The following is a 144179-nucleotide window of genomic DNA, read 5'->3' on the forward strand; positions in this document are numbered from 1 at the left end:
TCCTGGAAAGTCCAAGTGAATTTGTTCCCACGGTGTCATGGGCCAATTCCATGGGTGCAATGGTGCCAATTCTGGCATATGCTGAACCCTCTGGCAACCAGAGCAGTCTTTAATGAACTGTTCAATCAGGCTGTCTATGCCTGGCCACCAAACATAACTCCTGGCCAAAGCTTTCATCTTAACCACGCTAAGGTGTCCAACATATAATTCCTCCAACAGTTGAGGTATCTGAAGGCTGCATGAACTGAGACTATGATGCATGTGGAGTATTTCTCAATTAGATGCTGAAGTACTAGGCTCCAGTCAATGGTGGATTGTCTCTCCCTGAATCTAGCCTGTTCTTTCGCTAGGAGGTTTTCTTGTTCCCGCCCGTCCCTTAGTTTCCAATATGGATGTCTGTAGAGTTTTCTGACTGTGCTGAGCAGGCTGATGGGCCTATAGTTAGCTGAGTCATCCCTCATCCTTTTTTGAAGATGGGAACAATAACTGCTAGCCACCAGTCCCTAGGGATATGACCGTGGTTATCAATAAATATAACCAATGAAGCCAGAATGGGAGCCCACCATGCAGAGTTATCTTTTTATTAATTCAAGGGGGATTAGGTTGTCACCAGGAGCCTTTCCAGATCTTAGTTGAGAGATCAGGTCCATGACCTCTGTAGGCATCACCGGCAGCCAGGCAGGTCCTCTACATCATGCCGAGGGCATCCGTGGTCCACTACTTCATCTTTGTACAGTTTACTGAAGTGCCTTTCCCTAATCTCTGGTGGGACTGGTAGTACACAGTTACGGCCTGTTTCTCTACTTAAGACTGATGATGTGGTTGGAAAGACGTTCATTTGTGTCATACTGAACACTTCCACAGCAGAGAGCATGTCTCAATGGTTGCTGCCTTCCTCTACATCCTGCAATAGCAGTCGTGACTGGCCATCCACATTGCAATGTTGAGCTGTTACTTTGAATACAAATACAACAAATATTTATATACTGCTTTTCAATGAAAGTTTCTAAAGTGGTTTACATAGATATAAATAAATAAAATGTTGCCTTGTCCCCAAAGGGCTCACAATCTAAAAACAAAAACATAAGATAGACACCAGCAACAGCCACTGGAGGCATGCTGTGTTGGGGGTGGATAGGGCCAGTTGCTCTTCCTCTGCTACATAGAGAGAATTACCACTTTAAAAAGGTGCCTCTGTGCTCAGTTAACTTATTATCATATGTATGAGCTCCCAAAAACAATGCCCAATGCTGAATACAGGCCGCTGCCATTGCCAGGATTCCCTTCATCGATATAAAATGGACAGCAGAGGTTTTTGGTCTATAACTAAGCTAAACTTCCTGCCATGAAGGTAATGTCCAAGTGTCTTAACTCCCCAATCAAGGTCAAAGATTCTCAATCTATTTGAGCATAGTTGTGCTCTGGCAGATTTAATGATCTGGAGGCGAATGCTATGGGTCACTCTGTGCCATCTGGCATGACATGGGAGATAATAGCTCCAAGTCCAAATGCAGAGGCATCACAAGCTAGATTGATATGCAGCTCAGGATTGTACTGAGTCAACCCTTGTTCTGATGTAGCAAGTAACTTGTTCTTTTGAAACACCTGTTCACATTGTTCAGACCATTCCCAGTGCCTTCCCCTCTGAAGCAGTTGAAGCAATAAAGTACAGTTGCCAGATTAGGTAGAAATTTTTGGTAATAGTTCACAAAACCAATAAATGATCGAAACTGTGAGACATTCTCTGGATGTGGTGCTCCTAATACAGCTTTTTTGGGGTGGGTGATTTATGTAGTCCTTTTGCATCAATAATATGTACACAGTCTTTGAAGAACTCACATTTATCACAATTTGCACACAGTCCATATTCCTCCAGTCTTTTTAGGACTTAGGCCACTTGATCCATGGCCCTCTGTCACATTGCAGGTGCCGATGCCATTCCAAACGCAAGGCATTGTACTGGAACAGTCCTTCTTCCATGTTGATGGTCAAACATTTCCTATGTGCATCCTCCATTTGTACACAAACCTGTGTTAGATCCAATTTACTAAATTTCTGTTCACCAGCTAATGAGAAGAAGATACCTTCAATATGAGGCATGGAATAATGTTGAAGTCTCAACATAGGATTGATAGTCATTTTGAAGTTACCACAAATCCATATTGAGCCATTTTTCTTTGTGAACTGGTGTGGCCCACTCACTCCAATCAACCTTAGTCTATATGCCCATGGTTTCAGGTCTTTCAAGTTCTTTTGCTACAGCATTCTTAATGACAAGTGGAACCTGTTGAGCTTTTAAGAATTTTGGCTGGGCTCCCTCCACCAAAATGATGCTGGCCTTAATATTCTTCAGCCAACGAGTACCCTACTCAAAAACCTGAGAAGCAGTAGACCAAAGGTTGTCCAGCTGTGCATGAGCATCAGTTCTCTGAGGCACTCAGAGAATCTTGATGGATTTCCAGTCTAACTGGATTGCCCTTAACGAACTGCATCCAGTGCTGCCCACCACCACCACCGTGCGAACGACATATACATTTAAATGTTGAGACTAGCCATTATATTGAACTGCCACAGAATACACTACAAGGGGGGTTATATTTTGTCCCATGTATGTCTTTAGTTTGAAGGATGTTGAACATGTGTGCATTGTTGAATTTCTTTTCATACTCTTTCTGAAGAACAACAGACACAGCCAAGCTGGTGTCTAGTTCCATCCAAAATGCTTTGCCTTCTGTTGGGGGGTGATCCATATGGGCTCTATATCTTCATTTTGAAAAGAGGCAGTCTGTACACACACACTACTTAAAGCAGCTAACGCTTCTTCACTGCCGTCATCACTGCCCTCTAGTACCTGTATGCCACAATAGCTGCTCCAACGCAGCTGCAATCTTGTGGAGCCTTACTATTGCTCCTATGTAAAGTGGCAGATGACTGACACACTGACTGTACATGCCCTCTTTTTACACAGTGCCAGCATGTCACATTTTTGAGGTGGCAGTTAACAGTCTTATGTCCCGGCTTGCCACAACACCTGCATTTTTCCTTGGTTACTCAGTGTAATGTAGGGGATGATTGGGAGGCTCACTCATACTCACAGCTTTCAACTCCTGTGACTCACAAATAGCCCTTTCTATGGATGAGGCTATTTCTAAGGCTTTTTTTTTTAAAGGTAAGGTCAGATAATGTCAGGAGGCATTTCTGAATGCTTTCATCTCTGAGACCCCAACCAGCTGATCTTGCAGAACCATTTGCAACATGTCTCCAAAGTTACAGGGTTCTGCTAGTCTCTGTAACGCAGTAGTATAAGCCATAATGGTTTCCCCTGCCAGTTGATTCCTTTTGTAAAAGTGAAAACATTCAGAAATCTCCAACGGCTTAGGTGAAAAATGGTCTTGTAGCAACTTCACAAGTTCAGCAAAGGACTTAGAGCATGGCTTATTTGGATATGTCAAACTGCAAAACAAGCAGTATGTTTGACTTACCATGTAGTTTATTAATGCTGGCATCTTCTTTTCCTCTGGAGTATCATGAAGTACAAAATATTGCTCCAAATGCTCAACATATGTGGCCTCCACAGAATCATCAAAAAATGGTTCATACTTCCTCTTTGGGAACCCATATCTATTTATTTCATGAGACTGTTAACAGGCATTCCTTCACTGCCTACAAGGGGCCCTTCTTTTAACTGACTGCAAAAAAGCCTAGTCCTCTGCAAATGCTCTGGGCCTACATTATCAACATCAGCTACTTGTGGATTTTTCCAGTGCAGAAAACAGCGGTACTACCATCCCAGGAGGATCCCATCCTTGTCGCCACAAGTCCATGAGTCATACACAAACTGGACAAAATCCTCAGTAACAGGTCCTTTTATTAACAGAGATCTTCTACAGGCAGGCAGCAGCTTCTTAAAGTGAAACAACAGAGGCCCCCTAGAAGCTTGTCTTAAGTTGGCAGAGAATACACAAGAAAGTCTACACCAGGACTACACAGCTTATGTCCCAACAGGCCAAATACAGCTCATCATCAACATATGGAGGATCACCAAGGATTCAATAAACCTCCTGTTTTTGTGGCCTGCAAAAACAGGAACTGTCAAGCACAATATGTGTCAGGTGGGCTGTGTTCACCGTGGTGGTGTCAGGCACTATTGGACTCAAACAAAAAGCTTGTCCTGCAGCTATCTTGTGCCAGTTGGGGTTACAGGCTGGAGGAGGGAACTATAGGCAGCGGAAGCTCACAAAACAGCTGAGAATCCTCCTGATCCAGGGAATCCATAACACCAGAGGACCAATTCTATGGCACTGCTTGATATGAAGCTCTAAGATCTGCTGTACAAAACTCCCTCAGGCCAAAGGGATGTGAAGTTAAATATGTCACCATTGAATTTGCTTTAAAATAAAAATAGTGGCTGACATACTGTGAAATGCCACACTAACATTTCTGATCTGATGGGGCTGCTACGTCCATGAAAGCCAGCCCTGGCGGTGTTGTGCAAGAGCACAGTTGTGTAGCTACATAAAATGTGTGGGCACTTGCAGTTTCCATTTGAAACAATGAGATCAGGGCTACGCAAGTGCCAGCACACTGTTAGAACATAAGAACAGCCCTGCTGGATCAGACCCAATGGCCATCCAGTCCAGCATCCTGTTTCACACAGTGAACAACCAGATGCTTCTGAGAAGCCCACAGGCAAGAGGTGAGGGCATGCCCTCTCTCATGCTGTTGCTCCCCTGCAACTGGTATTTGGAGGCATCTCGCCTCTGAGGCTGGAGGTGGCCTATAGCCAACAGACTAGTAGAGCCACAAGACTCTGTCCACTCTCTCTACTCCAGGCATAATTTTATACACCTCTATCATGTCTCCCTGTAGTTGCCTCTTTTCCAAACTAAAATGCACCAGATGCTATAGCCTTGCCTCATACGGAAAGTGCTCCAGGCCCCAATCATCTTGGTTGCCCTTGTTTGCACCTTCTAAGTAGTTCTAAGTAGTTGCGCAACTGCACTTTTGCACAATAGCCTCCCAGGCTGACTTTCATGGGATCTGCAGCCCAGGCAGGTCAGAAACACATTGCGTTGCACAGCATGTTGGCCACTGTCAGTGTGGTGGCCAATTGAGTATAGGACTGTGGCACAGAGGTAATGAGTGTTTAATTCTTTTCCTCTGTGCTATTTTCCTTTCCAAAATTCCCACCATTATGCCCTCCTGAATATGCCTTTGAGACAAATGATACACTGCCCACCACACAATTAGGGCCATGATCACACATACCCTGCTCTACTGCCTGGTGTACTGACCCACTTTTCATAACTGTGTGGGGATTCATCTGAACCACCTCTTCACATATAACTTAAATACTATATTAAAGGTTCAGATGAAACTACCCCCACCCCAAACATAAGATTATGAAAAGTAGAATGACACACAGATAGGGGGAGCGGGGCACTTGTGCTCATGTCCCTAAATACATAGTGACCAAGGCTGGTCAGACATATTTGTCCAAACCAGTCCCTAGTGAATTTTACATGTGCCTCGTTGAAACAATCCAGCATACCATGGTTTGTGAGATCATAAATAGGAACTGAAGGGGATGCACCTGTGAGCTGAGCCTATGCATTCCCTCCTTCCCCTTTCATCCGTTCTGTGCATGTGAAGGAATCTTCATTTGTTAAACCACAGCTCTGTGTGTTTCAGTAGGTCAGCTGAATCCAAGAAGTGTCATTTACAAAGCAGTATATGAAACTGGGATCTTAACTGAGCTGAGCAGCAGGAAAGGGAAGATAGGAATTGGCCGTGTGTAGGCTCAACACTCCTTTGGCATATGTTTGCAATCCAATCTCACCTATATATTGTGTGGATTTTATCACTGTACTATTCGTATTTTATTGTAAGATACTTTCTTAGAGGATCATGTGGGTTCAATTTTCAAGTAAATAAAGGTAAGGGTAAGAGAAAAAGAAGCTTGTTACATATAAATGTACTCTCTGTTGTATGAGCTTTTTGGATTAGATCAAGATCCAATTAGTCTACCATTCTGTGTCCACCAGCAGTCACCTACATGGCTACTAAAACAAAAGAACAAGAACAAAACTATCCACAATATCACTGCAGAAACAGCAGCTTAATTTTTTTTGGTGGTTTTTAAAAAATCTGGCTTCTGTACTTGTTGATATATTGCTTCCTCCCCTCATTTAATGTTCTGAATATGTGAGAGAATGATCAGTACTTTTAATTGCTTAATTTAAAAACATTCTGTGCTGGTCATAAACTATAATAAACTTTGAATGAATGAAAAAACATTCAGATAACAAATGCCCTTTACTTATATAGCACTTTGTAACTTTAAAATGGTACATAGATCTTAAGTAATAAATCTCAAAATATCTGTGCAAGAAGGTTAATTAATTATTACTGCACACATTTTAGAGATACAGAAATGATTCTAGGAGAGTAAAAGCCTCCAGCAGGGTCATGGGTACAATCTGCAAACTGCTTAAACCGAAATCCTTGTACCTAGGATGTTGAATAGCTAAGCTCAATCCTAAAAGCCACTTCAGCTGCAGAAGAGCAAAGCCAGGTTTGCCTACAAACAGTCAAGTGATGTCCTATGTTTAGGAAACTGGGCCTAAGGAAAGGTTTTGATCTGCTTGTCATTCAAGAGCTGCCATTGTATTTCTCCAAACTCTCATTTTTAAAAAGTTATCTCCTTAACCATTCTGCATTGATGGGGCAGAATTGTGCTGGGAGCGGAAATCTGCAATGAGCAGAGGGATGGACTAGAAGGCCTCTAAAGTCCCTTCCAGCTTTGATATTCTATGATTCTATGATCTAAGGCTGCCCCAGAGGATCCAATACAACTGGCCATGGGCAGTGCAAAAAGGTTAGTTGCAGTCTGGGGACCATACAGAAAGTGATTCATATGAAGTCATATTATGAAGGTCCCAGGAGGTCAAACATCGCTGAATCCATAAGGGCATACATTTTTTTTCCAGTGGAGAAAGATGTGCCTAACCATAGGGAAGCATGTTAACAATGTTCAAATTTCCTGTTCTGTATTGCAAACACATGGCTTTAATGAAACTGAAAAGCTTATGTGAGCATGGTGTTATCCTAGGTACTTCCAGAAATTGTTTCTAAATTGGAATGTTAAATCTGCTATTACTCTGAACTGGAATGGGATCAAAGGCATCCTAGAAGCAAAAAAAAAACCCCTCTAAAAACAAAACAAAAAGCAAAGCGAATGAAACTTTATGCTTGCAACAACAGATGAAAAATGTAAACAATATTGTTTTGCAGAAATAATAGTTTGGGGCAACTGATTGCTAATGAAAGCTGAAATTGGAATTCTACTTTGAGTCTCATAAAAAGTAGAAGACATAGTTTACTTGGACTGTTGTTTGGAGGGTCATATATTTCATTGTAGAGGAGTAAGGTTTCAGACTATTTTAATTTTAAAAAACCCTCACAATCTTTTAGAACTGTAAATATCATTACAAATAGCATTAGAAATTTCCCATTTTATATTCTGCTGTGGCACCTTGCAACATATATGTGCCACCACAGTGACATGAAGATGGATATTAGAGATCTTTGTTGCCGCTGAGGAGCTAAATTGGTGCTTTCCAATGTTAAGTAACTCTTGAAGTATTTATAAGATTTAAATATGGCGACCAACCATTTCTTGGTCAGTTAGCTGATATTGTTTGATGTTTCTCTCATGGTAACTAATTGTTAGAAGGTTTTGTTTTAGATGCAGATATCCCTCTCAAGTGTGTGAATGTCTTTCAGAAGGGGCATACTTCTCCTCCTCCCAGCTAAAGCGCGGGGTTAGGTATATGTGAAGAATGGTCTCTGGACATAATCGCCACATTCAGACATAACAAGAAAATAGAGGTCCCTTCATCTCCAGTTTGCTTGGATGCATGTCTGAATTTCCCTCCCTTCAGTTCAGAGTGGATACCTCCAACTCCGGTTCTGCAGCACCAGCATTCCATCCAAACACTGGCAATGCAGTTTTGGCCCCACAGAGCCCGAGTTGAGGGAGGAAGCTCCTCCCTCACTCCAGCCCAATTGGCTGTGTGGGCTGTCCTTCTGTCGAGAAGGAAGCCCACACAGCCAGATCCCCTATTGACTTCTCACTGCTGAGAGAACTGGAGAGCACATGGAAATACTATAATTACAAATCCAACCTCCTCCTCCTTCTCCTCCTCCTCCTCCTCCTCCTCATCATCATCTTACTGGTCCTCAAGGACAAAGCAAAGTTGGAGTGGTCTCTAGGACAAAAACTAAACATGACCCCTGCCACCCCTCCTTCTCCCCCATGAACAAGCTATCACCGAACTGGTTGGCCCCCTTCCCTCATTTGTCCCCTTTTCAATTATAGGTACATTCTTGCTGGTCCTCTTTTCCCTGCATATAAAGCCTTCTCAGAGAGCTACATGTTGACTGGAGTTCCCACCTTTGCCCTGGTGGCTTTGGAAGTGGGGTTCTCATACCCTCCAATATTTCAGTGATGGAAATAGGGACATTCTTGTAATAACATCTCTATTAGATTACCAAAGATAACTTCATGAACCAAATACCCTCCATTATTACATACTGGGTAGCATCCTAACTAATAGTTCTGTGAGTGGAAGATGTTCCACTTGTGCAAAGGAACAGAGGTGATTTTTTCTGATTCCCCCTCCTTCTGCTGCCACTTGGGCCCCCAAAAATCTCATGAGCCCCCCCTCAAGTGGGGGACATATTTTCAGAGGACACAGGGGCTGCCGAGGGTGAAAATGGCCCTTTATGAGAGTGACAAGATCTCCCATTCATAGAACTACTGTCCATTGGTGAAGTCACTTCTTTGCCTGCTGTATGATGCATTCATTTACTATGTAGCAGCCTGTTCTCAGCTGACTTTAATGCCAAGAGGGCAAGTGTTCTTTTGGTAAAGATATACTAGAAAAGCATAATTATTCTGTAATACTTTATCAGTGAATTCAGTGATTTTACAAGGAATTGGTATAGGAGAAAGGAAACTGCCTATGGTAAATAGGGACATGAACAGGGATTGCCTCGATCCAAAGTTGAAGCATACAAAAGTATACAACATGTGGATAGAGCAGGTCAATGAGTGCAATTGACCACACAACAAATAGAATAACTGCTCACACCTGGATTCCTCTCCTTGAGTACAAGAAGTTTCTAGTTTCCTCTCACCAGCTTCCATTAATATAGGTGATCCCAGCCTTGGGTCCCTAAATGTTGTTGGACTACAATTCTGGGAACAATGGGTGTTGTAGTCCAACAATGTCTTGGGATCAAAGGTTGGGAACTCCAGCTTTAGTAACCTTTTAAACTTTATTGCGGCCTGTAACCAATATGAACAACATCCTTGGATTAAGACATCTTAAAACAAAGTCTCGATACAATTATACATAAATGTGTATAATAAAGCAGCTTAAGAAAAATGGGGAGCAATTCTTATTCATCCAATGACAAATTCTACAAATTATAGCACAAAACCGCGCAACTTTGTATATTACTTCATTAGTACAATCAGATAGCAACCAGGTGATATAGAACTCATCCGGACATCCAGGAAGTTTTCTTATCAGAAGCATTATTAGCTCTCTCCATGAATCTCGATATAATTGACAGTATAGAAACATATGCACAATAGATTCAACTACATCAGCATCACAGGGTCATTTTTGTTCTCCATAGGGAATTTTAGTAGACCTTCCTTCAAAAACTGCTGAAGGAAGGACATCAGATCTTGCTTGCTCACACAAATGCTCTCCTATGTGATGGAGTTAAAAGAGATGTGAAGTAATTAGCCAATCTACCCCCCTGATTCTGGTCCCAATTCTTACAACATTCAGGAAACCATGCTATATAATTACATCTGTCTATATCTGTTAGTCCTTGCTTAACCATTGACTAACTTTTTTATACCTACATTGCCTACATTAACATGAAATGATAAATCCAAACCAATGGTATTAAATTTTGTATTTATAGTTTGTTTCCAGATCAAGTTAAACTCAAAGCAGCCAGTTCCACTGGATGTAACTTCACTTTAAGGCCAATAATTACATAAACAGCTCCACATTTGAGACTTGATTGTACACATACCAGTCTCCAACCATAAAACAGAATTAGAAGTTCCCTTTGCCGTCTTCAGGATCATCCTTAAAAATCGCATTTGAACAGCTTCCATTGGATTATAATTTATTGTAAGGCCCGAGTTGTGCCCCATATAACATTTGGGAAATAACTTTGAACTCAAACAGTTTAAGGGTTATTTAATGTACTCCTTGATGCAGATTGAATCATGCATTCTTTATGCAACGGTCTACTTTCAGAAGCTTGTAACACTGTTCCCAAATATTTAAACACCTTAACTTGCTCAATCTCATGACAATTTATGCACCACCATATTTCTCCCTCCCTTCCTCCCTCCTTCTATTTCTTTTTGCAAAAGCCATTAATTTAGTCTTTTGATGATCTACCTACAAACCTTCTTCTTCACTATATTTGGCCAATATCTGCAGGGCTCTCTTAAGCCCTATAGGAGTTAGTGACAAAATTGCTGCATCGTCTGCTCACAACAAGATCCAAATATGTCTTTGAGCTAGCTTTGGAGGGTACAAATCTAAATTGTCCAGTCAGTTCACTAAGTATGTGTGTGCGCGCACACACACACACACAGGGCAGGGGGAGGGGGGAAAGGATGCAACCTTCTTTAACCCCTCTTTCTAACTCTTATGCTGGTATCCTGGTAGAACTGATGAATTATAGAAGCAATCTTCTATCAATTGAGGAAGCAGCTAATGTCCTCCAAATTGTGCCTCTACTATTGGAGTTGAATGCAAATCTAAAATCTATGAAGACCACATAGAGTGAAAATTTAGGTTTACATGAGTACTTCTTTACAAGGTGTTGCAATATTAATACCTGGTCTAAGGTGGAATGTCCTTCTCTAAAACCCACTTGTTCCTCTGCGATAATTCCTTCCAGTCTTGCAATTCAATATACAGACGTCTTGTATAAATTTGCTTATTAGATTCAATACAGCTTTGGTATAAAACTTCTTGCATCCATCTTCCAACAAAGGTTTTGCATTTGTTTCATCTTATGGGTCCTGTGGGTCTACAGAGGGACCAAGGGGTATCTATTCTTCCCCAGTCCCCTTACCAAGGCAGGAAGGTTTTCAAAAACCACACTTCCCTTTGTGCCATCGCACAAGCTCCAGGCCTTCCAGAACTGTCAATACAATCCAACCACCAAAAGAGTATTTTAGAACAATAAGCTTTTTTTTTTTTTGTTCTGCTTGTGTTTACCAGTAATGTACTGTATTAATACATTTTGTTGCTATTAATAATGGAAAGCAGGCAGGCAGGTGGGCCATCTTACTTAAATTTCTCAGCAGCAATTCAAAACATAAACTGGAATATTGACAGAGTTTTTGTTTTCAGTTCAAGTTCAATAGTTTCTTTGTGCCTTTTACCAGCCTATGTAAGATGGCAATATCACTGGAGGGGAACAAATAAAGCTTAACTTCTCCTAAAGCATCTTCTACTCTAGAGAATTCATTTCCAGGCTAATTGCAATGAACATTTCTTCTTACAGTATTTTTTTAAGCAAACACACACACACACACACACACACACACACACACACACACACACATACACACACACCCCATATTGGATTCTTCTTCCAGGGGTGTGTGTATGTGTATGGCATGATCACAACATTTGCTCTTGTGCAGGACAACCCCTGCTGCAATTTTTGTTATATGTAGAGTTACAGAGCGTTACCAGCTATTTCAACTTGACACTTTTATGGAGTGGAATCTGTGATTCTTGGCACTCCCACAGAGCGGTATTTACCATCTTATTTGAGGATATCCACGTCGGTGGATTGGACATTTTGAGACAGTACATTGTTTGTTCCTTTATGACCCACTCGGCATTTATTAAGATTGTAAATATCAATAATGGTGGTTATTATCTATTTCATTTGCTCTCTGCTGATGTATGCACACATGTGAACATATAGTTGATTTATATCATTCAAGCTATGTATAGATTTATGTTTGTATATTTAGCATTTTGGGATTTCGTATATTCTATTGTTTATTTTTACTGTTTATAGTGTTGTGATTATTTCACTATGTTTTTTATTTATGTATAATAATATTTTCAGTTTATACTTATGTTTTTGGCATCTTCAGGGGTAGCAATTTTCTTCATTGTGGTTTATCTAGGTATTCTCTCAAGAGAGTCCTATAAAGAGGTTTAATAAGACATATATAGTCCATTGTATTCTCCAGACTTTTATGCATTGGTTGGACACGAGGGATTTCTTCATTTTTGGCCCCTTAGCCCTGTGTGGTGTCCAGTTTTGGCATATAGAAGAACCTGCCTTGCTGAGCTATAATCAGCATAACTTCTGCAAAGGAAGGTTCTGCCTTACCAACTTTTTGAAGTCCTTTGAGAACACCACCAATAATGGGTGGGGGCAGGAGGTGATTCAATATAGACACTCTTAAGCTTTTGACAAAGTCCCTCTCCTAAGGCTCCACACTAAACTTAGCAGCCATAGGGGAAGAGGATTGGTCCTCTTATAGATCAGTAACTGGTTAAAAAACAGGAAGCAGAGGGTACAAGGAAACAGAAGAGTCTTGCAGTGGATGAAAGTAAGCTGGGGGGTTCCACACACTCCTCTCCTTACTACGCTTGTAAGCTGACCTAGCGGCATTGGCAACAGTACTCCAGCCATGGTGAAAAGGAAGGAAGGAGATATCTCTCCTCTTTGGCCAGTGTCTGGGGCTGGCAGGCTGCATAGGACCAGTCGGCTTTTGGGAAGTGTAGATTTTTCAATGGCTACTGCAATGTCAGTATGAAAACTGTTTCCCAAAGGCTAATGGGAAATACCCAGTGTAGTAGGTGTTACCTGGAGAGGGAGAGAAAGCCTCCCTCCTTTCCTCTCATTGTGGCTGGAGCATCTCTTCTACCAATGCTGACCCAAGTGGTAAGTGCATTTCAGGGATCAAAGGAGGAGGTTTGGGGTGGAGGAATAAAAGGGGGCCAAGTGTACGGGAGGAAAGGAGGTTGGGGGCTTACAGGGAGAGGTGAGTAAAGTAAAGTGTGCAATCAAGTCGGTGTCGACTGCTGGTGACCACAGAGCCCTGTGGTTGTCTTTGGTAGAATACAGGAGGGATTTACCATTGTCTCCTCCCAAATAGTATGAGGTGATGCCTTTCAGCACCTTCCTATATCGCTGCTGCCCGATATAGGTGTTTCCCATAGTCTGGGAAACATAACAGTGGGGATTTGAACTGGCAACCTCTGGCTTGCTAGTCAAGTCACTTCCCTGCTGTGCCATTAGGTGGCTGTACAGGAGAGGTCGGCCAGGTCAAATTAGGATTGGCTCATAAATGAGCCAGTTCATTTCCAGGCCAGGGGGAAGGGGAGCTTGCCAAGCACTAAAGGAAACTATCCTTTAGTTGCCAGAAATATGTAGTGCTATGTGAGCTAGCCAAAGGAACAAGCTAAAACCCATATTTTTGTCCCTTGGACAGTTAGCTTGTTTACTAGTCCTGTTCCTGTGCCTTTAACAGCAGCCTGACCTGTTGCATGGAGTGAAATGATGGGAAAAGCTTAAGATGCTTCTTTTGTTTAAATACTTCAGGCCAGTACTCAGTGTTGGAGGGGTGAAGTTTAGTTCACCTCACTTATAACAGAGCAAGCACGGGTGAGAAGAGCAAGCTCATTAAAGAATACCTTGAGAGAGATGTTTAGAGTTCAACAGCAAATAAGATTTATTGGGGGAAGTTACATACTTGGATAGAAAAGCCTGTATCCCTGAGCTTTCTATCTTCATGGTACAGAGCACAAAGGGAGAGAAAGAGGCCACATGGCTAACAGAGAATTTAGCGGAGCAGGAAGGAGGAAGTGAGAAGCTCCTGAGAGTATCAATCTACTAATTGGAGAAAGGCAGAGAAGAGGGAAAGATGACAAGAGGAGTAAAAGGGATATTCTTCCTCACTGTCTCTACTTCTAATGCACCTAGTGGTCACTATACTACGATAGAAAGTGCAAACAGATGAGAGCCAGCGTGGTATAGTGGTTCGAGTGCTGGACTAGGACCGGGGAGACCCGAGTTCAAATCCACATTCAGCCATAATACTAGCTGGGTGACTCTGGGCTAGTCACTTCTCTCTCAGCCTAGCCTACTCACAGGGTTGTTGTGAAAGAGAAATTTAGGTATGTAGTACACCGCTCTGGGCTCCTTGGAGGAAGAGCAGGATATAAATGTAATAATAATAATAATAATAATAATAGGAGCTGTGTCTTCTTAGTGTTTAGTGCTTAATTTTGGTCATTTTGTTGGCACTGCTCTTCTGCCAGCTCCCAGAAGCCTCTCTGCTTATGTTTGAGACTGCAGGCTCACTTTTGACATGATCAGGAGCCTTGCAGCATTGTGAGTTTTCTCTTTGTGGGCATATTGGGGATTAGTCGCTTAGCAGGCAGTGGAACAGTTACCCCAAGATTTAGCAGCTGCCCAAGCCAAATTGTAAGGGAACTAGCCTCGCACCTTCCCCATGCTGGGATACCTAAGTAGACTCTTAAAGTTAACTTTCAAAAGTTAACTCTCTGTTCAAGGTCTCTCTGCAGGATTGACCTGCCTTTGGTTTACCTCCCCTCCTCAAAGGAGTGAAAAACCAATTACCTCAGCAGAAAAGTCAGATAAGGCTCCACGAATGCAGATTCCCTCCTTATCAAAAGAAGGCTAGAGTCGTGGATGATAGGAACTCAGAGATGTACCCATTAAAACGCTGATTAGTTTACTAGGTGTTTTCGACCGAAAAGTGTTACCATGTTTGCACATCCAGTCATTCCATTTGCATTGACCTATTCAAGCATTATGTTTTAGCGCAGCACAACAGACAAACAATGGGATCTTTTGCAATTCCCAGGAACTGTCCTCTTCAAGAAAGAGCAACTGGAATGTCTCCTCAGGAGACCATTTGGGCATTAACTGCCCTTGGTATCTTGAGCCAGTGTGGGATCCCCAGAGGGTCTCCAGTGCCCCTCACTTGGTTTCTATATTTTGGAGTCACTCGTTACTTGGACACTGCAGCAGATAATTGCCACACCACTTTATTTGTGTTTTGCTCTGCAGGCCACCCTTGCTTCCAAGCCCTAGTTTGGCTCTCTTGCCGAATCTGATCTGCACAGCCCTCCTCAGTACCACCTGGAGCTGGCTTCACAAGACAGACACCCTTTAGATCTATCCCTGTAAACTATCCTCCTCGATTCTTCACTGCTGTTTGCTGTTTCTCGGTCCATGCCCGAGGAAAGAGGTCCTTCGGTTGCTCCCGAGCTATAAAGATCCCCTTGCCAATAAATAAAGTAATGAGGTTGGTTAGATGATAATTGCTGAGCCCAAATCTGGGCTCCCTCTATCCCTATTTCTTCTCTCTTAAATCCAAGAGCCTGTTTCTCTGAGCCTCCTTTCTCTGGCCAGCTTAGAAGCTACTTTAATTTGGATACTAAGATAAATTTCCTCTTAGCAGTTTTATGATTAATCTTCTAATGTATTTTTAGTAATAATATTGCTTTTAGTAACTCTCTTACTCCATTGTACCCCTTACCCTCAAATAAAAGTTTCTCTGTTTTTGAATCTCTCTCTCTTTCTCAGTCAGTTATTTTCCTGGAACCAACTTTTTGCATCAAAATTTATTCTGATGTGGAACTGTTCCACTCTGAGCTAATTTCCCCACGCAAAGCCTGAACACAATTTTGGGGTGTTCACCAATCACACCGGGGCAGTTCCATTAAAAGTGTTTCATTTTTATTAATAACTTTTAATTTCAACAAAAAAAAATTGTCATTTTATTTGTGGTTTTAGCCACATTGTTCTATATTGCATCAATTTTATTAATGATGTATGCCACCTCAGGCAGAAATGCACTGGAGGGGCAGGGTATAAATATTGTAAATAAATAAAACAAAATAACAGTCTCCAACACCCAGTATGATAGAGAACACATGAATGCTGCCAGAAATCGCAATCCTATCTGTCCTCTTCCTCATGCCTCTGTAACATCTTACAAAATTTGTGACATTGTTGTGATGAGAGTTTTTCCTACTCCTGCCCTACTTCATTGGCTGCAGCAATGTTATCACATCATGCATTTGAAAGAGTAGATGCTAAATGGGAGGGCAGAAGCAGGAGGAGGAGGAGGAAGCATGAAGCTGCTGCTTTCAGTTACGACATGGCTTCAGACAAGTTAGTTCACTTGACTACTCATTTTAAAGACTACTCGTTTTAAAGTAGCTATGTCACTTGGTTACAGCAAAAACAATAAACTCCTGTGTCACCTAATAAGCTAACACATGTATTGGGACACAGGCAAGGCCGACTTTATCAGGTGCAAATGTGAACTCTTTAAGTAGCCACAGAACTCTGCACTCTTTCCTTATATAAACTCACTGGGCAACATCCTGACTAATGCTGCATGTGTGCAGCAAAAGAATGCTTGCAGGAGTGGAAGCATCCCTGCTTTGAAAAACGGGTGCTCCTATGTGTGGGTGGGCAGTTTTAGCTAATTTCCCCTTTCTCCAGAAGAGCTCTGAGCAATGTGTAAGTAATGTATGTCCCCAGGGGGATGCATGGCCCTCAGGGAAATTGCGAATTGCTCTGAGTGCTTTTAGAAGAAGGGGAGATTGGCAAAAATCAACCTACCCACTCACGCCCTCTGCAAGCACCCATACATCCAAAGCAGGGATGCTACCACTGGGGCTGGGCATCCTCCCACCCACAAGTAGCTGTGCTAATGAAACAGGAATACTACCACTGCAGCTGACTGACATGCATGCAGCATTAGTCAGTGAGGCTCTCCACACGAGCAGTGTGGAGAGCCTTACCAGGCTGTGTGGGGAGAGCGGGCTACGCCAAACAACCAGGGAGCCATCCCTGGGTGGCTGGATTGGCCGCCCACACGACTACCGGTTCTGTCACGGAGCTGGTAGGGGTGGTGGGGATCGGGGGCCGCCTGGCCCCCAGAAGTACCAGGATACCCAAGGAAGTTTCCCGGCCAGGGGTCTACTCGTACATCAGCACAGAGCTGCACCGCGGCGGCATATAATCAGTAAAATGGGGTTAGCAGAATGCTTGCTCTGCTAATCTGGTTTAAGGGGGGAGGACTTAAGCGGACTAACCGCCAGGAGCTCCACTGTTCCCAACGGTTCCTACGGCTCCCTTAGCCCGCTTTCCTGAAGTCGTGAGAACAGCCTCAGTATGTTGGCCACTGTATAAAATACTATAATGTGACAAAACTATGTGCAATTCACAAATCTCTAAGTTTGAACTGATTTTAATATAGCTATTCTAGAGCAAGTAGTTAGAAAATGGCAGGAACAATATATTCCGACCTCAGGATGAGCTCATCTAGAAATCTATGAACCAAAATAGCAGTCAAAGTAAACAGCATGTCCTACTAGCACTGCTATGGGTGAAGTGATGCAGTAGCGAATTGCAGTTCTGGATGAAAATACAGCCAAAAAAACTGTTCAAATCAGATCTAGACAGACTGAGTCATCACATGCAACCAACTAGCTCTTGAGGCTCAGAATAACATAACAACAATGTTTGACTTTATAAAAGAACCAGCCTGGGGAAATAAAGTCCTCAATGCTTTTGGGGTGGGGTTGGGAATTCTGCAGAAATGTCCTTGCATATAAGAAATCCAAAGTATGAAACATTCTAGCCTTATTCACATATTATGGGCCAGTTCAGATAAATAATGTCCTTGCTGCAGCCCTACATGCAATAATGTTGGGCCTGTGGGTGTGAACGCACCTGCCCTGACGTCACACAAGGATGTGCCCATTCAGATTATCACTCTCCTCTCACATGACTGAAGGAAATGCTGTGATCATGTTGGCACATCCTTGAGTGACGTCGGGGCAGGTGCATCTGTGCTAGTGGCCTTGGCATTATCGTGTGTAGGGCTGCAGCAGTTGTTGATCTGAACCATTCCTAGGCTGAACACATAAAAGTCAGAGTATGTATGTACAGAGCTCTATGCACGTACAGTTATTCACATGTTCATTCAACACTTCTATCTGTAATCTGGTTCATGTTTAAAATGAATGCTCATGGAGTCACTCACTCAAAAACATGTACCTGTGTGCAGACATATATATGCATGTACTACATAATGAGGCATAAGCCCAGCCTGGTTTTGCTCGTTCGTGAGAACCACCGGGTGCGTGCGTGAGCCCGGTGGCTCCACAGTGGCAAGCCCACCTAAATACCCTCACCCTTAAATGAGGTTAACGGAACAAGCACTCCATTGACCTCATTTCAGTAATTGTGTGTCAGCCACAGCTGCTTGCAGCCGTGGCGGGCACACTCGGAGAGGGGGGATCCCAGGAATGCACTGCACACTCATGTGGTACATTACTGGGGCTCCAGGGGGAGATGGGGTGCCGCGTGGTGGCGCTTCCCTTTGCCCAACCCCCAGAGCTGCCGGGCGAGCCACAGCCGAGCGTGGGAGCGCCAGAGCCAAGCTGCCTCTTATCTGGTGGGCGATCCGCCCACCCAAGGAGTGGTGATTGATCCTCTGTGGGGAGTGTGGGTCAAGCCTGCTCTCCCCAGAAAACCCCTTTCAGCTCTACATACTGATCATGTGTAGAGCCTTAATGTCTGAGTAGGAGTTGAGCAGTTCCACCTCCCATCACCTGTTAACACTTCACTATCCTTACTGAACAGTGGGCCTGCCATTTTCTTCCCCTTTCAGTTACTCTGAAAAATCCCTTTTTATTGCGTTTAGCATTCCTTGACAACCGTAGCTGATTCTGAATTTCAGTTTTCCTGATGCTATCCCACAAACTAATCTATATTTGTCCTTGGTGACCTGTCTTTCTTTCCATTTTTGTACATGATCCCCCCCCCCATTTTCAGCTCATCATTAAGCTTTTTGTACAGCTACATTAGCTTTTTTAGAAGTGTCCCTTTTTTTCCTTATTGGAATTATTTGTGACTGCACCTTTAGAAACTAATTCTTTAGGAACTCACACCCATCTTAAGCTCTTTCCCCATTAGTTTACCTAGCCATGGAAGCCTATCTAGCAATCATCTGAGCTTATTAAAATCAACTTTTCTGAAATCCAATCCTTCTAGCTTCCTAAGAGCAAAATTCCAACATTACCTGATCACTTTCCCCCCAAATTCCCACTGCTTCCACATTATTGACAAGCTCTTTCCTATTGGTGAGGATCAGCCAATCCTCTCATTCCTTCCTTCATCTTCTAGGAACATAGGCACATAGGAAGCTGAGACAGACCATTGGTCTATCTAGCTCAGTATTGTCTTCACAGACTGGCAGTGGCTTCTCCAAGGTTGCAGGCAGCAGTCTCTGATATATCATGTACAAACAACCACTTTGTATATAATTGTGCTTTGGCAACGTACTGTATGCTTTGGTAGTTTGTTGGTTCAATAAAAAATCTTGTCCTATAAAAAAAATATCTTGTCCTGTCTTGCAGAAACCAGGGAGGGAACTTGAAACCTTCTGCTCTTTCCAGAGCGGTTCCATCAAGGGGAATATCTTACAGTGCTCACACATCAAGTCTCCCATTCATATGCAACCAGGGTGGACACTGCTTAGCTAAGGGGACAAGTCATGGTTGCTACCACAAGACCAGCTCTCCTCTCTTCTGAAAGAGGAAGTTGTCTGAAAGAGGAATGCTTAGTGGAGTTTGTCTCTCAGCAAATATCAGGGTAGTTCATGTCCCCCATGATGGGATTCTCTTTTTCTTTTTTCTTTTTACATTTATATCCCACTCTTCCTCCAAGGAGCCCAGAGCGGTGTACTACATCCTTAAGTTTCTCCTCACAACAACCCTGTGAAGTAGGTTAGGCTGAGAGAGAAGTGACTGGCCCAGAGTCACCCAGCAAGTATCATGGCTGAATGGGGATTTGAACTCGGGTCTCCCCAGTCCTAGTCCAGCACTCTAACCACTACACCACACTGGCTTTGCAATGGACATTGTCTAAGTTCTTTGTGCAGGGCATGCTTGTCAATGTTTGAATGTGTCTATGTACTGGCTTGGGGGTGGAATTACGGTTGGTTGGTTAGTTGGTTTGTCTGCTCTTCACTTGCTGTCTTGAATTCAAAACTGAGAGGTTATTCTCTCACTGCATAAGAGACGGTTAGTTTATTGTTTTCTTAGCCTATGTTTTAGCTAGTAAAAAATATTAAATTCTTGTTTCTCGATTAAAGTAAGCTTCCTGTATAATCACTCTACTAATTCATGCTTAATTCAAACATCTGTCATTTATTTCAGGAAAGCATCATTCACATTAACCCTATTCACAAGTTATGTTGAACACTTGTGCAATGAGTGTACAGTGTTAACAGGTACAGATCTATACACAGGTACAGTTATTCATGTTATGTTGAACACAGCTACAGCAGTAAACTTCCTATCTGTTCCATGCATTTGAAAGAGCCTATACCCAAGTTTACTATTAAAATGGATGGAGGCACAAGCCATATTTAGACATGATGTTGTACAAGTGTACAGATATCTGCACACTTGTACAACGAAATGGGCTGGTTCATTCAAAAAGTGAGGGGTGTTCATAGGAATCACCTGTCTACATGTGCTAGTGCTACAAAGCCCTGTTAAACGCTACTGTGGTTATTATGACTTCAGTAGACATAAATTATATCTGCAGTACACATAAATCTGGTGGAATGGGTGCTTAGATTTCTGCAGCAGATTTGTTTCATGACCCCCTGTTGCTTAACAGGAAGGAAAGCATGTAGCACAGAGAATGTATCCAAAGTCTCAACATCCTCAGAATACTACAATTCCCAGGGTTCTTTTCAGAAAGCACTAAAAGATCACTTATTCCAGTTTCAGCTTGAAGCATAGATATGACCACATTGCTCACGCTGCAGCAGGTGATGGTGAAGGGGTATGAAAGTTGCATATGTGGCATTCAACGTGTGATGGCTTATTACCACTTGCGAATTATCACTTGATGCTGCAGTCACCAACTGATGCATCTGCACGTGTGAACCTGTCCTCAGAAGCACATCCTGGCACCCTCTGCTACTCCCCACAGCTTTCCAGCTCAGCCTGGTTGTTTGGCCTCAGCTTTCGAGCCAGCAACCATCAGATCGGCGCAAATCACTCCAAGTAGTCTATGACATTTGACTGTGCATTAAATGGTTAGTGCCGAATAGACAGGGCAGTTTTCAAACTACGTGGACACCGTCCAGGGGCAATTCTGTACGGCCTGGGGGCCAAGAGCGACGCTAAGCAACTCCTTCCGCGGCAGCTTGGACTCTTTGCACACAAAGGAGGAGCGGAGGCATGAAGGCGCGGGCGGGCTGGAAGTTGTGGAGGGCTTGTGTCGACTGGACAAGCAGGTGCAGCAAAGGGGTGGCTGGCTGGGTCTATTATTGGCCAACCGCTCCTGATGCCCTCCCGCGCCTTCCCTCCGGCTTTCTCCTCCCCTCAAACAAACCCGAAGAATACAGAGAGAGGCAAGCATTCAGCACCGTGGATGATAACAATGCGCGTGGGGGGAGAAGGCGGGCGGGGGATTTGATCTGGAGTAACTCGCAGCAGCAGCAGCAGCGCCGTGGCTGCCGCCCAGGGAAGCTTGATTGACGTAAACCTGCTAGAAGCGGCGCATCGAACACAAGGCAGAGCAACAGCAGCAGAAGTCGCCGTCTGCTCGCACCAGAAGAACACAAAGGCAGCCGCGGCACGGCGGCTCAGCTGCTCCCAGCAGCCGCCGAGCTCCATCTTCCCGGGCGCTGCTCTCTCTCGCTCTCCGGAGAGCTCAGCGAGGGCCACCGCCCGCCTTCCACGCCCTGTCTGCGGCCAGACGGCACCGGCATCTGGGGAAGGGCGAGGGGCGGAGGGGGGCTAGGGAAGCGCGCCGAGCCACATGGACCTGCCCTTGGCTGGTCTGCTGCTTTCTGACCGCCTCTGCCTTTCTGCTTCCCATCAAAAGGAGTTGCTGTAGCTGATGGATGCCGGAAGGTGCCGCATTGCCTTGTGTGTGTTTGCCTGCTTCGCTGGTAGGAATTACTTGGCTGTTCCTTTCTCTCTCTGAATGCCTCCCTTCTGGCGGATGATCGCGGGGGTTTTGGTTGGTTTGTGTAGGGTTTTTTTGCACATCGATTGAATCCATTCTGCCCTAAGAGTGGGAGAGCGAGCCAGGAGGATTGCTCCCCTGGGAAGACCCGAGAGCCAACCGAGAGGACAGACGACAGTCTTGCTGCTGCTGGTACCAGATGAGATCACTGTGCATGTAGGAGGGGGATAGGGAGGGAGGGGGAAGCATCCATCCCAATCTCGATGGGCTAAAAAGGGGGAGCTGCAAGCAAGAACCTTCTTAGGAGGGGAAAAAACCTGACAGCATACTAGCTGCATGCCTCTTGAACCCTGGCGCACATTTACTTTTCTGTACACCAGTGTCCTGTTGGATTTAAAAAAAAAAAAAATCCCCGAGGAAAGCTGTGAGCTGCCACCTGATTTACTCTTTTCATCCTATTGCAGCGGCAGTAAGGGTGAGATCACTGGTTTACATGTGAGAGTGGGGTGGGGATATTAAAAAAAAATCCCTACAGTATCAATATCATCCCTAATCCATTGGAAAGTCAGAGTACGTTTGGCCTTGCTCTCTGCCATCATGCCGCTTAACAGTACCTGCTGATCAGGGCGTTTTATTACCGAGCTGAAATGCCTACTTAACCCAAAGGGCAACATTGTGTGGGAGGGTGTGAACCACATTGCTAGAGGGGCCTATAAGATTACTAACTCTGTCTACTTGGGGGCCTCCAATGCCATTATACCTGTCAATCAGCAGGCGACTGCAGCAGAGGTATAGTAGTTGGGTGCAATTATATGCTAGTTATAGTTTTACTGCAGCTTCAAGCTGTTAAGGGATACAGGAAGGGAGGAATCTGTAGTGGGAAAGAAAAGCAATTGCTTAGTGGGGTCACTGTGAACGAGCCAAAGTGAGACAGAAGGGCCAAACAGGTTACTGGAATTGAGGGTTTACAAATCGAACAGCATCAGGTATTTGTATTGGAAAGATTCATACCACAAAGCAAAGGAGCGGATTCTGGAAAGGGAAGGATCTCTTTCAAAAAAGGAACAGTACACCACAGTCTGTGGCACTTTTTTGGGATTGTGTCCCTTCTTACTTGAGATAAGACTGGAGGGAGCAGCATTGGACGGAGTGGCACAATGACTCATTTGCAGGCAGGTCTGTCCCCAGAGACCCTGGAGAAAGCCCGGCTGGAACTGAACGAGAACCCAGATACACTGCATCAGGACATCCAAGAAGTACGGGATATGGTGATCACCCGACCAGACATTGGCTTCCTCCGCACAGATGATGCCTTCATTCTCCGCTTTCTTCGGGCCAGAAAGTTCCAGCACTTTGAAGCATTTCGCTTGTTGGCCCAGTACTTTGAGTATCGACAGCAGAACCTTGATATGTTCAAGAGCTTCAAAGCCACTGACCCAGGCATCAAGCAGGCACTCAAGGATGGCTTCCCAGGAGGGCTGGCCAACCTTGACCATTATGGCAGGAAGATTCTGGTCCTGTTTGCTGCCAACTGGGACCAAAGCAGGTAAAGGTGGAGTATAAGTTGTGACACCTTGTGGGAGGCTTGGGTAGCTTGAGACTCATTACCCACAGCATTGCAATCTGAATATTTTACACAATAGTGTTGGGTTGAAATCCCTTTTGGTCCTGATGCAGTAATTATGATGTTAATATTCCATTCCCTATGCAGCAGGATGTCTAGCATAAAGTTCCTTGTTTGCTCTTGACTTGCATATCTGCCAAACTGTATTTTAGTGATCCATTCTAATACCTCTAGTAATCTGAAATAAGAGTTAGTTGTATAGAAGAAACTGTCTCCTTTCTAAAACGTTTCAACCCAAGTTTTCAAAGAAAAGAGAAAAAGAGGCACAAAAAAGAGCTGTAAGTTGCTTAAGATCATAGTTCATGATCATACAGATCATTAAGCTAATTTCTCTGCTTAATACACAAGTTAAAGAAAGTACCTTCTTCAAGTCTCTACTCTCTAGAAGAGAGAACTGAATATGCCATTCTATTCTTACTTCCCAGAGATGTATGGAAGATTCAGTCCACAAAATGTTCATTTTTTTCAAATGTTATTTTTGCACTGTGGTTGCTGGTTCCCCTTGATCATCTTCCATGTTGTGTCATCAGAACCTGAATGTTCCAAATCACAAAAATTGCCTGAATAGCATGGGTTCTACCTTCATGGAGGTTCATTTAGGCTGATGTGGGGGTCTCATATGATGCAGAGCTTCAGATATTAAAAATGCAATGTGGTAGTCATGTCAGTCATAGCACAAAATAAAACATGCTACAGAAATAATATTTGGATTCAATGTTTCAGTTCTGTCACTTTGGCCCAATGGAAAAAGATGGAACTAAGTTGAGATAAGTGATATATACAGGCTGGTTAAGCATGCTGGGTCCAGAAGTCAGCAACTTATTTATTTATTTGTTTATTTAATTTGATTTAGATACCGCCCTTCCAAAAAATGACTTACATTCTGTGCAACCAACCACACACCAAAGAGGGGTACAGGCTTGCTGACTCCTCACCAATCTTCAGCATGTGGATGCTCCTAGCAATGGTGGGGAGGCTCTGTACATCCTAAGCACTGCATCTGAGCAGCTGCGACTCCCATAGGGAATGATGGGAGTAGGTTGCAACTTCTCTGATGCAGTGCTTAGGATGCTTGGAGCCTTCCCTGCTGTCATTAGGAGTATCCACACTAGGAGTGCTATGAGGCCAGGAAGCCTGCATCCCTCTTGGGTGCACGGCTGACTGCCTGGAATGTAAGCCAATGTTCTATGCACTTGGCTCAGCAATTTGACAAGTTCCTTGGGTCATTATCTCAGAGGCTGAAACTTCCTGCCAGTGTATTTATTTATTTTAAAATTTATCAGATGCCTTTCCAGAGTAAAGCCCAACATACAACAATACAAGAAAAACACAGTTAAATCGTAAACAAGAGCAAAGGCAGAGCAGACATAAAAATATCTCGTAGCAGGAAATAAGAATGTTCAACCCAACAGAATTGTTTTTGTCTCCTAAGATCCAGCAGAGAGGAGTTCACTCTCTAGCATGCAAATGCATGGCTGAAGCTGGTCGCCTGCCTGGTGGGTGTGTTGGGATGTGCAGGGGACCAGCCTGGGTGGATGCCACTGGAATATGTAATATACTGGAGTAGGATTTAGGGGTGTGCAAAATGGTTGGAGCTTGAACTGGATTCAAGTTGAACCGGCCTGGTACAAGTGGTTCAAGCTCAAACTACACCAGCCCTCCAAAAGGGGTGGGGGATGGTCTGAGATCAAGCCAAACTGGGCTCGGTTCGACCACTTCAGATTATTGTAAATGCTTGACAAGCATTGGCTGAGGAGCGGGGTTTGAAAAAGGGCAGGTGGGGCGGGTAGGAGGTTACCTTACGAGCTGCTGTGGTGTGTGGCTCTTCTGTGGTGGCAGGACAGCAGTGGCTCATCTGCCTAGCTTGGCGGGGGCGTGGTTCAGGCCTCTGCGCATGCACAGTGGTCACTCACTAGCCTCCGCAGTTGTGTGGACTGGAGGTCCGAACTGGGCCCCAGCCCGGGCTAATGCAGGGGAGTGCTGGCAGGGCCTAGGGGAGCTGCTAACAGCTCACCACCACGGAAGAGCTATGCCAATGTGGTGGCATGTAAGATAGGTTCCCGCCCACTTGCGCCTGTCCTTTTTCAACCACCCCCCAATGCTTGTCAAGGGGAATCCTTACTAGGGGTGTGCACAAAACCAGGTTGCATGTTCGGTTTTGCCATCCCCCGAACCTCCCGCTCGGTTCGGTGTCTGGGATTGGTTTCATGACTAAAAAAATTTGTTTTACTTACCCCCTCCTGGGGGGCTTCTCTGAGGCCGCGGGCGGGGGTCTCCAGAGGTTCTCCCTCCCCCCGCCAGCCTCCATTATGTGTCAAATCAGCCGGATCAGGTCACGAAGAGGCCCATTGGGCATGCACGGTGGCCTCCAAAATGGCCGCTGCTACAGGTGTGAGGCCCGGAACCTGCTGAAGACTGCCCAAACGGGGCAATTTGACACATAATGGAGGACAGCGGGGGGAGGGAAACCTCCGTAGACCCCCTGTAGCCTTGGAGAAGCTCCTTGGAGAGGGTGAGTAAAAAAACTTTTAAAAATAACAGCCGTGAACCTCCTGAATGGCCAGGGGGAAGGGTTGGTTTGATATTGGACCATCACACTGAACAGGTTCTATGTCGAACGTGTTCAACATTGAACCTTTTTGCACATGCCCAATCCTTACCAGTTTCTCCTTCACAAGCACTCCATCTATTTATTGCATGAGGCTGTTAATAGGCTACCTTACACGCCTGCCTTCAATGCGTACAAGGGGCCCTTCTTTTAACTGACTGCAAAAAAGGCCTTGTTGGGCCTGGTCCTCTACAAGGCGTCTGAGCCTCTGAATAACCAACAACAGCTACTCACTTGTGAATTTTTCCAGTGCAGGAAACAGCAGTACTACCACCCCAGGTGGATCCCATCCTTGTCACCACTGATAAGTCCGTGGGTCATACACAAATTAGACAAAATCCTCAGCAACCAGTTCTTTATTAACAGAGAACTCCAACAGGTAGCCAGCAGCCTCCTAAAGTTGGAACCCTTAGTGGTTCCGTGCACACCCCTAGTAAGATTCCCCATGGTGCCTGGAAATTTAGGTGTGTGCCTGAGCCAGCTAAGGATTAGAAGGAGTGAGACAACAAAGAGGGCATGTTGCTCCCTCTTCCTCCTACTCTTGGTCCATTGCATGCCTGAGGCAGACAAATGCGTCCAGGAGGAGGAGGGAGCAAGCAAGCAGGACAGGCCAAGCAAGGCAAAGAGTCCACCAGACCACCACCCATGGAATAGAGGGCATTGCTGGGGGTGAGTGGTGTGTTTGAACCTTCCCCCCAAGGTGCAGAGGGCTGTTGGGGCCTTAATTTGGGGGTTCACTCCTAGAGCCAAAGAAAATGGGTTGAGGCCTTGGGTGTACTCTAGGGAGACCCCTCTAATTCTCTTCAAATTTGGCAAGCATATACACCCTCAAGTTGCAGAATATGTGTTTGTCCCCCTAAAGCCAGGTCCCAATACTGCTGCTTTAGCCCTGTGCTCACTGCCGGAATTAAAGCCCCTTTTATGCCTGTAGAAGGAGACGAAGCTGACGTGTGCTCCATCAGTGAACCTTTTTACATTCGTTCATGATTAAGACAATAGTGACTTCCAAACATTCCTTATGCACATGTAACTGTTAGTAGGTTCAAAGTGTATACTGAGAAGCGACAGTTGATTCTAAAATGAAAAAGAGCCATGGTATAGACATTTTTCTGCTAGCTCTATCACATTGTCATTTACATAACTCCACTTAGTATAAGCCAGTTAAGGAAATTAGAAACAGGGTGTGTGGAAGAAAATAAAAACTTACTGCAAAACTGCATACTATCTCATAACTTGGTTGGGGGGAAATGTAGCTGTCTGATTGTTAAGATATAGCAACTGTCAATTTTTGTTGTATGACAGGTTAAAATTCAACAGGTGATGCTTTTCATTGCTGAATATCTATGTGAGAGGAGTGACATGAGTCTTTTCAGGAAGAAAAGTGGCAAGTCTATGTGGAAAGATCAAAATAGTTATCTATGAATATTAAGGGGTCAGAAGGCTCAACTTGCAGGATCCTAATGGGGAGAGACCATAATTCAGTGATAGAGCACATACTTTGCCTGCAGAAAGTACTAGGTTCAATCTCTGATCACTTCACAAAAGGCTTTCAGGTAAAATTACTAGGTAAGATTCTGCCTGAGGCCTTGAAGAGCTGCTGTTAGTTGGATCTGAAAGTTTTGATGAACAAATGGTCTGACTATATGGCAGGTATGGTATAGTGGTTAGAGTGCTGGACTAGGACCGGGGAGACCTGAGTTCAAATCCCCATTCAGCCATGAAACTAGCTGGGTGACTCTGGGCCAGTCACTTCTCTCTCAGCCTAACCTACTTCACAGGGTTGTTGTGAAAGAGAAACTCAAGTATGTAGTACACCGCTCTGGGCTCCTTGGAGGAAGAGCGGGATATAAATGTAAAAACAAACAAATAAAAAATAATAATACATACAGCATCATTATGAAATGTCACCACACAAGAAAGGAGGAGGCACTAATTCTCCTACCAGGGTGCTGTTGAATTGCCTCATGTGTGGGGAAACTCTGGGGAGAAGGGGAATCATGCTAGTCTGTAATAGCAAGAACAATCCACCTATAAATTGTTGTGGAACTTGCTTTATGGCATGAGTTTTCATTGACAGTCCAATGCATGAAGCAAACAGAGAAGGTAGAAGGTATATATATATACACATGCATTGAAGTATATAAAAAAGGAAAGGTGGTGCCATCGAGTCGGTGAAGTATACGAGAAGAAAATCTTGTTACTCTGATCCACAGATTTCTAATCTTTATTCAAGACCTTCTGTGCATCAGTATCCACAAATATAATGCAGATTAAGTATGCTATAAGGAGAGAGCAGAGTGAACAATATGGAACATGTCAAAATGCCTACAGAACAGTTAGCTTCTGATAATACAAGGATGCCACACACATTTATATAGGGAAAGCTGCTAGTCAATTTATTCCAAATAGGGTGGGGTGTTCTACCTAGACCTAAAAATTAAAGAAGCCTCCAAAATCTAGAAAGACTAGAAAACTGATGTTTAAACTTTAAAGATGAGATGCTCCGCATTATGGACACCATGCTTCATACCAAACCTGTGCTTTTCCTGCATGTGTACAGAATCATGAAATATGCACAGTCCTAGTAATACAATGAAGATGAAGCAAAATCTCTCCATCAGAAAATTCAGCTCAGGGAGAAGTTCTCCACTTACACTGGTATAGCCCCATTCCACAGCAGTCTAAATAATTCAGCCTGTGACTTTCAATCTGTTTCAAGAATTGAAATCCAAATGGACAAATGTTGCTTATTTCATGTGTGCGCTATAACTACTTTCCAATTGGGTAATCGTCTTTGTTTTCTTAAGGCATAAAACATGTTTGAAATGGAAACAGAGGTTTTCTAACAGCATGCATAAATAGGCAGCATTAAGCGCAGTTACATTAATCATGAATCCTAGATTATCTTTAGAAATTAGTTATACATCACTAGGTACTTAAATGTGACCCATGAGAGACTGTATGAAAACCAAGTTTGACTGAAGTCAGCTGGAAATAAAATAGGGCAATTTTCTGGCATTTTAATACAGGTCAGCTGCATGTTAGTGAAAGGCAATGGTTCTCTCACTTTTTTGACCTAGGTTATTCTCTACCTTTTTGCTGAGAAAACTTGCTTTGGGGGGAAGGAGTGTGGTGGTGATGAAGGAAGACAATACCTTTATTAAAAAGGTATTGTTTAATGTTATTTATGACTGCCTCCCAACAATTGCCTTTGTGGACATTCCATTGAAAAGCCCTTGTGTAAGCCCAAATAATATTGCAGGAGACAAAGTATACTGCTTGCTTTGAACCACTTAAAAAGTCAATGAAAAATGACAGAAGAAAGCACCCAGTATACCTAAAGAAGGAAGGCCTTCTCACTGTTAAAATGGCATCTGTTAGGATGATGGGATCATGACCAGCCTCCTTGTAGCACCCCTTTTTGATCATTACTTTACTAAATGCTAAGTATAACATTCATCTGGTGACTCTGTAGATGCATATGTTAATGCACTTAATCTGTGGTTTTGCTGGGGGAGAAAATAGATGGCCAATAGTTAGAGTGTTCATTGTTAATGAAATTGTTAGGTAGAAGTAATCAAGTTGCAGAATGATAAAAATAATGTATGGGGAAAATATGGCGAGAACAGCCTGAAAATGAGTGAGACAGAGAAGAAATGAGAACAGCCCTGCTGGATCTGGCCCAAGGCCCATCTAATCCAGCATCCTGTTTCACACAGAGGCCCACCAGAAGCCGCTGGAAGCCTTCAGGCAGAAATTGAGGGCATGCCCTCCATCCTGCTGTTGCTCACCTTCAACTCGTACTCAGAGGCATCCTGCCTCTGAGGCTAGAGGTAGCTTATAGCTCTCAGACTATGTTGCCGCTGCCCCATTGTAGCAGAGTAAGTTGCTAGCCCCCAACTTGTATTGCAGTAAGAACATACAGACACATGAGTAAAAGCCAAACGTTGATTGTATTGAAGTACAGGACACTCACATGATATGTAGTCTCAGCAGGTCCAGATACACATAGTTACAGCAGGCACATAGATAACAGCAGCTGGGTGGACCACAGTGGAGCAGAGTGGACCACTGTGGACAAGTGACTCATGCTTGAGCTCTATTGTTATACTAGCTCTAGCCAATCACATCTGGTCAGCACTCATGACCTTTTTTCATTCCTAATTGGCTACACCTGTTGCCAGTTTCTCTACTTGCTGCAAACAGTGACTTGCACTTTGTTTTAGTCTCCTTACAGCACCTTGCAGGAAATATATCCTGACAGACTAGTAGCCGTTGGTAGACCTCTCCTCCATGAAATTATCCAAACCGCTCTTAAAGCCATCCAGGTTGTTGGCTGTCACCACATCTTATGGCAGATAATTCCAGAGGTTGATTATTTATTATTTATTTATTTAACATATTTTTATACCACCCAAAACTTATGTCTCAGGGCAGTTTACAACAAAATGAAAACAGAAAAAGTAAAACATTAGTTAAAACAAAAAACAAAAAGTTTAAAATATTACAAATTAAAATTTTAAAATAATATTTTGAAACAGCATTTAAACCATTAAAACAATATTAATTAAAAGCCTGGGTGAACAGATGCATCCTTAAAGACTTTTTAAAAGCTGTCAGAGAAGGGGAGGCTCTTATTTTAGTAGGGACAGCATTCCAAAGCCTCGGGGCAGCAGCGGAGAAGGCCCGTCCCTGAGTGGCCACCCGACGAGCTGGTGGCAACTGCAGACGGACCTCTCCTGATGAACGTAATGGGCGGTGGGGTTCATGATGAAGAAGACATTCTCTTAAATACCCAGGGCCCAAGCCATTTAGAGCCTTATAGGATACTAGTGTTTTTAAGCCCGTTGGATAACGGGCGCTAGTGGAGCTGTGCACTCCGGACCTCCGCCACCATTCCCCCTCCAGCCACCCACCGCTGCCCGCGGCTCTGGCCGGGCCCGCCACCCACCGCCGCCTGCGGCTCTGGCCGGGCCCACTGCTGCCCGGGCCCACCGCCGCATCCAGTTTTCCCCGCCGCCTCATCCAGCGGCCATGTTGGGCGGCCAGAGGCGGCCGCCCCAAAGAAGCTGGGTAAGCGGCAGCGCGGCCAGGCCTCGGCCATGGCTCCGCCGTGCCTCGGCCAGTGTCCCCCACCGCTGCTTACCCGGCTTCTTCGGGGTGGCCGCTTCTGGCCGCCCAAGATGGCCGCCAGGTGCTGGCGGTCGTGTCCCCCTGGCTCTGTTCTGGGCATGCACTTCGTGCATGCCCAGAACAGGCAGGCACGAACGCACGCTTGGTGTCTGTCCACGGACGGACAACAAGCGTTTTATTAGAGAGGATAACCAACACCTTGTATTCTGCCCAGGAACATATCGGCAGCCAGTGTAGCTCCTTCAATATGGGAGTAATATGGTCTCTCCAAGATGACCCAGAGACCAACCTGGCTGCCGCATTCTGGACCAACTGTAGTTTCCGGACTACATAGAAGGGCAGCCCCACATAGAGCACATTGCAGTAATCCAGTCTGGAGGTTACCAGCAGATGTACCACTGTTTTGAGGTCATCTATCTCAAGAAATGGACGCAGCTGGCGTATCAGCCGAAGCTGACAGAAGGCACCTCTGGCCACTGCCTCAACCTGAGACACCAGGGAGAGGCTTTGATCCAGAAGCAGCCCTAGACTGTGTACCTGTTCCTTCTGTGGAAGTGTGACCCCATCCAGAACAGGCAGATCAAAATTGTCTCTCAAGTTTCAACCCCACACAATGAGTACCTCCATCTTATCTGGATTCAGTCTCAGTTATCCCTCATCCAGCCCATCACTGACTCATTTAGGGAGGTTATGCCCTCTCCTGATGATGCTGACATGGAGAAATAGATTTGGGTGTCATCAGCATACTGATAGCACCCTGCACCAAATCTTCTGATTATCTCCCCCAGTGCTTTCATGTAGATGTTAAACAACATCAGAGACAATATGGAGCCCTGAGGCACACCATACAAAAGTTCAGATTTTCGATAACAGCGGTTTCCAAGGGACACCATCTGGAACCTGCCCAAGAGGTAGGAGCGGAGCCACTGCAAAGCAGTGCCTCCCACTCTCAACCCCCTCAGACGCTTCAGAAGGATACTATGGTTGATAGTATCAAAGCCGCCGAGAGGTCCAAAAGGACTAACAGAGTCACACTTCCTCTGTCAATTCCCAATTGGAGATCATCCATCAGGATCATCCAACTTCATTTCCCCACATCGTTGGTGCCAATGTGCACCACAACAGCTGTCTCCTCACCAGCACTGCCTAACAGTCTATCTAGACGCTGTGTGATGTCCGCAACCTTCACACCAGACAGGCAAGTCACCGTGCGATCAACACGTGGGTCACAAACCCATATCTCTATTCCTCTAATGATTGAATCACCCACTTCAAGGAGGCCCCCAACCCCCAGAGGAGTATCCCTTGTGCAAGAGGATATGGGCTCATCATCCACGAAAGGGGTCTCTTCTAAGGGAGCATTTTCCTCTTGCTCAGACTGATGTTCTCCTTCCCCAAGACCTTCATTTTCCTTGACAGTAGAGGAGCCATCAGCCTTGCAGTGGGATGCCTCTACCACATCCCTGAAGGTCTTGTCTGCATGCCTATCTGTATCTCTGAGCTTCTCCAGATCTGCCACCTTGGTCTCTAGGGAACGGACTTGTTCCCTGATTGCCAGGAGCTCCTTGCACCGAGCACACACCCATGACTTCTGCCCATGGAGCAAATAGTCATACATTCGACACTCTTTGCAATCACTGGGAAGTGCCCCCTCCCTTGCTGGCTTTCTATCTTCATAACTGGCTTTGTTGGCTGTTTACAGTATTCAGATATAGTTTATTAGAAAGTTAGGTCTTAGCTGTATTGGTCAGTTATTTAACTGTTCAAACTTCCTTTCTCAAGAATATGAAGGAGTGAATAGTACTTACCTTCTCTTCTCATTGGGCTTCTTGTGATCAAGGGGGCTGGTTTCAGGCTCCCCCGCACACTTCCCCACTAAACTCCATGCAAAACTCCAATGCCCTGTTTGCTACCCCTGTTTGCTAAGTTCTCCGGCCTTCGTCTCTTATATAGATAGTAGGCCTAAAACTGAGATACAGGAATGTGGCTCACAGAAATGTGGGCCCTCCCACCAGGTGTGACTCACTACAGCCCTAGCTCGATTCCTCCCTCTGCCCCCCTCTAGGCAGGGAGAAACAACAACTAAATGCCACAGAGCCCCCAGTGCAAGCCCTGGCAAATCCTAGCCTTGGCAAGAAACAAACACAGACACACACACACTAGGACATCTCCCTTAAAGAGAAACTAGCCCCTTAAAATCTCCCTTCCTCCTGTTAGTTAGTTTAAAGGAAAAAGGCGTGATGTTGTTTTGTTTAGAAAAGTTTGCTTACCTCCTGAATCCACTTCTGCTCTTCTCAGAGTAGGCTTCAAACTAAGTTACTGGGGCTATGGCAGTGGCACGGGGGCAAACTCTGCTGGGTGTCTCAGCTGTTAGCCTCCCAACCTGAGGCTCCTAGGAGGCTCCCCTCCCAGGAGGCTCCCCATAATGCACTGCACACTCACACGTTGCATTATCGAAGTTCTTGGGGCCTCCTGGCCCCAGAAACACCGTGCTGCCGGCAGGATCCAGAATTGTTTGGGTGAGTGATCCACTCACTCAGCAAAGGAGAGAGGATTGTCTGCAGGGGAGGTAAGCATTTCAAGGCTTCCTCCCCTCGCCCCTTTTGAGCGCTTTCTCCGATCGTGAGAAAGGGTTTATTGTACTGTAGGATTTTACAAATGTGTAATGAAGAGATAATCCAAACTAGATGGGCAGGCATTTTAGATGTTTTCTCAAATCGCACATAGAGGTCCTGCAAGTTTCAATGACAAATGAAACAAACTTTAGATGAAAATTCCAAACCATATACTCCTAACTCAAAGTTGCTTGGAAAAAGTGGAATACTTGTGGTCCTAATTCATTCTTTTTCAACAGTCCCCATTGTGGATGCTATTGGGTTTAGAGGGGGGGGTGTCCACAAAAACATTGCATTTTGGTATACTGTTAGCCAGCATTAAATTAGAACTCACCAGTTGTAACTGTCCCTCAAAGTCAACTCTTGAAAGCAAAATTTGGGATTTTTTCTTTTTTCTTTCAAAATTCAAATTCTGACATTTTGGCTGATTTCAAATCTGTGCAAAACTTGAGGCAGATATTTCAAGTTTTTCAGGATTAGCTCAGAACAAAGCAAGAATTGAGTTTATTCAGAGTTAATAAAGTCTGTTCACAAGTCTGTGAAGCAACTTCAAGTTTACATTTGTCCCCCCTGCTATGCTGCCAACATGAATAATAATGATGAGGTAAAATGTTGGTTACTGTAGGTCTAGAGTGCAAATAGTTCCTTGCTGTGTGAAGGCTTTCATGCAGATTCTTTCATCATAATTCATTTGAAAGAACTTTGATGCTGGCACTGAAAACAAATGCTTACCATTTGTGATTTCTACAATTTCAGCTCTCACATGGGGCTAAAGGTTCAGCCTCAGCATTGTTTTTAATGTGGTCTGTAGTGGCTTTTATGTTCTTTGTGGCTTTGTGAAATGAGGCTTGCTTATCTAACATTATGTAACCCAGGAAAAAGGCACTTTGGAAAATCAAGGTGCCCCACAGAGATAGTATATTGCCTACTATTTTTAAATACCTTGAATATATCTTTCTGGATGAACAGGTTCTTCTAATGGTCTAAAGATAATGGCTGCAATCCTGAAACAATTAGGCTGCTGAGCCCATTGACTTTGATGGGCTTTAAGCTGCTTATCTGTGAGCAAGGTTGCAACCACTGTTACTTCTTTCTCCTGAAAGTTAGCAAAGGAAAACCATTTCATGGTAATTCAGTCACTGAGAGGGTCAGACTCCTAAATTTTGTTGTTGGCACCTGCAGCCAAAGAGAATTTCTCAGTGCCTCACAGTGGTAGTGACCAGCCCTAAATTTAGTGGGCAACATCCAGACTAAGTTAAGTCATAACTTAATGGGACTTAAGTCAGTAATGACTAGCTTGTCTCGTTGATTTCAATGGTGCTGAACCATGACTAGTCTGGATGTTGCTCAGTGTAGGGGTGTGCGAGCCAGCTCAGTTTGAATCTGGACCGGATTCAAACTGGCCCAGCCCAGGCTCAGCTGAACCAGGTCTGGTCCAGTTCAGCCATCAAGTCGGCTGAGCTGGCTTCTGGGCTGGCTTGGGGGATATACTTGTAAAGAGGAATCTGGCTAGGATTCCTCTTTATAAGTAAAGCAGAGTTTCTTTACTTTTAAAGTGTGGGGCAGCAAAAGGGGAATATTTGCCTTTAGTTTCCTGCTGACTGAGGCATAGGGATGGGCCCGGACCAGTCCGGAGGCCATTAAAAAAGCCTCGGGACCGGTCCGGACCGGTCCGGAGCTGGGTGGTTCGGTCTGGGGGTGGGGGGTACCTTTAAGAGTGGCGGGAGGGTTTATTTACCTCTCCTTCCGCTTTCCCGCTTGGCCCCGTAATCCTCTGTGTAATTGGGGCGGCAGGACACCTCCCTGCCGCCCCTTTCCCAACGTTACTTGCAAAAAACCCCAGCAGTCCTTTGCGCATGCTGGGTTTTTTTGCAAGTAACGTTGAGGAAGGGAAGGGGTATAGCCGCTGCCATCGCCGCCACGCTCGCCTTTCCCGGCACTTCAATTGCTCTGATCTCCGTGGATGTGAGAGGGGGAGTCGGTAGGGTAAGAGCTCTTTTTGCCTGGAGGGCGAAGATTGAGTGGTGCTTTGTCTCCAAGCGTCCCTTGTGCTCTGGTGGCAGCACTGACTGAAGGATGCACCTGGCCACTGAACTGCAAGTCTCGCGACCTGTTGGCGGGAGACTCTCCATAGTCCCAGCAGCGTCTGGCACAGATGGCTTCAAGCCGGCTGATGCTGACACTATCTGCGCTGGTCGATGGGGCAGAGGCGCCTCAAAGGCTCGTCTCCCCCATAAAAGTCTCTCCTTGCCTCTTTCCTTTTGTTACAAGGATAATCCTGTACCATCCTGTGTGCTCCATGCACCACGAAAGTAAGAGCGGGAGGGCGGAGGGGAAAGGAGAAGGAAAAGATACAATAGAAGGGGGTTTATATATATATTTTACAAGAAGGGGAAGGGGCGGCAGGGAGGTGTCCTGCTGCCCCAATTACACAGAGGATTACAGCGCCAAGCAGGAAAGCGGCGGGAGGGGTAAGTAAACCCTCCCGCCTCTCTTAAAGGTACCCCCCCACCCCAGTGCCGGACCGCAGTTGGCGGTTCCGTTCACACCCCTACTGAGGCAGCAGTGGCAGTGACATAGGAGGAGGAGGCGTGGGCTCCTCGAGCCCCCTCCCCACTGGCCTCTCACATGACAGGCCAGGCCAGCTGCAGCCCGGTTCATGCCTCTGTGCGTGTGCGCAGGCCATTGGAGTGGCTTTGGCTCATGTGGGCAACAGCCGGCCTGGCCTGTCATTTAGGAGGCCAGTGGGGAGGTTGGAGGAGCCCCCACCATACCATCTCTGCCATCCCTGCCATTGGGAAACTTAACGGTGAATGTTCCCCTTTCGCCACCCCCCCCCCTTCTTAGTCTAGGAAATCCCCCTCTACTTGTAAAGGGGAATCCTAGCCAGATTTTCCCTTACAAATATATCCCCTGAACTGGCCCAGGAGCCAGTTCTTCTAACCAAGGAGTGTTCCATTTTGAACATGGACCAGAACCCCGCTTTTGGGAGCTGGGCTGGTTCAAACTCGGACTGCCTGAACTGGGCCAGCTTGATATGAGCCGGCTTGCACATCCCTAGCTCAGTGCCTATTCTGAATAAACCCATACAACTAGTTACCAAAGGGAAATTTACCATATTTTGGAGACATTTGATGCACTTCAGCTGCTGAAGGTCTGGTCTACCTGGGCGCTTTGCTGCTGAAGGTCTGGTCTACCTGGAACAGCAGCAAAATGCCTCCATTTGGGCAAGTCGCATTCGGAACGTAAACAGCAGGGGGAGCAGTCTCGCTGCAACTTAACAACCCCCCAAAACAGCAAATTTTTCATGCCAGATATATGACGTCCTTGCTCTATATCGCAGTGATTAAATTCGCAACAAGGCATTGGAAATGTGAACGGCAACCTGCTGTCAGTGTAGGGACTGTGGTGTCATGACCCAGGAAGTGTGGAAGCACATTTCCGAGATACGTCCTGACCCCTTTGTAGGGTCTAGTCTGGAAAGCTCCCTGGAATCAGGTGGTAAGCTGCTCTGAGCTCTCTGGAGAAAAGTGGTATGTAAGTGTGCTGAATAAATATAATCTCTTGGTTAGCTGTTATTTATTGCTGCTCTGAACTTTCTGGAGGACTAGTGGGCTGTAAGTGTGCTGAATAAATATATTTGGTGGTTAACCGTTACTTGTCACTTATTTATATCATCTTGCCAAGTGTGGTGAATGCTAATGTGATAACAAATGCAGCTAGTTTCACACATTCAAGTTATATCTACTATTACTACCACTTGATTAATATCATTCATGATCTCATCCAAAATCTGTCTCTCTTGGTTTTTGTCTTCCCAGTAGTATCCGCTATGTTGCAATGTCAGCTGTAAGCATCTGTGTGTGTGTTGCAATACCTGTATCTGACCTGGCTTCTGCATACTGAAGTCCATGCTACGTTCTTTATTACATGCATAAGTGATAGCTGAACAATTGACAGCAAAATAAAACCTTTTCTTCTAGCATCTGAACATTGTTGGTTAGTTAGCTTAGCCCAATTTTCTCTTTTATATGTTGGCAGATACACACTGGTGGATATTTTGCGTGCCATACTTCTTTCATTAGAAGCCATGATTGAGGATCCAGAACTTCAAGTAAATGGATTTGTTTTGATTATAGACTGGAGCAACTTCACATTCAAGCAGGCTTCTAAGCTGACACCGAGTATGCTTCGATTAGCCATAGAAGGCCTTCAGGTAAAATTATTTTAAAGCATTGTTAATAGATTTCTTACTCCCCACCCCCCAGCAAACAGCTCCCTCTGTTTTTCAGTTGGTTGCATCTAAAAATGGAACAAGCAGAACAGTCAAATGTGAGGACTGTAGATTCAAATAATGCAGTACTTGCTATATTTAGGTAGGATATGAATTAAACACAATTTGTGACCAAATTAAAGAAGCATTATTAGAGTGTTTATGTTACAGTTTGGAAAAGCTGAATTTAAGTTATTCTCATGCTTAATGTCTTAGCTAGAGTCTGTGTTCTGAGGTGTCCTATATTGGATATGTGAGAACAGCAGCACATACCAGACATCTTTTGGCAAGTCAACTATTTATTGAATACAGCTCACTGAAAAGGCCCAGCAGAGAAAAAGGTGTGGGGCAGTGGGGGTGGGGGCGTGGGTACAATTTATCTAGTTACTGATGAATCTGGGTGTAGGACTGTTGGGTCCTAAAAAGATCTTACAAGCTCAATATAGGCTAGGGATGTGCAAACAGGTTTGGGGGTTTGAGGTTCAGGGGTTCGGTTTGGGGGGTTTGAGGTTCAGGGGTTCGGTTTGGGGGGGTTTTATGGTTCAGGGTCGAATTGAACCCCCCAGTTTGGTCCAGACCCAGACTGAACACACACACCCCTGAAGTTTGGGGGGTTCGTGGACCAAAAATTCTTTTTAAAAATACATTAAAAAATTTTTTTTAACCTTGTACTCCCCTCAGGGGAGTTCTTGGAGGCAGCAGGGGGGTCCACAGAGGTCCCCCCCCACTGGGCTTCTAAATCACCCCCTCACCCGGTTCAGGTGCTCTTTGGCCAGTTTTCGGCCTTCACCCGGCAGCCCGGTGGCCATGTTGGGGGCTGGGCACCTGCGCCTAGCCCCCAACATGGCTGTTCGGCTGCCGGGTGAAGGCCAAAAACGAGCTGAAGAGCACCCAAACTGGGCGAGGGAGTGATTTAGAAGCCTGGCGTGGGAGGGGAAACCTCCATGGACCCCCTCCCCCCCCACCGCCTCCAGGAACTCCCCCGAGGGGAGTACAAGGTAAAAATAAAAAATAAAAAAGAATTTTCAGTCCGCGAACCCCCCGGATGGAACCAAACCTGGGGGGATTCGAGGGGGTGCCGGACCAAACTGGCCCAGTTGGGTTCGAGGCTGGTCCAGCCTTGAACCCAACTGGGCCAGCTGGTTCCGTGCACATCCCTACCGTGTTTCCCCGAAAATAAGACAGTGTCTTATATTAATTTTAGCCCAAAAAAATGCACTAGGGCAATTAGCGGTACATCAGAAATTACTGCTAGGTCTTACTTTCGGGGTAGGTCTTACTTTCGGGAAAACAGGGTATATAGGCTGCTGCTGCTGCTGCTGCTACAACAAAAGTGAAACTTTTTCTTACAATTTCTTACATAGTTTGTCTTATCCTGAGGCCTTCTAGGTTGCCTCTTAAACAAGCCGTGCACAACAGCCTAAGTGGTATGCTAAGACTTGGAGAACTTGTTGTTTGAAACTCTGGGCTATGCAATAAGTTGAATGTCACTCCACAACTAGTTCCCTGGATTTTCAAGTATTTCTGGGAGCATAGTAATTGTTGGGCTAGGCCTATGCAAACTGAGTTTTCTAAGAGGCCATCATGCAGTACGGAATCTGCACCAGAGAAACATTATGCTGATGCCACCCATAGGGTTAAAGGCCATACTTTTAAAGCTGGGGATCTGGTCTATATTGCTAACAATACTGCAAGTGGCAAACTTCAGCCAACATACAGCAATATACACAATGTTATTCTTCAGAGCAAATCAGATTATTCCTTTTGAGTTTGTCAACACTCAAGATTAGAAATGCCAAACATCTGAGAATAGTTCTATCTCAACCAAAAGTGATAATTTAGCAGTTTCTAGTAACCCAGATTTGCAATTCCCCAGTGATGCAGGATACTGAGTGACAGTGGTACAGTTGATGAAACTGATACTCCTGATATACTACTTCAGAGAAGACTACGAGAAGTGGATGAAGTAGTTAAAAGACCCTCCAGATTTAAGGGTATAATTATGTAGGTTTTGGAAGCATGTTAGGAAGAAGTGTTATATTTCAAAAATGTTTTTAAAGCTTGACAGTGTTTAGTGTTTGTTTAATCTAAGAAAGGAAAGGATGTAGTGTAGCTGCTTACAGTGTTTCCTGCAGTACTACAGATCCCAGCAGTCTGTGCAGTAGAGATAGGAAGTCGCAGCACAAAGAGAGAGGCAGAGATTAGTAGGAAACAAAAGGCTTAATAAATGTGTTAAGTTAATGTTGTTGCTCATTATTTATTTATTTATTTATTTATTTATTTATTTTATTTGTAAACCACCCCATCCAAAGGCTCTGGGCAGTGTAGAGCAAATTTTAAAAGACATAAAAACACAAAGAATTTAATACACAGTGCTAAAAACAATATAAAAACAATTAAAAACCATTTAAAACTAATTAAAATAATTTTAAAAACAATTTTAAAACCTTGGAAGGCCAGGCCAAATAAATAAGTTTTCAGGGCTCTCTAAAGGCCGACAGAGAGCCTATTTTGGCAATTTTAGAGACACATTGTAACTGTATTTGTTCTCCTAGGTGTCATTTTTCCTTCTTTTTTGCCCTCGCTATCTTTTACCCTACTTGCCCATACTATTTAATCAAATTTGTTGCATGAACATTTCAGGGGAAGGGTGATTTTCGTTGACCTTCTCTTTACTCTTAAGCCAATTGTGACACCTGAAAATATGTCTCTGAAGATTGTGCAGTGCTCAGGGACATTTTGGGGGGTCACAGTTGACTTCAGGCTGAAGAAGAGATCAACAAAAATTCCCCCTCTCCCAGAATACACGTTACATGTTCGCTGCATATGCTACTCATTAGTCTGTATGTTGGCCATTAGTTTCTGTTTTTCACTCTGCAGTTTAGCTGTTTTCTTACTCATAAATATCATATTTCTCCTCTTTGCATTGTTGCATTTCCTTTTTTTTATTCATTTAGACATCTTATTTCCTACTTGTAAATCCTTGAATGAGCCACCTAATGGTGCAACCAATGGTAAACCCCTCCTGTATTCTACCAAAGAAAACCACATGACTCTGTGGTCACCAGGAGTCATTACCAACTCCATGGCACAACTTTACTTTGCTTTAAATGCTTGAATGCTGTTGCTCCTTCTGATCTTTCCTCCTTAATTTCTCTTTATACTCTGGTTTCCTTTCCTACCTATCTCTTTGTTAAGCCAATGATATTACTTCACACCTCCATCCATTTCTTTGGCAGTACCTTGTCTTTGGAACTAATTGCCTCCAGGTATTTATATAATGTAGTTTCTCCCACTCTTTAAGAACTGATTCAAGAGATAACTATTTTCCAGTTAATATGCCTTTTCCAATTAACTGAGATATTTTTAAGTCAGTAAGATATCCAGTCTAACTTACTGAATAATAAAACTCAGGAATCACTCTAAAGGACTACTTAATTACAATAGGACTGCTCAGGAGTAATTTAGTCTAGATGTCAGCCACTGCCTCTTTTCCTACGTTGTTTTTTGTTTCTCTTCCTTTTTCCTCATTTGTCTGTCTATTTAGATTATAGCTAAACACCATGTCCTGCTAGCAGGACAAGGTGTTGATTTTTAAATTAAATTTATTAATATTTATTAAATTTAATAAATTTATTAAAATATTATGTATTAATATAAATTAAAAAACATTTAACATTAAAATAGTATTTAAATCATGACTAGAGTGGTGGGTCAGATGAACTACCCCACACATTTAGGAGAAGAAGCATAGAGCACTAGGAGGGGGAGTCAAACATGTGCACCTGTAACCTGTATTGCTTGTTAGGCAGGGTTGGTTGTATGTATGGTCCACATGGCCCATTGTGTTGTTTCTGGTAGTAATTGCTCACCTACAAAATCTCGCTGACCTTAGAATCTTAACATCTTGAATGTTAAAATTCATCATGAACCCAACATTGAGAGTGGGTTCATATATGCAGCAGGTTCATCACTCAGTAATGTCAAATGATAATATGCTCATATGAAACATTAATCAAAGATGAAACACCACAGCCAGGATCAGACATTGCTTGTGCATGAAGAAGGAGTGTACTATATGCTGCATTTCCCCCTTATGTATATATTTGCTTGGGTTGTTTTTTAAAAATGTTTTTGTTTCTTTCTTCTTTTACTTTTTTTACACATGTTCATAAGTTTATGTCAGAGGAATGAGATTGGGGGAGGTTAATGGGCAAGGAGGCAGGAGGGAAAAGGGAACTGAAGATGTTTATATGGTAAAACTAAACAAAATCAATAAAGTAAAAAGCTATTGAAATCAATTGATGAAACATCAAGTTATGTCATGCATGTGTGAATTGGTCCTTATTTAGAATCAATATAGAAACCCAATTGTCCTGTGAAATATTTGAGCCACAAACAATTTGTTAGTGTAGGAAATTGCTGCATGTAAATGTATATTGAAGTAAAAATGTTCAATCTTAGCTTATTTGAGGGGAGTGCATTGCCTATTAATGGAGTGTTCCAGGAAAATATATGATATTCCTGACTTGGAATGAAAGCACTGTTCCCTCTAACAGGGATTTCCAGATGTTGTTCATTACAACTCCCAGCATCCCCAGCTACAGTAGCCTTTGGCTGGGGATTATGGGAATTGTAGTCAACAACATCTGGGAATCCCTGTTAGAGGGAACCCTGAATGAAAGTGTAATATAGTGCAGTGTCTAGAATGTTGTCAGTATGAATGTTTGGAGATCTATGCTGCTTCTGGACTTGACTGGAACAGGTAACTGAAGTAAGTTGTTTAAAAGAGGAAGATAAATCACATACAGATACAATCGACCCCAGGGCAAATCACTCAAATCTACTAGATATGAGTCAAATCAATTTGGCCACAAATTGATTTGCACATCCCTATCCCATAGTTCATATCTGGTGTATGATAGTCAATTCATTTCCATTACTTAATTATTTCCAATTGCTTTGTCTGAACTTTTGCTTGCATTTTAACCTCTTCCTATTTTTCTCTAACTAAATATGCTTTTGGAATGATGTCAGATTGAATTACTGAATTCTTAGCCTAAATATGAGAGCCAGTTCAAATATTTTTGTTCCCCTCAAAATCAGTTTACGCCATGTGTTCACTGTAATTGAAATTCTCCATGCTAGTGCCAGCAGTTTTCAGGATTGTTTGTTGATGAAATGGAGAATTGCAATTCAGTTCTGTCAAACCATGTAGAAAGTAGCTGTCAGATATTTAAGTTGCTACATAGACCTAATCCCCATGCAGAAGCAAATTTTGGTGGTTTCTTCCACAATATTATTATTTATTTATTCAAAGAAGTTGTCTTGAGTATCATTTTGGTCTTAAGCACTGGAAATATATGTATCACCAAGTAAAATACACGACTCATTATTTTTCTTTCCTCAGTAGTGCTGACTTAATCTGATCTTTGAGGGTCTGCAAAAACCTTAAAATGATATACTTAATATATAGATAGGTTCAGTTGAGAAAGAGTGACTTGCCTAAGGTAGGGATGTACATGTATCACAATTCGAAGAGCGATTTCTAAAACAACCCTGACACCGTTAAGAGGGAGGAGAGCAGGTTGCTGACCACACAGATGGCCACTGCTGCACAAGGGCAGCTGGAGAGAGCACCGCTGGTGTGCTATTGCACCTGGGGGGGGGCACCTCCTGAACAGGAAGCTGCGGGCAAGCAGCAATGGAGCAGCTATGGAGCTGCTCTCCTCCCTTTTAAAGTTGCCAGGGATGTGTTATTTGGATGTTACTCTTTGAATCGTGATATGTGCACATCCCTAGCTCATCGTCACCCAGGGATCTGGGTAGGTCAGCAGGGGTTTGAACCTGGGATTTCCACAATTAAGCCAATGCTCTAATTTCTACATCACATTAAAAAAAGCAAGTAAATACAGCAAGGGTAGGCAGCCTCCAGCTGTTATTGAACTGCAGCACCCATCCTCCCCAGTCACAATTTATTGTCTACCCCTGACATACAGGATTCTTCCCTCATGTTTTCAGCCATATTGGTTGTGAACTGGAAACTTTAATGTCAAGATCTTCAGAATTTAAATCTCTTTACCTTTTGGTGGGGTGGTGGTGGTAGCATGCAGCAGAAGTACAAAAGCAAGTGTAAATAAAAATATTCAGAACTCAGAGATTAAAATGATGATTACAAACTACTCAGTATGCATGGAGCCTTCTGGACTGGACCAGTTCAATGCCTTGGGGAGGAGGAGGAGTTTTTGTGCACTGCAAACTGGTCATGTGGGGGGTGGTTTGTCTGAACCACCTTTCTATGTGCTGCTCAATTATTACTTTAAAGGAGTGGGTGAACTGTCCATATGATGAGGCTACAGCACACCAGAATACCAGGTGGTGATGATCTTCCTCCCACATGTGAGTGTTGTCTAAACTGGTCTATTCAGTTTGGAATATTGTCTGAGCTGGCTAATTCTGATTAATATTTAATTCCTCTGTGGCCACCAATGCATCTTAAGTGGCCACCCATGACCATAATGGCCATTCTTTGATGTGTTGCTATGTGCAAGCTTTGCCACTTTAGCTCCGTAGGTCACTTGCCGAATCTGACTAAAACCATGATGACAGGCAGAAAGGAAAGTGAGAATTTATAAACTCCTCAGTATGCTTTAATTAGCTTATTCTCTCCTACTCAGGCATTGCTTTCTTTATATACTACACAACATGTACATCAGAAGCTTGTCTGTCTCTCTCACTGAGCAGGTTCAGAAACCGCTGAGGAGAAACTAAACAAGGACAAGGAATAAAACAACCAATAGAAGTATACTCCATCTTTACTGTCTTCATAAGCACACTCTGTTTAATCAGTGAAATTGAATTTGTTTTGGCTTACGAGACATTGCAGGGCTTAAAATGGCAGCTCACAAAATGTTAAGATTCTGGGAAATTAATTGCTTTTACAACTAAAGGGGAAGAAACAGAGATTGGTGATTGCCTGTGGATTTTCAGAGCAAAGACACCTCTAGCAGAGTAGCATCGGCTGTCCAAGTCCTGGTATCCATTCATCTATGAATTATATCAGGGAGAACCTCTGGAAGGAGAAGCTATGTCATCATTAAAGTGAGAAGCGTCTGCAGGGACCAGTTAGCTGGTGGGTGGAGAACAGCCGATTTCAGCTTCCCTAATCAAGAAATTGTTGGAACACTGTGTGGCTGTTGGGCCACCCTTTTCCCTCTTTCCAGAAATCTGGCCTATATGCACCTTGTTTGACATAAGGGGTGATTATGAGTCATCTTTTTGCTTTGCTTCTCCTTCTGGATTCTTGTGATGATTTCCCTCTGGATAGCACTCTAAATTTAGTTTCTCTCTGCCTGTTACCAGTTGTATGAATGGCTTCTGAATTCCAACAAATATTTAATGCATCTTAGAATAATTGCAGAAGGATGAGACTGTAGGATATGATATTCTGCTTTAACTCAAATGATCAGGTTCATTTTCCTGCCTCCTGGCTTTCTGACCCTTATTAGTAGTACACGTCTACACAAAGCCATGTTGTGTCATTAAAGTGAGAATTAAGAAAGATATGCAGCCAAGCTACACTAAAGAACAACAAACCTGCTCTGGGGCAATGATATAAGAATCTTTATTCTTGTATCATTGAGCCTCCCCATCTCTGGCAATTTTTAAAAAGGCAGTGAAGACACATTTATTCACCCAGGCTTTTAATTAGATTTAAGGTTTTAATTTTTTAAATGTTGGTTTTAAATGATTTTAATGTTTAATTGTTTTTAATTGTTTAATTGATTTAGTTTTGATTTTAATTGTTTGTTTTTATTTTGATGTAAACCGCTCTGAGCCATTTTTGGAAGGGTGGTATATAAATCAATCAATCAAACAAACAAACAAAAAAACAAATAAAAGCTTTATGGCAAGAGAGTGCTGAGAGGACTGACAACAAACATGGAGATGATGTAGAATTTAGAGGATGACTTTTCAGTGTTCTTTTTCATTTTTGAGCATAACTGGAAGTTACCTGTACGGCAGCTCTGCTCTCTGTGTTATTGTCCATGCAGGCTGTAGCCCAAAACGCTTTGTACCGATAAATAACTATTTCAAATATATCTCACTGACCTTTTGTTACTAATTAAGAGGCATACACACACACACACACACACACACAAAAACCCCTGTGATACTTTTTCTGACGGCAGGCAAGAGCAGACACATCAGAGAGAGCAAGGAAGGCAAACAGTTGGGAACTAACTTCCTTTTTTCTCTCCTTGGGAAAGAGTGAGGTACTACTGGTGGGTGAATGGGTGGCAGTAATGATTCCCTCATTGCCAGATATCCCTCCAAGGCAAAGATCAGAAGGAGCTTCTGCAGTTTGGGGCACCTGTAGTGACTGTCAAAGCTAGTGGCCATTAAAAGCTTTGAAGTAGCTGTGTATGTGGTGCCTCATTTAGCGGCTAATGCGTCATTTGAGCTTCAGAGTGAGAGCGATATAAAGCTGAGCAACTGAGTGTTTGAAGTTTTGCCTAAGAGCAGTATCACTATTTGGTTGGGAGTACAAGGAAGGCACTTCCCACCCCTATAAATCCTTCCATCAGACAAACATTTGTTCATTGCTTGATGAAATGTTCTATGTGGATAGAATTAATCTTTTTCTGAGAAGCAGTCTGAAATTGAGCAGAGGGAAACAACAGTTATATGGGCAAATTTGGAACCATTGGGATGGTTTAAACTGAAGCCACATAGGCAACTGAAAATAAGCAATAGAATATGTTTATTGGACCAACTGATGTTTCAAACGCTTGATGCAAGTTTTGGAATGATACACTACTTTTCTTCAGGGATAGAAAAGAGCAAAAATAAAATTTTAAAAAGACCCATGATGGTTGCATATACAAACCACTGTTACTGTCTCAGCTGAGAATGTGCTTTCTCTTATCTTTTTTTAAAAAGGGGTAGTGAAGAATGTTAATTGTGTTGCAAGTATCCTAACTTGGCTGAGAGGTTACTCTCCAGAGGCATAGCAGGGTGGAAACATTACAAGACTTAAAAAAAATAAATCTACCTCTCTGGTGAGCGTTTCATTTTATAACAGAGGGTGGCTGAGAGTAATCCAGTCCTCGCCAGCAAGTTCCTTTCCCATAATCATCCATGGCTGCACTACCTCTCAAGTACCTGGGTTGCCAACTGGGGAGTCAGCTGGGGTGTGTGTTTAAGGCAGGGCCTCCACCTGTTGTAATACAGATGCTGATCCATGATCAAGTTTATAGGGCATATTTTTCTTTCCATTACTAACATTATTTGAGAGATTGTGATAGGATCTACAAGAAACATCCACAGAGCCTATTTTGAACTTCTATGTTTTGTGCAATGGAGTTAATTGACTACAATCAGTGTGATAACACATGCATTATAATAAAATGAATTTTCATGTAAAGATTTGTAACAAGACTCTCAAAAAAAGAATGCTCTGACCAAAAAAAAAAAAAAAGCTTTAGAAAGAGAAATTAGTAATCCTAACTGAGTCAATAAATGGATTTTAAAATAATCATAGAATTCTGTTTTCCGGATGCCTAATTTTCTAATGTTCACAGTGTAAATGTCTTAAATCTCTAGGGCATAACCAACTGGGAGTGTTTTCTGGCCAAGCCCTACTGAAAACTGTAACCTGAGCAAGAACAGAGCTCTTACACAGCTCCACCTCATCTCAATGATGCTTACATAGGAGCATTCCCAGAGGACTGTGGATCAAGTGAGCTCTTGCACAGTTTCCATTACTTTCAGTGGGGCTGGTGAAGGGGAGATTCTTCTCTGAATTATTAATGCACCTTAAGGCTGAAAACCCACTGTTTCAAGTTTAACCCTGTTTCATTTTCCTTTTTACGTTATTATATTTAATTGGCCTTCACACATCACTGAGCATTTTAAAGTGAGTCTGTTAATTAATTGAACTAAAAAAAAAATACTTAATAGGAAACCTCTTAAGAACATAGCGCTCTTCCTTTCTTGAAAATATTGTGATATTAATTAACACTTCGATAATTTCTCACACATACACACATCTCTTCATACCTTGGTGCTTCCTGTTCTTTGTTTAACTGATTCCAGGACAGAGAGCCAGATCATGACCCCTGCCCTTCTCCCTTTCCCGTCCTACAAAGGATAAAACATCAGCACCCCTCTCAATACAAAATCTATACTGCTGTGACAGATGCAGGGACCACCAAAAGGTTTCCCCCAAGAGAGCATGGCCAAACAACTGAAAATAGTTTCACTCTGGACAGTCAATTCTCTCACCAGTCCTTCATCAACATCAGCCATGTTTTGTGTCTAACCAATTCTGTAGCAACACCTTCCTTGTTTTGTTTTATTACTACAATTATCCAGTAAAGAGTTGTAATATTTGAAAGAAAGAAAACTTAGAAAACTGCAGCCTATATGAAACTTCAGTACAAGGGATGGCTGGGATGGGATGGGATGGGATGAGGGAAGCTCAGGCCAGCTCTCTTCTCCTCTTTTTAGACAACTTTCTTTAAGGAAAGTAAGATCACCTGGCATTCTGTGTGTGTCTGTGTGCCCAACCCTCATCAACTTTGCAATGCCTGGAACAATATGGACCAAATTGGGTACAGTTATAGGGACACCTCAGTGGTGTAGTTTGTGATGATGCCATCCATCCCAATTCAAGATGGTGGATGTGTATAGATGTTTGAGGTGCAAATGGGCTAACTTGTGAACTGCCTAATCGATTTGAACCAAATTTGCTAAAGCTGTAGGGACACATAGAGACATCTAAATGGAATAGTGTGTGATGATGTCATCCACCTCAATTCAAGATGGCAGACACATGAAAGTTTGAGGTGCAAGTGGGCTAACTTGTGGACTGTCTAAACAATTTACAGAGTGACACTAGGGACACCTCAACCCTATGTCATCCACCCCAATTCAAGATGGCGGATGCATAAACATTTGAGATGCAAGTATGGACTAACTTGGAACCCCCTTGGACTAACTTGGAACCCCACCTCATGCGTGGACTAACTTGGAACCCCACTTCATGCGTGGCAGTCCGAAGCAGGTTGCGCACTGCTGAGTGGGAGTTCTGGCGGGGTTTAGAGGAGCCACTGCTGCTGTGCCATTGGCGAAGCCAGTAGGGTGTCCTCTTGCTGCTCCCCTGGCTGCCCCTAGAACCCTTTAAAAAACAGTATTCCCCTTTGCTTGTAAAGTGGAATCCTCACCAGAGTCCCTTTTACAAGCAGAGCCCGTTGAGCCAGTCCAATCTGAACTTGGACTGGGCACCTGCTTTTGTGGCCAGTCCAGTTTGAGTTTGAACTGGTGAAACCAGGCCAGTTGGGACTGAACCTGGTTCAATTCAAACTGGTTCAGCACATCTCCAATATACCTTATTTATCTGAATTCAAGATCAGATTGGCTGATCAGTTCGATCAAACCTTTTCCAGACCCGTGGTTCAGTCGGCATTCGGACAAAACCATGAATAATGGTCCATGCACAACCCTAATACATTAATTCTAACTATCTATCTATCTGTCTATCTATCTATTTATTTAATTTATATTCCACTCTTCCTCCAAGGAGCCCAGAGTGGTGTACATGGTTATGTTTAACCTCACAACAACCTTGTGATGTAGGTTAAGCTGAGAGATGCGTGACTGGCCCAGAGACACCCAGCGTGTTTCTTAGCTGAGTGGGGATTTGAACTCAGGTCTCCCTGGTCCTAGTCCAACACTCTAACCACTACACCACACTGACAAAGGCAGCAGTATATTGGGAAGAATATATATTTTATATTTGCTATTTATCGGGGGGGGATTATTTGTTGCATCTCATGTATCTCTGAGATAGCCCCGGTTGCTTTTTAAAGTGGATTTTTGATATACTGAGGCCTATAATTTTGAAAAGGGTTGCCGAAACTTTGCCTTTATACAATTGACAACCTATCATCAAGCACATGCATCTATGAACTCTCTTTTGTTTTCAAGCCTATTGAATGGAAAGAGAAGCAATCATCACTCTTGTCTATGAACAATTAATTCCTATTGGCTGCTTTTCTGTAATGGCATGGAGACTCACACTGATGACATTAAAGTCTGGAATTCAAGCCAAGCTAATTAACAGTCCTGGTCTTAGATAATGCTGAGTTGCAGCAAAAATTATAATAAAGATTAATAGTGGAAATATTGTCAAATAGAAATGCAGTTTATTTGCTTGGATACCAAGCAATTCCTGAATTCATTTGACAGTTACCATGGTGAGCCTTGATCTGTGAATATGAAAACATCCCTTAAACTGATGTAAATGTAAACTCCGATTTAGGTGTGTACATGGACCATTTTTCATGGTTCAGGCTGAATTTGGACTGGACCGCAGGTCCGCAAACCAGTTTGGCAGTTTGAGCGGCTGTGTAAAGGGGAATCCAGTGTGGATTCCCTTTGGCTTGGAAAGGGGATAGGGAAATCTTTTACAAAGAGGGCTGTTGGGGAGCGGGCAGCGAGAGGCACCTGTAGAAGTAAAGGAAAAGGTGACTGGCAACTCCCCCGCCCCAGTAGCCTGCGTGGCAGTGGCGCAGCTCCGGCAGCATTCACCTGGCTTCTGCGCAGGCTTAACCCATTAAAAGAACCCATTACCCCTAACCCATTAATAGAACAGCCTGCTCTTCCCTAGCTACTAAATAACTGCTCAGATTAAAAGGCCATGCATAGCTCTGAGGTCTGTGTGTGGTTTGTTTGTTTTTTCAACCTGTGGAGGATTGGGGAATAGAGTTTCTCATCTGGCCACTGGCCACCATATGAGCCTCTCCACAACCCTCACAATTCAGATTGGTTGTATGGAGGGCACCACGCAAAGACCTTTGTTTGCTGATGGTAGAGATTGCAACCATCATGTAAGGAAGGGTGTATTCTCTAGATATGGGTGTATATCTACAAAGCACCTAATGGCCCGAGCCATTAGGTGCTTTATAGGTTAGGATGACCAGCATCTTGACTTGTTCTCTTCTGCTGGTAGTTTTTTAAATTGAGGTTTCCCCTTTCACTATATTTGTGTATGAGCCTATTCCACAGAACTTTCTTTCCTGTGCCTCCCATCCTCCACAGCTGCAGCCAATGGGCCCCTTTTGTGCTAAGGGGGGAAAAGGGTGAATGGGATAGTGGAAAGGGCAGGTTCTGTCAATCTAAATTCTGTTCCAAACACAGTAGAAAACCAATTCAGTGTAACCCCTTGCGACTTGTATCTATGCCTTCCTTCTATAGTGCACACATTCTTAGTTTTTTCTTGCTTTTAACCTAGTCTAGTCAGAAATTCAACCATTGCTCTGTACAATGGATGATGCAGTTCACACATGCAGGATGTCGTAGAGCTAAGCCAAAGTGAATAACTGAGTTTCATGAACAATTTAGTGGTCCTTGAAAAGCTCCCTTTGTTTTCAGTGATTTTTCAGAGGAAGCACTTGAAAGGGCATATATGTGTTCATGGGAGTGAGAGAGGTTACTTGCTTCCTTGGCAACAAAGATATCTCCTGTTTTGTTGCAGTGAATCATTCTGAGATGCAGTGGGCAGCCTTTTTTTGTAGGTGGGCAGTTTGGGCACACTGGAGTCTTTAATTATGTAGTTACTTATCCCTCATGGTATGGAATTTGACCTGGTGTTGTGGCACAGTTTGGGAATGCCCGAGTTGATAGGGCGAATTGTCTCCTGGCTTCAAAGCTCTTTTTGCAGGCGGCAAAAGTGCCTGCTTTTTTGCAGTGCACCAGGAGGGGGGATGTGAACATCATATTTCATCTGCAATGAAGGCAAAAAGGGAATGCATTTCCCATTGCCTAGGTGACATGGGTAAGGCTTCCTCTGTTCTTCCACTGAAACAGTGATGGCAGACAATAGCCTCTTCAGACATTATAAAAATGCCCCGCTGTAGCCGTGTACAGTGGGGCAAAGGGAGAGGAAATTCTACCCCACCACATCAATCACCCGCGCAGGAGATTTAAAGGAATTTTAATTCCTAAGGAATTGGCTATGCCCATGTAGTGAGGGTGATATCGAGACAGTAGCCCACGTTTTACTATACTGAGCCGGGTCTCACGATCAGTGAGACCTGGTTTTTGTGAGTAAGCAGGGAGGGAGCCCTAGGTGACCAGATCGGCCACCTAAATGATTGCTGGCTCCGTGACAGAGCCGGCGGGGGCTCGGGGGAGCGGGGGCCGATTGACCCCTGGAAGCTCCAGCATGTCCTGCGCAAGTGCTCAGGGCATGCTGGCAAGACCCCCAGAGCCGGAAAGTGACTTTTCGCCTCCCCTCCAGGGGTCTCCTCGTGAGTAGCTGCGGCACGAAGTCGTGCCGCAGCTACTCATGATCAGGAAGCCCAGGTTTGCGGAGTACTCGCTCCGCAAACCCGGGCTAAGGGGAGGGCTACAAAAGTGGGCTAGCTGCTTGTAAGCCACCGGGCTCGCCTGCGAGCCCGATGGTTTACACAATCAGCAAAAATCGGGCTAGGCTCTCCTAGCCGGATTTTTGCTTATCATGAGAATATCCCCGCTGTGTTTTCTATAAGACCATTTGCTCCATCTGGATAGAACCATTATTAAAAAATAGGCCGGGTACTCAGATGGTTATTATGTTTCCCATTTTTTAATGGATAGTCACATGGAGGTCACAGAGAGGTTAGCAAAGATGAGAACTCAGCTTTAAGTGCAGTGTTTTTTTAAAAAAGTCACTTTTATCTAAGTTATTGTTCTTAACTTTTGTCTTATGTTTTATGCTGTATTCTGTTTTATTATCCGGTCATGGACCGTAATAAATTATTCATTCATTCATTCAATCACCCGCATTCCCCTCCATTCACAATTTCAACAGGGCTTGTCTGAAGAGGGAAAAGCCCTCTCTGTGATGTCGGGCACATTCGTGATCAATCCGCCCTCGCAGTCACAGGAAGGGCTCTTTCCTCTTCAGTTAAGCCCTTTCATAACCATTGGGCTATTCCCACAATCAGGCAAAATCGGGCTAGGGGAGCCTAGTTCGATTTTGCCTGATCGTGGGAGCCACTGGGCTTGCAGGCGAGCCCAGTGGCTTCCTGGTGGTTAACCCACCAAACTATCCCTCCCCTTAAACCGGGTTTGCGGAGTGAGCGGTCCGCACACTCAGTTTTTAAAACTGTGAGTAGCCGTGGCTTCTCACGAGTAGACCCTCGGCTGGGAGGCTTAAAAGCAGCCTCCTGGCTCGAGGGTCTCTCCAGTATGCCCTGCACACTCGCTCATGTGCACACTGCTCGTGTGCGGGGAGAGCGGGCACTCGCGCAGGGCATACTGGAGTTTCTGGGGGCCACACAGCCCCCCGATCCTCCCAGTAATGTGGGCAGCCGATCCCACTCTCCCTGCTCACACGCTCTCCCCGCTCACCCTCCCTAAGCGGGTCTCTAAGCGGGATTGTGAGACCCATCTCCATGAGTGGCAGGATGTGTGGGCAAGTGATGTGGCAGGGGCGGGATTTCCTCTTCACCATGCTGTATGCGGGTTACATCAGGGCATTTTTATAACATACTAGCTGACTCCGCACAGAGCATCTGTGCAGTTGTGCACTGAGCCTGTGGCACACACACCTCACAGCGCTCTCGCTCGCTCGCTCTCCCCCCCGCAGTGCTCTCGCTCGCTCTCCCCCTCGCAGCTCGCTTGCTCACTCTCTCCCCCCACAGCTCTCTCTCTCTCTCTCTCCCCCCCCCCGCAGCTTTCCCCATTGGGTGGGCCAGGGCCAGGCCATCCCGCTGCTGCCTCCCCCTTCTCCTCCCAGCTCGTAGGGCTTTGCCCGCCGTCTGCCCACCTCCTCGCCACCGCCATTATTTCTTCCCGCCACCGCCTCATCTTCCTGGCTGGCGGGGCTTTGCCTGCCATCCACCCACCTCTTCTGGCCAGAGGGGCTTCGCCTGCCCGCCCTCCACCTCTGCATCCCAACCGCTGCCATTATTTCTCTAAGCTTCAATGCTGGAACTCTTGCACACTATAGAGCATCTGTGCATTAGTACTTGATTGCTCCCCTCACCTCACCTCACCTGAGCTGCACTCCTGCTCTTCCTCCATCCCATTGCTTCCATCTCCCTCACCCTTCTTGGTCATGGCTGCAGCACTGCTGTTTCCTATTGGCCAAGCTGCATCCCCCTATCCCCAGAGACCTCCCCACCCTCACTGAACCCAGCTCCTGCTCCTCCCTCCAGGAGCAGCAGCAGTGGTTGACCGGCCATTTCTCGCTGCTGCCACCACCATGGCCGCTCATTCCCCTCAGGCCACTGACAGGCCCGGGCCCGTCCCTTACCTGCCTGCCTCCCTCTGACAATGGCCTCGGTAGCCCCAAACAGCAGCAGTGGTTGACTGGGCCCTTCCTTGCTGCTAGTGCTGCCATGGCCGCTCATTCCCCTCAGGCTGCTGACAGGCTCAGGCCCATCCCTTGCCCTTCCTTCTGTCTCTCTTCCCCCTCCCTTCTTTTTCTCTCTTTCTCTCTCCAACACTTTCTCCAACGCTCTTCCCCACTCTTTCTTCCCCCTCCCTTCATGTTTTTTCTATCTCTCCCTCCCTCCCTAAGTTAACAGATTTTGTTCATCTTGTTTCCTCATTTAATTCACACAACAGCATCCTCCTTCTCCTGAAGGGGCTCTTTCCTCCCTCACGACCCATCTTTTTGCAGACCCCTGCCTGCTCTCCTTTTATATATATAGATTCCTCTCCTCTACAATCAAGAACATCTTCCGACCAGTAACAGTTGCGTTCCAACTGACCTTAACTATCACAGGCTCCTCCTCCTTATCTGCATAGGGAATCCCCACTGCCCAATCACCACAGTGCCACAGGCTCCTCCTCCCTATCTGCATATGGAATCCCCACTGCCCAATCACCATGGTGCTTCTGCTCTCACAGGCTCCTTCTCCCTATCTGCATATGGAATCCCCACTGCCCAATCAGGTGCTTCTGCTTGCAAACTCTGTCAGCCAATCGCTTCCTTTCTACCACGTCCCAACGCATGGCCCGTCTTGGAGAATTAATAATATAGATGAAGCTGCCTAATGAAACTGTCATAGTGCACTGTCTGAAGAGAATGCAACACAAGTACAACAGGGATGCTTACTCTTTCTTCCCACTCTGCCCTGTGGTGGTTTGTCTCAATGTAGTTAACAACCAAGTTTAAAACATCCATAATTTAAAAATACACAGTTTGGGTTTTAGGCAGGAGGCAGAGTCAGTCAGGGAGGGAAGATATAAAGTAGTTTTTTAAAATTATCTGCAGATTGAAGGGGATTAAATGGTGAAATTACGATTTTTGCAGCACTGAAGTTTTATAATTACAGAAGACACACACTATTTAAGTTTTGTTTCCAACCATCTGTTTTTTGTTTTAAGGGCCATGTTCACCTTTTAGGCATATTGATTTCTAAAATGAGAAAATAGAATCTGGAAAAATGAGCGATGGATATACATCTTATTTTGATTTTCTTTGATAATTTACAGGGCAATAGCGTACAACTTGATTTTCTAAGGTTTCCTCTTCTTATCCTGTTCTTTGACCAGCCCTAAAGATCTGAAATTCAGAATTTCATCTTCATATAAAGGATGGGGACATGGCAGACCTAGAAGAAAAGTCTGTGTCTGTGCAGTTGCCTTCCAGTGACTGATTATTGTGGACCACCTAATTAATTAATTGATTGTCACTGCCTAATAAAATTATGGGTTTTTTTGGGTTGTTTTTTTTAAAAAAAAAACCCAGTTCAGTTAAATGGATAAACAAATGTAGATGCAAATTTTTCTTATTGCTACATTATGATAAAGAGATTAGGAATACCTATAAATCCAGTATGGTGCTCACCTCACGCTACGGATTATTGAGGCTATTTGACCCTCAGGGACATATTTATACAAGTGAAAAAGGCTTTTGGAAGGAGGGGAGAGATGCAAAAATCACCCCTCCCCTCATCACCTCATCCACTTCACAAGAAGCCTTCAACGCAGTGAAGATGGAGGCTTCTCGTGGACCTGCAGCCCTTCTTCCATCCCCAGAGGGCTGTGGAGATTGTCAGCACTGAGGCTAAGATTATTTATTTTAAAGGGCAATCAGTCCTTTTGCAGAAAATTCCACATCCATGCAAAGTAGACTTACACATGCACAAAACCAAGAGCATTAAAATAGTTTTAAATAAACAAATGACCATTGGAAAATTGGCTGGGGCAGTAAAAGAAGTTTCCCCATTGTTTTCTGAAAAGAGAGGGCAGACCCAAACTGGTTAGGCCAGTTGTTTTCCCACCAGTTAGCAACCTTACTGCAAATATAGAATTTCTATACTATCTACCAGACCAGTAGATAGCTTATGGACTGTGGTAGGTCACATTCTGCAGACCTAAAACTAGCTTTTTGAATTGTGCCTTTAGTACATAAAAAGCTGAATAAAGACACAAAAATAATGACAGAGAATTCAGGAAACCTGCATATATCAAAGGAAGTTCAGAGAGAAGGTTTTCTTGTTGAAAACAGTGATTTTTTAAAAAGTACCCTTTGGCTGAATCATAGATTTTTGGCCAGTGAATTTTTGGCCTATGTTATTGTTTTCACCTGCTCTGTCCTCCTAGAAACTTGGCTGTAAAAGACACAGCAAATCCCTCTTTTTCCTCAGTAGAAATGATAGATTTTCTTTTGCTTCCATTCACATTTTGATGATAAACTGCCTCAATAATTTTTACTGCTTTGTGCAGGAGGAAAGCTCTGAGGAAAATCGTTATATAAGTTAACAGAAGAATTATTTTATGTGGACCATATAACATGTACAATACATTATATTACTGTGATCACAATCTGATGTTTTTGGTGCTATATTCCAATGCAGCACTCTAAACTATTTTTTTCATATATATTATATAATTTATATAAGGGTACATTAACCTGTCAGCATCCTTTGTTTAACAACTGTTCTTTTCACAGGATTGTTTTTATATTGCTATATATCTACATTTATTTCTGTGACCCAAATCCCAAGAAGTAAGAGCTTTGTTCTGAGTTTTCCCTCCTTGTTTTTGAATGGTAAAACCCTAACAAATATTCTTCACTTAATATATATTAATTTTTGCAGTGGCAACCAGCCCTCCTGATCCTCTCTTGGAATATCTTGTGCAAGCTGCTGAATATGACGAAGGTTAAATAATGTGTTTACATTACTTTAGATTTTGCTCTGCCTGTGGAGGCTTTTTATAACTGCACTATCTCACAGGCATTTCCTGACAGGCATTTCCCACTCTTCTTAATAGTAATGACTGCATTCAACCTGCATCTTTTTTTAAAAAAGGCATTGCATGGCTCAGATCTTGTGTTAAATGGACCTAGTTTACACCATTTGAACTGTACTTATATGTGTTATGAAACTTGATAAAGCAAAATCATAATGTGAGGCCCATTTAACCAAAATGAGGACTAACACTTTTAAATCTAGATATCAGTGTCAAAGCACAATTTTTCCTTTTAAACCAGTATGATACTGTGGAGAGAAGAACACTGTGAAGCTGTTCTCATGAGCAGCCAAGACTGGACTAGGCCAGCTAAGCGGGTTTATCTCAGTGGTAAATCCGGCTAAGAAGCCGGGCAGTTAAATGAGGTTAAGGGAGTGAGTGCTCCCTTAACCCCATTTACTTGACCATGTGTCAGTGCTGGCTGCTTTCAGTCGGCACTGAAATCCTTACGGGGGCCCATCCATCTCTGGGGGGGTTCCCCACAATGCACCGCACACTTGTGTGGTGCATTGTGGGATTTCCAGGGGCTGGAACAACTCATCCCAACCCTCACAGCTCTGCATTGCCTGGGGCAGCAATGGGTCTGGGCATGCAATTCGTGTGCCCAACAACACACATTGTAAAGATGGCGAGCTTATTATCTATCTATCTATCTATCTATCTATCTATCTATCTATCTGTCTATCTATCTATCTATCTATCTATCTATCGCATATATATATATAGGCGACAGGGTTCACGATGGAGAAGGCACTCTCTTAAATACCCTGAACATAAGCCATTAAGGGCCTTATAGGTAATATCCAGCCCTTTGTATTTCGTTTGGAAACATTTTGGCAGCCAGTGCAGTTCTTTTAGAATTGGTGTTATATGGTCTCTTTGGGTAAACCCACGGACCAATCTGGCTGCCGCATTCTGTACCAATTGTAGTTTCTGAACTACATACAAAGGCAGCCCCACATAGAGCACATTACAGTAGTCAAGCCTAGAGGTTATCGGCATATGTACAACTGTTTTAAGGTCATTTGTCTCCAGAAACGGATATAACTGGCGTATCAGCCGAAGCTGATAAAAAGCACTCCTGGCAACAGCCTCAACCTGAGAAACCAGGGAGAGTTTGTGATCCAGGAGCACTCCCAGACTATGAACTTGATCTTTTAGGGAGAGTGTAACCCCATCCAAAACAGGCAGATCTAAACCATCTCTTGCATCCGGACCCCCTACAGACAGTACCTCCATCTTGTTAGGATTCAACTTCAGCCTTGTTATCTCTCATCCAGCCCAATATCACCTCCAGGCAGGAACTTAGGGGGGTCATGCTATTTCCTGCAGAACTTGGTATGGAGAAATAGATCTGGGTGTCATCAGCATATTGATAGAATCCCAGACCAAACTTCCTGATGATCTCTCCCAGCGGTTTCATGTAGATGTCAAAAAACATTGGAGACACTATGGAGCCTTCTGGAACCCTATACTTTAGCTCTTGTTTTTCAGAACAACAGTCTCCAAGTGACACCATCTGGAATCTGCCATAGAGGTAGGAACAGAATCACTGTAAAACAGTGCCACCCAATTCCACCTCTGTCAAGCGACCCAGCAGGATGTCATGGTCAATGGTATCAAAAGCCTCCAAGAGATCCCAAAGGATCAGCAGAGTCACACTCCCTCTGTCGATCGCCAATTGAAGATCATTCATCAGGCCGACCAAGGCAGTCTCAACCTCATAGCCCACCCGAAAGCCAATCTGGAAAGGATCTAAATATTCTGTGTCATCCAAAACTGCCTTTTGCTGAGAAGCAACCACTCGCTCAATCACCTTGCCCAACCAAGGAAGATTAGAGACAGGTCTGTAATTAGCTAACTCTGAGGGATCCAATACAGGTTTCTTCAAACAAGGTCTAATAATAGCCTCCTTAAGAAAAGGAGGCATCCTGCCCTCCCTCAGAGAAGCATTTATGATATTTACTAGACTGTCTCTGATAATATGACATCCAGATGAAATCAGCCAAGTTGGGCAAGGCTCAAGAGAGCAGGTTGTGGGGCTTACAGTCCAAAGCAGTTTGTCCACATCCTCAGAAGTAACAAACTGAAAGTGATCCAATTCAATCCCACAAGAGGGTTTGCTGGGTACCTCTGCAGTAACTGTGGAGACTAGTTCAGCATGAATACAAGATATTTTATCTGCAAAAAAGTTGTTAAACACATCATAGCACGTAACAGATGGTACCAAGTTCAAACAGCCAGCGTGGTGTAGTGGTTAGAGTGCTAGACTAGGACCGGGGAGACCAGAGTTCAAATCCCCATTCAGCCTTGATACTTGATGGGTGACTCTGGGCCAGTCACTTCTCTCTCAGCCTAACCTACTTCACAGGGTTGTTGTGAGGAGAAACTTAAGTATGTAGTACACCGCTCTGGGATATAAATGTAAATAAATAAAATAAAATGTGTTTTAATTGGTGTTTTATGATGTTTTAATTGTTAATTATTATTTTATGCAGTTTATAATTTTTGTTTTAATTGTTAATTGATTTTAATGGTATTTTAATGTAAACTGCCCCGAGCCTTTTGGAAGGGTGGTATAAATTTTTTAATAATAAAAAATAAAATAAATAAATTAATAAAATAAAATAAAATAAATTCAAGGCAGAGGGGGCACAAACTAGCTCCCTCACAACCCTAGACAACTCAGCTGGATGTGAACTTGCAGAAGAAATGCGGGCAGAGAAGAACCACTTCTTTGCAATCTGCACTGCCAGAGCATAGATCCTTAAATGAGCTCTGTGTTGCAATCTGTCAGATTCATTCATTCATTTCATTCATTCATTCAGTTTCCATACTGCCCTTCCAAAAATGGCTCAGGGCAGTTTACACAGAGAAATAATAAATAAATAAGATGGATCCCTGTCCCCAAAGGGCTCACAATCTAAAAAGAAACATAAGATAGACACCAGCAACAGTCACTGGAGATACTGTGCTGGGGGTGGATAGGGCCAATTACTCTCCCCCTGCTAAATAAAGAGCATCACCACGGTAAAAGGTTCATTTTACTGATTCATGCTGAGTCTTCCTCCACTTGCTCTCTAGTCATCTACCTCACTGCTTCACCTCCCACAGTTCATCCAGATACCACGGGACTGACTTTAAAGCAGGTCGGAGAGGACTTTAGGAGCAATTGTGACTACTACTCTAGTACGTCCATTATTCCATATTTGCACCAGAGCATCGACACAATCACTAGCAAAGTCAGCTTGAAACCCTTCCAAGGCTTCTTGGAATCCTATTGGATCCAATAACTTTCTCGGACAGGTGAACCTAATGGGTCCTTCACCCCTAAAGAGGTGGGTTGTGGCTGCAAGTCCTACCTTAACCAGATGGTGATCTGTCCATGACACTGGGGAAATAACAGGGGTTCCCACCCATGGAACACCACCCTGATCAGGTATCCTGGTAAGGGAAATAGTATTCTTATAGACCACAGCCACCCCACCTCCTCACCCACATGCTCTCACCTGCTCCACCACAGAGTAACCCATTGGGAGGAGCTGGGATCAAACCAGGCCACTTGTCTCTCCCAACCAGGTCTCCGTTATGCACACCAGGTCGGCATCTTCATCCAAGATCAGGTCATGGATGGTCTCAGATTTATTTTGGACCGACCTGGCATTACAAAGCAATAAGCTTCTGCTTCTGCTGCCTTCACTGCCATCCTCCCTTAAGCCCTCTCATGTGATCATGAGAAAGGGCTTTGTTTTTGGATGCAGGAAGTCCAATTAAAACACTTCAACAATAAAGCATACTGATTAATTTCATGGGCTATATTGTGGAACACAAGTTATGTAAGTAGCAGGGTTTTTTGTTTTGTTTTTGCACATGTGGATGGGAGTAGGAAGACCTTTGAACATGGCCACGGGATAGATGGACTTGCATTTTCCTACGTCTGCCTCTCCGATGCTGTGCTCTTGCCTCCTCCCTAGCTCAGTTGACTAAAAGTAAAATAAAACTAGCCTGTGAGATGTTTTCTGTTCTGTAGTAAACCCTAGAATGGCAGTATCTTATATTTTGGACTTCTCATAGCATACATACCAAAATTTTTGACCATCAGTGAACTGACTTTCCTCTCAGTCTAACCCACTCAGAACTGCTTCACATTAGACTCATAAGTTGTATTTGTTGCAGTGACATGGCTGTTACATTCATGTGTCCTGCAACAATAGTATGTGTTATGATGATAGATGTGCATCCCTAAACATATCTTGATTGTCCATGGCTCCCCAGTGCATGTGCATGGTGCTCATTCAGCACATTTAATCCTTTCAAGTCATGCCGGGCCTGAATTGAGTTTGTTTGTTTAGCAAGCATATATTTATACCACCCACAAACCACGTCTCTGGGCGGTTTACAGTTAAAAACATTCAAACATCAAATCAGTTAAACAATTAAAATCATTTAAAACATTGAAATAATTTAAAAACGCAACATCAAAATATTAAAACCATAAATCTAATTAAAAGCCTGGGTGAAAAAATATGTCTTCAGTGCCTTTTTAAAAATTGCCAGAGATGAGGAGGCTATTATTTCAACAGGGAGTGCATTCCAAAGTCCAGGAGCAGCCTTTGTATTTTGCCCAGAAATGTATCGGCAGCCAGTGTAGTTCTTTCAACACAGAAGTAATATGGTCTCTCCTAGATGACCCAGAGACCAACCTGGCTGCTTCATTCTGAATCAACTGCAGTTTCCAAACTACATACACAGGCAGCCCCACATAGAGTGCATTGCCGTAATCCAGCCTTGAGGTTACCAGCAGATGTACCAACGCTTTGAGGTCATTCATCTCAAGAAACGGATGCAGCTGGCGTATCAGCCAAAGCTGATAAAAAGCACCTCTGGCCATCACCTCAACTTGAGATACCAGGGAGAGGTTTGGATCCAGAAGCACCCACAGTCTGTGTGCGTACCTGTTCCTTTTGGGGGAGCATGACCCCATCCAGAACTGGCAGATCAAAATTGTCTCCCAAGTTCCAACCTCACACAATAAGTACCTCCGTCTTATCTGGATTCAGTTTGTTATTCCTCATCCAGCCCATTACTGCCTCCAGGAAGTCATTTAGGGAGGTTATGCCTTATCTTGATGATATTGACATGGAAAAATAGATTTGGGTGTCATCAGCATATTGATAACATCCCACACCAAATCTTCTGATGATCTCTCCCAGAGGTTTCATGTAGATGTTAAACAACATCGGAGGCAGTATGGAGCCCTGAGGGACACCATAAGAAGTTCAAATTTTGAGGAACAACAGTCTCCAAGAGACACCTTCTGGAATCTGCCTGTGAGGTAGGAATGGAACCACTGCAGAGTAGTGCCTCCCACCCCCAACCCCCAGAAGTTCAAGAAGGATACTTTGGTCAATTGTATTGAAGGCCGCTGAGAGATCCAAGAGGACCAATAGAGTCACACTCCCTCTGTCAATTCCCAATTGGAGATCATCCATCAGGCTGACCAAGGCAGTCTCCACCCCATAACCAGCCCCCAAACCAGCTTGACATGGATCTAGATAATCAATTTCCTCCAAGACCTCCTGGAGCTGGGGGGCCACCACCCTCTCACATACCTTGCCCAGCCATGGATGGTTGGAGACAATCCAGTTGCATATCTCTGAGGGATCCAAGGCCGGCTTCTTCAGAAGTTGTCTAATGATTTCCTCCTTAAGACAAGGAGGCATCCTGCCTTCCCTCAGAGATGCATTTATAATCACAAACAGGCCCTCTACAACAGCCTCCCTGCCAGATAGTATAAGCCATGTCGGACAAGGATCAAGAGAACAGGTGGTTGGCTGCACCATTCCAAGCAACTTGTCCACATCTGTCACAAACTGAAACTGATCCAGAGTGATCACATAAGAGGAGCTGCTGGACACTTCAGTATCAGATGCTGTAACAATTGTGGAGTTTGAATCCAAGTCGGGCCCGAATACGAGACATTTTGCCCACAGAAAACTCATTAAAAATGTCACAGTGAGTAATTGTCGGTTCCAAGTACTGGTTCAAGGGGAAAGGGGCGCACACTAGTCCCTTCACAACCCGGAACAACTCCGCTGTCCTACCTCTCCTGAGCATAGATCTTCATATGTGCTCTATGTAATAATCTGTCGGATTCGAGTCAAGTCTTTCTCCACTTGCACTCTAGTCGTCTGCCTTGCCGGTTCAGCCCCTGTAGTTCCTCTGTATACCAAGGGCCCGGTTTCGAAGTGGCTTGGAGAGGATGCTTAGGAGCTATCGTGTCCGCTGCCCTGGTGAATTGATTGTTCCAGTTCTCCACCCGAGTGTCAATAGGGTCACCGGCAGTGCCAACACTAAATCCCTCCAAGGCTTCTTGGAATCCTATTGGATCCAATAACCTTCTTGGGTGGACCATCCTAATGGGCTCCTCGCCCCTGCTGAAGACAGTTTACACTGTCTTCCAGACTATTTGTGTGAACCAAGTGTGATAATCAGCATGAAGTTATCACTTGATAACCTTACCCATGATGACAGACAGTATATTAGATGAAATTCATCTGTGAAGGCCGCTTAGTGACTGATGTACCTAAAATCAAGCAATCACATATAGATGCAGTTATTACATAATACATATGTTTTGTGAATGGGCCCTACAAGTTTCAACATAAGCAAGTGAATATTGAGCAGCTAGAACATTTCACTGCTCTTAAGCAGCAGTATATTTCTCTAGCATAAAAATACTTCACTTCTGTACTGTCCACACAGCCAACTCTGCAGGGAGGGAGTAAAAAGTGGGCTAGATTCCAGTGTAGGTAGTATAGAAATGAAACAGTTTACTGCTGGAATAAACTACTGCCATTTGAGAGCTGTGATGCAAATGCACACAAATGTTTTAATATGTGTTTCCTCAATAGGGGCAATTTCTTTTGAATAAGTGATGAGCTATGCTATGCATGTTTTATTATTATTTATCAGGCATTTAGCGAGTAGATTGGAATAGCTACTCAACTCAATAGTTATGTATTTAAACAGCAGGCCATGACAACTCCAGAAGAGCCATTAAAGCCTATCTAATCAATAGTGTGTAACTTTTTCAAATGTTTACTGATGTAAAGCTCATAAACGTGTATATTTATGACTGCTAGGATAGTATTCTGTGTATTTTTAATTAAGACATGCAGCTGCAGATAGGAAGTATTTGCAGTAAAATCTTGGAATCTTGGAATCGGTGTTGTGCTGCCAGGCATTGGAATTAGCCTTTCTGAATAAATTGGCAATTCCCATAAGAGTACTTGTAGGATCACTAGCCTAAGATAACACATTACAATCAAGTTGAGAGTTCCAGCAGGAGATGTGGAAGTAGAGCCAACAAGATACAGAGAATGTTATAGATGAGGGCCGTGGTATGAAGCCAAGATCTTGGCCTTTGGTGCCAGAGAGAATCAGAGCCATAGTTGAGTGGAGCAAGATCACAGACAGGGAGTTTGTTCTCACAAGCAGAATGCAGATCCTGGCGGTGGCTGGTTGGCAAACCCGCCAATGAAGCCTGCCAGTTAGCCAAGGTTAGGGGCGTGCTTGTGTCCTTAATCCTGTCTAACTGTTTTCTGTGCCAGCATTGGCTGCTTGCAGCCAGTGCTGACACACGGTGGGGCTCCCAGCTGGTGCTGAGGGGATCCCCACAATGCACCATGCACTTGTGTGGGATTTCCAGGGGCTGGAACAATGCAACCCAACCCCTGCCCCTCTGTGCTGCCTGCAGCAGCTGCTGACTGTTTGGCTTGTGATTCACGCACCCAGCAACTCTCCAGGGATCGTCTGCAGAAAAGTTGAATTTCTGTTACCTTCCCCACCGTCCGCCCTTAAGCCCTCTCACTTGATCATGAGAAAGGGCTCAGGCAGTATGTCCAAGACTGCGGAGGAAGTAGCTGTGTGAGGCTGGACATGGTCAGGATGAGAACACGGGTTGTGAGGCTCAGGCAAGAGCCTGGACGCCAAGCCAGGTAGACTTGTTCAGGCAAAGTAGATCTGACCCAGAAACTTTTATTCCAGCTTTTATTCCTTATTCAAGGTTAGCAATGGCATGGTCAGGAGGCTCATGGTGGGCTGACTAGGCAGTCTGGAAGGAGAAAACAGTCCCATTGCTAGTGATAGCCAGGAGATTCAATGTAGTATTCCACTACTTGCTAAGCTTAGGGTATGTATGTATGTATGTATGTATGTATGTATGTATGTATGTATGTATTTATATTAGTTTAAGTTTTATATTGGTTTTACTTACCATATTGCCACACTGGGAAGAGCATCTGTGTGCTTTCATGCAGAAGGTTCCACATTCCCTCCCCGGCATCTCCAAGATAGGGCTGAGAGAGACTCCTGCCTGCAACCTTGGGGGAGCTGCTGCCAGTCTCTGCAGACAATACTGAGCTAGTTGGACCAGTCTGACTTGGTATAAGGCAGCTTGCTATGTTCCTAAATGCAGCCCTTCTTTTTCAGGGCTGGGTTTGACCAGTCCTGCTTGCATACCCTCGGGTAGAGGTGTTTTGTATTCCAAGCACCCAACCAAATGCTCACGACACCTCTAATGTTAGATGCTCACATACAGCACAGCATATTTTGTGTATCACAGACATTTCTGCATCTTCCTAGTTGCAAGTTGTGTTAGAGTGCATGTCATATAAACACTGAAACTGAGAAAGGGAGTTGCACTATTGCATTGCCACCGTTTCCAATAGGGACGGCCATGAATTGCAATTCGAACAGTGATTCACAGCATATCCCCCTCGCCTATACAATGGAGGAGAGCAGGTCCATACCTGTACATCCTCTGCTCCCCGCCACTTCCTGTTTCAGTGCAGGGGCGTAACTATAATAGGGCAAGGGGAGGCAGTTGTCTGAGGGCCCACTGCCTTGAGGGGCCCCCCAGAGGCAAGTCACATGACTGACTCCCCAAGCTGCGCACCCGCCTGTGCTTCCTTCAGTTGTATTCATCCTCCGAAACTGATATGAGTGTTAAGACCTGGAGCTACAAGAACAGAAAGTGATGGCAAGCAGTGGAGGAGCAGGTATGGATCTGCTCTCCTCCGTTGTAAAGGTGCGGGGGATGTGCTGTGAATCGCAGTTTGAATCACAATTTGTGTACAATGGCCATGTGGTTGTGCAGCTTTCTCACATGATTTCAGCATTTGTGCAACACATTAGCATTTGGAAGATGCAGCAGCACCTGCAGTGTGCAAAGCGCCCATGGAATGTTACATGGTATGTGATCTAATACCATTCACAGGATCAGCTGGAAGTTAGCAAAAGACCATAATAACCATTTCCTTGTTCTTAGGCTCCAGTTCCCCCATAGTCAGTTCTAGCCAATCCAGATTGCAGCATGTCACATGTAGGGAGTAGGTGAAGACAAATATGACTGGAAACATTTACAGTGGTCCCTCGACTTACGAAGTTAATCCGTTCCGAATGCACGTTTGTAGGTCGAAAATTTCATAAGTCGAAAAGCGCACCCACGGAGGTCTGAAAAAATTCGTAAGTCGATTAAGCCACATCTAAAAATTCGTAAGTCGAGGAAACCGCATCTAAACCGCCAACAGTTTCCGTTCATAGCTCGAAAAATTTGTAAGCATGCGGCCATTTTTGTCGTTCGTAAGTCGAAAACATCGGATGTCGAGTAGGTCGTAAGTCGAGGGTCCACTGTACTAGTTTATCACATCCTTATGCATGGGAATAGTCTACCAGCTCTGGTAGATCTTTGATATACATTTAACATCAAATTAAATGATGTGCTAATTTGTATTCCTTTCTGAGGATTTCTAAAGAAGTGCACATTTCTGGGGCTTAGCCAGTACTTCACTCTAATTTATGGATTGTGACAAGTCACTGCTGAATGTGCAAGTATTGAGCCATTGCTTATTCCATTAAGTAAATACATTTTTTAAAAAAATATTGCACAGCAAGTTTTCTTGATAGGTTGGGATATGAAGCAAAGACTTCTATGTGTATGAAAAATTGAAGGGGAAATAATAATAATAATAATAATAATAATAATAATAATAATAATAATAATTATTATTATTATTACATTTATATCCCGCTCTTCCTCCAAGGAGCCCAGAGTGGTGTACTACATACTTGAGTTTCTCTTTCACAACAACCCTGTGATGTAGGTTAGGCTGAGAGAGTGACTGGCCCAGAGTCACCCAGCAAGTATCATGGCTGAATGGGGATTTGGTCTCCCCAGTCCTAGTCCAGCACTCTAACCACTACACCATGCTGGCTCTTTAAATTAGAACGGCAGAAGAAAATGGCTTAATCTAGAATTTGGGCAATGTTTTAAAGATACATGGTGGCGGCGGGGGGGGGGGGGCTTTTCCAAAGTGTGCAATCCAAAATTATTAAGATCATTTGAGCTACTATCAGTTTTGAACATTCATCAAAACCTTTAACTATTGATTTCAGAGGTTTGTGAATTGCTCCCATACATGATCTTGACTTATTCCACAACAACTGTCACCACTCCAACTGTCACTACTTCAATTTTACATGCTTCATAAAACCAGAAAACTGGAACAGCACCCCCTATAATATGACTTGGAGCATTATTTCAGAATCATGTTAAATTCAGCAATGGCCTTGTGTCGAACTGCCAACAGCAGGGGCCAAACTGATGGAGTTAACATCATAAGTAACCCAGCAATTTTATAATATAAAAAAGCAACCACAAGGAACCTGATCTGACTTGGAACCACAGTGCATGGGTTGAAGGGGTTAGCAGTCCTCCCAGCACCATTTCCCACAAGAAATGCCCACCAGTGCAGCTATTTTGTGGAAATTGTGACAAATAGTGAACTTCAGTGACAAATAGCCACATGGGGGGAACTTTCGTTGGGGAAATGCCTAGCTGAGGTTAGGGGAGCCAGCACTTCCATACCTCCAGCTACCTGCTCATGTACAAGTCTGGGCTACTTTCAGCCCAGCTGCACACAGAGATGGCCACCTAGAGTGCCCATCTCTTGGGGGAATCTCCCAGTGCAGCACATGTGTCATGTGCTGAATTGTGGGATTCATAGAGGCCAGGACAAGGACTCCCAGCCTCATTCAATCTGCCCTTCTCTGCACTGCACAGAGCAGGGCTGATCAGGTGGGAGTGTGGAGCGTGCTTCCATTGAGCAAAGAAGGATCGTCTGGGGAGAAGGCAATGTCTGGGAAGCCTCCCCCACTGCCCGCCCACCCAGTATGTCTTGTGAATGGCCCCACTAACTAAGGTTTGCAGAATTATATCACTAAACTGATTTTCTGTGTTTTCAGTGCAAATAATATCTCAGTGCAGAGGTGTGCATATGAGGCGGTATAGAAATATAAGTAAAATAAATAGTACATTTTTTGTCTCTGTAAATTTAAATCAAACACAATGGATAGTTGTGGATAGGCTAGGGAAAATGACAATTTGTGCAAGTCTTAATATTTTGGGGCAAAACTGTCCCTTTTTCCCCTTTTCTTCTTCTTCATAAAACAGACAGTTTCATCCAACATTGCCTAAGGTTCTGCACATTGAGTCTGGCCTTTGCTCTGCATTTCCCCCCTGCTGTGACCTTGCACCTGTTGTTGACTCACTGAAGTGTTTGATTGAGGGCTTCTTTTGTCTGTCTTGTCTGTCTGTCTGTCTGGAGGTGTGGGAGTGACTTTTTGGTGATTTACTCTCCAGGCTTCTCAGCACCAGCATACTTTGTCAATGCAGATTGGCATAAGATTCATCTATTTGTATCAAGATAGAACAGTTTTGCTTTTGATGGTGTTGCAGCTTGTGGTATGGCCTTGCTGATGGAGGCTGTGTGCAGCTGGTGGAAACATGCCTCTTTTGTCAAAGGATGGCTCAAAGCTCTCATTTCATTTTAACCCTGGGGGCAGAGGTTTCTTTTTAAAACAAGGTTCAACTGGAATTCAAACATATTTTGTAGACTAGACAAAATGGACTGAGATCACATTTAATATATGTTAGCCAGCATCTGTATGTAGTACTAAGATGCTCACACATACTGTTCTTTTGCAGTTCTTCATAAATACTGCTCACATTTTTTTTAAATACAGATTTTCATGTGTCCCTTGCTGCATTTTGCATGGAATTTTTTTTTTTTTTTACAAGGCAGGATCATAAAGGCATAAGATGGAATTGGGTATATTTGTTTCCAAGTCTTAAAAGCAATATCCATACTGTCACAGGGACAATGTGGCATTTATTGATTGACAGATAGTCAAATTAGATCTCTGCAGAATCTGCTAAATGTCAAACCAAATGATATGGTACTTTATCTTCAATGTCTCATATTGAAATGTGAAATTACTAGCCATGAAGTCAGTCTGTAGTGGAATAAAAAAATTCCTATTGAAATTTGACTATCTGGATTTTTTCACTGCTGTTCTGCTTTCCATTCTCACTATCAACTTCATAACCACCATATTTGCATTTTCTTCCATTGCATCTTTGCATATCTGCAAATATTCTGTACAGTCTTCCTCTCTGCTTGTTCAATTTCTGCATCCATTTCTGTGGAAACCTGGAAATTTTTCTACAAGATCTCATCCAGTTTTCTCTTTCTATCTTGTATTCACACTGGTTTACATACAACACAGCACAGAACACCACTCATGGAAGGGAGATGTGTGCGCACAACTTCCGCCACAACCCTTATCTTCTGCCTTGACATGAATAACATTACCATAGCTTCTGTCTTTCAGTTCAGTGCAAGTTCTGGGCTGACTAATCCTGAAGAGAATTAATTGTCATATATCTATTATCTCATTCCTTTCCACCTTTTATTTCCACTAATTCCCTTGTGCTCTGGCTGGCTCCATGTGCTAACATCCTACTTTGTTCAACTTGTTCTTCAAGGGTCACTGCTGAGATTGCTAACAGGTGCCATATTGCCTTCTGTGCTGACCGTACACTGCTCTTACTCTTTGCCAAGTCTCAGTCTGGACTTGCTCCCATCCAGAATGATCTCCTTGTCAAATAACTCAGCTAGCCTTGAAGTCCGTTCCCAAGGTGGCTAGCCTAAAGAGCTCTCCTATCCCTGACTTTCTATTGCTCTTGCATCTAGAGAAACACCTTCATCAACTTTTGTGTTCACTTTTAAATTGTTCCCATGAGCTCCCCAGTTATTGGAAAGTTAGAGAAATGTTTTTGAGGTCTAGGGTCCTCAGGCTGCTGAATTTATAGCTGCCGGCTTTTCTTCATGAAAGACACACAGACATAACAGAGATTGTGGCTGACATACTGTGCAATGTTTAATGTGTGTTTTATTGAAATGTGTGTGCTTTTGGACAAGAGTGCTCTTGTGCAGATGCAATAATTGCTCAAATGCAGTTGGACGATTGATTGATTGATTGATTGATTGATTAAGTGCCATCAAGTCGGTGTCAACTCTTAGTGACCACATAGATAGATTCTCACCAGGATAATTGATCCTCAACTTGGCCTTTAAGGTCTCTCAGTGTTGCATTCATTGCTGTCGTAATCAAGTGCATCCATTTTGCTGCTGGTCGTCCTCTTCTTCTCTTTCCTTCAACCTTTCCCAGCATTATGAACTTCTCAATGGAGCTGGGTCTTCGCATATTGTGTCCAAGGTATGATAGTTTGAGCCTGGTCATTTGTGCCTTGAGTGAAAATTCTGGATTGATAGACAGCTGTTATTACCAATTTCTGTAAATTGTGCAACTGTATCTGCACAAGCACACTCTTCCACAACTGCATGCACATTCCATTAAATCACACATGGTCCGTTGAGTGGTATTTTAGCCTGTATTGTAAATTTATTCACATGGCTTCATACCTGATAATAAAGGTGAGCAATCATTTGCCTTTTCTTACCGACTTAACTATTACAATATCACACATCAGCTGTCCAAGTTACACAGCCTTGTTCTTCACAGGCAATAAAATGTGTAACATTCATACCTGAGCCAGCTTTGGAAACATTACCAGATCCAGTCATTCCAAGCGCATTCTTGGATTCTGGTTTCCTAGTCCTGTCAAGCAGCTTTTTTTAACTGACCTGAAGTCAGCTTTAGATTATGTCAGTCTATGGCCACGTTGGCAATAAGTCAACTTCTTGCTGTAGAACAATTGATTTTGAACACAGATCTATATATGACCCAGCCACTCGGCTTTAGAAAGCATCAAGTGTTAGCATTTCTGAGGGTGCAAAAATGTTAATGTTTGTCAGCAACATTGTTTGTTTTTCAGTATACACATGGAACTACACTAACATTTGATACTTTTCTGAATAATATAATGTTGATAATTATCATAAACTTCTGCTGAGCTGGGGAGGGCAGGAGAGCACTGGTATTGGCCCTCAGATCATGACACAAATGTATGGCTGTTCTGCATGCACTCATTCTATTTCAAAGGCCCCAACCTACCTTTCTAAATTTGTATAACCTGCTGCCAAGCTGCATCTGCTCACTCTCTGGCTGAGCAGCCATCACTTGAGAGAGAGCAATATTGGCAAAGGTGGTGAACTTTTGGCAAATTCCTTGGCCTCCAGTACAAAATGTCATAGCCTTTTAGTGAGTCCACCAACTACCCCTCCCTCAGAAGCACACTGTGTGGCCCAGACGACGGTCTTTGAACTACTTCCGTGTTTGGTGCTTCTGGGGGGAGGGGGGAATCAGCAACTCCTCACCCTGTGCCAACAATAGAGTTGCGTTCCTCTCCAACACAGCAGGCACCAGTGCTTCTCATGGAGCACTGGTACTTTGCTAGTCTGGCTATCAGCCATTGTTCTTTGTACATGGGCCCCTCAAACCCTCTCCAAGATGAAAACAAACCGGAAGCACTGCCAGATTCAGACGACCATAGACAGCAGCATGGCAAAGAACCGGGCGTTTGTTTTTTAAGTCACTGGACACCAGCCAAATTAGTAGTTGTAACTAAACAATGTAGAAATCAATGTGATGAGTTAGTCATGACTAACTTCAGTCCTATTAATTTCAGTGGGGCTTAGCTTTGACTAACTTAATCTGAATGTTTCCCATGATTTTTAGCATTGAGAGGAATCCAGTCAACCAGCCTTTAAATTGTGACAGGAAAATGGAGTTCAGGTTCTGTCGAAAGAACCATATTGCTTTGGAGAGAAATGCCCTCCCCGCCCCCTATATTTCAATAAATCCTTGTAGACTGACAACCCTTAACTTGCCAGTTGCTGCTGCTAAACCGTCAGTTTCTGCTGAATTTGCTGTTTTATACTTTCATCAGACAGACTTTTCTATTGTGCTGAGCATGCATCTTGTAATACAGGTGTTCTAATTCTGTAGAATTATTGGTTGTTTGTTTTTTAAAGTTAGCAGACTCAAGAAGCTCACAAAGGTCACGAATGATTCTCGGGAATTCTTGGATTTTCATTTTTAGCAGTTTTCTGTTAAATATGAAAAACTGAAACATTCCCAAGTATCTTGAGACACATCACATTTAATCATCAGAGTCTCATATATGGAATCTATATATCCATCCATCCATAAAGGGCATGTAAGAGGCTGAGGTCCTGGAAGGGAACTGATGCTGCATTCAGTAAGATTTGTGAAGGCCAGCTGTCTGAGGCTATGTTTATTCTGATCCAGGGAGCTCAGGAAAAAGTCAATAATTTATTAAAGCGCACCTAGAGCTGGGAAAACGTCATTGGATGAATTATTCATTCTAGAAGAGTCATGGTGCAGGATCACTCATAAAATGAAAAGATAAGGACGTAACTAGCCCACATTATGCAGCCGTGTTTCTCGCATTTGGGGAAATTGCAGGGATCAGCACACCTGGAGGGCAATGGATGAGCTTCACCCTGGGAAACCACCTTCATGATCATGGTGTCTCCCTTGCCAGTGACTCCTGAGGAAGTGGACAAACTGCTTCAGACTATGCACCCCACAACCTGTTCTCTTGACCATTACTGGCTTGACTCTTACTGGCCATCTGATAATTATATATTAGAGAGGGTCTGGTAAATATTATAAATGCTTCTCTGAGGGAGGGCAGGTTTGCCTCCTTGTTTTAAGGAGGCTTGTCTTAAGGAAGCTATTGTTAGACCTCTTTTGAAGAAACTTGCATTGCATCCCTCAGAGTTTGCTAATTACAAACCTTTTTCTCACCTTCCATGACTGGGCAAGGTGACTGAGCAGGTGGTGGCCTCTCAGCTTCAGGCAGTTTTGGATGATGCAGATTATCTAGACCCATTTCAAACTGGCTTTCATGTAGGCTATGGGGTTGAGACTGCCTTGGTCAGCCTGATGGATGATCTCTAACTGGCTATCGACAGAGGGAATATGACTCTGCTGATCCTTTTGGATCTCTTTGCGGCTTTTGATACCATCGACCATTGACTTCTGGACCACCTGAGGGAGGTTGGATTGGGTGGCACTGTTTTACAGTGGTTCCGCTCCTACCTCTCTGGTAGATTCCAAATGGTGTTGCTTGGAGACTGTTGCTCTGCAAAATCATCTGGAGGTTTGTTTCTGGATGTTATCAATATGCTGATAACACCCAGATTTACTACTCCATGACGACCTCACCAGGAAAATGGCATATATAACCCCTGCTAACTCGACAAAGAGCCACCTTTTAACATGGTGATTCTCTTTTATTTAGCAGGGGGAGAGTAACTAGCCCTATCCATCCCCAGTACAGCACCTCCAGTGGCTGTTGCTGGTGTCTGTCTTGTGTTTCTTTTTAGATTGTGAGACCTTTGGGGTCAGGGATCCATATTATTTATTTATTATTTTTCTGTGTAAACCACCTTGAGGCATTTTTAGGAGGCTGGTATAGAAATCGAATGAATGAATGAATGAATATAAATATCTTCCCTAAATGCCTGCCTGGATGTGGTAATGGGCTGGATGAGGGATAACAAACTGAGGTTGAATCCAAGTAAGACAGAGGTACTGACTTTGGGAGGGCAGGACCCGAGCGATGGTTTAGATCTGCCTGTTCTGGATGGGGTTACACTCCCCCTGAAAGATCAGGTACATAGCTTGGGAGTGCTCCTGAACCCAAGGCTTTCCCTGGTTTCTCAGGTTGAGGCAGTGGCCAGGAGCGCTTTTTATCAGCTTCGGCTGATATGTCAGCCACATCCATTTCTGGAGGTAAATAACCTTAAAACAGTGGTACATATGCTGGTAACCTCCAGGCTTGACTACTGTAATGCACTCTACATGGGGCTGCCTTTGTATGTAGTCCAGAAACTACAATTGGTACAGCAGCCAGATTGGTCTCTGAGACAACATGAAGGGATGATATGACACCAATTTTGAAAGAACTGCACTGGTTGCTGATATGTTTCCAGGCGAAATACAAAGTGCTGGTTATTACCTTTAAAGCCCTTAATGGTTTGGGTTGGGCTATTTTACGATCCTCTGGATAGGTCCGATTATGGGCTTTTGCTGTGGCTGCCCCAGGGCTTTGGAATATGCTCCCTGCTGAAATAAGAGCAACTCCCTCTCTGTTTGTTTTTAGGAAGACCCTCGAGACTCTCCTGTTCTCGCAAGCTTTTAATTAGAATTAATTTTGCTAATCAATAATTTGTTTTATATTGTATTTTAATCTGTGATTTTTTATATTAAAATTTGTACAATGCCTAGAGATGTACATATCATGTGGCATAAAAATGTGATAGATAGATAAATAAATAAATATTCAAACAAACAAACAAAAGAACAGCCCTGCTGGATCAGGCCCAGGGCCCATTTGGTCCAGCATCCTGTTTCACACAGTGGCCCACCAGATGCCTCTGGGGAGCCCACAGGCAAGAGTAGATGCCTGCTGTTGCTCCCCTGCAACTGGTATTGAGAGGTATCATGTTTCTGAAGCTGGAGATGGCCCACAGCCACCAGACTAGTAGCCGTTGATAAACCTGTCCTCCATCAATTTGTCTAAGCCCCTTTTAAAGCCATCCAAGCTAGTGGCTATCACCACATCCCATGACAAGGAATTCCATAGATTAATTATGTGTGGTATGCAAAAGTACTTCCTCTTGTCGGTCCTAAATTTTTCCGTTCTTCTGTTTCATGGGATGACGCCTGGTTCTAGTGTTGTGTGTGTGAGAGAGAAATGTCTCTTTGTCCACTCTCTCCAGAGAGACACCCTGCTAACTCAGCTAACTCAGCAAAGAGACACCGTTTAAAGTGGTGGTTCTCTTATATTAAGCAGGGGGAGAGCAACTGGCCCTATCCAATCCCAGCACAGCATCCCTCCAGTGGTTGTTGCTGGTATCTGCCTTGTGTTTCTTTTAGATTGTGAGCCCTTTGAGGACAGAGACCATCTTATTTATGTATGATGATTATTATTATTTCTGTGTAAACCTCTCTGAGAACTTTGGCTGAAGAGTGGTATATAAATACTTGTTGTCATTGTTGTTGTTGTACCTCTGGTATTTCACCTGAGGAAATCCTGTCTGCGGGATTGGTCAGGGCCAAATAACTTATTAAATGAAGGATCTGGAATACTGAGTTTCAGAATGACCTGTCAAGGACATCTAGGTCATTCCACCTCAGTGGTGGGATAAGAACATAAGAACAGCCCTGCTGGATCAGGCCCAAGGCCCATCTAGTCCAGCATCCTGTTTTGCACAGTGGCCCACCAGATACCGCTGGAAGCCACAGGCAGGAGTTGAGGGCATGCCCTCTCTCCTGCTGTTACTCCCCCGCAACTGATACCCAGAGGCACCCCGCCCCAGAGGCTGGAGGTGGCCTACAGCCCTCCGACTAGTAGCCGTCAATAGACCTCTCCTCCATGAAGTTATCTAAACCCCTCTTAAAGCCATCCAGGTTATTGGCTGTCACCACATCTCGTGGCAGAGAATTCCACAAGTTGATTATGTGTTGTGTGAAAAAGTACTTCCGTTTGCTGGTCCTAGATTTCCTGGCAATCAATTTCATGGGATGACCCCTGGTTCTAGTGTTATGGAAGAGGGAGAAGAATTTCTCTCTATCCACTTTCTCCACACCATGCATGATTTTATATTTTTTATACCTCCAAGGCGCCGCTCCCTGTCCTTTACATAGAGTTTCTATCCAGGGAGAACCTTGTCCCACTGGTACTCACTGATCCACCAGGTTTCTGTTATGCCCACTATATCTATTTCTGTGTTAGCAACCTTGCACTCCAGCTCACCTATTTTGGCTCAGAGGCTTTTGACATTGGCATATAAGCACCTATACACTGAATCTCTCACCTGATGTAAGCTATCTTTCTTTTGACTCTTTGACAAGCTGGCACAGTCTCCCGCCTGCTCTTTATGCGGTACTGCTCTGTCCCCTTCTGTTTTATCTGAATCCTTTGCACCTTCGCACTTTAAAGGATGGCTTTTGCTGAACAGGATACTACTCAGCTTCCATTGGCTGTTCCCCAGGTGTCATTTTAAAAGCTGCTCTGCAACCTTTTTGATTTTAAGCGCCAGCAGTCTGGTTCCATCTTGGTTCAAGTGCAGCCCGTCCCTTTTGTACAGGCCTTGCTTATCCCAAAATGTATCCCAGTGCCTAACAAATCTAAACCCCTCCTCCCGGCACCAACGTCTCATCCACGCATTGAAACCCCTCAGCTCTGCCTGTCTCACTGTACCTGTGCGTGGAACAGGTAGCATTTCTGAGAATGCTACCTTGTGGGTCCTGGAATTCAATATGCTACCTATCAGCCTAAATTTGGCTTCCAGGACCTCCTGACTGCATTTCCCCACATCGTTGGTGCCGACATGCACTACGACAGCTGTCTTCTTCCCAGCACTGCCTAACAGCCTATCTAGATGCTGCGTGATGTCCGCAACCTTCACACCAGGCAGGCAAGTCACTGTGCAGTCAACACGTGGGTCACAAACCCATCTCTCTATACCTCTAATGATTGAATCACCCACTACAAAGAGGCCCCCCCCCCAGAGGAGTATCTCCTGTGCGAGAGGATAAGGGCTCATCATCCATGGAAGGGGTCCCTTCTAAAGGAGCATTTCCCTCTTCCTCAGACTGATGTCCTCCTTGCCCAAGACCTACATTCTCCCTGACAGAAGAAGAGCTATCAGCCCTGGAGTGGGATGTCTCTTTCACGTCCCTGAAGGTCTCGTCCACATGCCTCTCTGTCTCTCTGAGCTTCTCCAGATCTGCCACCTTGGTCTCAAAGGAATGAACTTGCTCCCTGAGAGCCAGGAGCTCCTTGCACCGAGCACACAACCATGACCTCTGCCCATGGAGCAAATAGTCATACATATGGCACTCTGTGCAATACACTGGGAAGTGCCCCCTCCCCTGCTGGCCTTCTATCGTCATACTGTTTTTGTTGGCTGTTTACAGTATTTAGAGATAGCTTATTAGAAGGATAGGTCTCAGCTGTAATGGTCAGGTATTTACTGTCCAAGCAGCCTTTCCCAAGAATATGAGGAAGGGATTTGTACTTACGTTCTCTTCTCCACCAGTCTCCTTGTGATCACTGGGGCTTGTTCCAGGCTCCCCCGCACACTTCCCGCTAAACTCCTGCAAAACTCCTATGTCCTGTTTGCTATTGCTGTTCGCTATGCTCTTGGCTGAGAACTTGCCCAGTAGTTTAGCTATCCCTGCTCACCTTCCCTAAACATAGATGGGCCCTCTCGAGGGCCCATATGAATGTCCTCCCTTGGGAAGTACTGGCTAGCAATTATAGCAGAATTCCAATTGAGCAGAGATTTTTATTTTATTTTATTTTATTTAACATATTTGTATACTGCCCAAAATGCAAGTCTCTTGCCCCTGTACCTCTGAGGAGATTTCGTAAGTTGCACATGTGCTCCTGCAGTGTGTCTTTTATATAGGTCTTAAAGGTGTGCCCTCAAGTTGGTGTTGTTGTGCCATCGAGTCGGTATCGACTCCTGGCAACCACAGAGCACTGTGGTTGTCTTTGGTAGGATACAGGAGGGGTTTACCATTGCCATCTCCCACACAGTATGAGATTATGCCTTTCAGCATCTTCCTCTATCACTGCTGCCCGATATAGGTGTTTCCTTTGTTCTTCAATAGAAGTTCAGTGCACTCTGCTCACTAACGGTTAGATCCAGAGTACAGATATCTTATTAATATGGCTATGTTTAAATTTTACATTTGTTTTAGATGTTCTGATATTGGTCAAAGACCATAATAAAGACTGGCCAGTGTCCATTTATACCACCCTGACCACTTTAGCAAAGATTGAGCATGGGTGGGTGTCATGCAGGGACAAAATGACACTGAGGGGAGGATCAGTATACCAAAGCATGAATTTCTAAATAAATGAATGTGTTCCTTGGCCTTTGGCTTCTTGCTAACCGAGGAGGGGATTCTTTATCATCAAAATTCTGCTGAGACAGTTTCAATTGCAGTGCAGTATTTCTTTCCATGACAAACATATGAAAGAACTGAAAAATCCTGAGAGACTATGATGCTTGCTATTGAATACTAACTTGGAAAGTGCTAGTAGGAGAGAGTTAGGCTGTTCTCTCGAGCAGCCTAACCCAGGCTAGGGCTGCCCAGCCTGGGTTAGGCTGCTTGTGTGGAGCGCCGGAAACTGCGTGGACCCCGGTGCTCCTGCCTAGCCTAATACTACTGTCCAGCCCAGCTCTTAGCCAAAGCTAAGGGCACGAGTGCACCTTTAACTTGGCTGCTGGGATCATGTGTCGCCTTGGGCTGCATGCAGCCCGAGGAGACAAAGAGATGGGTGCCTAGAGCACCCATCTGATGGGGGAATCCCCCAATGCACCATGATCAGCATGCTGTGCATTGTGGGATTCCTGGGGCCAGAGAGCATTTCTCCAGCCTCTGGAATGCTGTGCTGATTGCTACCACAGTGATTGTGTGTGTGGCAGTGGAGCACTGCTCGGGATGTCCTTGATCATCTTCAGGGAAGGTAGGTTAAACCCTGCCTTCCCTTTGTCCTCCCTCCCAAGCCTCCCAATGGTTATGTGAATGACCTTATTGTATGGGAATGCAGAGAGAATGAAGAGCTATGGACATGAGATTGAGCAAAGAATGAGAAGAATAGCTTAATCCCAAATAGAGACCTTACAATGAAGGTACAAAGGTTCACATGGAGGTTTCTTTTTCAGCATTATCTTCCCCTCCATAATAACTAGAAATTTGCTTTTCTTTATTGAAATTGAGATTCCAGGATTCTAGACATATGCATACAGATGGTGTGAAATGCACACCAATTATTGTTGGTAAAATTGATGTATACAGTTGTTTTTTACATTCTTTCATATTTCTTTAATTCCTGCCAAAACCAGTTTAGTAAGCATCTCAATACTGAAGCTTTCTCCTTACATTTCTTCTAGAAAAACCTCTGAGTGTACAAGTTAGGTAGGATTCATAAATATTCTCCAATCACAATTTAAAAGTATGGAATGCAGTTTCAACTTTATGACCTATAGTGAATATTGGCTATAAATTAATCTACAAAATAAAGTCACATTTTTTTGCTCTTTAGGTGGTCTGAAACAAAGGAAGAAGCAAATGTATAGCCACCCGAGAGAGGAAGGAGGCAAATTACATTGACAACTAGAGATGAACAAAAATGAATTGGGACACATGGGAGAGGCAAAGATCATAAGGAAAATGTTGGGCTGGACCAAAAATATTTGAGGTGTATCTGGCAGACAAAAGAGTTTCTATCTGTTTATTAGCATTCTTAAGACAGACATGGACTGATATCCAGAGCAATGAACCACATGCAGAATGAGGAAAGTTGTGCTAGTGCAAAAAGATGCCTCAGCTGCACTACAACCCAGAGTTTTGAAGCATTGCACCATAAGGCTCCTGCAAATTAGTTCCCAAAATAAATGAGTTGTGCTGCAATTGTACCACTGTTGCACAACACTAGCCTGGAACACAAGCTCCAGACTTAGTGCCACTTGGCCACACAACAGCCTTGAACTAGCGTAATGTCCTCCTGCATGCAGTTTGTTACTCTGGATGTCAGTCACTGTCAGGGAACTGGGCACCTCACATACTGGTGTCCTAGATCTGAAGACTGGAATTTTGTTCTTTGGATTCAACTTTGAAGATACGGTGTTTACAACTTTAAAGATGTAACTGCTCAGCCCTGTTTGTGCAAATTGCAACCTCTCTGCCAACCTACCGCACAGTGATGGTGTGAGGATAAAATGAGAAAATTCCTTACACACTACAGTGAGCTTTTTTGAGGAAGAATAAGTCACAAATGTGATAAATAAAATGAGCCCACTAACTGTGTTTCTTTCTATTATTCTTTCCTAGGACAGTTTTCCAGCTCGTTTTGGAGGGATTCATTTTGTCAATCAACCGTGGTACATCCATGCCCTCTACACAGTTATACGGCCCTTTTTAAAGGAAAAGACAAGAAAAAGGGTATTTTTCTCATATCTGTTTTCATAGTTTTGAAAAGTTCTCATCTGTAGATGGATTGATAACATTGAAAAATAAGAAACAAAATTTTCGGTTGTATCCCAAAGAGCCCTAGTTGAGTTTTACTTGTACAGTGACGCTTTCCTTAGCCTCCTTCCCTCTGCACCCACCAAATATCTGTGCTTGAGTGTCAGGGAACATTCCAGAACAGTGCAGAATGAGGGGGCTGGAGTGGTAGGGGAAAGTTGGTGGAAATTGGCAGGGCAGGGAGGATGATTTCCATTTTCACAGGCACCTTTAGATACAACCCATTATACTTTTGCAATGCATTGCATTATAATATTTCCTTATGCAATACTTATTCATGTATATCATGAATATGGTGGACATTTTCTTGTGGACATTTTCTTGTACTACATGAAGATGGTCTTAATTTCCAAGAGCTTATAGTGGTTTGGAGAGTTTTTATTGGTATTACTTTTAAAATAACTGCTGCAAAAATACTATTCCAACCCCAAATACACATTTATTTTAGAATCTAGATGATTATAAACCAGAGACTGGTGAGGAAATCAACTTTTGCCAACTGACCTTTGATCACCAAAAGCCGTAGCAAATTTTAGAAATGGTCTAGTGCTTTCAAAAGCTGATTGAGGTCCCTACAGAGGGTATAGCTGAAAGATGGTTAATTGTTGATCCGTCTTAAAGATCCCACAAGCAAATTAAAAGAAAAGTGAGCTTTGGATATGTTGAGTACCTGTTCCTTAAATGGAGAGGCATAATGCTCTAGGTAGACAATGTAGGCACTGAAGCAGTGGAACAACACCCCATCAATAGCTGGAGCATTACATTCTGTACCAGCTGGGACTTTCAAATACTGTCAAAGCAAGACTCAAAGAGGAGAGCTGGTCTTGTGGTAGCAAGCATGACTTGTCCCCATAGCTAAGCAGAGTCTGCCCTGGTTGCTTCTGAATGGGAGACTTGATGTGTGAGCACTGTAAGATATTCCCCTCAGGGGATGAAGCCGCCGCTCTGGGAAGAGCCTAAGGTTTCAAGTTCCCTCCCTGGCTTCTCCAAGATAGGGCTGAGAGAGATTCCTGCCTGCAACCTTGGAGAAGCCGCTGCCAGTCTGTGAAGACAATACTGAGCTAGATAGACCAATGGTCTGACTCAGTATATGGCAGTTTCCTATGTTCCTATGTTCCTAAGACTCATGTGGAACAATTACAGCAGTGCAACTGCAGTTAAAATTGTGTGAATGGCTCTATGTTGGACAAAAGTAGGACTACCACATCTTCACTTGTAATCCATCACAGAAGCATAAAGGGGAATCTGATCTATTTGCTAAGAGGAAGCAATGGTAGTTGCACTCTGATGTGGTGATCACCATACTTTGCTCTGTATTTGCTAGCATGTTCATCGACCCAGTGGGCAAAATTGATTGATGTTATAGGAGGTGACTGCAGTTGAAGAAAGCATATCAACAAGCAGATCCGTATGCATTCAGTAAAGGTTGTTTCCCTTCCCTTCCCAAATAATAGCACCTTGAAGAACATAAGAAACTGTCTTTGAGACTCAAGGAAGTTTGAAATGAAGAACTGAGCTCTTTGAAGAGATAAAAGAAAATAGCTCAACTCTACATGCTCAAGCCCTTGAACGAACATAAAGTGGTTTGCTAGATTGCAGCCACTGATGTATCTAGAAGCAAACTGCGAGACATATTTGAATTTCCATGCACTGTTGTAGTCATAATGATTGGAATCAGACCAAGAAAGAATGTGTTATTTCCATGACATACAACAGAGATCCCACTCAGCAGAATACTTAAAAAGACACTGCTGGGTTGGAATGGTTTATTTTAGATTTCTGAAACCTTGGGATACTGTGTACTCTAAGACATTCTGGGTTTTTTCACTCTTAAAATACAATGTAGTGTTCCCCAGTCGTAAGTAAGATTTTTTTCCCCTGTTTCTTTTTTTAGTTTGGAAAATATGCTTGGAGAGATTTCAGGGCCTTTATGAAACTATGGTTGTTTATTGTTTTTTATATAAAGGCACAGGCACACATTGAAAAGCCGTCTTGCTGGATTTATTTATATTCAATTGTCAGCTTCTGCCACAAATGCACAAAAAATTTCAATATGAAATATATTAGGAGTAATCCACATTTTAAAATTTTATCATATGTATTTGTGTGTATGATCTTTAATCAGCTAGAAACTTTAATTGTCCTAAAAGCACAACAAATCCAGGAGTTTAGCAGAATTTATTTATATGTACTGACACCCCATACACACACGGGGAGGGGGGGAGTTTGGATTCATAGAATGCCAAGGACTTGTGCCTGCTTAGTGGGATATTTGATTTTTTTTCCCCTGAACTGCGAACAATCCCAGATGCTGTATCACAAGCTGCTTTTGAATATACTCATAGTTTTTAAAAGCAGAGTTGTTGGATGCCATTTGAGAAACACAAGTGGAGAGCTCCTTGAATACACAGAAGTGATTGTCTGAATATATGAATTGCATAGTTATTTGGATCCCAGACATTATCCAGCATAGACACACTGATGATGCTTTGGTACAGCCTTCCCTTTACTCTACCAATCTTTCAGAATACCTACTGACTGGAAAGGATTTCCCATGAGCTTAAACTCCTTATTTGCTTGGCAAGGATTTTCCCACTGTGTATCATCTAGCTGGATTCCAATCTTCAAAATCTTAGCAGTGATGTTGACTGTGGGCAACTGTCTGTAATGTTTGTTTGTTTTTTGCTTCATCTTTTAACAGATATTTCTCCATGGAAATAACCTCAATAGCCTGCACCAGTTGATTCATCCTGAGATTCTGCCTTCTGAATTTGGAGGAATGCTGCCACCTTATGATATGGGCACATGGGCAAGAACGCTGCTAGACCATGAATATGATGATGACAGTGAATACAGTGTGGACTCCTACAACACTTCTGCCAAAGAAGTAGAAAAGGACCTCTCTCCCAAATCGATGAAGAGGTAAGTTAGTTATACCCCTAACGCGAAAGGGAACATTTAGATGATATCTCAGACTGAATGTCTGTTATCAAGGGCTAGGACAGAGGCATATCTTCTAGGAAATTCAGCCATTCCAGCAAATTATAATGCATGCTGATCAAAAATCAGTTGTGATTCCAGTTAAGTTCAGATGGGTGCAAGGGATGTGTGTCAATATCACAAACTATCCTTTTTCGCCCTCTTTCTCCAACATCCTTCTCTATGTTTTTAATATCCCTATTGTTCAGAACTAAATTACAAGCAAGGATCTACAAACAACTTGTGCCACTGTTAAGTAAATTAAGCATTTCAATTGTACCTTGGCTAGTAGTCAAGTTAATCTCAAAAAATGGCAACTGTATAATCTTAGCCAAGAATCATTCTTTGGTGCTTTAGGGAGCACTATTTCAGTGCCTATTAACGTTCTTCTTTAAAAGGTCAAATAGTACCTCCAGGTGTCATGTGATGCCAATATCAGAATGCTATTAGCCAGATGGTGTGTTGGAGATCTTCCATTGTGAGCAGCTTATGGCTGGCCTGAGTTCATATAAAATCCAAACCCTTTCCTCTGAGTAACAGGGAAATTTTCACATCATTGCTACTGCTGACAAATGAAGACTCCGTCTGGCCTCTACTACACTAGAAAACAGACTCAACAAACTAAGACTTATTTTTAATAAGATTAATTGTATTCAGTTGGGGTTCATTTAACCTGATAAGATCACTATGCTTTTACCATCAGTATTTGTTCCATTAGAACCATATCAATACCCTCATTAGAATACTAGAATTCTAAGTGCAAGTAGGGTGGTTATCTCAAGATAATGCCCTGGAATAACAAACCTAGGAAACCAGCAAAGGGCAGTATTCAGTGCAGCACACTGCACAACCAGTAGAAACTCCTTCTGTTCACAGGAGACTTAAGTCTATTTCATCATATGAAGTATTATTCTCATTTTTAAAGTACCTTTTCAGTAAATTAGTTTTTGTACTGTATATATGTCTTTTGAAAAATAAATGTTATGAAAATAAATATTTAAATACATGTAACTACATATATTCTAAAACGTATACTTAGTTTTATGCATCTCTATACTTACTTTGTCTTCTATTGTAGAAGCCAGATGGATCTTTTAAACAAGATCTTTTTTTAAAATTATTTTTTTCTCCTGTATCTGTCTACATCAGGTCTGCTCAATTTTGACCTTCTTGCAGATGTTGGCCTACAAGTCCCATAATCCCTGGCTATTGGCCACTGTGGCTGGGGATTATGGGCATTGTAGTCCAAAAACAGCTGGGGGTGGGATTTGTGAAGGCCTGGTTTATATGTATGCCTCCCTGCCAGCCAGCTGAGGATAGCACCTGATGACCTGGACTCTAGTTCACAAAACTTATGTCAGAATAAAATGGTTAGCCTTTCAGGTGTCTTGTTGTCTTTGTTTTGTTTTTGGTTTTTGCCGCAACAGGCTACCATGGCTATTACTCTGGAAGTTAAAATCTTAATTTTCCATAATGGTTTATATTGCCCACCATGTTTCCCAAGCAAATTTCCTGACTATGTTCTGTTTTTCTTAAAAATGCAAAACAATTACCTTCATTCATCTCAAAACAATCCACATCAGACAACTGTTTTTAATGCTTTTTCAGATCTCAATCAGTTGTGGATCCTGGAGTCTTAAAACGCATGGATAAAAATGAGGAAGAAAACATGCAGCCTTTGCTTTCACTTGACTAACAATGTCTGAGCATCAAACATGAATTGGGGTGGAAGGTATTGCCTTTCAGCAACAAGCAAACCATTGGGAGAGAATGTACCAGCTGGAATCCTATTTTTCATGTTAATGTAGCATAATGTAATGAGGCAGCAGGTTTTGCCAGTCATCCTGGAACATGGGTGCCCTAGGCTGGAAAACAGGGTGGGTGGGTGGGGAATGAAAAAGAATAAATGTCAATAATATATTCTGTAAGTGCCAACCTGTTTGTACATAGTGTCTATTCCTTCTCTCTGCATTTGTAAGTAATGGTAGGGCTGTAGTACAGGAAAACGAGTGATTATTAAAACATGCCAGTTGAATACACTGTAAAAGACCACTCAGACAAAAAAAAACAGACCTAAGTATTTTGTTGTTTTATACAAAGCCATATTACAGCTTTCATATGGACTGCTTTATTTTCTTTCTGCAGTTTTCATTTAACAAAGGAATATAGGATTTGTAGGTGTTGTAACTGGTGTGATATTTCTTTTAAGATTGTACTTCACAGGCAATGCTGTGATCCATCCGTTATACTAGGATATTATTTGCATTATGGAATGGAAAACATGAAATAGAAGCAGGGAGCAAAGTGCCATTCTTTGCTTTATGAATTTGTGTCATCTGATTTTTAATATTTTCATACAATGTGTCTGGGTTTCAAGAATGGTTAAGAGTCCTGAGCATACTATGGGCCCTCAACTTAGCATCTGCCTCATATTGGGTCTACTTGTAAGAATGTTTTGGAACTTTCCTCCTTGAGTGGAAAGGACTCTGTGATGCTCAACACTCTAATCATAACACTCAGCAGCAACAGGTTGAAACGTAATTTATAAACCTTATGAAACTGAAGTCTGACAACATATCTATATATTTTTACCAGTCTCTACATATAAAGTGTCATTGGTAGATAAGTATATTTAATCAAGGATTTATAAAAACAAATCATACCTATTTGGTGTGCTTAGAGTTTATTATAGATTGTATATTAAGACAATGTCATTGTTAAAATAGTGAAAGATTCAGTACCGCATACTACTTTAAGCAAGACTTGATTGCTATAAGTAAGGTGTTGTGCAAGATCGCATCAAGGCTACCTTTTGTTTTGTGATGTAATTGTGTAGATAAAACATGTGCCATATTAGAAAGAAAATGAAGTCGTTCACATGAACTTTGAGAGTGCTGGGGACAGGGTGGAGGGGAAGGCAGGATAGAACCTATTCCCACGCCCACCCCCGATGATCTGCCGTGGCCTTGGGCTGTGTGGCTCATGTGTCCACTCCATCAGCGCTTTTGTGAGCCGCACGGCGTTCTGGGGGCCAGGAAAACGTGTCCCAGCCTCCAGATATCCCACAATGCACTGCTGCATGCAGCCTGAGCATTCACAAGACCCCCGTACCTGTGCTTGCACCCTTTTATCCAGGTAAAAGATCGGGTAAAATTCCTGGGCTACCTGGGAGGACAGTGCCAGGATTGGCCTTGATCCTGGTACTTCACATGAGCAACTCTACCCAGGTAGGGCTGCTTGTGTGAACAGCCTCAATACATTTTTACCTCAAAAGACCAAGCAGTCCACAATGGACTGAATTTGGTCAGCTGTAGTTTAGGGGATATATTTTCAACGTTGATTTGTGCTGATATGCATGTGTAATTCCACTGTACATCAAGAAAAGAATGTGCCCTACAACTAGCCAGACCTCTTTCATCAGAATTTAAAGTTTCATTTGAACAGGAGGGATAAGATCTCAAGCTCGCAGAAAAAACAAAACAGTACTACTAAACATTTAAGAGCGCCAAAGAAATGTTTTAAAATTCATGAGGGGATTGGTAAACTGTCTAGGACTATGCTGGGAAGTATTATGATCCCATAGAAATACTTCAGAAACCTTCACTTCCACAGGAGTAGAATGGTTGTTTTAATCACCTCAGTATCATTCAGATATCATTTCCTGATGATCTTTGAAAAAAGGAATGACATTGCATTCTGACTGTACTGTCTCTGTGTAATTTAGACACATACCTTGTCCTTTAGACACTATAAGCATGCCCAGTACCATTAATTTTTGTTGTAGGCTGTTGTTAAAATGATGTATGGCTATAGTGCATTCTGGACTATTTTATGTGCAGCTGAATGCTCAGTTAAGAGAGTCTTATTTTCCTGCATTTTTCTTTACTTTGTTTACATTTTGACAGCTGTGTTCTTCATAGGCTAGAATAATGCTTGGTTACATTATTAAAACATCTAGTAGCATTGTAAACAAGCATCTCATGTGTTAAGCAGGAATACCCTACACAGTTGGATCATTGCAATCAATGTAGCAGCCAGTGCGGGCACCACCAGGGGTGGGCAAGAGGCATCTTTAAGTGTAAATGAATAGGTGCTTACCTCCACTACTGCTGCACTTGAATGCTGCTTCAAGCAGGAGCGCACCGCCCATTACCCCCTGCAGTGGGGGATCACCTCCACCACTCACATGGCTGCTAGAGGGGGATCAGCTCCATGGAGGCCATGTGAGTGGCAGAGGCAATTCCTTACTCCAGGGGGTGCTGAGTGGTGTGCTGCTGCTTGAAGCAGCATTCAGGTACGGAGGTAGCGGAGGTAAGCACCTATTCATTTACACTTAAAGGTGCCTCTTGTTGCCGCCACCCGGTGGCACCCACACCGGCCGCTGCTGTATAGACCATAACTGAGCAGGAATGGCTTATAACTGACAAGAACTCTGCTGAGGTCTTTGGAGGCCTTCAAGACAACTGACTCTAAAACAAGGATGCATCTTACACTAGTGATCTGAATCTGCTCCTTTTGGGCTATTTCACACAGTAACAAAGCCAGGCTTGCCAAGTGTATATCAACAAGGAGTTACAGCCATCTGTATTATACATGTTTCAAAACTCCTCTGTCACAGTCACACTTTACACTTATTGATGTGCACGGGGTGGGAGGGGAGGACTTAGGTGTCCACCTAAAAATGTAATATATGAAGAGACCCATAGATGGCAATCCTGTACACAATTAGACAGTTTAAATTCCAATTATCAGTGGGATTTAGCAGCCTAACTATGCAAGATTGCTGCCTTTATGTTTTGTTAGAAATAAAATGTTAGCACCTTTAGCAGCTTTAGCGGTAAGAACATGGGGCTTTTCATCAGGACCAGGGAGTGATTTAATGGATTTGTGTTATTTCTACACTGGAGTCCCCTAACCGTGAAACTCTGCTGTATATTGCTAATACCTCTTTACATAGCTTCACTAGGAGCTAGTGGAAGTTTGGGACATTTTGCTTATGCTGTAGAATGAGAGGTACAACATTTGGAAGTGATGCCTTCTGTCTGGAATAGAAATTGATTTGCATATGATTAATATCCAGCAAAATTAGATGCTAGATTATTCTCAAATTATGTGGAGGATAAAGTTAACTACAATATGCAAATGTCAGGCAGAAGGTTTCAGCTATGGATAGCTATTAAATTAGCTATCCTTTTCAATCTGCCAGCAGAAGAAATCTGGTGTAAATCAAAAACTATATACACCTATACCAGCAGAATATAGTAAATAAATCAACCTGTTCATTTTGAAGTTTCCTCAGATCAGAATGGCAATAACTGTGTATAATATATGGCTGTGAAATTATAGTTGCAAAATGAATAACAGAGCCTGTAAGTTGTAGTACAGCTGAATTGGGTTGGTGGATGGTTGGTCCTTCTGCCTTTGAATGGGAGAGGAGATCAGAGTAGTCAACTGTTTAATCCCTTTAACTCTGTAGTTTGGGGCACACCACATTTATACACACTCTCATAGGTAGGTTATGCCAGGTTCTCCTTTCCCCCTCAAAATGGAAGACTATTGTAGAGTCAGATGCTTGGTACTATTAATGTGGTTGAGACAGAAGAGGAGCAAAACAAATGACTTTGTGAGAGTGTGTGCTTACTTTTTTATGAGCTAAAGGAGCTGTCCTTTCAGCACAACTGTGTATATTAAAGCACATTCTGCTTTCATGTACATCCTTGTATTCCTAAATTGTTGAGAAAGGTTTCCATACAGATATTCTAGAAATTTTGTAGAAATGAATTAAAGTCTCAGACTGGCTGTTTTGTAACACTAGAGCCTGTCCTGTGATTCCTTCCACGTATGTGCTGTTTAGGGAACAGATCAAAGGTGATCATCTGTTTCCTAGGCTAAATAGCTCTCATTTTCAGCAATAAAGGGTCGGGGATATTTTTTCCCTTGAAATAGAGTGTCAGGACTAATTCATCTAGAGTTAACATGTTCCATATTTAAGCTTCAGTGAAGTCAGTGGTGTTTAAATGATGATTGACAGTTGTTGATTATACAGAGACAGAACTGTGGCTAAGGTGACTCAGTATAGCTTTATTAATTTCACTTTACAACAGCTGAAGACCTGCTTCCCTGTATTTCATTAAATCCACATATAAAGATCATTATTTCTGGACTCTTTATGATGCTTCATGGAAGAAAAATCAATGTGTCACCTTATGAAACTCTGTATTCTAAGTGGCCCATTTTGGTTTTATTTTTGAATTTGAAATCTCAACTGTATGTTTAGCTGCAATTTATGAAATGCATTTTTATGCCTAATTCAGCCATTGCTGTTATGAACGTTAGGTAATCTTCTCAGTAGGTAAACACTATGATTTTATATAACTCAGTCTCCATGTTTTAGCAAGAGCAAATTATATGTTCCAAAGAAAGGACTTCCATTGCAGAAAAACTGGTTTTTTAAGAACATTAGTGAATTCTACAGTCAACAGCCACAAATTAACACAATGGCATATTTTCAGATGCTGAGTACTGATGTGATGGAAGGTGATTTCTTGAACAACTTCTTACGTTTCAGAATACAAGGCCTTAAGTCCAATAGAAAAAATGCTTTAGCAAGATAACCATGCTCTTTGATGGCTGCAACCTAAAGGAACTGGAATAAGACAGTGAGCTATTGCTGAATACAATTTCAGGAGTGAATAGGAAATTTCCACATTTTAGTTTACATACAGATGTGCATTAGGAACTAAAATGCATTGAAAACTAGAGTTGTGATGCAGTATCATGGAACATCTATAGGCTAAAAATGCTGTACCTATATGTGCCAAGTTGTCTGTCGGTTGACTGTACTGGATAGCCTGGAGCCTTACAATGCTTTACTAGCAGTCAGTACTGACATCACTTCATAAATTATTGGCTGACATACCATGCAGTGGAACGCAGCTGGCTGGAGCACTACCCACACCCCTGTGCGTGTGTAAGTACTGCCGATGACACTGCACTAAGGGCGGCAGTGCTCCATCATAACCCTCTATGAACGCCATTGTGCGGTGACGTCCTTTATTTCCAAAGGGTGTTGCGCAATTGGATTCACAGAACTTTATGATGGAGTGGTGCTGCCCTCAGCCCCATTGGCAGTGCTTACACACAACTTGCATGGTATGTTAGCCACCGTGTTTAGTGTCCCCTTCAATGTGAAGGTTTTTTCCCCAAAACTGGCAAAACAGTAGTTTCTAACTCCAGTGAATGGTTATTAATGTGCACCAAAACAAACTGTCATGACTGACCTTAAATAAATTAAGTACATAGAGGCAATGACAGGCTTTGTACTGTTCTTTTAATAAAGTATTTTGTTTTTCTTAGCTCTTATTTGCGGGGGAAAAAACCCCAATGACCTTTATAGGGCAGCAAATGGCATGGGGATTGCAGATGGGCAACCCAATCCTACATTAAATCTGTGATCACAACTAAAACAATACACTATTCAGGAGAAGAAGCAGAAGCAGATGAGAGCTAGTTTTATTTCTATCTGTCTCATAACTTCTCATTTTGCCTTTTTGCTACATCATGATACCGGTGCTAGATTGCAGCAGTGTTGGCAGGAGATGAAGTTACCAAACATCTTAGGATGCTGCATTAGGACCATGGGATGCTGCATTAGGACCCCTCCTTTTCCAAAAGTTCTTTAGTACCATTAATACAGAGGCCATCTGTTAATTTAAAAAACAACATTTTTTTCTTATACCAACAGAGTATCAACTGACTCCTATTTTTTTCCAGACAGGTATGATCCCAGAGGCAGTGGTTGACATATTGCACAACATTCATCTGCCTTGTAACAGAGTGTGCAAATTGCCATGCAAGAGCAATCTTGTGCAAAATGCAAACATTACACAAATATAGTTGTGAAATGAATGGTCAGTGGCTGACATACAGAACATGGATGCTCTGGTGCAACGAGAGTACAGCTTAGCCTTCTTAACTAACTGCATTGGTGCAGCAGTTAAGCCGCAATTTCTGATGCCCGCCTGTTCCCCAGAAATCCCCTGTGTCATGTGAAAATATGTTCCCAAGGATTGCACAGAGGGATATATTTTCAGGTGTCACAAAGGACTTCCTGAGGAAGGAGATGGCCTTGGAATCTGCCACTGCCTCACGGCATGGTGCAGTTCGCTGGAAAGTTCTGTTAGGCTGCTCTCTCTCATTTCACAGGGACATCTTTGTTCTGTATGTCAGCCATTCTTTCCAATGGACATCTTTTGCACAACTGTGCTTGTTCAATTCTTGTGTTTTGTGCAAGAGTGCTCTTGCACAACTGTGTGCACGTTCCATTACAAGGCAGATGAATACTGTGCAGTATGTCCGCCAGTATAAGGAACAGCAACCAGTCATCCTTTTAAAAGAGACATACCATAAATATTTCAGTTGCTCCCTTTGGAATTAGTTGTTTTGTAGCAAAGGCTGTTTCATAATCTTGGAGGGCAATATGAAGTATGTTAATAAGAAATCACAGCGATGAAAAGTCATTCCATTTCAGTACTTTAAAACACATTACTAAAGTGCTATATTAATGTATGTAGTAGTACTTGTTTTGATATGTTGACATGTGCAATGTACTGCTTGTCATATTGGGCTGGCATTTTATCAGGATTGTTTGCATGTTCCATTATCTGCTGTCCCATCTGAAGGATGGGACAGCAGATATAGATACCTTAATGTTTGCAAATTTCAACATTCTTTGCCAATGACCACCCCAATGTATATACAGTAGTCATCTTTGATGTGGTGAAGTTAGGTGGTGACTTTTTTGCTGTCATTTTTGTCCTGGAAATCCTTCTGAAATCACTCTGAAGATGTAAGATAATGTCCTGGAAACTTATTGAAAATAAGTAGACCAAGGCAGACTAATATTAGGAAATATTAGTCACTGACCCCACTGTATGTGGATGCTGGAAATTTCACCACATTAAAATTACAGGGAAGAATAACAAACAACAACAAATACTTATATACTGCTTTACAACAAAAGTTTCCAAAGGAGTTTACCTAGAGAAATAATAAATAAATAAGATGGCTCCCTGTCCTCAAGGGGCTCACAATCTGGAAAGAAACATAAGGCACCAGCAACAGTCACTGGAGCACTACGCTGGGGGTGGACAGGGCCAGTTACTCTCCCCTGCTAAATAAAGAGAATCACCACGTTAAAAAGGTGCCTCTTTGCCGCCTCATAACTTTTCTGTGAAAAAATGATAATGCAAACCAGGCAAATCCTCTCAGTAATATTGGCTGACACGATGAGGAAAATTACTCAAAGAAGTCCCATTCAAATTAAAAGGACAAATTAGACACGTCAGCCAGTGTGTCAGGAGATGTCCATATCATTGCCTGAACATTAGTAAGTTTATATTAATTGGAGGATAATGAAAAATTAAATGGCACTGGTACTTTATATATTTTTTACATACTCTGTTACATTTTTTAATGTTACATGTTTTTTAATTTAAGCATCTTTCACAATCACATTTATTTCGTACAATATTTTTGTGCTAGTTGTTCCATACAGAACTAATTTGTTGCTAGGATGGAATGGAAATGGAAAACAAATGACATATAGTAACAAACAAAAACAATAGTATATGCTATATTTGAATGAGAAACAATCAGTTTAAAAGAAGAAATTTCAGAGAATATGGAATGCATCATAATACTGTGGCAGTAAAAGTGAATCTGTTTTCAAATAAGGTAGGAACCAGCTTTCCATGTACTATCGGATGGTGTTACCCTTTCAGTCTCACATGGTGAATGTTTCTATGAAATGCACCCACACATGGTGCCAAGTGGTATTTATTAAATCAGAGGAAATGCCTGAGATCTGACAGGGGCCCTGAGGTGATAAATAATACCACTGTCACCACATGAGGGCTCATTGATAAGAATGACCCATCACATGAAATGGACAAGCTAAACTTCAGTTTGTAATCGTTAGAATTCGGTGTAAGCCACCTTCTGCTGAGGGAGATCTTTTTTCTTGTTCAATGTACCGACTGGGAAGAACTATATTTATTGTACTACATTTGTGCCAAATCTGATCAGTAGAAGTACATGGAATAGAATGTTTCATACTCATTTATTCACATAAAACTCTTTGAAAAGTTGTAACAAACCTTTTCACTGTTTATATAAACAATATATATTTGAACAAAAATAAAGAACTGAAGCTAATTAGTAAGGATGGCTTCAATTTTGTCAAAATAAAGCTTTGATGAAAAAGAATTGGTGCATTCTGATTCATTTGACATCTCAGAATTTCTTAAATCTTTCGCTGTGCTGGCAGTTACAAACATCTGCATTTTATTTTGTTGCTTAAACAGCAGTCTTTGATATTTTACGGATATAAAAAATATTCAATAAAAATAGTTAATTTTAAAATAGTTGATTTTTAAAAAATTGCAATATTCAAAAACAGGGACCAACATCCAGATTTATGCTGCACATCTGCAGCCAAAGGAAGCACATGTGGAGTAATTGCACTCCTGCTTCTGAAGCACTGGCATTTGTACACAGGGGGAGGGGAAATTTCCTTCAATCTCCCCAGAAGTGCTGTGTGCAATATGCAATTATGTGCTTGAAGGTCACACAATCCTCATTCGATATCCATAACTATAAAACCACTTGGAATTCAGAAGCCCACATAGTGCAGAACATACTCATCACAATATCTAGTACAGACAATGCCCTGCTTTTGTATGGAATGCATTGTGTGGGCTACTTTCTAGCTAGAATTCCATCCTAACCCAATCAGACGGAAATAATTACAAATGAAGTGCTTCACTGGAGCAGCATGTGTCTTTATTTATTTTACCGTTTCTTTACCACCTTTCTACACCAAGGTGGTACAATACAGGTTTGCCATCAGCAAGAAGCTGCAGTGAATCTGACCTCCCTGATGAGTGTGTCTGTATGATATACAGACACAAACACTTACATTTTTAGGTATGCATGGAAAATACCTTGGGTGTAATTCCGACATACAAGAGAGGATACCCATAGTACTCAGCATAGCCTTGTTTTTCTGCATACCCATTGTACACAGAGGCATGTGTACAGGAAGCATATTAGCACAGTCCCAGCAATGTATGCGTGCGCTCTGAAGTAACTTACCCAAGTGAAAAGAGAGACTGGAGAGAGATGTGGGGATATGAGAGGCATGCAGAGAGCTCCATTCCTGGTAATAGTCTCTAGCTCACCAGTGTAAGCACAGCAAGGGGGGAAACAGGGTTCTGTTATTCCTAATAGAGATCCCTCCCCATTAAGAAGCATTATGTCCCATAATTATGCCCCAAAACATCTTCCGTGAAACAGCCCTAAGCGAAAGGGCAAAATGGTTGACACATATGCAAACAAATATATGATTCTGTTGCCATTTCAACTGCAAGTTGCTTTTAAAACTTGGAAGCTAGTCAATGAGATTAGGCTTGCCATGTAGGCTTCTTGCTCTAGATTAGGCTCTTGGGACATGCCATTGAGAGTATAGTGGACCTCAACACTTTCAGAGGACAATTATAAGTTGATTGACTTGAAAATAGATGTAGCAGGCTGAGGGTTGCATGAGTGTTGGACTGGGTTCAAATCTTTGTGGTTTCCTAGCCACACAAGTGTAGTGGCCCACTGCAATCTGAGGATGGTTCCTTTCTTTATCTTATTAACCTGATGTATTTCCTGCCAGCATAAAAGGAATTTTACACTGTTCATGAACATCCCAACAGAAAGTATAATCATATAATTGAGGTTGTCCACACTTCCCCTCCAACGCCCCTCAACCATTGTTCCCTCTAAGGTGTGCGTTTGCGCACATGCTCACAAGTTTTTTGATGTCTGCTTAGTTAATTTTAGAGCCTCCTCAGGTTGAAACAGGAGGGCTCCTTTCTGAATGCATATGCACACACACTGCCTTGATACTGCTGCCCAGAACAAAACTCATTCCTCCCACAGGTGAAAAGAATTAGCGGGAACGCTGCCCTCAACTAGGAGAAAAAAATTGGGGGTGTATGAGCCTTTCTTCCCATGTACAGGCAGGGAAGGCTAGTAGTCTCACCCTCTGGAGATTTAATAGTCTTTCCTTAAGGTTATCCCATCTTATATAGAACCAGCACCTCTGCTGAGCTGACTAGGTAATTGGTCAACTTCTAGGTGCCAGCCTGGAGGGAGCACTGCACACACCTCTGCTACAGGAAAAAGTGAAGAAGGCCAGCATGGTTCTTCGAGGCATTAGGAAAGGCATGAGGCACTGGAAGGGAGACGCATGGACAATTGTGTGCCATGATCCCACGATGGACAGATACAGCAAGAAGATGGAAGAATCAGGTGATGTGGAAAAGCAAGATGAGCTTCATGGTTTTTAAAACATTGCTGGGGGTGTTTTTGTTCTGGATAGGAACTATAAATTGATCCGGCTACCCAAAAGGTGAGGCAAAGTAAACCTGTCTCATTATTATTGTTGGATAGAGGAACAATAATATCTATATATTCACTGTCTCTGCACAATTGGTAATTTTTAAATCTCTATTGTTTTAGTTGTCATTAAAAAAAATCATAAGAATAATCCCTTCACAAGGAAGATTCTCCATTCCCTGACCATTTCATTTCCCCTTGTGTACTTCCTCTGATTCCACAGTATTTGTAATCAGATAGGCTTACTAGTACAAAACACATTTCATATAGGCTGCCCCACAGCATAGTATTTTGATACAGGCGTTTAAAAATATTATTAATGAAACATACTGATGTGGCATATTGACGTCATTCACACAATTAAAAACTGTGTTCTACTCAGGTTTGGGAGCTATGTGTGCTCCCAATTTTTGGTTGTGTAGAAACAAGGTAGGAGAAAAACCAAGGGTAGAAGTGATTGTGTGGAAGCAAGGTAGAAGGAAAACCTGGGTAGCTTTTCCTCCTACTCTGCATCCACACAATAACTTCTACCCAGGTTGTTCTCCTACCTTGCTTGCATACACCTGAAAATTGGGAACACACACAGCCCCAAAACCTGCGTAGAACACAGTTTTGATTGTGTGAATGACTTCATTCAGTAACGTTTCTTCAATGACTCCAAAGAATGATTTTAGTGATAGTGGTGGTGATGATGATGATGATGCTAATAATGTAAATTATTAGTAGTAGCAAATGATTTTGTATAGCATTTTAGAGTATTTCAAATAAATCATCTCAGTAATCCCTAAAAAAATCCCTGCAAAGCAGATTAGTATTATCATCTCCATATTGCTCAAAGGAGCTAAGAGACAAGATAACTGATTTGAACTAGGTGACCTGTAGCTTGGACCCTTGCCCCTCCTGGCTTATTAGGGTAGCCGGCGGGAATGTAAGATCTTGGCTTTGGGAGTTAGTGAATTCTTCTCTTCATGAAGAAGAGAAGAATTATCTTCTTCATGTGCCAGCAGCCTCTGTGCCAGCAGCCTTAAAAGAGGCGGTGGTGCTCCCTCTTTTGAAGAAGACTTATCTTGATCCTAAGGTCCTTGATAACTATAGACCAATCTCCAACCTCCCTTTTCTTGAGAAGGTTTTGGAGAAGATTGTATGTGTCCAGCTTGAGAGAGTTCTGGATGAAACTGATTGTCTAGATCCTATGCCACGCATAGCACAGAAACAGCATTGGTCACTCTGATTGATGACTTCATCATGACCTTGATGAGGGTAGCACCCCGCTCTTGGTCCTTTTAGATCTCTCAGTTGCCTTCAGTACCATTGACCATGCTATCCTTCTGGAGTGCCTGTGCAGGTTGCGTATTGGGGGCACTGTTTTGCAGTGGTTCTGTTCCTTTCTTAGTGGGTGCTTTCAGTCAGTGTGTATTAGTGGTGAGTTCTCTGCCCTATGGCCACTCCTCTGTGGGTTGCCTCAGGGTTCGGTTCTTGCACCTTAACATTTACATGAAACCACTGGGGCAGGTCATCTGTCGGTTTGGGGTAAGATTCCAACAATATGCCGATGATACTCAGTTGTATATTGCCACCCCGGGCCATTCCAGAGATGCCGTTTCTGTGCTTGCCCAGTGTCTGGAAGCTATCAGGATCTGGATGGGTCAAAACAAGCTGCAACCTAATCCCTCCAGGACTGAGTTGCTTTTGCTTATGTCTTGATCGGGCCACTTGCTGAGTCTGAGTCTCTCCCTGGATGGGGTTGTGCTGCCCCTGAAGGAGGTGGTCCACAACTTAGGGGTCCTCTTGGACTCGCAGTTCCTGCTTGAGCAGCAGGTGGAGGCTGTGGCCAGAGGTGCCTTTGCCCAACTTCAGCTGGTCTACCAGTTCCGGCCCTATCTAGACCAACAGGCCCTGGCAAGGGTAACTCATGGCCTCATCATCTCTTGTTTGAATTACTGTAATGCTCTCTACCTGGGGTTGTCTTTGCAGACTACTCAGAATCTTCAGGTCATCCAGAATGCGGCAGCCCACCTGCTTATGGGTGCTAGAAGATATGATAGTGTTACACTTCTCTTGCAGTCGCTGCATTGGTTACCTCTTTGCTTCCGGGTCCAATTCAAAGTGCAGTTTCTTACCTTTACAACCCTTCAGGGCTTAGCACCTGTTTACATTCAGGACTGCCTCTCCCGGCCAGTCCTGTTTCATCCTGTGAGATCTTCTCAGGTTGCCCTTCTTTTGGTCCCTGGTCTCAGAGAGATCCATAGTACTAGGGCCCGTGGAAGGGCTTTCTCTGTGGCCGCCTCTTCACTTTGGAATTCTCTTTCCCCCCAGATTTGGTCTGCCTCCTCTCTTTCAGCCTTTAAGACCTTTTTGAAGACATTTCTTTCCCACCAGGCATTTGCCCTTTAAAACTTCTTGGATGCTGTTCTTGCTTTGTACACTGCCCTGAGTCTGTGGATTGAGTGGTATATTAAATCTTTTAATAAATAAATTCTCAGCTCAAGGTCTTAGAACATCTGATCCCCCATGAACATGTGTAAGAACTTCATTAGAGGTCTCGCTCCAACCTACCTCGAGGGTTAGGTGAGAGGTAACTGGCAACAGGGCCTGTATCTCAGAAATGCTGCTGAGTTACAGCATTTCTTGTTTGGCAAGAATGGTGATAGAAAATGTTCCCCCTGTTAACTCTCTACTTGCCATTGCCACTCATCAACCACAATCAACAGAAAGATTTAATCGGAGGCCCAGCTTCAGTGTTGCCTTTGAATCTCTGGACTAATCTCGACAGTTTTTCCTTGCTTCAAGGAAGCTACTGGTGCTATATCTGAAATCTTCTTCCCTTCAGCCATGCAAACATTTAATTACATTCACTTTGCATTTTTTATATTTACATCTTTATCATACAAGATCAAAAGCTTAAGATTGCCTATGTAGTTTTACATCATGGCCAAATATAGTAATATCCTACATTAAATAGTTTCAAAAGCATTTCTAACTTAGGCAGTTGTCTGATAATTCTCTCTGAGGACAAAACCTCATCGTTACTAAGCACAAGGATGCATTTTTAAACTGTTATGAAATCTCATAACTATGCCACATAAGCATGTTTCTGTACAATTAAGAGAGACAGAGTATCTATACACAACATATACAAGTTTCATACCTATTTAATTGTCATAGAGGTCATTCACACAATCAAAAACTGTATTCTATCCAGATTTGGGAGCTGTATGTGATCCCAATTTTTGGTTGTATGGAAGCAAGGTGGGAGAAAAACCTGGGTATAATTAAGGCAGGAAGAAAATCTGGGTAGCTTTTCCTCCTAACTTGCTTCCACACATTACTTCTATCCAGATTTTCCTCTAACCTTGCTTCTACACAACCGAAACCTGGGTAGAACACAGTTTTTGACTGCGTGAACGACCTCATTGTTTTCCCTCATAGACTCCCAGCAACTCAGATTCTCTCTCTCCCTTCTCCCAAGCTTCTGCTTCAAGGTTGCCCATGGAGAGGAAATTACTACTACTACTACTACTACTAAATCAGTTAAAGGCAGCCTCGTAATTAAGCCCCACAAATTTAAACAAAAGCAAAACTGATTGTTGGTGAAATTGGCAGGTTCCCCAACAAAGAATGGGCATATGGATTGGAAAGCTTCACAGGAAGGATAAGGTTAGCATCCAAATCTACAGCTCCCAATATTACAAAAAAAGCGGGGGTGGGGTGTAGTCAGAGCTTCCGGAGCAATTTCTCAATTTTGGGGTGGGGAGAGGAAGGCTCTTTTGGAGTGGAGGAAAATATATTTTGAGGATTGAAGGTATAGATTATGAAGCTTGGTGGGGGGCAGTTCATACAGAGGGTAGAATTATTCAAATGCTTAGGGGGGACTTGCACCCCTCTTACTGAAGACACTCCAGGTTGTTCTTCAGCTATTCTCAACTCTTTTTTTCATAGAGCTCCAACATACTCTTAGACTATACCATGTGTCTAATGATAAAACTGCTGTCCTAGTCCTACTTCTGCTTTGAACTGTAAAAGCATCTTTAGACTTCCTAGCCTTGCATAAAATATTCCAGAAGCACAGGATTGGGAGGCAGGCTATGGCCACAGAACCATAGATTGTGAGTCCTTTTAGGACAGGATAACATCTTTTCTTTCCATCCATACATCAATGCAAACCACTTTGAGCACTTTTGTTGAAAAGTGGCATATTTATTGTTACAGCAGCAGTAGCACAACATGGCTGTACCCAGAACATCTGGAATGCTGTTACATGCTTATTCTGTCAGGTCAAAGAAGTGAGTTTTACAGTATATGCTGTTTTGACAGCTGCAGATCCTGAATGTTTGTATGCCATTTCCAGTATATTCAGCTTTTCAATAAATCAAAGAGTTGATTGGTTAAGCTTTATTTCTAAATCTTGCTTGACATGAGATGTCCAGTCTCCTGGAAGAGACACTGGTTTGAAAAATCAACTTTTTCTCTATGCACCAAACTTGAATACAGTCATTCTAAAGAATAGATAGAGGCAGTGCAGCTGTTACCACTGCGGTCTTCTATATGGTATAGACATAATGTTTATGCAGGAGATCAGTGCTTTGTGAATGATTTCCCTCCCCCCAAAGTCTCATCTTTAAACAAATGTGTAAGAATCTTACCCACTTAAGTGATAATAATATTCTGACGAAAAGTAACAACAAATTCCATAGGAGCTCCAGCTTCTTTTGATCTACTCCTTACCAGATGAAACACAGTTCCACACAGTAGCATAGCAAAATGAGGCCCTTTCCCGCCTTTTGCTTGCCCCCCCCTCTGTGCTCACCACCTGCCTGCCCATTGGGCCACACTCACTCCAACAGCCAGTGAGAACAAGTATGCTTAAAGGGGCTGCTTGTTCTCATTGGGATTGGGGCCACACCAGCACATAATCAGGGTAAGCACAACTGGTAGCAGCGTGGTACCAACAAGGGGCCTTGAAGGTGGGGGAGAGTACCACCTTCCGTCTGTATAACATTATGCATGGAGTGGAGAGAGTGAACAGAGCTAGATTTTTCATCCTCTCTGACAACACTAGAACCAGAGGCCATCCCATGAAACTGGAGGTTGGGAAATTTAGGATAACAAGAGGAAATACTTTTTTCACACAGCACATAATTAATCTATGGAATTCTTTGCCACGGGATGGAGTGATGGCCACCAGCTTGGTCAGCTTTAAAACAGGCTTAGACAAATTGATGGAGGACAGGTCTATCAATGGCTACTAGTCTGGTGCCTGTGGGCCATGTCTTGCCTCAGCCTCAGAGGCACAATGCCTCTCAATCCCAGTTGCAGGGGGGCAACAGCAGGAAAGAGGATATGCCCTCACCTCTTGCCTGTGGGCTCTCCAGAGGCATCTCTGTGTAAAATAGGATGCTGGACTAGATAGGCTTTGGGCCTGACCCAACAGGGCTGTTCTTGTGTTCTTATGTTCTTATGACATGGGAAGTGCAAAGCCAAGCCCTGGGAACCTGCAGCCCAGGTGCACTTCATGTCCTTGGCCAATTGTAACTACCCCACTGGTTCCACATCACCACTGTTGTGACTATTGTTCTTGGAAGAGAATAAGAGCATCCAAAATAACACTTTAGTTTTAGTGCTAGGGTTGCTATCAAGTTTTCTGGAAGAGCATATGTTAACTATAACAGCTGAATGGCAGAGAAAAATTCAAAAAGGAAAGGCTTCCCATCCAGGAAAAGCATTACCTAATTAGTTGATATACTGGCAACGCAATATGCATAATGGATCTGCAACAATACTTCTCTCCAGAACTTTTTATTGTGTAAATTAAAAGGAAAAAAATTGCAACAAAGAACATATGTTTTGATGTACAGCTTCAGTGTTCTACGTCCCACTGTTTAAAATCCACAATCTTATATCCCCAATCTAATCAAGCACCTGGTTAGCACATAAGCGAGGGGGAGGAGGGGAAAAAGAGGTGAAGATTGATGATTCACAGCTATACTTTACCTGTTGAATGTCCGAATTCAATATACCATCATTAAAAGAACAGGAAGACTGCCAGAAAAAACAGGGCAACTGTAATGGCTTCCCCTGACCAGCCCAATAAGGACTGGCTAGGAAATCTCCCCTACTCATCTTTTTAATTTTTATTACAATAAGATTACAACAATGCATATATCATAATCAAGGATGGAAATCATATATGTTAAGTATAACTTTTTTTAAAAAGGGAAGAGAATTAAAATAAAGAAAGAAGATCCCGAGCCAAGATTAATAATGGCACTCCAGGGTCTTGGGCCTTCCAAAGAATTTCCATTTTGTTTTGTCCTCTGGTAACAGGCTAGGGCAGTACTGGGCATTTTAAAGCTATTTAATACAGCTTTTTCTTTGCCTAAGTTCCTCACATGCACTTTGGATGTAGGCACCCTCCTTTAGTTGGCTAGGAGACAAAAATGTTGGTGAAGGGTCCATATTCAATCTACTGTTTTAAGAGCTCTGAAAGTGCAACTTTGTCCTGCTGCACCTTCAGTCCTGTGCTAGATGAAATATGATGGTTCCACTTAACTGAAGCACACAAGAGCAATCCGGCTGTATCAGGCTGCTGAGTATCTAGACCAGCTTCCTATTTCCCACAGTGGCCAATCATATACCTCCTGGAAGTTCTCAAGCAGAAGATGATGGCATATCCCCTTCCTGCCATTGCTCTCCTTCAACTGGTTCAAAGGCATACCAGTTGCATGAGAGCAATGGCATACTGTCCCTGAACCTGAAAGTAGCATATAGCTATCAAGACTGCAAAGTTTACTTGAGAGCCTTGAGCAAGGGACGTTGTCAAAGTCCTTGTGAAGAAATGTATGTGCAAAGTGCTGGAGACAGAGAGACAAGGCAAGAGCTGCCATTGCAACCAAGCATGAAGGTCGGGATTAAGAGTCAGTTGGTGACAGTTGGAGTGTTAGTTAGTGAGGTACTGAGTAGGTGTGGGGAGCAGAAAACTATAGTGCATACCTAAGCTATATATTAAGAAAGACAGTAAAGATACACTGTGTTTAGCAGCTGACTTATTTGGCAACATTGGAGTAAAGTTTATTGCCCTGCTTTGTAGAGATCTTATTTCCTTTTAAAAACTTTTTGGGGTGGGTGGCTGGGTTGGTTTTTGAACATAAACGTGTTCTTATTTGTTTTTTAAACTTTAAGCTTTGTTTCTTTTTTTGATGCACTGAACATACATGCGTATCCTGAGCTTGTAGGGCTATGTGGCCAAGAGCTTATTTATTGAGGGCAGTTTAATAGACAATCATACGGTAGCAGCGAATAGCTTTGGTTTACTAAAACACATCACCATGAACGTGGTGACAACAATTGATATAAAAATCATTAAACAAATCACCTCCCTGGACTTGGGAAGGGCATCAGGGTGGGTTCCTGACAGTCTTTTTGAAAGTTTAAATATACACCTACATTTGTGAGCAGACGCTTATGGCTCACTGAAATAAACTTGTTTTGAATGCACTCTTCAGCCTGACATGAGGCATATTTGGGCAATGAGAGCATGCAAAAAGACATTTTTAATCAACATTTCTACCTCCAGGAGGACATTGTTCACTTAATTGACCCGCTGGTTTCAAAAGGAGTGATTAAGAAACAGATTAAGATCTGTTTCTGAGCAGAAGATTACTAAAGCAAGGAGAACAGATTAGCACAAAAAGGAGGATAACCTTTGTGTAGAAAAACAGATTTTTAGCACACACAGCTTTAGTCAGCTTCATGAGAAGCTTCACATGCCGGCATTTATTCTCTAAATGACTCAAAATTACTGGTTCCTTTCCATCTGGTCACCCCATGACCTGTCAGCCTCATTAAAATGATATGATGTTTGCATCTCAAAATGTTGCATTATGCTAGGCCATTTATTATGATGGTTTTCAGACTGATGTTCCTTAGAAGCTTAGCACGGGTTCTTCAGTGCAAAGAAGAGCGATGGTGAAAAGCTTTCCTGAAAGGCTGCTTGGTTGCAATTTGCAACCACAGAAGAATACTCACTCTCAGTACACATGCAATGACAGTGAGGCCCACAGGGGCATAGCAAGGTTGGAGTGGGCCCAGAGTCAAGATTTTAAAATCTCCCCCCCCTCACTGAAGCTCAGCTCATTAAGTAAAGAAATCTTAAATGAGGCTGAATAGTGGTGAGCAAAGTACAGAGAAAGACACACTGTTCTGGTTGCTCCAGGTCTTAACACTCTCATCAATTTTGGAGGATGAATACAACTGAAGAAAGCCCGGGCGGGTGCGTGGCTGGGGGAGTCAGTCATGTGACATGCCTCTGGGCCCCCCACAAGGCAGTGGGCCCCCAGACAACTGTCTCCCCTTGCCTTATTATAGTTACGCCCCTGCCAGCACAGCATATAAAGTAAGTGTGCACCACAGAAGAGGCAATGAAGAAGCATTATGTAGGAAACATACACCTTAGGCAGATGTAGATAGGAAGTTTGAAAAGCTTTCATTTATACCAGTGGATATTTCTGCTCTTGTTGCACGGGATCTCAGCATCCTCCTGCTGGACTCAGTTTGAAGGATGCGTTATGGCAGAAATTACAGCACATGGTGGGGCAGCCTTATCATGATATATGATGAGGTTTTTGCGCTAGGACCATCTACGGTTCATGGATAAGAAATAGATCTGGCAGTTAAGAGGCAATTTATGAAACACATTGGACACACTGAAGGGAATGAGAACAGCAGGCTACAATGAAGGAAGGAAGTCATTGCTTTCCAACACAGCAGACTACACAGCCTCCCCTTCTAATGAGAAGCAGCCACTGGAAAAGAATTAATCATGAGATTCCAGTTTAGTTTCTTGTGCTGATTTTTGTGGTGTACAGTATATGTATCTTTCTCAAGTCACATATGAATAATGGAGGGCGGTGGACACGTAGAGAGCACAGTGTTTAATAGGCTTGAAAAACTGAGCTGAAAATGGTAAGCCCATGGTACTGTGCATACTAATCAAGCTTCCACACTGGGAATAAAGTTGTCACTTTCGGGCAGCCTGGCAGGAAGCCAGGGTTTTCCCTAACAAGGCTGGTCAGAAAAGAGTTATGAAATCACAAGGATGGAGGAGTTCCAAGGGATAATAGCTGAATAATATAGATTCAGCCATGACCTACCTGTGGATATGTTAACTAGTATAATAAATCTCCAGCTATATAATCACTTGGATCAAAGCAGGACCCATTCCCCCCAGTCCTATAATGCCTCCCTTTCTAATAGGCCACCTGCAACGTTTGGCAATAAAGAAGCTTGTACAGATTCACCTTGGCCAACTGCTATGGCTTCCACATATTTCTCAAAGGAACAGGTAGTCTTTAGACACAAAAACTAGACACAGCAGCCTTTCAAATGTTATCTAATCTCATGGCAGCCACTTTTTCTGCATAATATTAAACTGATCCCTAGCCTTTATCGTTAAGTGCTCATTAGGATTTTTAAATATTACGGCTCCAATATGGAATTATTCTGTGAAGCAGGGAGCTGTCTGCGGGTGTATACTCACTGAAAATGTCAGCGTTGAAAAAACATAATTATTGGGTCTGATAATTGTTTGGCTCCTGTGCTGCTAGTTTCTGGACTGATTTAGAAGGTTCTACTTTGTTTTCAATACTCCTTCATTCGGGGGTGCTTGATTTTTATGGAATAGTGTTGTTGGGTTTTTTGGCAGTAAATCTTCCTCCTGGCAGACGACATCTTGAACATGGTATTATCTTTTTTTTTTTTACTGTGGTGATTCTCTTTATTTAGCAGGGGGAGAGTAACTGGCCCTATCCACCCCCAGCACAGTGTCTCCAGTGACTGTTGCTGGTGTGTGTCTTATGATTCTTTTTAGAATGTGAGCCCTTTGGGGACAGGGAGCCATTTTATTTGTTATTTCTCTTTGTAAACCACCCGGAGCCATTTTTGGAAGGGCGGTACAGAAATCGAATTGTTGTTGTTGTTGTTGTTATTATTTCTTGTTTACACAGTCAGACAGGTGTTATTGACTGGTTTGTTTTATCCAGACATCGAGTCCTTCCCAAGGACCTGGGATGGCTGAATTTTATCATCAATACTGTTGGTTATTATAGATATTGTCGCAAAATATAGGCTGTTCCCAGTAAAGCTGCTTTTTGTAATTGGCTGATGGTGATTTCTGTGGCCCCTATGGTGTTGAGGTGCTCTTCAAGGTCTTTTGGGACTGCACCCAGGGCGCCAATTACCAATGGGATTATTTGGGTCTTTTTCTGCCACAGACTTTCAATTTCAATTTTTAGATCTTTGTATTTGGTGATTTTTTCTATTTCTTTTTCTTCTATTCTGCTATCCCCTGCTATTGCTATGTCGATTATTTTGACTTGTTTTTCTTTATTCTCGACTACAGTGATATCTGGTGTATTGTGTGGCAGATGTTTGTCTGTTTGTAGTCGAAAGTCCCATAATATTTTTACATCTTCATTTTCTTCAACTTTTTCAATTTTATGGTCCCACCAATTCTTGGCTGCAGGTAGCTTGTATTTTTTGCAGATGTTCCAGTGTATCATCCCTGCTACCTTGTCATGCCTTTGTTTGTAGTCAGTCTGTGCGATCTTCTTACAACAGCTGATCAGGTGGTCCACTGTTTCATCTGCTTCTTTACAAAGGCGGCACTTGCTGTTTGTTGTGGATTTTTCAACTTTTGCTCTTATTGCATTTGTTCTTAGTGCCTGTTCTTGTGCAGCCAGTATTAAACCCTCTGTTTCTTTCTTCAAGTTGCCATTCTTAAGCCATTGCCAGGTCTTGGTGATGTCTGATTTTCCAATTATATTGTGCAAATATTGACCATGCAGGGGCTTATTTCTTCATTTTTCTGCTCGGTTCTTGACTTGTTCTTTCTTGTAGGCCTGCTTTGTTTCATTGGTGTTGAATAGTTTCTCGTTATTGACCATTTTCAGTGCATCTTCTTCACTGTCCTTGATATATTCTTCAAGGCCTCTTTTCCCCTCCTCTACTGTTTGATGGACTTGCAGCATTCCTCTTCCACTTGAGCTGCGAGGGAGGTAGAGCTTATCTACATCACTGCGGGGGTGCAGAGCATGATTGATGGTCATGATTTTCCTGGTCTTACGATCTAGCGTCTCTAGCTCTGCCTGGGTCCAGTCTATTATTCCTGCAGTGTATCTGATAACAGGTATAGCCCAGGTGTTTATGGCTTGTATGGTGTTCCCACCATTGAGTTTGGACTTGAGGATTTTTCTAAATCTCCTGATGTATTCACTTCCAATTTTTCTTTTAACTTCAGTGTGTGCGATGTTATCAACCTGGAGAATGCCCAAGTATTTGTAATGTTCTTTCTCTTCCAGGTTCTTGATGTTGCTTCCATTGGGCAGTTCTATTCCTTCTGTTTTTGTTATTTTTCCTCTTTTCATTATTAATGCAGCACACTTGTCTAGACCAAACTCCATTGCTATATCGCTACTGAATATACGGACAGTGTTTAGCAGTGATTCGATTTCTGACTGGGACTTTCCATACAACTTCAGATCGTCCATGTACAGCAGATGGTTGATTTTACTTGATGTTTTAGATGTTTGGTATCCGAGGCCTGTTTTATTGAGTATTTGTGAAAGTGGGGTCATGGCGATTACAAACAATAGAGGGGATAGTGAGTCCCCTTGGAAAATGCCTCTTCTAATGCTAACCTGTCCAAGTGCCTCGCCATTGATTGTTAACTGTGTACTCCACATGCTCATTGCTTTTTAAATAAATATCTGAATGTTTTTGCTGACCAGTTGTTTCTAAACATTTTAGTATCCATGTGTGAGGCAATGAATCAAAGGCTTTCTTGTAGTCAATCCATGCAACACTTAGATTTGTTTTTCTTCTCTTGCAGTTTTCTAAAATCATTTTGTCAATCAGCAGCTGGTCTTTTGTGCCTCTGGTGTTCGGGCAATTTCCTTTCTGTTCAACTGGAAGCTGTTTGTTAGTTAATAAGTGTTGCATCACTTCATCTGCTATTATTCCAGTTAATAATTTGAACATGGTTGGCAGGCAGGTTATCAGTCTATAATTACTTGGAACTGTACCTTTTGCTGGGTCTTTCATGATGAGATGGGTTTTCCCAGTTGTTAGCCATTGTTCAATATCACCTCCTTGCAAAATGTGATTGAACTGTTTTGATAGTTGTTTATGAAGGCTTGTTAGGTGTTTAAGCCCAAAGCCATGCAGTTCATCGTCGCCTGGCGCAGTCCAATTTTTAATTGTCTTTGCTCTTTCACTTATTAATTCTGGTGTTATAATTAGATCGTGCATTTGTTGGTTACATTTTTTGACCTCTTTCATCCAGCCTGCTTTTTTATTATAATCTATTGGATTGTCCCATAATTTCCCCCAGAATTGCACTGTTTCTTCTTTATTTGGTGTTTCTAGGTTTCTTGCAGTTTCTCCTTCTATGCTTTGGTAGAAACGTCTCTGATTCGACTGGAATTGGAGATTCTGCCTGTGTTGTGTAATTCTGGCTTCATATCTGCTAATCTTCTTTGACACTGCTGTTATTTGCTGCTTTATTATTTCCAGGACTTCTCTAATTTTCCTTGAATCTAGGTGGTATTTTTGGATCAGATACTGTTTGGTATTTTCATTCTTCAACTTCTTGTCTTTCATATCTTTCAATTTACTAGCATCTGATCTAAGCCTGGAGATTTTATTTTCTAATCTAATCTTCCATTTAGGTGATGTACTGATTTCTTTTTTGACAGGTCCACTGATCTTATATCCGAGCTCTTGTGTTGTTATTGTTGCTGCACTGTACATTAGTTACATCATCATCATCATCATCATTATTATTATTGTTTGTTAGTGGGCCAGCTCATCTTGGGATTAATGGGAATTGGCCAAATAGGCCCCATTTTGTTTGTTGGTTTCATTTGCATAACTACTGATCCAAAAAGGCTCAGGATGGTTCACAATCAAAATTAATGTTTGTTATTCATGTGTTCTGAAACCCAGCGAACACCCCTAGATAAATGACATTTCTGAAGCCAGAAATCCAATCACAGTCCCCCATGCTGCCCCATGATGCTTGAAACTGGAGAGTCATTGGAGGCAGCCTCCTGTGATGCAATATGAGATATTTTGGGAGAAAAAAGGAAAGATTTTGCCAGAATGTCAAGTATATTAAAGAGCAAAGAGGAGGAAGGGAATGAAAAGGAAGCAATCTAACTTTGTGTTTAGACTTTGTGAGTGACCATAAAACATGTCCAAAACTGTGCACCACACCAGTATTAACTACATGTTAAAGTTACAGAAGTTCCTGTATTTAGTAATTAGCAACTGAGTAATGAGGAGGGAATGTAGCCACCTTGTGCTATGTATCATATATAAAGGCATGATATCACCTCATTCTGCTGCTGCAGCATGTGTCTCTAAATCAAAAGCTATAGCCTTACCAATCTCATAAATATTAATTGTCCAGAAATAACTTTTAGGATAGTCCCATGTTAATTGCTATATTATGCAAAAGAACAGCATGCAAGCAATGTCATGCAGGCTTGTGGGAGGCTATTAGAATGTACTAGCAGATCTATCCAGACATCTAAATCACATTTTCTAAATACCATTATTCCATTCAATTTCAGAGCTAGGATTTTTATGAGATTTATTGTAATTTGACTCCCCAGGTGCTGAAGGATTTAGAATAGTTGTCAGAAGCTGCATCATCAGGGAATTACAGTCTCTAAATAACTCTGAAGGGAACCATGTTTCGAAGTAATAGGAATTACATCAAAGATTACTTTGGTCCTTGCACAGTCCAACATTCATTAGCTGAAACAAGTGTATTATTGGGCTGTATTTCCCAAGATGTCACAGGATCCAGAAAGGTTCTAAGATATTCTTTGTCAGAAAATAGTGCTTGGCAGGGTAACTGACCACAGTGTCAGTTTAACCTTACAGAACTCAAATTTGTATTCATGTTTAAAGAGATGTTAACGAGATGTTTAACTATTTAAAGACGGGATTAATGGAGAATGAGAGTGGATTCACGGTTTGTCATTTAAATCTTATATGCTACCAAAGAATCTACACTCAGAACATTTCAGAAACAACAAAACCCAGTACCCCATGGGTTGCTAACCCATGGGTGGTTGGAATCCTCGCTCTGGGCCACCCCAGCACCTCCCAAGTGCAGGTATGGGGCTGCTAAAACCTCCATTCATCCCTATGGAGAAAAACCTTAAAGCCACTTGTGGGGTGCTGGGGTGGCCCAGAGTGAGTGGTGGTGGTATGCACAGAGGGTGCTAACCACCCCCATGGGTTGCTAACCCATGGGGTACTGGGTTTTGTTGTTTCTGAAGTATTCTGAGTGTAGATCCTTTGGTAGCATATAAGATTTTCAATGACAAACCATGAATCCACTCTCATCTGCTAACCTTAAAGACACATAAACTTCAAAAATCACTTAAAAACCAGCGCTTTGCCCAATTCCTTTCAAATAATTCTGATAGCCTCCTTGCCCCCTTGGGCACTACTAATTCAAAAATACTTTAAAAATCCACCAATAATCAGAGGAGTGTCCGATTGCCTTGGGGTTTTGTGGGTGGTGGGCACCCCTGGGTGCCTACCATCCACCCCACTCTTGTTCCCCTAGGTGCTCCACAATAGGGGATATGGGCTGGTTCAGGTCCCATTATACCCTATGAGAAAAATAATTTAAAATATTTCAAATATTCATAAAAAATCATAGCAGTGTCCAAATGCTTCGGGATTTGGGTGGTTGTTGGCACCCATGGGTGCTACACAATAGGGAATAATGGGCTGGTTCAAGTCTCATTATACCCTATGAGAAAAAAAATAAAATTCAAAAATTCATAAAAAATCGTACGAGTGTCCGATTACTTTGGGATTTGGGTGGCAGGTACCCATGGGTGCCAGCTACCACCCCACCCACTTTTTGAGGTTAGAACCAGTTCAAACCGGTTTGAACCAGTTCAAAATGGTTCGAATTCAAACCGAACCAGAGGGGGATTTGAGCAAAACCAAAACTGAACCACCCCCTCCTGGTTCGAACCCGGTTCGAATTCGAACAGAACCGAGCAAACCAATTCTATGCACATCCCTAATTCCCAGTTAAACTCCCGAGTTTAATTTTAAGCATGGTAGTAATCACTCACTCAATCAAGTAATCACTGGCATCCATACAAATGTGTGCTTAATAACTCTTACAGCAATACTTTTCTAGCTGTCCTTCAGATATTTGGAGGTATCCCAATGTTCACAGAAATCCCAAAATATTTAGTTATCAGTAATAGATATTTTGGAATTTCTGTGAAAATGCCTAGCTTCTAAACATCCTTGTAGGCCATTTCAATATGGCCAAGATGGCATTAAGCATGGTTTCTTGATCTACCCTAGCCTGGTGCAGCACTAGTCACATGTGTCCTTCTCCCGGTAAGAGGAAAGGAGAGAGGGAGGGGAAATGGTATCTCCATGGGAACTGGGATTTTACTCGAAAAAACATTCATGAGTGGGGCATAAGGGCCAACAATGTGGGCATAAGGGACAACATAACCCCACAGTGGACCAATTGATGGCTTAAGAGGCAGGATTATGAAAATATAATCAGGGAAATTTATGCTAATAGGATTTCCTGTAATTTCAGGAGGCAAGGGCAGGGGCGGGAGCTCATTCCCAAACGTGGTGGTGATAGTGTCTGACATCCTGAATAAGGCAGTGCCAGTGCAGCGAGAGGATCAGAATATAAGTGCTTGCAGACTAACAGCACTGACACTCAGGGAACCATTTTTGATGACCTCCCTTTCCCCAGGAAGCCCTTTGTGCCACCTGAAAATACATCCCTAAAAGATGTACAGGAATGTTTCATGATGTAGTTTCTATGAATAAACCAATTTCAGGGATGCGAACTCTTACTATGTTCACCGGTAAATATTGTCATGATAATAATTTTCAAATTGGGGGAAACTATTTAAAGTTAGATATATAGCTTCTATTTATAAGTTTGGCTGCCTGTCACCTATCAGTGCTTCTCCCATCCTCAGACAGCTAAAATTGATATAATATCACAGAACTAGCTGACCCCATGCAGAGTATCTGTGCGCTCTTTGGGTCTGGAGGTTCCCCCCTCCACCCAGCTTCTGCCCCAGTGTATCTCCAGCCCTCCCCCACCTTCTGCCCCAGTCTCTCTCTTGCCCTCCCCCCACCGTCTGCCCCAGTGTCTTTGCCCTCCCCCCACCTTCTGCCCCACTCTCACCTGCCCTCCCCCAACCTTCTGCCCCAGTGTCTCTCCTGCCCTCTCCCCCACCTTCTGCCCCAGGCCTCTCCGGCACCTCGGCGCAGCCAGGTTCAGCGGCTCTGCCTTGCCCCGCTCTCCGCTGCCTCAGCTCAGCTGGGTCCAGTGGCTCTGCCTCACCCTGGCCTGGGTCCACTGGCTCTGGCTCACCACGGGCTGGACCTGGCATCTCCTTTTTGCTGCAGCCCGGCCTCTCTGCCGCCTCACCACTGCCGGGTCCAGCAGCTCTGCCTCACTGCAGCTGGGCCTATCATTTGGCGCAGCCTGGCTTCTCCGCCACCTCACTGCTGCCGGGTCCTGAGGCTGTGCTGCCATTTGGCCTGGCCTGGCCTCCAGCCTATCAGGCGCCTCTGCCACCCAGCCAATCAGCTGGGTGCCAGGATGCACTTCTAAAGGCACACCCAGGAGAATTCTATATATAGGTGTTCATGACCAGCCTTGCCAAAATTCTTTAATGATCCTTTAGGAAGTAAAACTTCTGACTATTGAGGAGGAACCATTTCAACAACTGGGGCAATAACTGGAGCACATTCTTTTGTTATGCTGGTAGTGCAGTCACCACTTATTGGGCGACAAGATGCATTCCAGGGCTTTTGTATCTTTAAAGATGGATCGCACAAAACCGGGCATTCAATAGTTCCAGTTTTTCCTCAACTTTGCATGATGCAGCTGCCAATGCATTCTCTGCTACACACATGTTAAAGACAGAGAAGTGCTAGCAGCCATGAATTTGGGCAAGCATGGAGCCATTTGTATTAAGCATCTCCCCGTATGATATGGGTGATGTTAACCATGCCAACACTGTATAACACCATCATGGGCCATAGCAGGTTAGCTGTGATGGGAGCAAGAAATCATGCACGAGGTCTAGGGCACCAAAAGCTTTGTACTTTTCTCAGGAATAGTAAAATAGGTTAGAGGCAGGGATGCTGAGAGTTGGGGAGGCGAGAGGCAGGGAGGATTAAACTGAATTTCATATACTGGTGAAATCTTTGGCTGCTGGTCTCTAATGGATAGCTATTTCTACATGCTTCATTTAAGATGAACATGGCTCTTCAAGTATTGACAAGCCTGTGGCTGCTAGCTAAACATCTTTGGCATGCATGCCTCCCTGCACATGACTCAAGCATTCACTAAGATCTTGTTCTGAATAACATGAAAATCTATATCCTCTGTGAATTACATGGAGCTCTACCTAAAAATATGATTTCATGCTGTGCAGTCACCTAAGTGGAAATGTGTGTGCTTGCAGAGTCACATCATAGATCTCATTAACAAGGGGAAAGGCAGTGCTAAAATGCATAGGCTGCCAGAGTTTATATCACATTTATTGTACAAACAAATATAATATATTATTAAGACTGCAATGCAAGAGAGGTTATAAAAATGGATTAAAGATGGAGACCAACCTCCTAATATCTGGCATAATCAAATATGGTAGAAGGGAGTAAGCAGCAAGTATGGGGTATGTGGAAAAAGATACTTGTAGCAACAAAAATTACCTTGATTATGCTGCCTTAGTTATAGCTAGGACTGGATGGATAGGACTATAGCTATATTTAGCCTAAAGTGCCCCCTGATGGGAGTTGGAGATTTCATAAAGTAACCTGAATATTGCTTAATAATGGGAGATATGGTCTGGAAGCTCAAGCCTTTAGAAAGGGACACCCTCCAGCTAAAGAGAGGGGTAAAGAAACAGCTTGGAGGCAGTTTTGCTGTTTGAACATGGAGACAGGAGCAACCTGGAGAGTTTCTAGCTGAGTTAACTGAAACTGGCGTGCAACTTTGGGAGTCTGTATTTAAAACAATGGCTCTGCCGACATCCCGACTGCATTTCCCAACATTGTTGGTGCCAACGTGCACCACTACAGCTGACTCCTCCCCAGCCTAACAGCCTACCTGGACACAACGCATCATCTGCAACCTTTGCACCAGACAGGCAAGTAATCATGCAGTCTACACACGAGTCACAGACCCATCACTCTATGCCCCTATGATTGAATCACCCACTACTAAGAGGCCCTCACCCCCTGAAGGAGTATCCTCTGTGCAAGAGGATATGGGCGCATCACCCAAGGAAGGGGTCCCTGCTAAGGGAGTGTTTCCCTCTTCCTCAGACCGATGTCGTCCTTCCCTGAGACCCTCATTCTCCATGACAGCAGAAGCACCATCAGCATGGGACCCTCTACTACGTCCCTGAGGGTCTCATCCACACACCTCTCTGCCTCCCTGAGCTTCTCCAGGTCAGCCACCTTGGCTTCAAGGGAACGAACTTGTGTTGCCCTGCCAAGTCTCCTTGCAAGGAGGATGGTCAATTGGGGTGGGAGAGTGCACCTCGGGCCAGCCTCTGTCAGTCCGCTAAGTCTCTTCGCGAGGAGAATGGCTGAGCCACGGCTTACCTTCCAGCCTCAGTGTGCTCTTCTGCCCTGGCTTGGCTGTCGACCTTGTGAGGAGACTCGGTGGGATGACAGATGCCTGCTCAATACATCTTTTTCTTCCTTTGCCATTGTCACTGCTTCCTCCTCCTCAATCCTCCCTCCTCGGCAGCAGCTGCCCCTCTGACCACCGCTCAGCCCTATTCCAGGGCTTCTCTCTCCTCTGGACAACTTCTCTCCCAACTCTTGTGAGATATGCCACATACCACAGGATTTGCTACATATATCCTAAGGCTTTTAAATAAACAAATAGTTCCACTGGATCAAAATTGCTCTTTGATGATTTCCAGATCTCTGCAACATTTCCTAATTAAACATGCATTTTAATAGCAAACGTATTCTCACCGGTATGCACCTCAGCATACTCACCAATCCATCACTCTTATCCTGATGACTGAAGCATTAAGGTCCATATGGAAGCACAACAATCTATATTTAGCCCAATAACAAGTGCTGCTTTTGATTAGATTAATAACCAGGATCTCTCTCTCCCTCTTTCTCTCTCTTCTGAGTCATATCTGTCCTGGATTCAGGCAATTAAATGATAACGGTGGTTTTGCTTTCACAAGCCTGCTGCTGACATAGATCATATCTGTCATATCAAATCTCAAACAATGTAATGGTGTCAGAATAAAAACATTTCTGCTCCATTGACATCTTTGGGGAGAAAACATGACTGCTCAAAGAAGGCAATGTATATGGAAGCAGCCAATTAAGCCACTTCTTAAGCCCTGCTCAGGTGTTGTTAAAACTGTGGATGCAGACTGCCCATGGGAACATGCCAGCAGTCCTTGCTCCAACACACTGTCCCCTGGTCTCCATGCATCTCTGCTGCATCTCTATGACCCAGCATGTGTCTGTATAGACAATCCTGTACTCAAGGAGAGATCTTTAAGGAGAGATAATTAAGACTGCTGGGTGCTCAAAGCTGGGCATTTGTCTTAGATAAGTGCTGTATGCATGGAGATTCTAAGCACATTGCCAGTAGGGATGTGTGAGCTGGCCATGAGACTGGTTTGATTCAAATCCAGACTGGATTCAAACCAACCAGCTAGGTCTGGGCTCAGGCTTGGCTGAACCAGGTAATCTGTTTAGAAAACTGATCATTTTGAAGTAGTTACTTTTGGGCAAAAAAATGTTCTTCAGATATAGCTTACCACTGTCACCTTCTCTGTCAACTTATTATAAATAAGACTGAGTTAAATGGCTTATTTAGCGTCATCATTGCTTTCACAAGTGTAAAAAAAACAACACCTGTTATGGGTGATGTTTGACACTTCTTTCTGTTCAGATCATTTTTCTTGTTCTGCTTTGCTCTCATTGTTCTGTTTGCCCCCACTAATTTGAATGGCTGTGGTAAGATCCATGATTCTGTTTACACAATCATGATTTCAAATGTGTACTATTATATCACAATCAATAAAGTCACACCAGTCACTACAGCCAACCATTAGAGTAAACCAGAGCAAGTGAGGCAGATGACAATGAGGGCAAAGAAGGAGAAAATTATCCTGAGGAGCTGTAGTAGCCAAGGGACAAAAAACCCACTGAAACTATATGAATATTTGTTGAGATAAGGTCTTGGCCTACTTTCCAAAGGGCAGAAAGCTGATAATCTCTCTCTCTCTCTCTCTCTCTCTCTCTCTCTCTCTCTCTCTCTCCATGTCTATGTGCAAATCGATTCAAGTCGATTTGAGCTTGAATCAGGGTGATATGAATGATTCAAACTCAAATCAAATTATCTTTAGAATAAAGGGCCTAATTTGAGTTTAAATTGAATTGACCCTGATTCACCTCTTTGATGTTTTCAGGAAACATTAAGCAACAACAGTTTTACACCAATAATAGAAGACATTACAGTTGTTCTTTTCATCTTTTAAACTGACAACTTCCTAGAAAATTAATATTTTCTAAAAGCTTAGGTAGAGCTAAAGTATTCTACTTTCCACTTATTTTAACATGGTGATTCTTATCTAGGACCCTCTCCCATGTGCAACTGTCATGTGCTCTCTATACTTTGATTGGCTGCCAACCTGAACCATCATGGTGGATCAACGAATATATCTCTCTGTCAAGGTTCCCTAGAACCTAGAACCTCCTCCAATGTGCTATGTATGAATTTGATTGTATCTGACTATCAGCATATGAGTAACCAAGCTTTAACACAGCTACCCTCTTTTCTAAGGGTACACAGGAACAGAGGAAGCTGCTATATACTGAGTCAGACCATTGGTCTATCTAGCTCAGTATTGTCTTCACAGACTGGCAGCGGCTTCTCCAAGGTTGCAGGCAGAAATCTCTCTCAGCCCTATCTTGGAGAAGCCAGGGAGGGAAGTTGAAACCTTCTGCTCTTCCCAGAGTGGCTCCCTCCCCTGATGGGAATATCTTACAGTGCCCACACTTCTAGTTTTCCTTTCATATACAACCAGGGCGGACCCTGCTTAGCTAAGGGGACAAGTCATGCTTGCTACTACAAGACCAGGTCTCCAAGCTATATAGTATTATAATAGTTTTATAGTATTAGAGTAGTAACTTTGAAGTGTATAGTTTTATGATTCCATAAATTGCTTTTATTATTATGAATCCTGCTTTTCTATTCTGTCTTATAAAACATAATAAAGATGATTGATTGATTGATTGATTGATATGCACATTAGAGATGTTTACAAATTGGATTTTGCTATTCGATTCAAGCTTGAATTGAATTGCAAAATCCTTGAATTGATTTGTTGAATCAACTGTCTTGGCTATGAATTTATTCGCTGATGAATGACTTCAAATCACTCAAAGTGTACAAACTGGATTTTGCTATTCAATTCAAGCTTGAATTGAATCACAAAATCCTTGAATTGACTAGCTGAATTAGCCAGCTTGGCTGTAAATTTATTTGCTGATGAATGACTTCAAATCACTCAAATTGATTTAAGTGATGAGTGCCATTTTTCCAGGGAGAGCTGGTCTACCAATTGGGGTCAGCAGGAAGACCAGCCCCCACCCTTGGACTTAGTGGCCTGCCTCCAAGGACTGGTCTACCAGGTAGACCAGTCCTCCGAGGTGAGTCAATGCACTTAGTCTGGGGTGGAGGCCTGGTTTACCTGCTAACCCCAATTGGTAGATCAGATCTCCCCAGAAAAATGGCACAATATTGAGGCCTGTTGTTCTGGGGAGAGCTGGTCTACCATTTGAGGTCGTCAAGTAGACCAGCCCTCCACCCTGGACTTAGTGTGTCAGCCCTTCTCAAAGGATTGGTCTACCAGGTAGACCAGTCCTCCAAGCTGGGCAAACATGCAAAGTCCGGGTCAAAGGCTGGTCTACCAATGACCGCAAATGGTCATTTTGTCACTAAAATGATGTCACTGCCATGTCCTTATGTTTTGATTGCTGTTTTATTGTTCCCAGTTTGGGGAATATTTGACTGAACAGCCACTTTAAACAAACAAACAAGCACACATGCATATGTGTGTGTACACACACATAAAGCACTTGGGATGTGCACTTTATGTTCCTGAATGCCACAAGCACCACCACCTAACAGAAAATCAGTACACCGCTAATCATATTTTGCAGAGAGAGGCAGGAGGGGGCTGAGTGGATGGAGTCCTCCACCAGCAGAATCCACAGAGCTGGCCCAGACATCAGTGGTGTGGAGATCCTCACACATAGCTTCATGCATGGGGCTCTCTTAAAGGTGACTGATCATTCCTTAATAAAGGCAATTTCAAAAATAACTAAATGAGCAACAATACGGATCACTATGTATGTACTTGACTTGAGCATAAACCTGTTCACTGTCAGACTATGGCTTTATATTTAAAAAAAGAAAAAGAAAGAAAGAAAAACAGAACAGTTCGTACAGCCCTCTATTTTTGTCCCTGAATCCTTCCATTATTATCAGATGCTTTGTGTGCAGACGAAGCTATTTTGGTTTTGCTGTAGATCAGAAAATAACATCAGATCTCCTTAAGGGGCTTTGATTCTACCAAAAATTATTCTGGTGACCTTCAGAAAAGGAAGTTCCATGTATTCAAAGGCAGAAAGAAAAGGATTTCACTTTTAACACCAGTCCATTTTTAGATGCATGTGCAGTGTTAAATCTGTGACTTTGTAATTGCAATTAAATAGATTTAAGGTGATGCCCTGCAACTGTAGGATATAAGTTCAACACATAGGAAGGATGGGATAAAGGCAAGTAGGAGATGGATAAAATCCAATATAGAGGCACCCTGCATTGTTTTTGCATTACACAAAGAGAGGCAATCAGAGCCTCTTGCCCCAAAGAGCAGAGCAGAGCAGAGCAGAGCAAGCTTTTTAATGTATAGTTTGGCCATGGCTTGCTTGGTGTCATGTTGTAAATAGCAGCCACCAGGGTGACAGGGAGTACAATCCTGATCAGAACATAGTGTGGGGTTAGGGTATATAATGCTTTCCCCACCACATTCTTAATCCAGATTGGGCTATTTGCCCTGGGAGGGATGCTGCCAGTGGCAGTCATAGGAGCTTCCTTCCCAGGAGAAACAGCAGCTGCTGCAGGGCAGACAATATCAAATGGGACCATGATGAGAGCAGAAGGTTAACCCCCTCTCCCCCTGTCCATGGTACTGACCTAGACTGAGGTCACAGCTGCTGTTAAAAATTATAAACCCAAACACAACAGAATGAAACTTTGTGTTACATTTAGACACATAGCTGAAATTACAGTTTTGGTGTGCAGCAAAAGTGTAATGATGATGATGATGATGATGATATAACAACAATATTGGTAATAAAATTCAGCTATCTCAGGTCCTTGGGAAGGACTCGATGCCTGGATAAAACAAACTAGTCAATAACACCTGTCTGACTTTTAAACAAGAAATATTTTTTTAAAAAACACAGAGCACTTGATTTGTTAGCTACCCCACAACAAATTGTTCTCTTGGCAGTGCACAACATAGTATTATAACATTGAGTAAAAACACATAAAACTCATGAAATCACAACTACCAACCAACACCCCCCCCATACAAAATATAGCACAAAACAAAATTTAAAACTTTTTAAAAGTCAGTTTTAAAAATCAAATTAAAAAACAAATTTAAAAGGCCTGAGTGAACAGAAAGGTCTTTATCTGGTGTCTAAAAGAACAAAATAAAGATGTGTACAAACTGAGGCTCGTGTTCTGGGTCAAAGCCATACTGGTTTGGCAGCTTGAGTGCAGTACAAGGCAACGAGCGGGACCTTTACAAATGAATACAGTAGGCCTTTACCTGCTCACGCAATGCTCCATGCAGGTTCCTGCTGTTGTTGTTGCAGCGCTCTCCCCAACAGCCCATGTGTGGCACCAGCACACATATGGTCTCTGCTCATGCGCAGATGCCATTTATGTGGCCAGAAAAAACATGCTGACCACACAAATGATGGCTACACATAAGCAGAGGCCAGGTGTGTGCTGGCGCTGCATAATGGCTATTGGAGCAGCAGGAATCTGGATGGAGTGGCAGGCAAGCAGGTAAGGACCTGCTGTACTCACTTTTAAAGGTCCCATTTCCCACACCCCATGCTGCAATCAAACCACTGAATCAGTGGTTCCAACCCGAGCACAAACCTTGGTTCGTGCGCATCTCTAGAACAAAGCGATGATGTCAGGTGAACCTCGTTGGACAGGCTGTTCCATAAACAGGGTACAACCACCAAAAAGGCCCTTGCCCTAGTAGCCATCTGCCTCACCTCATTTGGCAGGGGCACTTGGAGCAGGGCCTCCAAAGAAGACCTCAAGGTCCGTGTCAGGACATATGGGGCAAGGCCCTGTCTTAGGTAGCCAATTAGGGTGTGAAGGTTCAAAGGCATGCCTTTCCGTAAGGCATGCAAGACGGAAATGTTCCGTCGGGTGTTCGGTCGCTGAGATAGCTGGTTGTAGAGTGATCTGGTAATCCATAGTTATTATGTCTTGTAATGAGTACTGTATGGGGTTGTGATTATGATGTTATGTATGTTGTATTTTATAGAACTGTGTTGCTTTGTATGCTATTGATTGTAAGCTGCCCTGAGTCCTATGGGAGTAGGGTGACATATAAATATAAACAAACAAACAAACAAACAAATAAAACCAGCACTTTGAATTGTACCCGGAAATAGACTGGGAGTTAATAATCTTGCAGAGCTGTTTTGTACCAACTACAGTTTCTGGACCATTTTCAAAACCAGCCCCACATAACAACTCATTGCAGTAATCTAAGCAAGAGGTTACCAGAGCAAGAGTAACTGTGGTCAAGCTATTTCTGTCCAGGTAGGGTTGTAATTGACATATTATCCGAAGCTGATAAAAGGTGCTCTGAACCTGCAGTGATAGTGCTGGATTGATAAGCACTCCCAGGCTGTGAACCTAGTTCTTCAGGGGGAATGCAACCCCATCTAGAACAGGCTGAACATCAGGGTGGAAGAACCACTGAACAAGAGTACTTCTGTCTTGTTTGGATTGAGTCTCAACTTGTTCACCCTCATCCAGCCCATTATTGAATCCAGACACTGATTCGGGCAGTCGCCGCCTCACCTGCATCTGATGAAAAACAGAGATGCAACAGAGCGTCGTCCGCATACTGATGACACCTCAGGCCAAATCTCTGGATGGCCTCTCCCAGTGATTTTATGTAGATGTTAAACAGCACAGGGGAGGGGGGAAAATGGAACACCAAAGCATAACTACCAAGGGGTTGAGCAGTAACCCCCCAGCACTAGCTTATGGTAAGAGGCCTTGAGGTAGGAGTGGAACCAAGCAGTGCCTCCCACATCAACACGGCCAGCCTATACAAAAGGGTATATGGACAATGGAACTGAAAACCACTGAGAGGTCCAAGAGAATTAACAGGGTCACACTCCCCCTTTCTCTCTCTCTCTCGCTCTGCACAGGTCATCCCACAGGGCGACCAAAGCAGTTTCTGTTCCAAAGCTAGGCTTGAAGCCTAATTGAAATGGATCTAGATAATGAGGCTATTCCCACGATCAGTAGTAAGTGGGCTAAGGGAGTCTCGTCCGCTTTATACTGATTGTGGGAATGGGTGGGCCCGGTGGTTCCAAGGCGGCGAGCCTGCCTAATTACCCATCCCCTTAAATGAGGTTAACGGAGCAAGTGCTCGTGTTCTCTGTTTTTGCTCATGTGCCACATCGGCACGCACTGACACACGAGTAGACCCCCTGACCGGGAGACTGTAGCCAGCCTCCCTGCCTTGGGGGGTCTCTCCAGAATGCACTTACGTGGGGCATCCTGGAAACTCCAGGGGCTGGGTGGCCCCCGATCCCTACACACCCCACCAACTCTGTGACAGAGCTGGCAGTTGTGTGGGTGGCCGATTCAGCCACCCAGGACTTGGAGGCTGCTTATGTGTGGCGAGAACAAGCTAAGCCCACTCTCCCCACACAAACCATCCTGGTACTTTGCATGTGTCATGTGAAGTGCCTATTAAGAATTGGTGCAAAATCCTTTTGTCGCAGAAAGAATTATTTTAGCACAACATTGGAAATCTGTTTTCCATGCTGTGATAATGGGGTAGCTATTAACAGTTCTCAAAATTAGTGAAATGGACGCACTAAAAAAACCTACAACGTTGTTCGTAAGCTGAGAATACAATGAAAATGACTACTGATTAGTTCATTCTGTGGAATACTAGAGCATCCTCCCTAGATTGCAGCAAGAGGTCATATTTTAATTTTCCCTCGCAGAGTTACTGTGTAGTTGCCTTTTCTCAGTACCATGATATGTAATTTCAACTTCTCTTACAGCTGCCGTGAGAGGCTCTGAATATTGTGTGCAACCTGGAAGAAAACAAACAGCAAGCAATCAAAGTAAATCGCAGTCAGGAGAAAAGGCTGAATAGAGGTTAATTCAATTATTTAATGGATGTCTACTTCTGCGCTTTCCTTCAGGCAGCTGTGCTTTTGCATGTTCTGCTTTCTACTCTAGACATATTGCTTTCGAATTCTTTTCCCTAACAGCTAGAATACTTCAGTTTTTTTCCTTACCTTATTCTTTAGCATTATCACGCTCTACCCATGCAGTTGGAGGCATCATTTTTGCCATGCTCATTGCTAATGTAAGTGACATGCTGCATTTCACTGACTACAGAAAAATATGTATGATTTATTTTTAAATTACCAAGGGGAGCATGTTTTTAAGGTTAGTGGGTAAAGGGCTTACGACAAAGGGTGGATTCACTCTTTGTTTGGTCCTACATTTTCTTACCCAGATGAATTGCTTTAGAAGCCTCATAGTCTAGTATGCATTAGGGCCTAGAAACGTCTACAAAACATGGGCCTTCTTGCTTTTCTCCCCACATCATGCTCTAGAAGCAGACACTAGAGGCTTCACTAGAGTTGCTGGCAAATTCATTTCAGACTGGCTGGATGTGGATTCTGAATGGTTTTGAGGAGTCCCAACCAGTATGAAACATTGACTTGGAATTTTTTTTTCATATATAACAGGGCATCATAGCATCATAGGGCTTAGTTATACCAAACTAGTGGTATAATTTGAAGGGTAAAGGAACCTCCAGTATTGATTTCATCCATGAATTGTGAAAGAATGATATTACAATGTATTTGAATATTATGGCAGTTCAATATTAGTGCTGTTCTGCTGCAAACCTTCTTCTGGAGAGTAGGGGTGTGTGAGCTAGCTTTGTTCAAGCTGGGCTTGATGTTGAGATTGAACCAGAAAGGCCTTGTCCAGTCCGGGTCCAAGCTGAACCAGGCCCAGTTCAAATCAAGCCAGCTCAGAGCTCTACTGGTAAAGGGGAATCTGGTGAGGATTCCTAAGGATAGAGCAGGCGAGAGGTGAATAAATAACTATTTACATGTGTTGGTTGTTAGGGATGTGCACAAAACCACCTGGCCCGGTTCAGCTGAGTTAGAGCCAAACCTGAACCATACCAGGCCAGTTGGGTTTTGGCCCCCTTTGCAAACACGCCCCCCCCCCGCATTTGGTTTGGTTTGATTTGATTTGGGGGGGGGGTGTTGTCAAACATTTTTTGGGGAAAGGTTTCTTTCTTTTTAAAAAACTTATCCCCCCACTTTGGGGGGCTTCTACAAGGTGGCAAGGGTGTCCACGGAGGTTCCCCTCCTCGCCGGCCTTCCTTTTTGTAAAAACTGCCCGGTTCAGGCGTTTCTGTGCCTATTCTCCGATGTGGTGGCCATTTTGGAGGCCACCGCACCTGCACAGTGGGACCCTGAGTGGTCTGGGTCATGACCATAAAAATAAAAAACCCTTGATATTTAAAAATTAACAAATCACCAGGATCAGATGGCATCCTTAAAGAATTCAAATATGAAATTGTCAACCTCCTTGCTAAATATATATAACCTATCCTGACAATCAGGCTCTGTAAAGCCTGGAAAGCAGCCAATGTAACATTGATTTTAATAAAGGGATCCAGGGGTGATCCAGGAAATTACAAGCCGGTTAGCTTAACGACTGTTCTGGGCAAATGGATGGAAAGTATTCTCAAGGATAACATTGTTAAACATATAGAACTGGCCCTGTTGAAGAAGAACCAGCACAGCTTCTGCAAATGTAAATCTCACCAACCTTTTGGAGTTATTTGAGAGTGTCAACAGGTGTGTACATAAAGGTGATTCAGTTTACAAAGTTTACTTGGATTTTCAAAAAGCTTTTGACAAATTTCCCCACCAAAGGCTCTTGAGAAAACTTAGCAGTCATGGGATAAGGGGACAAGTTCATGTGTGGATTGGTAACTAGTTGGAGGACAGGAAACAGAGGATAGGTTTAAATGGCCAGTTCTCTAAATAGAGGAAAGTAAGAAGTGGGGTCCTCCATGGATCTGTACTTGGACCTGTGCTATTTAACTTGTTCATAAATGATCTAGAAGAGGGAGTAAGCAGTGAGGTGGCCAAATTTGCAGATGACACCAAACTATTTAGGGTAGGTATTTAGGGGAGCTCCTCACAGGTTGTGAGGAGCTCCAAAAGGATCTTTCCAAACTGGGGTAGTGGGCAACAAAATGGCAAATGAGGTTCAAGCTTATCAAATGTAAAGTGTAAACTGATGCATACTGGGGCAAAACACTCCAATTTAACATATACACTGATGAGATCTTAGCTGTCAGTCACTGAACAGGAAAGGGAACTTTGGGTCATGGTAGACCGCTCATTGAAAGTGGCAACTTATTGTGCAGCAGCTGTGAAAAAGTCCAATTCCATGCTTGAAATCATTAGGAAGGGGGTTGAAAATAAAACTGCTAGTATGCATTATTTAATGGCATTCCAAATCCTTTGCTTGTGTCCTTGTACCTAATAGCAGGGTTATCACAGTCTTGCCCTATCAGAATGATTTAGATTGCTGTTCGGAATGAAAGCAATCCTGCTTAAGGCTTTTGATTCAGATTGTTTTGGGTTGTTTTTTTTCAGTTTACAAGAGATGTAGCAGTAACATTAATAGCTAGTTAACTCTATGTCTTATCCATTTGCTAGGTTTTCTACTCCAGTTGAGTAAAATGGGGGAAGCCTTTTTTCTAACTCAACTGTCAGGATTATAAGGCTGTTCTCACAAGCAGTCTAACCCAGACTAGGGCAGCCCAGCCTGGATTAGGCTGCTTGTGTTTAGCACCAGGATTGAGGCAGATCCTGGCGTTGCCGCGGTGCCTGACTCACCTTTTTGGACCCAGCCTTTTACCGAGGTAAAAGGTTCTGAGGTCATGTGACCACTCAGGCTGCTTGTAGCCCTAGTGGACACAGAGACAGGCACCTAGGGTGGTATCCCCCAATGCAGTGAGCCCATCATCCTGGCCTCTGGAGATGCTCCACACTGTGTGCAGCAGTGCAGATCATGTGGGAGCACATTCCACACTTCCCACCACCATTTCAGGATCATCTGGGGCAGGGAAGGTCAGTTTAGCACAGCCTTCCCTCCCTCCGAGCTGCCTGCCTGCCATACTTCTGGCCATGTGCATAGCCTCCAGAAAGCAAAGCAGGCGCTATTATCTGAAGTGCAATTCAATGGCCAGTTTTTGCTTAGATTTGTTTTTGCCTGTTAAAGAGATATGTACGGAGGGTCAATCATAATAGGGCCGATCGATCAATCATAATATTTAATCATAATAGATGAAAGTTGCAACATGTCCCTGTGTATCTTTGTTTACACAGGGTAAGTTCCATTGGGAACTTGCTCCCAAGGAACTTGCATAGGATTTCTGGATTGTAGCCCTAATGTTATAGAATGTGTTAGCTTATTTGGTTAGCAACATGTCAAAAAGGAAGTCTGACTGCATTTGGATTTGTATGGATAATATTTACTTTAACCCCAAATCATCATCCTGCTGACAGGAGATACTCCAAAAGTTTACCTGTGCAATTAAAGAGGATCTGTGTGGCTTTATGTGTCCTGTGTGGCTTTATGTGACACCTCTTATGTGTCACAGACCCCACCTTTGACATTCTAAGCAGCAGTCTGGAAGTGGCTTTTATCACGCATAAGACCAATCAGAAGCCTAACCCTGGTAGCTGCTTTTACTTTCCCCTGTCTTTTTACCCAGGCGTACAGAGGTTCCCAGGTATCTAAGCAGACAAGTACCCATGTGGAGTGGTTGTATTTCAAACAGCCACCATGTTACTGTTTGTGGGTTTGATGAACTGGGTGTTTAGTTACGGGAAAGTAAATCTGTAAAGCCGACGGTGAAGCTATTCACATGCACAGGCAAAACTGGGCGAAGGAAGCCCAGCCTGGTTTGGCTTGCCCATGTGCACCACCGGGATCGGGCCTTGGTGACAAATCCGCCTAGGCAACCACCCTCTAAAATGGAGTTAGGAGAGCGAATGCTCTCCTAACCCCGTTTCTGCAATCATATGCCAGCTGTGGCTCCTTGCAGCCATGGGTGGAAGATGACAGGGATCCCGGCCAGCTCCAGGGAGGGGAAGGGGGATCCCCATAATGCACTGCACACTTTTGTGGTGCATTATGGGTGCTCCGGGGTGTGGGCTGGCGCAGGGTGGCACATCCCAGCACCCCGACCCCCCAAGCTACCGGTAGCAACCAGAAATCATCTGGGCAGGCACTCCACCCACCCAAGAGGGAGTCCTGGATCATCTGTGGGGAGATAAGTTTTTAAAGGCTTCCTCCCCACTAACCCTCCTGCCCTTCCTCACTGCTCATCATTGTGGAAGGTTGATGAGACCTCACACTGAACTATCAGTTTAAGCTCTTCTTGTAGCTGTTTCTACTGCTACTGATTACCAATAATAGGTTTCAGAGAGAATAACAGTGTACTACATGAAAGGAAGCATAGATGAACAAATGTATCAAAAGTGTAGTTGATAGTCTCTGGAAAATATAATATATATGCGGTGAGAGCTGCAGCATATACAGCTAGTGATATTGAAAAGATAATGGAATTCAGGGCAATGCTGAAACAAAAACTAGTAACTTAAAAACTTTTTCATTAACCCTCCCCCTTCAAAATTCTTTATATTTCCCCCCTGATTTTACTCTCCAGAGAATATTGCAGGCACTTTTCCTGAAATGTTCACTTTATATAGCATTTGTGGGGTTGTGGTTCCATTTTGTTGAATGGAGGGTTTCTTAGCAGTAGAGACCCTAAAATGGAAAAAGCTCATATTATGTCTTCATCATCAATCATACCAAAACCAGCTATGCTGCCCACTGCAGAAGCAAAAGACTATCACAGTCTGATTGCAGAATGTTGCAATGAGAAAAGTTAGGTTCAAGAAATCAGTAGACTGTGAGGTGAGTCTCACGATCAGTGAGACCCGCCAGAGGGGGTTCTGCCTCTGAAATCAGTAGACTGTGAGGTGAGTCTTATGATCAGTGAGACCCGCCAGAGGGGGTTCTGAGAGGGTCTTAGCCCTCTCTCCCCGCAGACGATCAAGGCAGCAGCCCGGGTGGCTGGATCGGCCGCCCATAGAACTGCCGGCTCCATCACGGAGCCGGCGGGGGCTGCGCGGCCCCTGGAAGTTCCAGGATGCCCCATGTGAGCGCACGGGGCATCCTGGAGAGACCCCTGAGCCCGGGAGGCTGTTTGAAGCCTCCCAGCTGGGGGTCTTCTTGTGTGTTGCCGTGGCATGTAGCTGTGCCGTGGCAATATACAATCAGGAAGCTCGGGTTAGCGGAGCGCCACTCTGCTAACCTGGGCTAAGAGGAGGGCTACTTTGGCGGGCTAGCCATCAGGGAACTACTGGGCTTACCTGCGAGCCTGCTGGTTCTCATGATGACTGGAAAGTGGGCTAAGCTCCATTAGCCCACTTTCCAGTGATTGTGAGAATACCCTCATTGACTAACTATTAAAGCAGTCCTTGCGTGTCTCATGCAAGCACCAATACTGTCTCTTTAGCACTAAAGCCAAATTCTTTGAACACATCAACAAAGCCAAGGGGGAAAAAATTTATGTTGTCTTTCTATGAGGCCATTCACATGATCACATGAGGAGGGCAGCGGGTGGGGAGGCAGGCAGGTGGGGAGGCACCTACCTTCCTCCCAGACAATCCATTGCCGCCATGCACCCAGACGATCCATGCTGCTCTGCGCAGCGCAAATTGTTCAAGGCCGGGACGCATTTCATTGGCCTCTGGATAGTCCTCAATGCAACGCAAAATGAGTGCAGTGCACTAGGGGATACCCCTGTGAGATGAACATGAGACATGTGATATGCAGGTGATATTCCCGTGAGAAGCTCCCTCTCTAGGCCCCCCTCTCTGTGTGCACTAGAGCTGCAAGCAGCCTAAGCACAAACACAATCCTGGTGCCAGGGTTAAGGGCACACTCACACCTCTAACCTTGGCTGAAGGCTGGTCTTTAAAGTGGGGTTAGGTGGGTGGGCAGTGCCAGAATCCGCATGGATCCCAGTGCTGTACACGAGTAGCCTAACTCAAGCTGGTCTGCCCTAGCCTTGGTTAGGCTGTTCATGAAAACAGCCTTAATATACATCAAGGTGTTCAAAAGAGCAAAAGAAGGAAATAGATGAGCAGAGTTTAGAACCAGCGTGGTCCAGTGGATATAAAGTTAGCAAGACCAGACACATTGAATAACAAGGAATAACAGTGCTCTGTCTTTATTACCATACAGGAAATTATTGCCCTTTGCATTTGGTCTCCCTAACTTTACACCCAGTGGACCACACCAGTTCTATAATATCTTCTGATTGGTGTAGTAAACTCTTTCTGAGGTATGTGTGTGTGAGAGTAGGGGAGACAATGTTGGAAAAAAATGCCTTTTGGTAATACAAAACAGTCCTATCAAATTATGACTTTTTGTAGATGATAATGTAACTGGGATTTGTGTTGCACACCATCTGCCTAAGTACTGAAAGGACATTGGCTTTCATCCTGACTAATTAAGCACTGCTGAAACAAGAGAAGCACTATTGTAGCACCAGTGCTTCTGAAGAGTTCCAGACTAACATTGCACTAGTGCTGATATATATGTGGAAAAATTCCAATACTTGCCCCTGAAACCCAGTGAGCTGGGTCTCACGATCAGTGAGACCCGGTTTGGGAAGCTCAGTGGGGAGAGCAGGCTAAGCCCACTCTCCCCACAGATGATCAGAGAGGGAGCCCTGGGAGGCTGGATCAGCTGCCCACATGATTGCTGGCTCCGTGATGTAGCCAGTGGGGGCTGGGGAGTTCAGAGGCTGAGCGGCCCCTGGAAGCTCCAGAATGCCCTGCGTGAGTGCGCAGGGCATACTGGAGAGACCCCCGGAGCCAGGAGGCAGCTTTTTGCCTCTCCTTTTGGGATCTACTCATGAGTAGCTGCGGCGTGGATCCGCACCGCGGCTACTCACGATCGGGAAGCCAGGGTTAGCTGAGCACTCGCTCTGCTAACCTGGGCTTAGAGGAGGACTATAAAAGCGGGTGACCCACTTTGACTGAACCGGGCTCGGCTGCGAGCCCAGTGAGTCTCAAGATGTGCGGAAAGTGGGCTAAGTACCCTTAGCCCGCTTTCCACTGATCGTCAGAATAGCTCCAGTGTGCCATTCAGAAACAAAGGTAGCTCTGGGGAGCAGGGGCGTATCTAGGGTGGGGCAGGCACGGCACATGCCCTGGGCGCCACTTGAAGGGGGGCGCCATTTTTCTAAAATTAATTTTTTTTTAAAAAAAAATGGCTGCTGAAAACAAAATGGCCACTGCGCATGCTCAAATGGCCTCTGTTAGGCCCTAGGCCATGCCAGGCCTCGCAGAGGCCATTTGAGCATGTGTGGCAGCCATTTTGTTTTCAGCGGCCATTTTAAAAAAAAATTAAAAAATGGCCATCACACATGCTCAAATGGTCCCTGTGAGGCCCTAGAGGCCAACAGGGGTAGGGGGAACCTTTGCATCCCCCCCACGGCCTTTAGGAAGCCCCCAGAAGAGGCTACAGGTAATTTTTTTAAAAAAAATTAATATAATATAAGTCATTGTACACATATTCAGTTTGGCACTATGTACAGAGAATCAGGCTTTGTGAATACTGAGCTGAAGCTTATGTGCTAGAATTGTATTCATTTGTTCTTACTTTGCTTCTTGTGATAAGTGAGTTAAATTTGATGTCTTAATAATATGCCTATTAATGGTGAGTTTGTCTTTGAATCGGTGTGAAATCCTTAGTATTAAGGCCCACTGGAAGTTTCTTGCTCTCTTTCTCTCACTTTAACTGACTTTCTGAAATACTAGAATATATTCCAAGCAGAGACACAGTTTACTCTGCATATCCTTTAATTATTTCCAGAGAATCTGGGAAAAGTAAAATTCTCCATTTATTTTTAAAACTTATGTAATAGTGATGCTACAATGCATAGTAGAGAATTAGACAGGCACTTCTGTTTAGCTTTCCAAGTACACCTCCACATAATATTTGGGTATTTCATGAGCTCCAGCATACTGAAATTTGTAGTTTTCCAGCATTTTTTGGTCTGGCTACGTCCACTGCGAAATAGTTTTTGAAATATTAAAAGATTAGCGAGCTTGACTTGTATTTTTCAGCTGATATTATGGTAATGTTATCTGAAAGATGGGTGTCAGATGTTTGGACAGGGGGCTCAATTTCAGTGCTTGCCCTAGGCGCTATTTTCCCTAGATACGCCTCTGCTGGGGAGAGGAGTGGGCAAGCACCCGCCTCTCCATTTCTGTTTCAGAAGACGTTAATGGGATCTGAGCTGTCGGTGACTGATCAAGAGAGGGATCCTGGGGTAGTGGTAGAAAGCTCATTGAAAGTGTCGACTCAATGTGTGGCAGCTGTGAAAAATTCCATGCCAATTCCATGCTAGGGATCATTAGGAAGGAGATTGAAAATAAAACCACTAATATTATAAATGCCCTTATACAAAACTATGGTGTGGCCACACCCGGAGTACTGCATACAATTCTGGTTACCACATCTAAAAAAGGACATTGTAGAACTGGAAAAGGTGCAGAAGAGGGCAACCTAGAGCACCTCTCTTATGAGGCAAAGCAACAACACCTGGGGCTATTTAGTTTAGATAAAAGACAACTGTGGGGAAACATAATAGAAGTCTATAAAATCATGCATGGAGTGGAGAAAGTGGATAGACAGAAATTCTTCTCCCTCTCCCATAACACTAGAACCAGGGGTCATCCCATGAAATTGATTGCTGGGAAAATTAGGACCAGCAAACGGAAGTATTTTTTTCACACAACGCATAATCAACTTGTGGAATTCTCTACCATAAGATGTGGTGACAGCCAACAACCTGGATGGCTTTAAGAGGGGCTTGGATAACTTCATGGAGGAGAGGTCTATCAATGGCTACTAGTCGGAGGGCCACCTCCAGCCTCAAAGGCAGGATGCCTCTGAGTACCAGTTGCAGGGGAGTAACAGCAGGAGAGAGGGCAGCCCTCAACTCCTGCCTGTAGGCTTCCAGTGGCATCTGGTGGGCCACTGTGTGAAACAGGATGCTGGACTAGATGGGCCTTGGGCCTGATCCAACAAGGCTGTTCTTATGAAACAGAAGATGGAGGTACTCATGGTAAGAGGCCATATTTCAGGGACGTGATAGATCTTCCTGTTCTGGACTGGGGCACTCCCCACAAAGGAACAGGTACGTAGCTTGGGAGTTCTTCCAGACCCAAGCCTCACTCTGGTTTCTCCAATTGAGGCTATGACCAGGTGTACTTTCTATCAACATTGATACATCAGCTGCATCAGTTCCTTGAAGAAAATGATCTCAGAAATGCAGTGCACTCTCTGGTAACCTCTAGGCTTGATTTCTGCTATGCGGTTTACATCAGGCTGCCTTTTTATGTGGTTCGGAAACTTCAGTTGGTCCAAAATGTGGCGGCTAGTTTCTCAAAGAGACCATATTATGCCTGTTGATTATTGCATTGGATACCAATAGGTTTCTGGGCAAAATGCAAAGTGCTGGTCAGGTGCAGAGGGAGCCCAGCGGTCACTACCGCGGCCCCCCTAGCCATGCAACATACGCCACGTCAGTGTCTGATGTCAGGCGCAGGGGGCATTGTTTTCTCGCAAATGGGGCCACATCCTCTGTTTGTTAGTAAAATCCGGCCAGTGCCACATTTGTAGTGTGGCTGAAGCAACTCTCTCTGCCTTTTAAAGGCAGGGAAAGCCGCTCCAGCTGCGCTGCAAATGCAGCACTGGCTGGATTTTACTCACAAACGGGGCTGAGACTCCCCATTAGCGAGCAAACCGCACCCGATGTCCGATGTTGGGGGCATGGCTGGGGCACCAGGCGTGGCCCCTGAAGTGTGGTGGCCCATGTTATTCGGATCCATCTGCACTATGGTGGCTCCGCCAGTGGCACCGGTAATTACTTTTAAAGCCCTAAATGTCTTAGGATTGAGTTACCTGGGAGAGCGCCTTCTTCTGCATGATCTCCACCACACATTAAGGTCATGGATGAGGGTTCATCTCCCGATGCCGCCAGCTCATCTGGAGGTGACTCAGGAGTGGGCCTTCTCCGTAGTTGCTCCTGGGCTCTGGAATGCGCTCCTGGATTTTAGCCTGGCTTTTAGTAATCTGTTAATGTTTTCAATTGTTTTAAGTTGTTCTCCCATTGTATCATCACCTTTAGTGGTGCAGCGGGGGCGGGGGGGAATGCTTGACTAACAAGCAGAAGGTTGCTGGATCAAATCCCAGCTGGTATATCGGGCAGCAGCGATATAGGAAGATCCTGAAAGGCATCATCTCATACTGCATGGGAGGAGGCAATGGTAAACCCCTCCTGTATTCTACCAAAGACAAGCATAGGGTTCTGTGGTCACCAGGAGTCAAAATCGACTTGACAGCACACTTTACGTTTACCTATTGTATCAGTCAGGGGCTTAGCTATAATTGAACAAAAGGGTTCAATGAACATGGGCCCCCAGCTCCTGAGGGCTCTCCGGCTTCACTCCTCCCTATTTTCTTCATTATCTCCCTCACTCTGTGGGGCCGCCAGAGAGAAGGATGAACACGGGCCCCCTCTCCACTAGCTACGCCCCTGGTATCAGTGCTGCATTAGTCAGGATGTCAGCCTTTGTTTGCACTTTTGTATCTAGCCAAGTCACAGAAAGTTCAGTTTTAACATTGGGAGCTGCCTAGAAAAGGCTGCTAAATGATTTCTTATTGGCAAAATGAAAGTTTCTAGAATACTGAGCTGCTAGACTGGTGTTGCTTAGAACTAGTAGAGCCTTCTCTGTGTGGTTGAATCCTGTACCTTTGTGGTTGTGAAAAAGGAAAGAGAGAATCTGCAAAAATAACCCTGCAAAACAATCTGCAAAAACAACCCTGTGAAAAGCTATTGCTATCAAAGCTATTACAAAAATTTGCTTTCAGGGACGTGAGGAGAACAGAAAAGAACATGAATTTCCATAAATTCACTTTTTCTTGAAATTTCTCTTGCACCAACTGCATTCTTGACAGTTGGGGCTTTATTTTAAATGGAGCTAGTTTCTAATGAATGAATAGTTTATTTTCAGCTCCTTGTAGCAGGACAAGCATTTGAAGAATACTGTTTTACTACATACAAATCAGCTGCAAGCAATTACTATTTTAATGGTTATGTACTGTAACAGAGATGTTAAGTACATTTTAATGTTTACACATAAATATTGATGTTTCCATTTCCATTAAGAAGTACAACTACATACTAAATATTAATTGGTTCCTTACTAATAACAATAAGCTGGCATCTTCATTCACATAACTACATTCAAATTACTGGTCCTACCACCACTTATTTTTAATTAAGATCTGTGAAGCTATAGGACTTTGCAGGCTGGTAATAGCAGAGTGCATTTCCCTAAGTTATGAATAACTAAGCCAAATGTAGCCAATCCCACACCAAAATATGGAGTAGCATCCCTGTACAGCTGCTCTGAATGAGTACAATAATCCATTCTGTCCTTAATTACATCAACCATAGGTTTAAAAGGGTGGTTACATGGTAAATACCAGTGGCAAACAGAAACATTGAAAATGTAAGCTGTTCAGTAGGCTTAGAGTCCCTGACTGTGATTGATAACTATGACTCAAGGTGGAAAAGACCTTTAAAGCAGAAATAATATTTTTATGGCTTTTTGCAGGAAGAACTTATTAAGATGGGTTCTGATCAAGCAACAAGAACACGTAAACAGTGAATATTCGATGTGGAAGGCCAATTAGAATTAGCTAGCCTTCCAAGAGACATATTTCTGACTAACCAACTTTCCTCCTTAAAACCTGCAAATTATCTAAATAATTTAATGATGGCAAAATTCAGAAGAGCTTTGACTCTTGCATGATGCAGTTGTTTCAATAGCTCTGGTACCACAAGGGCATAACTGAGATATAAGGCATTTCCTTATATTTTCTGTAATACTGCTGTACATCTCAGTTATGCCCTTGTGGTACCAGAGCTATTGAAACAACCGCATGTTTTACTTATTATTCATTTTATTGATTGATTTAATAATAACAATTTTATTTATCCTATTAAAACTATCACAATAGTTTTATTTCTTCACATTTAGTAAAATAACCTGGCCATACTGATACGTTTTATCTTCAACATTTATAAAGATTCAATGAGGCGGGTCTCATGATAAGTGAGACCTGCCTTAAAAGGCTTAAAAGGTGCAGCCCACTCTCCCCGCAGACGATCCTCAGACAGCGCTGGGCAGCTGGATCAGCTGCCCACATGACTGCCAGCTCCGTCCCGAAGCCAGTGGGGGCTGCAGGGATCGGGGGCTGTTCCAGGATGCCCCGCAAGTGCGCGGGACATCCTGGAGAGACCCCAGAGCCAGTGCAGCTGCTTGCAGCCTCCCGACGGGGGGGTCTTGTTGTGTGTTGCCGCAGAGCCACGCCACGGCAATACACAATCAAAACGCCAAGGTTAACAGAGCACTCGCTCAGTTAGCCTTGGCTAAGGGGAGAGGGAAATAGGAGGGTTTGCTGGCGGGTGGTGCACAGCTCCTGTGGCAGCACACGATCCCCCAAAAGCGGGGCTAGGCTCCCTTAGTCCACTTTTGGTGGATCATGAGAATCTCCTCAATATCTTTAAATGTGGCTAAATTTTATTTTGAGGCTCATACACTTTTAAAGAGATACTTACTTGATGCAGGTATCCCCTTTTCCAGTTTATGTATGATGATTACTGTAGGGTGTCATTTGTTGGAAATTCTCTGTGGTGAGAGAATCCCTTTCTCATTATAGCAGAGTGCACAGAGGCACAACACAGCGGATTTAGTTAGGCATGCGTGTATGCTGAGAGTAAAGTAACTTGGAGCCAATTCATAGTTTCAAACCAATATATAGGCATTTATTAAGGAACTCCATTCTAGATAGGAAAGTGAGGAGTTAGGATCTCTAATCTATCTATCTAGCTGGATGCAGATGGATTCTGTATCCTCTCTGCACATATGGTGCAGGAAGAGAGGCTTGCCATGTTGCAAGGTAGAAGGGCAGGTAGGGGAGAGAGAGGAAGGAAGTTAATCCCTTTGATGGGAGTGTGGACTTTCAGCCTCAATTTTAGGAGTTGCCACAGCTAGAGGAAAGCAAAAGCCTTTGGCATGGCCCAAGTCAGTGAGAGAAGAAATTGATATATTTGACCAGGAAACCTGGGCAGAGGTATGGCAAGCAGATTCATTACCAAGAGGGGGAAATTGAAGCTAAACTGTAGCAGATCGTGCTCAACAATCTTTATACAAGCTTTTCTCTGAGCACGTATATATTCTGTTTGTATTTACAGAGGGGCCAAATCTGATTAAGATTGCAGGAGCCAATTAGACACTGAGGCACTTCCCACAACACAGTGTGAAGCACCTGGCGGGGTTCTGCGAGGGGAGCGAGCTTATCCTGCTCTCCCCACAGACAAGCAGCCGCTCATAGCTGAGCAGCTGGATCGGCCGCCCACATGGCTGCTGGCTCCGTCACAGGGCCAGCAGGGGCTGCGGGGGCCACACAGCCCCCAGGAGTTCTAGGATGCCCCGGGTGAGAGAGTGGGGCATCCTGGAGAGACCCCCGAGCCCAGGAGGCTGCTTGCAGTCTTCCGGTGGGGGTCTCCTCATGTGCTGCCGCGACGTGGGGCTGCGCTGCCGCAGCACACAACCAACCAAATGGGGTTTGTGGAGCGTTAGTGGAGCGTGTTTAAGGGGAGGGGTACTTTAGGTGGTTTGCTGCCGGGAGCCGTGTTGCTCCTGTGGCTGCAGACAACCAGGAGAAATCGGGCTAGGCAATTTGAATAGCTTCACTATCTGTTAGCACAGAATAAGTACGGGTCATCTGGACAGGGAGCTGCTGGCCTTGGTCCTCTTCTAGAAGAGGATGGAGAGTCTAGGCCTGGCATTTGGCGTCTGCTACTGTTCTCTTCTAGGAACGCTCTGAGAGAGCTGTCTAGACCTCCTTCTGACTCCTGTGGGGTACTAGAGTTCCCTAATTTCCATATATTTAAATCATTTTAGAGGTTCGGAGAGGGAAAATGCCCCCTTTGTACCTGCTTTGCCCATAGTGTAGCAATATGAAAAGAGCCATTAAATGCAAGCAGGTTGCATTGTGCTTTCCGGGAGGAAACAGAAGCAAGCTAAGGGCAACTCCCACTTCCTCCCTGGCCTGAGAGGAGAGCAGCCAAAGAATGAGAGAGATCTGTAAACATTGTACTTGAAATAAAATATTACATCTCAAAGACACAGAATCTGATGGTTTGATCAAGATGATCCTGAACACCCATGGTACTAGGAAAATGCACTACACAGTGGTAGTAGAGTGAATGGAATTGAACAGGAAAAAGTTCTTAAATCCTATTGCAAAAGGTGAAAGTAACATTAGTGTTTTATAGTTGCTTGTCTTACAAGCACAATTTTATTGTGTTTCTTATATAGATTTAACTAATCATATAAATTGTTATTTAATAATTATATTAATTATTATTATTATTGTAACATTATATAGATTTAACTAAGAGTGTATTCAGAAACCACTCCATTTTCTCCTTCTCCTTTCCCTCCCGTTCCCTTTCTGAGTTGACCCCTCACACTCTCTACAGGTTCCCCAATGGAACAAATGTCTAAACAACAAAAGATAAAAAATACTGGATAGAAGGCAACAATGAGCAGGATGTAGCATGGAAATACAATGCATGCAATGCAGAGTTTAAACCACAGCTTCCAAATAAAAACTTGTGCTGTTTCCCCACTCTCCTAGGAGAATGGTCACTGCTAACATTTCTTTCTCATTCTACCATTCATACCCACTGTTGCTCTTTCTTTTCTGTAAGAAAAGACTATTTGTGTCCATGGACAGCAATAGATTCATCTGGCATTTACTTAAGGGGGGAAAAACACGGAAAGAAGAAGAAACCAAACCCAACTGGCAGCGACAGGCCAATGAAAAATGCAAGCTCTGAACTTTTTGCCAGAGGCCAAAGAGCCCTGCACGTGTCACATCAACACTTGTAGACATGCTTAAGCTGACTTTGTTGACCCACAAATCACAAACACCTCTTCATCACATATATGTTCTAACTGAACCCTTTTCTTATTTGAAGAGTGGATTAAATCATTTTTTCAGTTAACAAACAAACAAAAAAAGAGGAGCTGGTGTTTTTGCAGTTAAACCTGTATCCTAAAAATGACAAGAAGGTGCTGCACAGTCACTTGGGATCAGAGGTGCACCCAGGTAATTTTGGAGAATGGACCTAAAGTCCTTTGGGGCCCCCCTCTCCCCTGCAAATTAAGCATCATCTTGCTCAGCTGGGTGATGACATGACCCGAGACAGACTAAAGAGGATTGGGGGCGCCCAGGGGCTGTGGAGGCCCTGGACTTCGGCCTGAAAGTCCAGGGGTAAGAGCGCCACTTCTTGGAATAGTCAACAAGTAAATTTGTTTACAAGTACCAAACCTTGTAAATTATGACAGACTCCATCCCCTTATTTCCTCATTTTTCAATTCCACTCCTGCTCCCATCTCACCTACTTTCTTAGTCCTCTTGCTTCTTCTGTTCATACCTTCCAATACTTCACTGATGAATACAGAGACATGCCTGTAAAGGGAGGTGTGGCACACAGTTGTGACTACAGGCATGCCGCAAATGGGACGTGCATGCAGAGCACATTATTCCAGATTACCAAAGCAACTGATCCAAGCCTATACCCACGAACATTAACTTGATGAAAATAGCCATGCACTTGTACATGTACATACAATTCTCATACCAAGGAGTCTCCAGTCTCCCACTCACTATTGCACACTGCTGGAGTCCACAGACTATATGCTGTGCACTGCATAGTGCCTTACTAGTGCACACACTAACATGCAAGTGCACTAGTAGAGGGAGGCCAGTGGTGGCCCCCCACGCCCCACCCCTTGCATCTGACATCAGATACGGGCACTTAGCCATGCCCCGCACATCTGACATCAACTCAGAATGCTAATAGAGCTACGTGGCCCCATTCGGGAGTTAGATCAAGGCCAGCGCTGCATTCGTAGCATGGCCAGGAGCAGCTCTCCTTGCCTTAAACGCAGTGTGAGCCACTCCTGGCCGCACTGCAAATGCACTGGCCATTTAACTCCTGGACGGGGATGTGTGGCCCTGTCCAGGAGCTAACCACACACACCTGTGTCTGGTGTCAGACACAGGGTGTGTGTCGGGGCCGTTAGGCATGGCCCCTGAGGAGCGGCGGCCCAATGGTGGCTGTAGGAATATGAATATGAACATGAATGTAGATATATATATATGGCATCCCCCAGAAGTGAACACAGTGACAAAAGCAGGCCAGGCCAGTAATTTACAGGGATGGATTCCAGAAAATAGGGAGTCTCCCTGGTAAACAGGGACTGGTTCCCTTGGCCCTCTTACCTTTTCCTGTCTGCCCACTTGCGTCAGGTTCCTGGCTCTTTTTCTTCTCCACTTAAATCATTTTCAATGTGAGTAGACAGATGAAATTGACATCTACTGGCTGAGGTCACAAGGATAGTCAAGCCTACCAGCCGAGAGACTGTCTGGGTTGTTTCTTATTGTAGTTCTAAGGTAGAAGGACCACCTGGGAGGGAGAGAGCTCACCCTTCATGGTAAAGTTTGTAGTATATGTGTCCTGCCTCTTTAAGATTCGATTGTGTTTGGTTGGGTGTGGCTTTGGTTTCCTTTTCCTAAGTACAACTGCCCAGAGTTGTGGCAGTCTTGTCTGAATAAAGAAGTCTTCTAAGCCTACTTTGTCTCTTGCTCGTTCAGGCCCAAGGTCAGGCCAATAAAGTGACTGGCTGTGAGTATGCCTAACAACCTTAGCTAGGGAAAGATACTACAAAGTTATTCAACCTAAACTGCTATAGATAACAAGAAAAATAGAATAACTGTGATGAGATGTTAAGGTTGTTGGGGAAACCTCAGACCTAGTGGGCACATTGAATGATCAGAATGCAATTGTTTGTGGAGCTGGTGGTGGGGAATCCCTTAACAGGACAATTCAGAGTAACTTTTTCTTTGTACAATCCTAATAAGGTAATATTTTAATTTTAGTCATGTAATGATGTTTTGCTCTATTGCACTGTTTTCAGCTGGTCAAAGGCCACAATAAAGACAACCTACCTACCTACCTACCTACCTACCTTCCTTTACAGGCCATTAAGCAAATCAACATTTTAAAAATCCACAAATTTAATTTAAGACTCTTTGTCCCAGAATGTAACATTATTTAAAATTTAAGACAAGTATACTTATGTCCGTAAAGGCAAAGTATTGATTTCTGTGACTTAAGGACTGTTCCAATGAATGAGTAATTCATTTATGCTGAGTCAAAGAACAGTCAAAGAAACCCAGAGAATGATTAGCACTTGGAAACCTGGGGCATGTTATTTGCTAAGTTCACAGTGGCTGCAATCTGCAATTGATGTGCTCGTTAATTTAATTTTTCTCCTCTGACTGCTTGTGAACATAGCAACTTCCTCTTAGATTTACAAAGATTAAAACTGAAAGAATCTCATTTCCCCCACTACATATTCCGAAACCACTGGAAATGGAAAAGACATGAACATTAGAGTTATACACCAATATGATACTGAATGGTACCACATACATTTACCATGATGTAAAGTCCCATCAAGTTGTGCCCCTGACAATTTTTTCTCCTGCTCCTTGCCTTGAACTCAGAGCAAATTTACCAGTCTGGCTAAGGCAGCTTAGACACTGGCTGGGGACACAGACCCGATTAGAGAGCCCACAACTGAGCACTGAGGCATAACTGGATCATTTGAAAGTCTTTTATACAATCAGCCTGGGGAGGAGGTGCACTTGTTTCTGGTCATGTGGGATTTTTCATTTCTTATTTTCAGCTAATCCTGCTTGCTTTCTGCGTAATTTCAGATAAGGCACATTTATACAGATTTTGCTTATATGGACAGGATGGGGCTGTGCCAAATAATAACTGCTCAGATGCCAACTCTAGAACGAAGCAAAAACCTACACCAAATATTCAGTTGTGACTGTCTAAATTTTAGAACATACCGCAAAGCACGCAGAGGTGGATTCTGAATGTGTTCCAGTAACAGATTAAAACGTGTCTTGCATCACAAAGCAGTTTTAGTTAACTAAAATAAACAAGACATGCTGAGTTGAAATAATTTCCCTTTTATTTAAGAGAGCTGGTAACATTTTCTAAAATATAAAACACAGACAAAATGTACAGCAGTAGGTAGTTTGACATAAACCAACAGTATGTTTATATGTTGCATGTTTCTTTGGAGAATTCCAGCCTCAAAGTTCAATTGAAAGTCCATTGAAATATTTATTTTGCAATTAAATATTTCCATCTCCTAAAAGTTTCACATTAACATACCAATAAATGTAACAAACATGTTTAGATGATGTAATAGGTTCATGACAAAATATCTGCTATATCAAATGTATTTTTAAGAGCAACAATAAAGTAGTATGAGTCCTGTTCAGACATTAGGAGAACAACTATGAGGGGTGTAGCAAGAATGCACCTGTTAAAACGTTGTCCTGACTCTAGTCATGCTTCCCACTCTCTCTGCACTAAACATTTTTCTGCAGAGGCAAGTGCTGAAGGTGAGGAGGGTTTCGCCCCATCACTGAAAACCCTGGAATGTTCAGGATTTTCAGTCATGGGGAATAACCCTCCCCACACTCAGTGCTTGCCTTTCCAGTCAAATTCTGAATTCAGGGACTCCTAAGGGTGTGGTTAGATGGCATGTGGATGGTAGGGACTGTGTGGTTTCCACCCCTCACATGCTTGATTTTCTCGGAGAACATCTGAACAGGGCTATGATCGCTCTTAAAGGGAAACATGTTAGTAGCCATATGCTGAAGTATATACCAAATAAGTATGCATGTGTGTGCATGCGCTCGCTCTCGCTCTCTCTCTCTCACACACACACCCCAAAATGTTCCAGTACTTTGTTTACTTTCAGGTGTTCTTCTATAGAACCTTTGGGATTGCCTCTTCATCACAATAGGTTCAATGTTTTAATGTGTGGTCCTACAGCTATAAAATGTAATTGTGAATTGAATGAAAATTTTAGTGTATTACTTTTCAAATCAAAAGCAACCCCCCCCTCAAAAAACCCACACAACATTAATTAAACTACCAAGTCTAAAGAATAAAAATCTTTGTTTCTCATTAGATTTCCTAGGGAAGGTGTTAAGCAAAATTCCAAGGAAAATTAAATGCCTCTGATAAGCATGATCTCCTGAGATCTGAATCGTTTAATCTTCCATGACATGCAGCATTTTTAGCCACTGTCTATGGGTGTGCAGTGGAGGAACTAACATTCCAAACTACCAACATGGATTCAAAAGGCTTCATGATACCAGAGGAGTGCTCTTGTGTGGTAAAACTTTAAGGATATTTTTGTGCTGCCCAACTTGTTCAGCTTTGGAAACTATTCCCAGGCAAGCCAGCAAAAATTCTTGGTCTACATGTTGCTCTGCCCCTTTCTCCCATTTTAGACTACTGTATGTTTTTAACTTTTGTAAACCGCCTTGGGGTTATCTTTTTAATGAAAGGCGGTATATAAATGCAAAAATAAATAAAAAATAAATAAATACTAGGTTAACAGTATGGGCTCATACTTACAGGGTAGTGAATTTATACAACATTGATTCAGCTGTGTGCTATTAGTATATATTGGACTAAATTGAGTCCTACCTTTGATGTGGCAGCCAGTCACAGGGGGATCACTATAGGACTTAACAGAGTCCTGTTCCCCCATCCGCTGCCTCAGTACATGCATATGGGTGCACATGCAGGCACTCATATTCCCTGATTGAGAGAAGTGGGGAAAGGTTGTACTGGAATGACCAGACACAGGTTTCCCATTCCTTTAATAACTTGGCATGCTGCATCTCTGAGGAAGGTGGGGAAACCAGGCTCTGTTATGTTTTATGGAATTTCTTCCATGTCAGGTACTGCACCCACAAAGGACCTGGATCAAATCCAATGTGTTCCTTACCACTAGTACTACTATTATAACACTATTTAGCACCAGTCCATATACTATGGTCTCTCTGAGTACACACCAGTACAAACTCATTGTAGGAACTGCACATGAGCACGGTCAAAAATTCAGTAAAGTCCCCTTCAATAATTATTTCTTCAGTTCCTAAGAAGCATTTTCTATTAGTTTTGTCTTGTCTCTCAAAACCTAAGGCCAAACATTCTTTCTTTTGGCCCTCCGTTTCTGCATCCCATTTAGCCCTCAAGCCACTCTAACTCATTTTTCATTTCTCATTTCTCTTCAGTATTCCTTTGCAATGCTGGCCTGTCAACATTTTTTACCCTCTTGGGCTCACAATTTCTGCCTTTGTCCTGTGCAACTATGATCTTCCCCCTCTAATTATAAGCCACTGTTTGCTACCTAACAAGTCTCAGTCAGATCATAGCCCATTTCCCTTCTTTCCACTCTGCACTCATTTCTACCCGTATTTCTACTGTCCTTATTTGCATGCAACCAGCACTTGTCACAGTCATCTTTCATTTCCATACTCATCTGTAACCATACTACAGAATTGAAAATATATCTTACCCATTTCACATTTTTTTCTTTCCTAAGCTTCTTGGAATTCCTGTAGTACAGGAATAACAAAGGAATCGGACCTAGAAATTATGGAAGTCAAAAATTCAATCCCTGTATTCAGCCAGGGAAAAAATGACGTTTATTGCAGGTTGAAATTTTGCAATCTTTGTAATGAACAGCAGTGCTTAACTTCTGTGGTTTGGTTTCAGGAGATTGACTTTAGCCATCTGAACTGTTTGCTTTATAATGGATTTTCTTTCGATATCTGACAATGCTTTGTTCTTTCAGTTTCTGCTTGCTGATAAAATTCAATCAGAACAATTGGTTATTAACATACTGGGGCCTATATTTTTGGGCTAAAGACTGTGCACTAACATCTGATCTTTGAGTCCACTGGTGTAATACAATTTCTCTGGTAGTCTTATCTCCTAACACCAACACATTATAGGAGTGAAACATGAACGCATAAATTTGGCTTAGAATGTTGAGAAAGGCTATGACAACTTGCACATC

At 43.3% G+C, this 144179-nt stretch overlaps 2 protein-coding genes across 2 annotated transcripts in view; one reads left to right on the forward strand and one right to left on the reverse strand.

Moving 5' to 3' along the window:
• The first annotated feature begins 21473 nt into the window (after positions 1-21473).
• CLVS2 (clavesin 2) lies at positions 21474-88146 on the forward strand. The gene is made up of 5 exons (XM_053284123.1): positions 21474-23668; positions 38144-38318; positions 80883-80993; positions 83779-83999; positions 85665-88146. Exons 1-5 carry the CDS (start codon positions 23280-23282, stop codon positions 85750-85752), a joined length of 984 nt encoding a protein of 327 aa, XP_053140098.1. The 5' UTR covers positions 21474-23279; the 3' UTR covers positions 85753-88146.
• A 53092-nt stretch (positions 88147-141238) lies between these two features.
• TRDN (triadin) overlaps positions 141239-144179 on the reverse strand; it is a 305901-nt gene continuing 302960 nt past the window's right edge. Inside the window, exon 53 of the transcript XR_008313241.1 lies at positions 141239-144179. This exon is cut by the window's right edge and continues 2214 nt beyond it. The gene's annotated coding sequence lies outside the window, so the exon portion shown is untranslated.

This window comes from Hemicordylus capensis, chromosome 1, assembly GCF_027244095.1.
Source record: "Hemicordylus capensis ecotype Gifberg chromosome 1, rHemCap1.1.pri, whole genome shotgun sequence".
Lineage (NCBI taxonomy): Eukaryota > Metazoa > Chordata > Lepidosauria > Squamata > Cordylidae > Hemicordylus > Hemicordylus capensis.

Excerpts from the sequence above, each read along its gene's own strand:
- CLVS2 (XM_053284123.1), top strand. The coding sequence starts at position 23,280 with ATGACTCATTTGCAGGCAGGTCTGTCCCCAGAGACCCTGGAGAAAGCC. Across the intron at positions 80,994-83,778 it reads AGGAAAAGACAAGAAAAAGG|ATATTTCTCCATGGAAATAA; the intron begins GTATTTTTCTCA and ends ATCTTTTAACAG. Across the intron at positions 84,000-85,664 it reads TCTCCCAAATCGATGAAGAG|ATCTCAATCAGTTGTGGATC; the intron begins GTAAGTTAGTTA and ends ATGCTTTTTCAG.